Genomic DNA, 144,179 nt, shown 5'->3' with positions numbered 1-144,179 from the left:
TAATTAACATATCCATCCATCTCACATAGTTATGATTCTCTTGTGTCTATCATGAGACTTAAAACCAATTCGTAAGTTTAAATGCAGTACTATTAACTATATTTCCAAGTGATATGGTTTGGATGATTATCCCCCAAAGGCTTGGTCCCTGGGATGGAGGTATTGTGAGACAGTTTAGACAACAGAGCCTAATAGGAGGACCTTAGATAACGGGAAGTACCCTCTCAAAAGCAATGGTGGAACCCTGATCTCTCATCTCTTCCTTCTCCAACTGCTCAAGTTTGAGATGTGACTAAACTCCTACATACCTTCCCACCATGATGTGCCACCCTCACCAGAGATCAAACCAATGGGGCTGCCTGATCTTGTTTGAAACTCCAAAATTATGAGCCTAATAAACTTCTTCTCTTTATGAAATTCATTGCCTAAAGTATTTTATTGTACTAGCACAAATGTAAATAATATATCATGCTATGCATAAGACCCCAAAACTTATGTGTCCTACATAAAATAATCATTGTACCCTGTAATCAATGTGTCCTTGTTTCCTCTGCGCTTCAGTCTCTATGTTTATGAGTGAATTTTTTAGATTTCACATGTAAGTGAAATAATGCAATATTTTTGCTGTTATTGTTGCTTAGCTTATTTTACTTAGGATAATATCCTCTAGGTTCATCAACAATGTAACAAGTGCCAACCTTATTCTTTTTTAATTTCCTGCTAAAGTCATATTTTGATCTCTTCTTCCTCCATGGAAATAGTCTTTAATTATTTAAAAATACCATAGATCAGATTTTCTCAAACCTTAGTTTACATATTGCCTTCACAATTTTTCCTTTTCTAATTACAACTCAATTATTCACTTAATAACTAAATCATGGTGCATTCTATCAGTAATACATATACAATATTCTAGGAATCTAACTTTAAACATATACTATCAATAATAGACATGTTTCCACCAAGGTAAAGGAAAGTTGTTCCTATAGAGTACAGTAATATTTTTGCATGCACTTAAATAGTTTTTCTAGAATTAAAACCTTATTGTATAAATGTATTAATTTTGTTGTTATTAGTATATACTTGATGTTGGTATTCATTAATGACTTTGTGACAATTGATAGTGAAATTGGTGAATTAACTAATATGTTGTAAGGAAAAGGAGATTAAATTAGGAAAGAGCATTGACACATGACCCTTCTGATTTTTCTCCCTTTCTTCAATAGAAAATGGCTAAGAAATTCAGAGTTTAGAAGCAACTATTTGATTAAATTATTGACCAAATTCTCTGCATGATGTGATTTTTTTAACAGATATTTTCAATTTGCTAGTAGGCTTTAAGTAAACTCCCAATGTGCCAAAGACAATGCTGAAAGATTCATAAGAGCTTCATTGAATGTTATGTAGAGGATGACTATACACAGACTCTTCCATTTTGCTATCATTTACTATAAAGCTTATTCATGCTTTAGACTTTCAAAGTGACTCTCCATGAACTCTGAAAGTTAGAAAACTATTTCTGTCATCTGTTTTTATCTTCTTTTATATGTTACCTTTGAATTGCAAGAATGATGTGGAAAGGTATCAGAAAGCATTGCTTTTCAATAAGTACTACAAACAGTAGGAAATTGAGTTTTTCAGGTGTTCAGTAACCCGAGCAATGATCAAATGCTGACATCTCCCATTCTAGTTATTTTGCTCTTCAAAATTGAAGTAATGTCTTTCAAAAGACTCTGGAGAGTTGAACACCTTTTGAGACAAAATTACTAAATTCCCCAAACTGTGTTGGATTTCTCATCACTCTCATGAGGAAAAGTAATACAGACTCTTGGAATCAAAGCTGAAGTGGAAACAATGTCTCCTGTGTCATTTCATCTGCATGGTGAGATAATAACAGTAGCTCCTGGTAAACACAGGCTTCTTGAACTGCAGTCCCTCAGCTTGGAGAAAGCAAAGTAAATCAAATTTTTATTATTTAATTGTGACTTTATTACCTGAGACTTGCCAAGGTTAAACAATGTCAAAATCTGTTATGCTTCTTGGGAGGCAGCATAATCCTATTACTTGGAATAGGTCTTAATTCAGTTATGAAAAAGTGAGGGATATTTTTATTTAATGATAAAACTGTCCTTTGCCATCATTAAAGAAGATGGAACCAAAAACTAGAAAATTATAATGCATTTGAATAAATTTTTGACACCAGAAAAAAATTATAATGTATGAGCATAAAACATTCTAAGAAATATTATGGCTTTTATTAACTAAATTGAAACATGCTCAACTGGTGTGATATATTCCAAATTTTAATCCTGATGAAAATATTAGATGAATAAGGTGATCTGGACAAGGACTTTATCAGTAACACCTAGAATAGAAAGTACTGTACTGCTAAGAAGGTCCAGATGTCTGAGGGTTTCAAAATTGTGTTCTAAAGGGTTAGGCAGGACAGAAAGAGACCTCCAGGAAATTGGTAGGCATTCTCTGATACCATATTGGATTTATATATCAAGTTTAAAGATATAAGTTTATCTTTCACTTATCATGTATCAATTTAAAATATTATTTTTATGTAGGCAATATGTATTATAAGAAATCATATAACATAAAAATACACATTAATGAGAACTGAATGGCTACAAAAATAAGTTCAAAATCTTGGAAATGAAAGCAATATAAATATGGTGATAGAAGCCATGAGAGCTGGAAAATACCAGAATGTAGAGATTCCAATCATCTAGAAGATTGCATTGAGGAAGTCCCTCAAAACACAAATACAGAGATCAAGAGATTTTTTAAAATTACAAGAGACAGATAAAAATTATGAGACTCCAAAATGTTTCTAATAGGTGTTATAGAAGAAGAAAAAGAACTAACAAAGAAGCAATGTGTGGCAAACTAGGGAATTTGCTATCTATTGCTACATACCAAATTACCATTAATTTTGTAGCTTAAAAAAAAAAGCACATTTAACATCTCACAGTTTCTGTGGGTCATGAGTCAGGCCCTGTTTTAAATGGATTCTCTACTTCAGGGTTTCATAAGACTATGATCAAGGTTTCAGCCAAGGCTGAGGTTTCATCTGAAGTCTCAGTTGGCGAAGGTCCACTGCAAGTTCACCTGGTTGTTGGCAGTTCCCAATAGCTATTAGACTATTCAGTTCATAAATGACTGTTGTCTGGAAATCATTCTCATTTCTTAGTCACATGGGCCTCCCCAACAAAGTACCTTGCTTTACCAAAGACAGCAAGAAAGAGAGAGTCTGCTAGGAAGATAAAACTTACTATTTCATATAACTTAATCATGGAAGTGATATTATTTCCCCTTTGCCACATTCTATGATTAGAATCAGGTCAGGGCAAACCTAAGAGAAAGAGATAACACAAAAGTGTGAATACCAGGATTCTGAACTGTCCAGAATAAAAGTGTTTTGTTATTGCTCTGCTATAAAAGATATCATTATGAAAATTGGGACTAGTGCATAAAATTTTAGATTAAAAAATAGGATTATGTCAATCTTAATTGTTTTTCATAATGATACTGGTTTTGTTTATTGTACTATAATTAAACCATGATACATCCTATTACTGAAGTATTTAAGTGTAAAACAGCATCATAGAGTGACTATTAAAGCAAATGTGGTAAACTGTTAGTGATTTAGGACATGTTCGAATAGTTGTTTTTTTGTACTATTCTTATAACATTTCTTTAAGTTCGAAATTATTTTCAAACAAAAAGATATATATATCTAAAAACTATGTATATTTCATCATTTTTCATAATAATATCATTTATAGCAAAAAATTATGTATTTACACATAAGAGACTAAAAGGTGAAAGGTAGAGTCATTATAAGAACACTTGTGGAATTTTGCTTAAAAATGAGGCAGAAAATGCTGGAATTAAGGTTTACCGCAATCACTGTTGTTTGATATAAGTGATGTTAAAGGAAGTATACAATAGAATAAAAATAGAATTGAAAAAGGACAATAGATACTGTTATGGTTTGGATATGAGGTGTCCACTGAAAAAAATCATATTAAGCAATTCAGGGATTTTCAGAGGTGAAATAATCAGATTATAATCCGTTTGACGAATTAACAATTTGAATGGATTCCTGGGTGGTAAATGTAGGCAGATAGGGTAGAGCTGAGGGAAGTAAGTCTCTAGGAGTAGGCCCCTTGGGGATTATACTTTAACCTTGGCTCCTCTCATGCTCTCTGCTTCCTAGCCACCATGTCCTGTGCCACTTTCTTTCACCACACCCTTCTGCCATGATGTTCTGCCATACCTCAGGACCAGAGCAATGGAGTTGGTTAACCATGGACTGACCTCTGAAACCATGAGCTCCAATGAGGCTGCCTCACTTTTAAGAGGAAAGAAAACTATGTTTTTGATTATCAAAGGCCAATAAAGAAGGAAAGGCTTATAAGGTCAAAGTCTGCAGTATTGGTCTGAGTTTCAGATGGGAAGTTAGAACTCAGGATCTCTAAAGAATTGTTTTCTTTGCCAAAACATGCTTTTTCACCATCTAGGTACCCCATGGTTTTGTTGTTGTGTCCATGTAAAGTTACTTGAGAACATATTTACTATCCAAAGCAAAGATCTCAGTACCTATTAATTTATTTCCAAAGAAAAAAAACATAAATTAATCAAACAGTGCCAACATTTCTGAGGAAAAATTTGATGAGAAAACACTGAGATACTATTAAGATGGTTCTCTCCCATCAAATTCATCTTAGACTTACAAAAGTGCCTTACACTTCATCTCAGAAACAAGTTCACCATCTCTAGCAGTCAGAGAAATGCAAATCAAAACCACCCTAAGATACCATCTCACTCCAGTAAGATTAGCAGCCATTATGAAGTCAAACAACAAGTGCTGGAGAGGATGTGGGGAAAAGGGTACACTTGTACATTGCTGGTGGGACTGCAAATTGGTGCAGCCAATTTGGAAAGCAGTATGGAGATTCTTGGGAAAACTTGGAATGGAACCACCATTTGACCCAGCTATTCCCCTTCTCAGACTATTCCCTGAAGACCTAAAAAGAGCATACTATAGGGATACTGGTACATTGATGTTCATAGCAGCACAATTCACAATAGCTAGACTGTGGAACCAACCTAGATGCCCTTCAATAGATGAATGGATAAAAAATATGTGGCATTTATACACAATGGAGTATTACACAGCACTAAAAAATGACAAAATCATGGAATTTGCAGGGAAATGGATGGCACTAGAGCAGATTATGCTAAGTGACGCTAGCCAATCCCTAAAAAACAAATGCCAAATGACATCTTTGATATAAGGAGAGCAACTAAGAACAGAATAGGGAGGAAGAGCATGAGAAGAAGATCACCATTAAACAGGGACTAGAGGTGGGAGGGAAAGAGAGAGAGAAGGGTAATTGCATGGTAAAGGAAGGAGACCCTCATTGTTATACAAAATTAAATATAAGAGAAAGTGAGGGGAAAGGGGAAAAAACAAGAAAGAGTAATGATTTACAGTAGATGGGGTAGAGAGAGAAGATGGGAAGAGAGGGGAGTGGAGGGGAGGGGAGATAGTAGAGGATAGGAAGGGCAGCAGAATACAACAGACACTAGTATGGCAGTATGTAAAAAAGTGGATGTGGAACCGATGTGAATCTGCAATATGTATACGGGGTAAAAATGGGAGTTCATAATCTGCTTGAATCAAATGTATGAAATATGATATGTCAAGAGCTTTGTAATGTTTTGAACAACTAATAATAATAAAAAGAAACAAGTTCAGTTTAGACCCAGACATGAGGATAGTCCAAAGATTGTGCCTCTAGCCACATATGAATATTTAAACTTAAATAGGTAAAAGATAAAAGTAAAAATTATTTTTCTCTCTTATATCAATCACATTTCCAGAATTCAATAACCACTTGTGGCAAGCTAGCAGTTACCATATTGGGAAGTTCAGACATACAATATTTCATCACCTCCAAAAGTTCTACTAGCACTAGTCCAGACCATAGAAGATTCCTGTGATTTATCTCATCTTCAAGACTATTTCTGATCTAAGGGAGGCTTAATGAAACATTAACTTCTATATAACCTCAGAACCGCCATGGACTTCAAACTGATCCAAACTGAAGCTCTAAGCATTCTTAACCTGATTTCACATAGACCCACATCAACCATCAGAGTTTAAGAAGCAGATGAAACAATACTTTCCTCAAATGACATAATAATAACTGAGAAGGTCCTTTCAAATCTATGAAGTGCTATGCAAAAATAAAATATTTCCTTAAGCAATTGCCTTCACTTTGTTGTGGGGAATCACCCTAGATTATTACATTCAGGATTGGACTCCATAGCTTGAGATAAATGCAGAAAATCTGGAGCCAGATCAGAAGAGAAACACAAAGATGATGAAAGGGTTGAGAGTAATCTGTTGTGGCTACAGAAGTCCTTCATTCTGGGAGAACATTTTACAATTATCTTCAAGCATAAGGATATGTATTACATGGAGAATTATGTCCGACTACTTTGGAAGATACTGTAGACAGAGCAGAATAATTAAATTAAATTAATTGCATGGGAGTAAATTTCCTGACAAGGGATCATTTACTTCTTTACTAGAAGTACTTGAAAGCAGAAAATATTCCATGTGAAATATTTTGTGGTTGCTGATTCCTTCTGAGGAAAGCACTCAGATGTAGGTCATTATGCATATATGTCCATGTTTTGTGCCATGTGCAAATCTGTTTCCAGCTTGTTGGCCGAGGGAGGGATTGGTTATAGCCCATATCAAGTCTTTTAGAGCCTGACCAGTGGCTACAATGAAAGCTATTGTAGCCATTCAACAGGGTCACTCTAAACTATGAGTGATTGTACAGGATAAGCTCATTGCCTCCCCAGAACCAACTTTTCTTTTCTTGTAAGACATTGTATTATTTTTCTTGTGGAACCATTCTCCTACCCCATATAGCACAGGTCTGGTTAACCAAAGCATCCATTTCCCCTGGCCACAATGATTGGGTCAGAAATAACAAGCAGTCTGAGTCAATTCAACGAAACTTATTCCAGGACTTTTACCCACAAAACTGTCAGGAGCAAAGGAATTTATCGTTGTGACCTATTTTGAGGGATGAGGTTATAAGCCTGGTTCTAGTGATTTGGGGTAAGTTGCCATTGAAGGTGAGTACAGCAATGTATTTAAAATAATAATAATAATAATAATAATAATAATAATAATAATGTTATTGTAGTTATTGTATTTTTAGATCTTTATTTTATCTATTTATTTATATTTTTATGTAGTGCTGAGGATTAAACCAGTGCCTCACACATACTAGGCAAGAGCTCTACCACTGACCTACAATCACAGCCCCAACAATGTAGTTCTTATATACAGTTTATTCACTTTCTCCAGGTCAGAAGCATCCATCTCCTGCAAGGGAGCAAGCAGCTATAGCTGATAACCAATACATCTAAACCACGGCGCTGGGGAAGGGAGAGAAGCAAGAGAAGTGGCCTCTATTCAGCACCCTAAACTTTCACTTTACCTTCCCTGATTCTTGTACCACACTCTCCCACTACCAGTGGTCCTCATTGTCCTTCTTAGGACAAATAGAGACTTTTCTCCTAACAATTGCTTCTGTCCCTTACTTCAGTGGTCACTGCCCCATGCCTTCCCACCTGCTAAAAACTGAGTGGAATTTTTCAGACACCTATGACCTCTCTCCTATTTATCCTTTGCATAATTTTATTTTATTTACTGTCATTTTAGTTTGACCTCAGGGAGGAGATAAATATTCTTGGTCAAATACATCATCTTTAAACTACTTTAATGGGAAAAAATAAACAACATACCTATGAAGAAAAGACAATAGTAAAGGAGAAAGAGAATTAAAGCAAGATGTAGTGTCTGCTAATTGTTGTCAAGAACAATTATTCATGTGGCTAGAGGAACCCATTGTATCCTGGCACATCCTCAGAGTGACAGTCCTTCAGTGAGTTTAGACACCCATCCTGCTGGTTCCTGACAAAGAGCCATACTGTGGATGTTTGCAACTGCAACTTCCTCCCAGCCTTGTGAAAGTGATACCCAGGTGAATTTGGTTGTTTTGCATTTTTCTATTTTTGGAATAATTTCAGTTCTTTGGGGGATATTTTTTTTTGCTTATTTAACAAACACTTGATAAGGAATTAACAAGCACATAGTATTTTATGTTCTAAAATGCAGTGATGAAGACCCAAATCTTGTTCCAAGAGAACAATTTTTTTTTAATTTTTTTTTTTAAAGAGAGAGTGAGAGAGGAGAGAGAGAGAGAATTTTTTTAATATTTATCTCTTAGTTCTCGGCGGACACAACATCTTTGTTGGTATGTGGTGCTGAGGATCGAACCCGGGCCGCACGCATGCCAGGCGAGCGCGCTACCGCTGAGCCACATCCCCAGCCCCAAGAGAACAATTTTTTAAAATTATTTTTTGGTTCTAATCAGTTATACATGACAGCAGAATGCTCTTTGATTCATTGTACACTAATGGAGCACAATTTTTCACTTCTCTGGTTGTACACAAAGTAGGGTCACACCATTCGTGCAATCATACATGTACCTAGGATAATGATGTCTGTCTTATCCTACCATCTTTTTTATCCCCATTCCACCTCCACTCCACTCCCTCCCCTTTGGCCAATCCCAAATTCCTCCACTCATCTAATACCCCTCCCCATTATGGATTAGCATAGTTTATCAGAGAAAACATTTGGTCTTTGGTTTGAAATGAAGCCAGCTATCTCAATCCTTGGTCTATATTCAAAGGACTTTAAAACAGTATACTACAGTGATGCAGCCACATCAATGTTTATAGCAGCACAATTCACAGTAGCCAAACTGTAGAACCAAATGCTCTATATAACAAATGCTGTAGATGCCCTTCAATAGATGAATGGATAAAGAAATTGTGGTATATATACACAATGAAATATTACTCAGCAATAAAATTGAATAAAATTATGGCATTTGCAGGTAAATGGATGGAGTTAGAGAATATCATGCTAAGTGAAGTAAGCCAATCCCCAAAAGCCAGAGAACCTTTAATCTTGTCGAAGTAAAACAATCTGTATATTTAAAAATGTGAAAAGTGTTTCTAAAAGAGGAGGGCAGGGCAAGGAAGGAGATGGGGATAGGTGGGTGGGCAGTGATTATATGCAAGAAAGGGAAATGTCTGGGAATCGCCAGCCCTCTGGTGCCAAATTGGAACACTCATGTTTCCAGATGTCTCTGTAAAAATCCAATCTCACTAGCAAGATTAATATTGCAGAGATTTACCCAGATTTGAGGGTGGAAGAATTGAACTGGTAAAGGGATTTATTCTAAAATACAAACTCTTACTCTCTTCTTGAGATACAGTCTACAATCTTTTGGCCCTTAGTTTCCTCATTTAAACTTTCTACAGTGGTTTTCAGTTCTAAAATTTTAGTACTTGAACCCAAATTCTGGTTTCTGGGCAATCTTTTCATAATTTTCCTATTTATACCACATCCTTTCCCCAAATGATCAAAAAAAAATTTGTAGCACTGATTTGGAATTTTACGTTCCTGTTTCACTCCCCACCCTAGACATATTTCTTCTCATTTTGTTTTTAGGGTTGAAGTAAAGTTCAAGTGAAACCTAGCAACACATAAACCTTGAAAAGGGAGAAGGGTATAATTTATTGTTTGGTATAGAAGAGATATTTATAACTAGAAATATACCAAAATGCTCTCAAATGCATGAGTGGAATTATATTAATTATATTTTTTAAAGGATATTCTGAAATGGTATTTTTTTCTAACTGAAATGAATCACACAACTATTACAATAATCATAGCCCTCCTAAACTGAGGAATCCCAGGTTTTTTGATACTTATAATGTACTTCAGAGTCATCTTTCTATCATATAATTTGTATGACAATCTCTAATTTTGTTTTCTTTCATAATTAAAAAGAACATCTTAAAATCATATGGGTTTTTTGAGCTGGTCAAGAATTCTTCATTTTTGTTCTTTGCTTATTAGAATTATCCAAATTTTTTGAAGAACAAAGATTTTACATCTTCTACTGATTTTATTAGTTTTTTTGATCCCTTCAAAGAGAAACTAAGTCCTATGAGAGGATTTATTCAAATCTTTACTTGTTCTAAAACCCCTTTGGAGTTTATAATTCTGGCTAAATAAACTATAGTTTTACAATGATGTCTTATGTTTTATTGATACATGTACTCTAAAGCTTTAAAAATCAGATTGTTCAAACAATGCTGTATGTATATCATGATAGTTATTTTAGTATACCTTAAAGGAAATTATTTTGTTGCATTGCTAAACATATCTATCTATCTATCTATCTATCTATCTATCTATCTATATTCTTAATTGGTAAATAACATTGATTCTTATAGCAAGTATTAATTCTTAAAGCCCTTATTCAAAATTTTTACAATTCTGTGGAATATAACCAAATTCTTAACGTGTAAAATGTGATAAATATGATGATGACCTTTCTATCTAAATTGTAATTAGCCTTGATTTATATAAGAAGAACTCTAACTAATAGATATTCCTTAATTAAAATCTCAGATGGATAGAGAAGAGGTAGAAGGGAAAGGGAAGGAGCAGGGGATTAGCAAGGATGGTGGAATGTGATGGACATCACTATACAAAGTACATGTAAGAAGACTTGAATTGGGTGTCAACACGCTTTATATACAAACAGAGATACGAAAAATTGTGGTATATATGTGTATTAAGAATTGTAATGCAAAAAACAACAACAACAATGTACATGCATAAAGGCATAAATTTGCGTGAACATACTTTATATACAGAGATATGAAAAATTGTGCCCTATATGTATAAGAATTGTAATGCTTTCCACTGCTATCGTGTATTTAATATATATATATATATATATATATATATACATATATATATATATAATTAATATATATTTTAATGTCCAATAAGCACATGAAAAAAATCTCTGATAGAACTACTTTTATAGCAAGCTGGGTTTTTTGTTTAGATTAGATAAAAAATGTTAGAAATAAAGGTATTATGTTTATTCAAATTTACTTTACAGACTGGATTTACTTTGCTCTTGTTCATGTTCTGCAGTTTTCTTACCTGTTTAATTTCTTAACAGTGGACTTCTTGGTAAACTTGACTAACAACTACATTTTCTAAATCTCCTGTTGCTTGTAATTGGCTAAAATGGGGTCTTGTGATACTTACTCATCAATTGCCACTTTCCCTCCCATGGGAACCAGCCAGATCAAAGAACTGGACAAATCTTCTGCTGCATGGGACGAAAACACTTACAAATAATGAGCAACAAATATGTTCAGAGAAAATAATTCAGTGACTGGGGGGAATTATATGGTTAGAGTCAATTGTCAATCCCCACCAAAATAAACAGCTGGTAGGTTATAGAAAGAGAGTTCTTATGCAAACTAACACTAAAGTTCTTCCCCTAGGCAGAACCATTAAATATTCCAGATTTTGTCTTCTTCAGAAATAAGCTTCTGGCTTCTTTATACTTCGGGGTTCCTTGATGTAACCTACACACTAACCAAACAGTGAACTGCCAGGCAGATGATGCCATGCCCCAATTCCCTCAACACCGAGGGATGAACTAGATAGAGGGGAATTAGAAGCAGAACTCTTTAAATTAAAAGCAACGTCCTTTGAACTATTTTCCTGCATCCCAAACTTTCTCAAGCTGAGAATGAAAACTAGAAAACCTCCTCCTGGCCTGGATGGGTGCCAGGGAAGCTAAAACTGACATGTTCTCTGGCTGGCACTGCCTAGCTCAATCTGTAAGTATATGTTTCCTAACTTTTGTTTCTACAAATCATTACCTCTTCTGTAGGACCTGCAGAGATACAATCTAGCAGCTTCTCCCAGCCTGATCAAACCGTATAAAAATCATTTTTCCTTTTTTACATCCTTTGTTTTTTCCTTTGCTTTCTTTCTTCTTTTTTTTTTTTTTTAAAAATATTTTGGCTATTTTTTCATGGATACAATATAATTATATAAAATGGTGGGATTCATTATGCCATATTCACACTTGTACGTAACATAATTTGATTGATGGTATTCCCTAGTATCTTCCCTTTCCTTCCCGTTTTCCCTATCCACATCTTCTTGCTCTACTTTACTGATCTCCCTTCTATCATTATTACTATTATTTTAATTGTTACATTTAATTATATATATTAGAGGAATTTATTGTGACATATTCATACATGGACATAGCATAATTTGGTAGATTTCTTTCCCTCATATTTCCCAATGCTTTCTCCACCTCCCTCTTTCCCTCTTAGTCACCTTCCTCTATTCTATTGATCTTCTATTTTCATGAGATCCCCCATTTTAAAATATATCTCTCCTCTTTCCCTCCCTCTCCCCTCTCTCTTTCTTTTTCTCCCTTCAGCATATGAGAGAACACATTCAATCCTTGACTTTCTGAGACTGGCTAATTTTACTTGGCATGATATCCTTCAGTTCCATCCATTTACCAGTAAATGACATAATTTTATTCTTACAGCTGAGTAAAATCCCACTGTATATTTATACCACATGTCTTTATCTTTCATCTGTTGATGGGCACCTAGGCTGGTTCTATTACTTATCTGTTGGGAATTGCACTGCTATAAATATTGGTATGCATGTATATAGTATGATATAGTATATATATTATTGATATAGTATCCTGATTTTAGTTCTTTTAGATAAGTATTAAGGAATGGGATAGTGGGGTCATCTTGTGGTTCTGTTCTTAGTCTTTCAAGAAATCTCCATACTCTCCCCAAGTGGTGATACTAATTCAAAGTCCCACCAACAATGTATAAATGTATCTTCCCCGAAAATCCTCAACAGTAATTATTGCTGTTTGTATTATTGATAATTGCTAATATAACCAGAGTAAGATGAAATCTCAGTGTGGTATTAACTTGAATTTCTCTGATTTTTAGGGATGTTGAAACTTTTAAATATATATATATATTTGTTGGTCATTTGTATTTATTTTCTATAGAAATGTCTGTTTAGATAATTTGCCCATTTATTGATTGGGTTATTTGGATGTGTGTGAATGGCAGGGGTATGATCTTTATGTATTCTGGCTATTAATCACCTGTCAGAAAGAGTCTGAAAAAGATTTTCTTGCATTCTGTAGTCTCTTTCTAGAGTCTTGTTTGCTTTGCAGAAGCTTTTTAATTTGATGTCATCTTATTTACAGATTCTCAGTTTGATTTCTTGAGCTTTAAGAGTCTTTTTGAGAAAGTTGGTGCCTGAAGCAATATGTTATATTATTGTTTTCTTCTATCAGTTTCAGCATTTCTCACTAATTCCTAGATCTTTGATCCACTTTGAGTTGATTTTTGTGCAGGATGAGAGATAGAAATCTAGTTTTGTTCTTCTACATACGGATATCCAGTTTTTCCAGCACCATTTGTTAAAGTCTTAATTTTCTCCAACATGTGTCTTTGCTACCTTTGCTAAGATCAGAAAACTGTATCTATGTAGGTTTTCCTCTGTATCATCTATTCTATTCCATTTGATCCATGTCTATTTTGATGCCAATGCCATGCTGTTTTTGTTACTATAGCCCTGCAGTGTAGTTTGAGACTGGGTATTGTGATTCCTCTCACATTGCTCTTCTTGCTCAGGATGGCTTTTGTTATTTCGGGTACTAGTTATCTCTTCTGTAATAAGTCCTGTGGTGTTGGTATATCTTAGCTTGAGCATAGATTAGTGTAATCCAACCTACAATACCTGTCAGTTTGCTGCTGTAGAAACCATGATTTAATTGACTCTTGGACAGGTACTCCAAAACTGTGTATTTCTCTGAGCCATTCCTGTGGAACCTCTCTGTTTCTGCTTCAGGAACAGATGTCCATGAGTGAGTCCTGAGGGCCCTCTCCTAGCTGTTCCTACTGGGGGCATCATTATCAGTTTCGGTCCCAACCCCCACTCCTGTTTTATGTGTTAAAGTATAAGCAGTCTTAGTTTGTGTGTAGAGCAAGGTGTGCTGTCTCTTGGCTGGCTTGTAGGTATAGCTCAGCTGCAGAGCCTCTGCCCTGTGAACTCATAGTGTCACAGTCACTTCTCACCATCTCCAAGGGATTAGGCTGATATATTTATTCCTTTGGCAGAAATCAATTTAATAATATTAAAGAAATATCCAGTGATTATTAACTCTCTAGAAAATAAGTAAAGGAAGGCCTATGGTAACTTTCTAAGATGACTTACTCAAATATCTTTTTTATTATAAACATAGGTTCAAAATTTGAATAAAGTGGAATGATGGCTTGAATATATAGAATTCTGGGCACCAGACTCTGTGCCAAGCACTTTCTAGAACTTTCCAAACTCACTTCATTCTCAGAACAACACCATGAAGCAGACAAGTTTATCTTCATCGTATCAATGAGAGGGCTGAAACTAATTATCAGAGAACATGTCTACATAGAGACAGAAGAAGCCTACAAGATTGAAATCTAAAACCATCCCATGCAGGTGCCTCTGAACACATTGCCTTAGACCAATTATTGCAAGAAATAGACCCTATAGATTTTAAACCAGCTCCTTTTACTAATTAAGCATGATATTGCTAGTTTTAACGGTTCATGAATGTAGTTCCACACTAGAATCACCTGGGGAGCTTTTAAGATTCCTGGTCTCATCCCATACCAAGTAAGTCATAATGTCTGGTGAAGGTGGGAAGAAACAAACATCAGTATTTTTTTTTTTAATTTCCAGACAATTCCAACCCCAGAAAACTTTAGAAACCACTGACCAGTGCTAATTTTTGATGTTCTGGCCTAAAGCTGTTTCCAGAGTCCTAAATTTCACTTAGAAGAAATCATTGTAATGCAGGTACTGGAGCTAAACTGTTAGCTATAGGTTACCCTATTTTTAAGAATTTTCTCCTTCTACCTTCATCCTCAAATAATGCTATCCATGCACTATTATTGGTGTATGCACAAGTGGACTGAGAAAAGGTAGCAACTTCCTTTATGCACTAGAGCAGCATTGGCTAAGTATACAGAAAGGTAGGAGAAAGATTTTTGGAAGTTAGTATTTATTTTGATAATGCTAGTCAGTCAAATAGAAAAATTAGGCCCCCCAAATTGACTTTGGAATTTAATTATCCCATTTGGCTGTCCAACATGAACAAATTAGTCATCAAATTTCCTCTTATTTATTTCTCTGTACTCCAGTAAGTTATAAATAAAAGCACTCATTTAAAACAAAACTTTTATTTCCACTACATTTTGCAGAAGGTAAGAATTGAAAAGAACCTGATGAATCATCTGGGTCAAGTCCATCATTTGACAGCTGAGGAAACCAGTCCCTGGATTGTATTTTTATTCTCCCAATAAAGCAAGTGCTACCCTGAGGGAAGCAGCTCAGGGTGACCCAGTACCCAGAGGCTTGTCATTCTAACACTCACCATGTTTGCCTCCCCTAAATAGGTGAAGCATTCTTCCTGGTAATCCCTAAATTTAGAGAAATAAAAATAAAAAGGGATTCCAGGGGTTTCCTAGCCTTGGGGCCTACAGGGGAGATGGTAAGGAGTCAAACCCCTCCCACAGGTCTTGAGGTATTAGGAAGTTGGGCCCTTTCTCTGCCTAAATCTGGGGGATCTATCTGCAGATTTGCATGATTTGTAACCTCAACATTGTTGAGGTCCCTGGATCTTTGTGGACCTTGTTTATGTTGTGTTCTTATCTCTCTGACCCTTTGCACACAATTATACTATAGCATCTTACCCATACTGGTCACCCAACTTTAGTAATGACAGTTTAAAAAAAAAAACACTATAATTGTTCTCTTAAGAACATCAACATGGGGGGGGGGAATCAACTAACCCCAATCAAAATTTTCCCTTAAATTACCAGATTAAGTATAAAGATCATTCGCTTTACAGAAGTAAAACCATGTCTTAGTATGGTCAAATAAAAATGTATTCAACAAAGCAAACAGTCCATTAATGATTATGTTACCAATAGATGTATTTCATTACCATGCTAGAAATTCTTCATTTATGGGCTGGGGATGTGGCTCAAGTGGTAGTGTGCTCGCCTGGCATGCGTGCGGCCCGGGTTTGATCCTCAGCACCACATTACAAACAAAGATGTTGAGTTCACCGAAAAATAAAAAAATAAATATTAAAATTCTCTCTCTCTCTCTCTCTCTCTCTCTCTCTCTCTCTCTCTCTCTCTCTTAAAAAAAAGAAAAAGAAATTCTTCATTTGTTACCTATGGTAAATATTGTGGAATAGGACTGTTATACTAGGCTATAATTACATTAATGCAGACTCAGATTCTAGTCAGTTCTTTTGGAAGGCAAATCACATGATCTGTTTGTATTAAACAAAACTCTTATCAATGTTTATAGCAGCTCAATTCACAATAGCTACAATATGGAACCAAACTAGGTGCCCTTCAACAGATCAATGTATAAAGAAAATTTGGTACATATACACAATGAAATATTACTCAGCCATAAAGGATGAAATTATGGCATTTTCAGGTACATGAAGACTATCATGCTAAATGAAATAAGTCAATCCCCCCAAAAAACAAAGGTTGAATGTTCTCTCAGATAATAACAAACAATAGGGGTGTGGAGGGTAGAAGTTCATTGGATTAGATAAAGGGGAATGAAAGGAAGGGAGGGAGACCAGAATAGGAAAGACAGTAGAATGAGATAGACGTGACTTTTCCATGTTCGTATATGAATGTACAACCAGTGAAACTCCACATCATGTACAGCCACAAGAATGGGATCCTGATTAGAGTAAGTTATATTTCAAGTATGTATAATATGTCAAAATACACTCTACTGTCACATATATCTAAAAGAACAACAACAAGAACAAAAAAGAATTCTCAGCCCCTGCAAGGAAATGATATACCCATTTCCACATAGGGATACTGTAGCCCATAAAGATGGATACTAAGCAACAACATTGGACTTCACAGCTGGGTTTTGTAGCCTCAAGTGCAGTTGCCAAGAGTTCAGAAATGAGAAGAACTTCTTTCTCCTCTCTTCAGGGTATTGTTTCAGTATTTGTTTATTGGGTAGAAAAATGGGCACAGGCAATGTAAAAGTGGTGAGCATGTTTTAGCTCTAAAACCTTTCATTGAAAAGCACCATAATCTTAAAATACACGTTATCATTTTGCTTCTCAAAAACAAAAACAAAACAGGCCAGGCATGCTGTGGCACACACCAGTAATCCCAGTGGTTCAGGAGGCTGAAGCAGGAGGATTGCGAGTTCAAAGCCAGCCTTAGCAAAAGTGAGGCATTAAGCAACTCCGTGAGACCCTGTCTCTAAATAAAATATAAAATAAGGCTGGAGATGTGGGCTCGGAGGGCAAGTGTACTCCTGAGTTCAATCCCTGGTACCCACCCCACACCCCCCACACACACACACAAAAACCTTTTTGACTTATTTTCCACATATAAGGTCAATCAAGATGGCTCTTCCAAAGCATGCCTGGATATAATTGGTTGGTATACACTTTGTATTGACTCAACACAACTGTGCTTAGGATGTTGGAAGCAAATAGGTAGGGTGCTTTTCTGCATCTGTATTTAGGCATTTCTAAGTCTCTATATATGTGAACTGTTCTCTGCTTTAAATTCCCATAAACCCCTTCTCTTAAAGCACTGACAGAAGTAATATCCATCGGCAGTTAAGAAGTTCTTTTCATTCCTCAGTTTATATTCCATGTCTCTAAACAAAAATTCATTATCCCTGAAATCTCATGAAATTTTACATCCATTCATCCCAAACCTAGTTGTTCCTTCCCTCTATTAACTCCCTTTTGGATGCAATGAATTTGTAGCAAGAAGGAAATATCCGTATTAAAAAAAGATTACAAGCTTGCATCTATTACATATGGGAGCTGAATAAAAGTGCCTTTCTTTTTCTTTTTGTGATCTTAAAATAAGCGTTATCATTTTGTTTCTCAAAAACAAAACAAAATAGCCTCCTGAGTAGCTAGGATTACAGGTGTGCATCACTGTACCTGGCTAAATGGTAACCTTTTTGTTCAGCGTCGTTTAGTGTTATGAGGATCTATGAATTGGAATAGTTAAGGCAATGAAAAAATAAAAGTATTTACATAATTAAGGTTTTAAAATTTTTTTCCCCTTGGAAGTCAGGGGAGAAAAGGGATTGTAAATGTTAGAACTGAAATAGAAGTTTTAGAAAAAAGATTTAAACAGAGGCAAGAAAGGTTAGGGGAAAGTAAGAGTATCCCCCTGGTAACAATGTCTATGGATCTGTAAAGAGAAATAATATCTGTAGTTAAGAGGATTTGGGAAACAACCTTTTTTTGGTCTGAGACTAGTCCCCATTCCTTTTATCTGGGAGGAGACCAACCTTTTCTGCACCATTTTCTAATGGAATATATAAAACACCAAGCTATCTGTACTAATGACAACAGAGAAAGTTCACCTCCGCAAATTACTAAAGTAATTAAAGGGAAGGACATTAACTAAAAGTATTGATCATGAGCTCAGAACCGAGAGTTCCAGAGAAAAGAGCTGTCGTAGAACTAAGTAAAAACCATTTATCAATGTAAGGAGGCACAAGTGCAAATATGTAGGGAAGTGCCTCAGAATACAGATAAGAAGGAGAGGCCCTCCACCCTGGAGGAAGGTTCTAGGTGGTACTGATAAAAAGGTGACTTCATATGTCAGACCACACCCATCCCAGGAGATAGAAACCAGGAACAAACTGTCCCAAGATGGAGACCATCCTCAGACTCCTTCCTCTTCAGAATCCCGTGAGGGCACCCTTTGTATTGCCTCCCCAGGAGAGGAACACGGAAACTGCTTGCAGGAACCCCCCTGTCTACAGGAACCTTCATCAAAAGACCTCTTTCTTCCTTGTATTCTTTGTTTTTCAGAGAAACAAGGCTCTGGGAAAGAAAAAGCAACCCTTTAGAGAAGCCATGCCTGAATATTTTTCTAAATTCTTAAGTAGTAAATAGCACTATTTGTCTAACAAAGGAAGTGAATTGCAACCTTAATACATCTTTTAAAATTATTGTCTGTGCCCCAAATAAAATGTAAATAATAGGAAGACAAGGATTTTATCTTTATTGTTCTATGTATTATGCCCAGCACCCAGAAAAATGTCTAGGTGATTGTGTTTTAAGCTGTTTATGAACAAATGACCTTAGGGCCCTATTTTCCAACCCTTCAGAGACATCTATTACATAAAGTAGATCAGTTTTAGGGATGCTTTGGGAAAAGCAGGAGCAAGAGTAGGGGACACTTGCAATGTGATAAAGGGCAAAGAGGATGCTGCAGAATTTCAAGGTAAAAGCAGGGATTAAGACCAAAAGGGAACAGGAACTACCAGTGACAGGAGAGCAGGGAGATATGGAAATATGCCTGTGTAGAAGGCTGTACTTTCCTCCCAACAGCACACAAGTTGGTGGTCCCAGCTAGTCCTTTGGATTTAAGGAAAGGTGGCTTTGAAAGGCAGGAGAATTTAAGAGCAACTGAGTAAATAAATTGTGAATCCATTGTCCACAGTGGACAATCTGCCTTTCCATGGTGGTCTAGACCTTTATCTTAAACTGAAATTGAAAACAGGAGACCTTAACAAGCATCACCACTTTTCAGATGAAGGTTCAAGAGCAAATTTCACCTGCCCCACTGTTAACCTTTAAAACTACCAACATACCCACATGGCATGAGTTAATGAGAATGAAGGAGGTCTCACCAAAACCCCTTCTATGAATGCTCCTTACTTTTCTTTCTTATTTGTTTCATTTTTAGTTGACATGGAATATTGTATAGGTTATATGTTTATGGGATATAATGTGATGTTTTGATGTATATGTTTACCTGATAGAATGATTAGATCAATCGCTGTTTCTTACTTTTTTTCTGAATTACAGTCTATCCATCTAGTGTGTGCCAAATTGTTGATCCAGCAGTGCAAACTTAATCCTGCCTTTGACCTTTTGAATTTGAAATTACTTCTTGATCTCACCAGTATTTGATCCTTAGCTTTCCCAAAAATTATATACTATGCTCATTTTCCTTATTTTAAGTGAAAATCCGTACCTAAGTCACAGTCACGAGTCCTAATCCTGACACCAGATAGCCTCTGCTGGACTGACCTCAACTTCTCTGTCTAGTAAGAGTTGGGGACATCATAAGAAAAAAAAAAAAAAGCTGATGAGATTGAAGAAGAGGTAGGTAATCACTAAACAAATATGTAATTAGTACTTAGCAGAATTTATTGAGTGCTTTGTTAGCTAAGTATTATAAATGTTATTGTTATCTCCCTCTCCTGTATTGTTTCTTCCCACTCATTTTGATGCAAATTATTTTATCCTTATATTCAGTTTTGGTCTATTATGGAGGCTTTACCTTCTCCCATTCTCCTTAATTTAAGATTAGTAGTTTTCTTCCTTAACTCCTTGTTTTATTGAGGCTCCTGTTGACTCTTCTGTTGTTCAGCACCCCACATCTTTCTCAAACCCCCCCACACACACATCACACTGCTTCGAAGAGAATGCAATTCACCTCCACCCTTCTTTGAACCTTCCAATGCACAATTCTCTATACTCTGTCCCCACATTCATCACAATTACACTTGAGGTTTAAAATCTGTTTCTCTATATGCGATGGCCTTGGCCACCTCAGTGTTTTTATTACAAAATAGCATTGATGCCATATTGCATTTGTTTTTGTAACTTCTCTGAAATTAACATCATCTATGTTATAGAGAGCAACATGCAGGTCTCATCTTTAGTAGGCACTGCTACTCCAATGAAATTCAACCATGAACTCTTTACCTGCACTGTTTCAAATTTCTCCATGCCTCTCTGTTATGGTTTAGATGTGAGGTGTTCCCCAAATCTCATGTGTGAGACTATGCAAGAAGGTTTATCAGTGAAGTGATTAGATTATAGAGTCTTAAAACCCAATCAAGTGAATTTATTTTCTGATAGGGATCTCTCTCTCTCTCTCTCTCTCTCTCTCTCTCTCTCTCTCTCTCTCTCTCTCTGTTTCAGATCATCATGTGAGCTGCTTCTTTCTGCCATACTCTTTCACCCTGAGGTTCAGGCTCACCTTGAGTTCCAAGGAATGGAGATGGCCTTCTATGGACTAAGACCTCGGAAACTGTGAGCCCCAAAATAAACTTTTCTCCTCTCTAAAATTGTTCTTATTAGGTCTTTTAGTAACAGCAGTATAAAAGCTGACTATAACACTCTCCTATCTCTTCTTCATCCCCTGCAGCCAGCATTCTAACTTTAGAGAGATCACCAAGTCTCAGTGTTCCTTAATGCACTTTTTCCCATTAGGGCCCTATGAAACAGGACTTACTCTTCAAACCAAGCAGCTTTGTCTATAAAATTATCTTCTCCACTAGGCTAGATGTCCTTGACCCTGACATTCTGCAGGCGTGTACCACTGTCTTCTATGAGAGACCACTACCATGGATTGCTTTCTCCACTGCTGTTTCCTGGACTCAGGATTCTTAGAGGAAAAGGTAGCATGGTTCAGATCCTACTCAACATTTCTGTTTCTATTGGACCTTTATGTGGCTGCTTGACCCTTTCATTTTCTTCTCACTGACTCAGGAAAACCCTCTGCTTCCAGAAGTTATTTTAACCACCAATCACAGAATTCAGCACACAATGTTAAGAACTTTTGAGATTGTGTGTTCAGTTCCTTCATATTGCTGGGGAAGAATCATAGATTTGGCCGAAGATATATAGAAAATTTTAGCCAGATGAAATTTTAAACTCAGACTTCCTGCCTCCCACCTATTACATTAGAGTTAACCTCATTTTATTTTTTTAATAGTTGTAGATGGACAGCATGCTTTATTTGTTTAGTTTTTTATGCTATGCTAAATATTGAACTCAGTGCTTCCACACATGCTAGGCAAGTGCTCTGCCTCTGAGCTACAGCCCCAGCCCCAGAGACAGCCTCTTGATTTCCTCCATGTTGCTTATGTCCTGACCTTTCCCTGATCATTTAGTAGATGATGTTTCCTCCTATGGCACAAGAAAGACTGGGGACATCATCTCTGATTCGCTTCGGCATCATCCTTTCAAAAGGCCTTTTAACCTCTTCCTTATGTTTCTAAGGAAGTCATGCTGCTCTTGATTTCTAAAGCAGAGCTCCTCCAGCTGTTCATCTGGTTTGCAAAGAACAATTCTGTTTTTAAATCTTTAGTCACTTCTTCTCTATAGATACATTTTCAAATCATTATCAGATTTTAAAACTGCTTCAACAGTTCTAAGAAACAAAAAAAACAGAAAATAAAATGAACAAAAGCAAGGTTGACCTTATGGTTTCTAGTTATTTACCAAACCACTTCCTCCACTGTTGAGCTCAAAAATAAGTGATTTACACCTGCTGATGTTCTCTTTCCATCCTTACTCCAAATTACGTGTACCAATTTTATCACCCACCAAAAGATGCCCTTTCAAATTCTATAATCTCTTTTTCTTCTCATGAAGTACTAACATTTTTCCCCCTCAAAATTGTGTGGAGTCTACAAAATTACAATTATCTTACATTAGACAAAGAGATGGATTCAAACTAAAAATTTCTTCTCAGCAAAAGAAACGATCATCTAGGTGAATAGAGATCCTACATCTTGGCAGCAAATTTTTACCCCCTACACATCAGATAGCACAAATTTCTAGGGTATATAAAGAACTCAAAAAGCTAAACACACACACACACACTCACACATACACACACACATACACAAAAGGGCCAAGGACCTGAACAGATGTTTCTCAGAAGATGATATACAATCAATCAACAAATATATGAAAAAATGTTCATCATCTCTAGCAATTAGAGAAAAAAATTCAAGCCAAAACCACACTAAGATTTCATCTCACTCCAGTCAGAATGGCAGCTATTAAGAATACCAAAAACATAAAGTGTTGGTAAGGATGTGGGGAAAAAGGTACACTCATACACTGCTGGTAAGATGGCAAATTGGTGCAGGCAATATGAAATGAAGTATGGAGATTCCTTGGAAAACTGAGAAAGGAACCACAATTTGACCCAGCTATCCCTCTCCTCAGTCTATACCTAAAGAATTTAAAAACAGCCTACAACAGAGACACAGATACATCAATATTTATAGCAGCACAATTCATATAGCTAAATTGTGGAACCAACCTAGATGCCCTTCAGTAGATGAGTGGATTAAAAAAATTGTGGTATATATGCACAATAGAGTATTACTCAGAAATAAAAGAGAATAAAATTATTTTAAATAGATGGAGTTGGAGAAGATACTGCTAAGTGAAGTTAGCCAATCCCAAAAAACTAAATGCTGAATGTTTTCTCTGATATAAGGAGGCTAATTCATAGTGGGACAGGGAGCATGGGAGGATTAGATGAACTCTAGAGAGAGCAAAGGGGTGAGAGGGAAAGGGAGGGGGTTAGAAATGATAGTGGAATGAAATGGACATCATTATCCAAAGTACACGTATGAAGACAGTAATGGTGTGAAGATACTTTGTATACAACCAGAGTGTTAGACCAGGACGCAAGAAAAGACCACTGACTCCAATTAAAATCAAATTAAAGCAAGCTTATTATTTCGACCGGCCGGGCTGCCTTTCCCTCCCAAAACAGCGGGAACAAGACAGCCCCGAGGCTTCTTTGTGGCCCAGTTTTATAGCCCAAAAAGTTACACAAAGGGGGGGTTACAGATAACAACACTCTGAGGAGCATAACACAAGTTTACATTTTTGCTGGCCCCGGCATCAGAATTTATGGAGATCTTAGAGACTCAGAGAGGGTCATTGTCCGGCCAGGGAAGGCCAGAATTTATGAGGCGTCACTAAGGTTTAGGAAAGGGTTGTTATCTGGTCAGGGAAAACCGGACCTGGGAGAGTTCAGGGCACGGGCAGGCATTCCAAGCAGGTTCAGAATTTGCAGTAATTTATAGTAAAGCCGAAATTATCTTTTCATGGTTTTATGGCGAGATGCCCAATTTTAAGAAAGGTTGGGTCTATCACAGAGATAGGAAAAATTGTGCTCTATATATGTAATATGAAATGTAATTCATTCTGATATCATATATAACAAATTATAATTAAAAAATTGTGTGGAGTCCAATTTTTTCTTTGAAAAATTTTCTTGAATGTCTGCCCTTCCCCAGACAGATCCAGATCCAGATCTTCCTCCTCCTCCTCCTCCTCCTCCTCCTCCTCCTCCTCCTCCTCCTCTTCTTCCTCCTCCTCCTCCTCTTCCTCCTCCTCCTCCTCCTCTTCCTCCTCCTCCTCCTCTTCCTCTTCCTCCTCCTCCTCCTCCTCCTCCTACTTCTTCTTCTTTATGGTAGGGAATGGCTTGAACCCAGGGGCACTTAGTCCTGAGACACATTCCCAACACTTTTTATTTATTTCTTTATTTTAATTTTGAAATGTTGTCTTGGTAATTTGCTTGGGGCCTCTCTAAGTTGCTAAGGCTGGTTTTGAACTTGTGATCCTGCTGCCTCAGCCTTCAGAGAGCCTCTTGGATTATAAGCATGCTCCATCATGCCTGGTTTGAATATCTTTCTTTTGTGGAGTTTCATAAGGTTTATTCTAGACTTCCTTCTCTGATGATCACTTCTGCTTTAAGGTTTTAAGAGAAGTCTTAGACTGTGATAAAGAAGACACAAGAGTAAGACTGCTGGATGACACTGAGGAGCTATATGAGATGTGGTCATGAGCTTAAAATGAAACCAGCTTCTTGGAATGATGTTCTTGTAAGATAAATGATAGATTGGATGGATGGATGGATAGATAGATGATAGATAGATAGATAGATAGATAGACAGATAGATAGATGCAAGGGGAAGGTATTGATATGGATTATGATGGGGTAGATACCATTATATAGGAGTTCAGGGAAGGCCTCCCAGATGATTTGAGGAGACCTATAAGAAGTCAAAGATAGTTTCCAAACATTCTATACAGAAAATACAGTAAGTGAAAATCCCGTAGGTGGGGACATGTGTCCAATATTCAAGGAATATCCAGGAGGACAAAAACAGTCTCTAACATTACCTATCACTTCAACAGAAGGTGGCAAAATTGATAAAGACTAAATTCTGTACTTTTATAAATCTAAAGTAATTGTTAACAGTTCCTAAGGAACAAAAATAAAAAAGTGTAGGTTGGGAAAAATATAGGTCTACCCACAGTTTGGCAAGAATTTTGCTTGCTGCTTCTTTCCAAGTGGTGATAATAACAGTTTAGAATTAATTAGATTTAATAGAGAAAAGAATATTGTCTAGCAAATGAAAGAATCCTTTCATATTAAAAATGCCCTGCTTCATCTTTTATTGGCATAACCTTTGATTTACTTTGTACTTTGTAAAAAAAATAAAGAAATAGTAGAGATGCTTAAAGTGTATACTGAGGTTTAAAAAAACCTCTAATTAGCCAGTCTAATTAGCAGAGATCATCTATTTTAGTTTATAAAGCTTATTTTATTGAGCTACCAATGTTTCTCATTTTTAATACCATGAATTGCTGAGAGCCATAGCCAAGTAGGAATGACGCGTGGCAATTTCCTTGTCAGCCTACCCAATATTGCTTAGAGGGAGGACTCTCCATTGTGGAAATGGGCTTGCCTTGGACCCAGATCATTTGCAGTGACATTGCATGAATGTTTGAGAGTTTTGATTTGAAAGGTGACCTTGCTCAGGGATTAGGGCGGATCTGGGTTTAGGGTGGATCCTGCTGGGAATAGGGCGTATCCTGCTGCCTCAGGCGCCCACTCCTTGAGTTCCCAGTTGAGTTCTCCTGGGATTCAGAGAGTATTTGGGATGCAGAGCCCAGTGGAGGTGTGTATTTTCCCCAGAACGTGCTTGTAGAGGGCCGGTGAGAGTTTGGGAATAAAGAATTGCTGTTTGAATCTACAAGGCTGTGAGTGGCTCCTGATTTTGTTCCCAGCCAGACTGCGGCAATGAATAATCATCAGGGACAACAAAATTGTTTGCCCAATTTTAGAGGTATTTATTTTATAATTTCGATATATAAATACTGGTTATTTTTATAAGTTCAGATTGGTGAATTATTTTCATTATTTTTCCATTTGGAATGATTTTCTCTCTAATGAAATCAACCTCTGAGTAAAAGCATCCAGATCTTTTCTAAAATATAGACACACTGAAAAACCAAGTTTCTGTGTACAATATTTATTGATGTTAAGATACTGGAGTTGACTATTAATTGTCTACCAACATCTGTTCTTCTGACTTCATAGCAGTAGAGCTTTGTCTGGCATGTCTCCACCCAGCTAGAGATGACAAGACTCCTCTGCAGCTGAACATGATCAAGTGACAGAGTTGATGTCATGTGAATAGAAGCAATGTGTTCCTGAACTCAGAGGAAACCAAGAGGATGGCAGAGCAACCAGAATAAGACCAAGTCCCTGGATGACAGATTTTATGGACCATTGATGCCCTCCTCCATACAGATGCTATTGAATGAATGCTCTCTATTTGTTTAATATTATATATCTAATTTTGTGAGGGAAACATAAGAACATATGATATTTTTCCTTATTTTGCTGGGATTATGGTAGAGTCAAAGGAAAAAAAAATCAACACAGAAGAGACAATTTGAACACTTACTTTATACACAAATTAATACTCTCAGAATAGGAACTAGATTATAAAGCAATCTATGGAGTTGGAAGAAAAGACTTGGTATATGGTTAAAAAAAAGGGGGGCTGGGATTGTGGCTCAGTGGTAGAGCGCTCACTTAGCACAGGCAAGACCCGGGTTCAATTCTCAGCACCATATAAAAATAAAGGCATTATATTGTGTCCATCTACAAAAAAGATTCATTCTCTCTCTCTCTCTCTCTCAAAAAATAAATGAATAAAGATGAACTGAAAGAAAAGCATGTAAGGTCCATAATTTGTATAAATAAGTGCATCACGATAGGAAAGAGAGAGTCATGTGAAGAAAACAGGGTGAAATTTTACTGATAGGGGAAGGGTAAGGGGAAAGTGAGTATGGTAGTGTAACCTTTGAAAAAAATTCAGGTTCTTCATCAATTAAATGACATAAATACTATGGTAAGATCAATAGATCAGCATGAGAGTAGAAGCAAGGATCATGACCACCAGGCAGCAATCCGAATCCTGAAGTGGACTAAAATGAAGTATCATACAAAATGGGAGAGACGGAACAAAAACAAGACACACATGCTGATAGAATGTAGACTTGTTAAAGTATAAGTTCTCATCAAGCTTTTATAGCTCATATCAATAATGCAATAGACTTTGTTATACAGATGACTTGATCATGACTCATTTATAGTGGGTGCTACAGTTTGGTTCTTGGATGTCTGCCCCCTGTCCCCCCCCCCCAAGGCCACGTGTTAAGGGCTTAGTACCCATGGTGGCAATATTTGGAGATGGCAGAGTCTTTAAGAGGTGGGAGATCTTTATGTCCTTGGAGGTGTGCTCTCAAAGGGGGTCCAGGGATACTAGCCACTTCGCCTCTGTCCTTTTTGTTCCCTTCACTCTGGCACATGCCCTTGCCATCATGTGCAGCCTCACTACAGGCCCCAAAATAACAGGACCAATGAATCATGAACTAGAACCTCCAAAACTGTGAGCCAAAATAATCTTTTCATTCTACAATTCATTATCTCAGATATTTGTTATTGTGGCAAAAAACTGTCCAACATGGTGGTCTTAGTTTAATTAGTTGTTTCATACATGAGATAGTGTTTTTAATCTTGATAAACTTGACAATACAATGCACAGTATGTACAAAGGGTGCATGTATTTTGTTGTTGTTGAACTGAATTAAAAACTACAATATTTCTATTATAAATAAAAATTTCTCTATATTGCACACATGGTGATGAAGATGGCCTCTCACAGGAGGTGGTTTATAATAAATTTAGTAATTTATAATAAATCCTTTGAGAAGCAATTGTGTTTTAAATAGGTTTTTTTTTTTTTTGGTTTTGGTTTAATATTTATTCTCCAGGGTAGATACTGTATTAATCATGGTAATATTCCCCTCAGTCATTCTTTGAATAAATGTTTGCTGAGTGTTATAGCAAATATAAAGTCCATGAAGCATAAACCAGTCTAGCAGGTTGAGGAACAGCAAGAAGGCAAATGTGACTGTCATGGAGTTAACAGGAGAGAAGAAGGAATGAGGTCAGGGAGATAGGAAAGTGCCTGATTATGTTAGGTTATGTAAATCTTGGACAGGAGTTTGAACAAAATAGAATAAATTGCATATATATTAAGGAGAATAAATATTTCCATTGTTGATATCGTACTCTGCAGGCCAACCTAGAACAGAAATTCTTATACTGACACAATGATACATAGAGCTTTAGTTTCTCACTCTTCAACACAAGGTGACATCAAGAGTCACCTGGCACCTGAGGAGAGTCCCTGATAGTAAGTCAGAGACCAAAGAAAGATAAATGAAGAAGACAGTGCAATAGCAAGGAGAAATGGTATGTTGAAAAAAATGTATCAGTGGAATCTTAATGATGGTGATGAAGTAAAATCTCAACAGCAAAACTGTGCCACAGGCTGAAGCAGAACAGAGTTGAACAAATGAAGACTCCAGTAAAAATTTGGGTGGAGAAACAAAAGTTAGTTCTTTGGAAAGATCAACAAAATCAATAAGCTTCCAGCCAGCAAATTAATAAGAGAAAATTACTCTCATTTACTAAGGAAATGAGAGGCCATCACTACATATTTCCAGGGACATTAAAATGATAATAGGGGGATATTACAAACAACTCTATGATGACAAATTTGATAACCTAGATGATGTGAATCAATTATTAAAATATATAGTCTGTCAGAACTCCTATAAGAAAAAATGGACAACCTAAATAGGCCTATATTATTAAAGAAATTGAATCAAAAAACAGAAAACATCAGGCACAGATGGATTCACTGGTTAATTCTACCAAATGTTTAAGGAGGAATTATAACGATTCTCTGTTATTTTTTAGAAGATAGAAAAAAGTAGAAGGAAAACTTTTTTTTTCATTCTATAAGGTCAGCATTATGTTAATCTCAAAACTTGACAAAAGCATTACAAAAAAAATAAAGACCAATAACTCTCATGAACATAAACATTAAAATTCTCAATTGAATATTAGCAAATTGAATTCAGCAACATATAAAAATAACTATATGACAGAGCTAAGGAGGGTTTCCCCAGGTATGTTAGGCTGGTTTAATATTTGAAAATCAAAGAATATAATCTATCATATTCATAGAAAAAAAATAACATGATACTATCAATGGATACAGGAAAAGCATTTGATAAACCCACATTCATTCATTATAAAAACTCTCAGCAAATTAGGAATACAAAAAAAAATCTTTCTCCAAATTGATGAAGAACTTCTTCAAAAACCCTAGAGCTAATATCATATTCAATGGTGAGAAATTAAAAATGTTTCTGTTACTTAATATTAGGAAAAAGACAATGGTGCCCTTTCACCCCTCCCTTTCAAGGCCATGCTAAAAGTTTAAACTAATACAATAAGACAAGAAAAAGAAAATATATACATGTTGAAAAAGAGGAAATAAAACTGTCATTGTTTGCAGATGACATGATCATCATTAGAAAACCTAAAAGACTTGACTCCCTGCCCACCATAAAAAATAACTTCTGGAAATAATGAAGGTTTACAGCAAGTTTTAGGATACAAAGTTAATGTAGAAGTGTTAATTGCTTTCTTATATATGATCTGTGAATGACTAGAATCTGACACAAAAAATAGTACTATTTTTTCTTCTTTTATTAGCGTATTATAGTTACACATTATAATTGAGTTCATTTTGACAAAATCATACAGGCATGGAACGTACTCCATTTCAATCCCCAGTGCCCCTCTCCTCCTCCCTTTCCCTATTCTCTTCCCCCTATTCTACTAAAAACACTGTACTATTTATATTAACACCCACAAAATGAAATATGTAAGAATAAAACTAATAAAACATGTACAAAATCTCTATGAGGAAACCCACAAAACTCTGATGAAAGAAATCATAAAAAACTACATAACAAGAAATCATACAAGAACATTTATGGCTAGGAAAATACCATTGTCAAGATGTCAGTTCCATCTGACTTTTCTATAGATTCAACACAATCTCAATATCAGCAGTTATTTTGTGGATGCCAACAAATGGATTCTAAATTTTGTATGGAGAGGCAAAAGACCTAGAATAAGCAACTGAATATTGAAGGAAAAGGACAAAGTTGGGGAACTGAAATACCTGACTTTGAAACTTACTATAAAGCTATATTTATCAAGAGAGTATGGTTGCTGTGGTTTAGATGTGTACCCAAAATTTATTTGGGGGGAGCTTGATTTCCACTGCAGCATTGTTGGGAGGTGAGAGGTACCTGCTGAGAGATACTTGGGTCATGAGGGCAAAGCCCTTGTGAATTGATTAACACCTTTATTGTGGAAGTCGGCTAATTATTGGCAAGAGTGTGTTGTTACAAAAGCGAATCTGGGCCCTCATGCTTTCTTTTCTGCATTTTATTTCTTGCCTTTTCACCTCTGCCATGTTATGATATAATTCAAATCTCCTCGCCAGATGCCACAGCTATGTCCTTGGACTTCCTTAGCCTCCAGAACTGTGAATTAAGTAAACTTATTTTCTTTGTAAATTACCCAACTTGTGATACTTTATTATAGAAAAACAAAGATAATGGAAAAAATAAAAATATATCAATGGATCAAAATAGAGAACCCAGATATAGACCCACATAAACACAGTCAACTAATCTTTGACAAAAAAGTAGAGAGAATAAATGGAGTAAAGATAGACTTTTCAAATGGTACTGGAACAACTATGTCCACATACAAAAGAATGACTCCACCTAAAGCCAGTTTACAATGAACCAGACTTCTCTTATCTCCTATGCTTGACAATGTTCCTCAGCAGTACTTATACATTCCTTAAATTCACTCTTCCTAAGCTTTGTCATGCATTCTCTCTACTAGGTGACTATAAATTGTTCAAAAGGAATGGTGCATGGAGTATCATTGGCAGGATTGTGTTATATTCCTATTAGGTGTTGAAAGAATATTTGTTGAAAGAATAGGGGATTATGACTCCATTATTGCTCATAGTGGGTTAAATGATGTACTTCTTTACAAAACGTATGTTCATGTTCTAACCCCTGGAACTTTCAAAGATGACCTTATTTTTTAAAAAGTCCTTTCTTTGCAAATGGAATTAAATTAGGGTTTTCAGAGATCATCCAGTCTTATTTGAGTGAGCCCTAAATCCAATGACAACTATCCTTATAAGATAGAAAAAGAGAAGAGGGGAAAGAAGGTCATGTGAAGGTAGGGTTCATTGATTGAAGTCATGTGTCTGTAAGCCTACAAACACCTGGAGCCATCAGATTCTAGAAAGGGCAAGGAAGAATTTTCCTCTAGGGTCTCCAAAGGAAACTCAGCCCAGGTCACACTTTGATTTTGGATTTCTGCTTAGGATTGGAGAAAATAAATTTTTGTTGCTCATATCACTTTTTTTTGTAGTAATTTGTTATGGTAGCCCTAGGTAACTAATACATATGTCATTCTCTTGGGTTGTTTATAGAAACTGGTCTCCATCACTTCATTGTATAATAGTAGTACTGTTTTTATCTTAGATGGTAAAGGGATAATTGCCCCAGGCCCTTTTTGTACTCATTAAATTCTTTAAAATAGCTAATACAAAATTTCCTCAAACTCTGACAAAAAAATCATAAGCAAGTTATATGATTCTTCAAAAATGCTATCTTTCCAGGCACAGTGGCTCACACCTGTGATCCCAGTGGCTCAGGAGGCCGAGGCAGAAGGATGGCAAGTTCAAAGCCAGCCTAAGCAGGCAAGGTGCTAAGCAACTCAGTGAGACCCTGTCTCTAAATAGGGCTGGGGATGTGACTCAGTGGTTGAGTGCTCCTGAGTTCAATCCCTGGTACCAAAAAAAAAAAAAAAATGCTGTCTTACTCTAATAATTATAAATTTCTATAACATGTTCTTAATTAAGCTTTATATATTATAATCATTGGTGATTTTGACATATAGTCCTAAGATTAATAGAGAGAGCTTATGAATACCTTATCTAATTTCTTCATAAGGCAACATCCTACAAAATCATGGTGCAATGTCCCAACAAGGATACTGACAAAGATAAAAATCCACTGATCTCATTCAGATGTTCATAGTCTTATTTGTAACCGTGTGTGTGTGTGTGTGTGTGTGTGTGTGTGTGTGTGTGTGTGTTTATGTAATTTGATCACCAGTGCTGGTTCCTGTATTCACCACCACAGTCAAGATACAAAATACTTTACTGCCAGAAGAAAACTTTATGTTGTCCTTTTATAACCATATCCACCTCTTTTCCCTCTGTTATTCTTGAGGATAGAAAATTGGTGAATCTTAAGGGAATTATGTTGAGTGACAACAGCCCATTCAAAAGTTTACATGCCATATGAGTCCATACATACAACATTATTGAGATGACAACATCACACAGATGGATAACAGGCTTCTGGGGGGGGGTGTATTTTCTCTTGAAAATGAAATATATTAAGAAATTTCAGGGGTCATACATAACTCAAAATTGTCCTGCACTGCAAATTGATTAATTCAATGAACACTTAGGAAAATCTTTTATGTACTTCACACTATTTTGGTACTGGAAATATCCAATTACTGTTACAGGAAATGCTCAAAGATACCAAGTGAAAAGTTTTAAAATGAAATCATGTTAAATGCTTGGTGGGAAAAAATGAACTGCCATGTTCAAGAGGCTCTAGTTAAAGTTCTGTCTCCCTAAAGGAATGGTGAGAAACTGTGAGAGGATTTGGAACACAGGGCAAGGATTTGGGAGTATAAGCAGCTGAGGTGTTAAGATACAGATTGTGGCCTCTGGAATCCTGGAAGAGGATAAATGGGCCAGTGGTAAGCATGAGCACCAACAACTGTACCACAAATAATGGAGGGGTGACACTTCTGCTGGGTTGGAGGGGACATTAGATGTCAGCTCCTGCCAATCAGCACAGACTGTGTGAAAGGTAACACAGAAAAGAACTGAGCAAAAACATCTCTACAAAAATGAATCCTGAGAGTCTTGGAGGGTGTTTAAGGAAGACTATGCATATAAGTTCCAGGACAATTGGCAGCTTAACTGATGAGCACAGACCTCAAAATTTGCATGCAAATCAGGGAAAAATATGTGAGGATATTTAGGAATTCTCAGGGGACATAGATCTAATATGACAAGTGAGTGTCATCTCCTATACTAGAAGCTATACTAAAATGTTCTCCAAAGTACAAACAAAACAAAACAAATAAAAGACTATGGGAGAATTCTTAACTGTTCTCATTTACAAGGATGAAACTGGTTTGGACAGACTAAGCAACTTGTATGAGATCATTTGGTAGACAGTAATTGATTCAGCAAGTTTCCAAATTCCTCTGTCTGACTCCAAATCCAACCCCCTCTCTTCAAGTCTTTCAGAGTTAACACATGGGGGTGGGGGGTGGCAGGGAGGGTGGCCTGAAGGCACAGAGAAGAAGGGAGACATGGGAAGGTAAGATTATCTTAGAATCTCCAGATTCTAAAGGTTAAATTTCACATTCCTGGTTTCTCAGTGAAGTGAGCAATTTCTCTGGCTTAGGCTTCATGAATAAAGATGGAAATTTTGACTATTGAATAAAACTCTGCAAAACACCAGATTCTATATTTTGAGAAGATCTTCTCTGGGTAAATAAATTCCACTTTAAAACATGAACCAAGCCTCATTGAGGCCACAGCAGTTCTACAAAGAATATTTCAAAATAAAAGTACAAAAAAAAAAAAAAGAACATCAAGGGATACATAACTAACTTTTCCTATTTAATAAGGATACGAGTTTAGAATAGCTCAGATGTGGTAGGGGTAGTAGAGAGTGGGGCATGAAAAGCACTGCAGTGGAAATTGACCTAGAATCGGAAATACGGTTGACAAAACAAGTTTGGATGGGTAGAGTGATTCCAGTTTCCTATTTAAATCAGATATAATAAGGAAAGGCTTGCTTACACATGAAATATTGCCAGGGTGTACCAAGCAAGAGTTAATGGAATTGTTTGGGTTTCCAGTGTGTGTTGTCAGCTTTTCATCACTGTGACCAAAATACCCAACAAGAACAACTTAGAGGTGGAAAGATTTATTTTCAGAAACATCATGGTGGTGGAAGGGTGTGGTGGAGGAAAGCTGTTAAGTTCATGGCAACCAGGAAAGGGAGGGTAGCCACAGGGGATGTAGCCAAGTGCAAGATAGAGTCCCAAGGGCACACCCTTAGTGACCTACTTCCTTCAGCTGCATCCCACCCACCTACAATTATCACTCAGAAGTTCACTCAATTTATCAGGTGAATTAATCCAGTGATGAGTACAGCTCCCATAATCCAGTCTTTTCACCTCTGAACATATGGCATTGCCTAACACATAAGCTCTTGGGGGACATTTCAGATCCAAACCATAACACCATGTTTTTAACTCATTCTTTGGGAAGATGATATTGAAACAAGCAATAATAAGAAAATATCCCACAAATTTAAGGGTTGATAATATTCTGGGAAAAAAGTACACAAAGATTGCAAACAACATAGGCAATAGGTTTTGTGTCGTTTCATTTCATCTGATCGTTTGGCTCTTTGTGTATTTCTCAGATCTATTGTGATCACATGGGAGATTGGCCTCTGGAGTGTTGCTGAACTATCTGTAGTGACCATGAAATCCACTAGAGAATCAATCTTAATGAATACTAACAATTAGATGATATTTTGTTATTTATATTCCTGCTGTTTGGCTTTTCAAAGCAAACAGTACATTCAATTTTCTGTAACTCAAGATGTTAATGTTTAATAAAAATATCACAGTCATGGTGAGACATTTTGTGCTTAAAGGGTTTCCATGCTAAGTTCTTCATTAAGAACTAAAGTTACAGGCCTAAGCAATATTTTTAGGGTGAAAAAAGAAAAACACAAACTTTGTCAGTATTTGTTCAGTTGCTTCTTTTGGGAGGATGTTTTTGGCTGACTTTTTCTTTTTTTAATAAAGTGTGGACAAAAGTGTTTTTTAGATGACTGGAGGCTTATTTTATTGCACTTATTTAGAATTATATGAGAGTCACAGTTTAGTTACATTTTCCCATTTGTTCTGCTGTAGTGACAAATTTAAAAACATATCCTCCTGAGGTCTGAAAAATATAAATTTTAAAATACCTTATAGACTGGGTGTCTGTTATGTACGTGCAAGGAACATGTATGTATGTGCACACATGTGCATGTGCGTGTCTGTTTTTAGGCTGATATCTGCTGTATCTTTGCTCAGCAGATATTAACTGTGCCTTATGAAACTTCAAAAACACGTTTTTTAGATTATAAACTAAGTCAGAAGCTTTTATAAAAGTAATATTTTATAAGACAGAATTATAAATTTATTCTCTTGCAAAACCTAATAATCTTAGTAATTACTTAAAATAAATATTTGAATATAATTTTGAGGACATAGAAATAGTGATTATTTTTTAGTCACTGTGTCAAAATACTTTAGAGATTTGAGATACATATATAGTATATCATCTAGTATGATTAATAACTTAGACAAAAATGCCAAATTTTCCCATTCTGAAAGACAGGTCTGGGGATGGAGGTCAGTGGATGAGTGCTTGCCTGATATGTTCAAGGCCTTGGGTTCAATCCCCAGAACTACCAAAAAAGAAAAGAAAAGAAAAGAAAGAAAGAAAGAAAGAAAGAAAGAAAGGAACAACAAACAAGACAGACCTAAAAAAGATTAATACAAATCAGAATCCCAAATTGTTATGGTATCTAAAATTTTCTTTTTTTGTTAATATAAAATTAGTAATATATTAAAAACTCAAGAGTGCTTTTTCATGAAAGATATGTTTGTTATAAAGGGATTACATTGTATCATACATGTCTCACAGTAAATTGAACCACTTATTCTATAGACTGTACCACTAATATATCAAATACAGCACTCTGACTTCTTTATATTATTTTGCCCTCATAGGCAATGATAAAGTTGAGAGTACTGAATGCAGAATTTTATGAAAATTCTGAACAACAGTTTTTAAATCACATGTGAGTTTTGCATTTCATTCAGTATAAATATAAAATTCACCACTTTTGCTCTTGAGTTAATTGGTTCTCATCCCCACTGCTATTCTTTAAAAGCTGGGCAAGTATCTGGTCATATTTCCATAGAGTTAAGCTTATAATCCAATGTAAACGTGTTTTAATATTTTAATGTGATCCCTACTCTCATAGGTGGACAGCATTTTCCCCCCTACAAACCTGTTCCTCAGTAACTCATCCAATACTTCACAACTGGAAAACATAAAAGTTTATGTTATTTCTCAAGATTTGGTGGGTTAGCTGTTCTAGTTGGACACTTCTGCTGATATTGTCTAGAACCACTTTTGTAATAAGGGGCTTAGCTAGGACGGTGTGTTAAATCAGTTTTCTAATACTATGATAGAATTACTGAGATAATCAACATATGAGAAGAAAAGATTTAGTTTAGCTCATCATTTTGGAGATTTCAGTCCATGGCCTATTGTTTTTGTGCTTGTGATGAGGTAGCACATCATGGTGGGAGAACACAGTAGAGGCAGCTACTCATCTCATCATGGATGGAAAGTAAGAGAATGAAAGGAAAAGTCAGGATCCTCAATATCCCCTTCAAGGACATGCCCCTAGTGACCTAACTTCCTCCCACTGGGCTTTCCCTCATAAAGGTTCAATCATCTCCCAACAGTACCAAACAAGCTTTTAACACATGAACCTTGGGGGAACACTTGTACCCAAAGCAGAACAGACTGGAACAAGAAAGATGACTTTACTCTCATGTCTGGTCCCTTACCTGGGGTGGGTGGAAAGGTTTGGGGATAGCCAGGACCTCTTTCTGCATATTAAGCTTCTCATTATTCAGTAGCCTAGTCTGAAGTTATTATATATGGTTAATAGATCTCAAGAGAATAAAAATGGAAGATACAAGGCTTCTTAAGACCTAATCCTAGAAGTCACACAACACCTCCTCCACAGCATCCCATTGGTCCAGACCATTGGCAGGGCCTGTTCTCGAGGATGGTATATACATATCACCTATTGATGGCAAGAGTGGCATAAACTTACAGAATGAGAGGAATTTTGGGTGACCATATTTGTATACAATCTTCTACTCTGTACACAGAAAAATAATGCCAAATGGACTATTCTGCTAAGGAGTGGGACAATTAAATTTCTGAGTTTTTAAATTAATTTTATATTTAATAATATTGAATAATCCTTCTATGAGAAATAGTACAGATTATACTTTTCCATAAACTCTGCATTCATTGAAGAGAGAATGATTTTTTTTTTTTAAGCAAACAAAAGAGATAGGCTTTGAAGTTAGGCATATGGATTTCACCCTTGATTCTGTCAGATCCTAGTGGCAGGACCTTCGGCAACATCCTGTTCTAGTCCTATATTTTTCTTGAATGTATATGTAGGTTTTTTGTGAGGATTAAATGCCTATATGTAAGTTCTTAGACAAGTGCCTGGCTCGTCTAAGATTTGAGAAATGTTGGTTTTAAAAATGTAAACTGTCATTACCTATTATATCACATAGAAACCCTGTACCTCTGGAAGCTGTAAAGTTCTCTGTATTCTTATTAAACTTAATCATTAATCTTGATTACTTTCCCTGCCTCCCTTGTCTCCTGACAAGTGAAAGAAGGAAGTTCTATTTACTCTTTCATAGGTGGAAAAGGGGGCTGATTAACAATAGTTCTAAAGATGTGATTTATCAACTTTAAAAAATATTGTAACATATGGTAAGAAATACAGTTTATATTCTAACCCAGGACATGTACATAGGCACTAAGTAACCAGTGCACATAATACTTTATACATGTTTCAGAAAGAGTATTTATCCTTAAGATGTGCTATAAAGTCTAGTTTTCTGTTCCATGAAACAAAAACAACAAAATGTTGGTATTGATCCACTGTTATTAATTTCATTACCTACCAAATAATTCTAAGGATCTTGGGGTCAATGGGGACTAGAAGATCAAACACACTATTCTCTGGGTACAGAAATTGTTCCAGGTATGGTGCTATCAGAATACGACAAATGCAGTTTTTAAACATGTCAGTTGGATTGGGTTACAGAGCAAAAACTCTTTCACGAGTAGAGACTGACTCAAGAGGCTTCCTAATTTCAGTGGGACAAAAGGGTTGAGGAGGAGGCATGTTCTGTGGGGTTTTTTGGTACCATAGTAAACTGCTTTTTGTTTGTTTGTACTAGGTGGAGCAAGGCTGTGGTCCCAATTTCACAACTTACTACCTTATATTTTTGAACAAGTTTTTAAAACTCAGTTTTAGAGTCTTGATTTTTGGACTTGTTAAAATAATACAAAAAACATATTTTGAGCTGCGAGAAATAAGAGCACATAGAAAAAAAACCCAAAATATTGTACACTAGCAAAGCATTTGGCACATAAAAGCATTCAGCATGTGTTTCTTGCTTCCTTTCCTCACCATGGATCACAGACTCCAGAATTTGTAGCTATTGTTTAGGCTGTGTTTTATATTTTTGGAGGAAAGCTGAGATTTGGTGGAATCATTACTATAGTCAAACCCTATTAGTTCTTTAATGCAATTTAATTGCATTAAATGGATTGTCTCAATATACTAAGAATAGTTAATAATGTTTTTTTGGAATATGAATCTGATTTATGAAATATTCTATGTTCTCAGGTTATGTATCATAAGGTTTGGATTAATTTTCCAGTTATCAGTACAATCGTGAGAAAATGTCTTAACAGAAAAGAAACACATTTCTAACTGTAATGTTGCTAATAATTTAAAGAAACAAAATGACATGCAAATGCAAGTATTAGTTTCCTCCTTGGGTGTGCATTAAAGGTTACCAGAATTCACTATAATGTCTCAGATGTACAGGATTTTCATGACCTAGTTTTCAAGAGGTCAAAAGATAGTCACTCAGGTCCTAGATAGACATGACCACCCCCTCTTCGATGGATCGCTAGGATGGGGCTGGGCATTTTGAAATTTCTGCCTTTAAGTCTGGGATTTTGTGTGTGTGTGGATGCCGGGGAGGTGGCTGTGGCACATTTCCCCTCCTCCCATAATGTCACCCAGGGGCCGGCGGCCGACGCGGCAGCTCCCACGTGGCAAGTCTAGATTGAGCGGGGCGGGGTTGGGGGCGGCGGGCGGGACGCAGAGCGGATCTCCGGCCCTTCTCTCCGGCCTGCCGGGGCGCCCGCGCGGTCCTCCACCGCCAGGGGGCGGGCGCGGCGTCGCAGCGGCGGGGGCCCATTGGTCGCGGCGGGGGAAGCGTGGGAGGAGGCCTGGTGGCGAACTGGCTTCCTCCTGGCCACTCGCGGGGGTGAGGGGAAGCCGGAGGAGTCCGGGAGGAAGCTGAGGCTAGCGCTGGAGGCGGAGGCGGAGGTGGAGGCGGTTCCCGTCGGCCTCCGGCGGGACTGAGCGTCAAGAGGCCGGAAGGCGGGCGCCCGGCGGGTGAGACGACCGGGGAGGCGGCGAGGTCCGGGGAGGGATGGAGGGAGACCAGGGGAGCCGGACACCCACCTTCTTCCTCGTTCTCCGCGCCCCACGGTCGCCTGCGGGGGACTGGCCCTGGGGCGACTCGGCGGCAGGACCGGGACCCAGGGCACCCAGGGCGCCGTGGGCCCTCGACCGGGGCTGCAGCCTGGGTGCGAGCATCCTCCAGCGGCGCCTGGGCTCCACGGGAGGCGGGGCTGTGACTGCACCTGGCGCAGGGTCCCGCGCTCGGGTCTGGGCTGGCACCTGAGCGCGCCTTCCACACACACCCGGGTTGGAGTAATGTGGACCCCAGGAGGCGGGGCTGGAGTTGGGTGTTGGATTCGAACTCGGTAGAGGGCCATCTTGACTCACTTGTGAAGTTTTAGTGTTTTCTAAACTGGAGGTACTTTTTATTTTTTATTTTTTAAACTTATAGCCCATTGGTGTTTGTTGTCATTGGTGAATGCACTGTTAATTCTTTAAAAAAAAAAAAAGATTTTTTTTTCTGCTACGACCACAGCTCTCCACTATGTGTGAGGGCTAGTTCCCTACACCTAAGTAATGAGTAAGGATTGACAGACTGAAGTTGTTACCTTAAGCTGTGATTTTTTTGGGAGGGTGGTGGTGAGGGAGATGTGGGGGAGGGATGCTTTCATCACTCTCTACATCATCCTTTACTTAAATATGTTTACTTTAGAACTTCTAATTGATAGAACTTTTTCTGTTTCTTTTTATTTACTGAGAAATATATGGATACAATGTCACTAAATAATCTTAAATTGCCTAATTGCTGTACACTGTTGCCAAGTACTTCCACATGTGTATTTCTCACAACTCAAGTGAATAAGTCCTTTTATCTATCTTCTTTCCTAACTTTACAGATGAAAGTGCCAGCTCTCAGAGAAGTTAAATAAAGATTGATGCTAATAGCAGATCCCCAGACCACCTGGACCTGTGAACACCTTGCAGGACTAGTGATATATTATTATATTTTCCAGGTTTGGGGCAGTATTACTATGTTCAAGCAGTGCTTTACAGAGTACCAAGAGATCTCCATTTAACTTAGAAAATAAAAGTAACTTACCAAATGCCATTCAACAAGAAAATGGCAGAATAGCGAGTCAGCATCTGGTTTTGGTGGTATTATTGACTTGTACCTCCTTCTGGAGGCTGCCTGCCTCTTTAAGTTCTCTGCCTCTTTACTAGTTAAGTCATTTTTTTTTTGTTTTGTTTTGTTTTATACAGGTGTTAGGAGCTTTGTGTCATAGATTCTCACACTATTTTCTCAACTCATTAAAGAGTAGCATTACTTGATGGGAAGAAAAGTAATAATTTTAGCTAATAAGCAGCATTTACTTCTTGTCTGGGGGAGCTTCAGATTACCTATATGACTTTTAAAAAGTAGGGGGCTTCTGTTTCAAAATGGTGGCAAAATAAGAGTGAATACCACTGGACTAAAGAGACCTTAAAAACTAAAAATGTTTTATTATAATCACAAACTTTTAATATATATTGTTACCTTAAGCATTACTAAGTATTCTTACATACTTTGTAAAGTCGCATTGAAAAGGAGAAGGTAATTAGAGAGAAGATCAAAAAGATTGAATGGCAAAAGGTAGTGTTCCCTGTAGGGGATCATAAAAACCTTATGTTTTTCACTATTTTGGGTTTTATGGTAAGCCTCATTATTTAAAAATGTTTTTACAGTCTTTTAAAAATATTAAAGTGCCTGCCATGTGCCGATAATTAATAGGTACCATGGATACTATGAATAAGACAGCCTGGGCCTTCATAAGGCTACTTTATTTTCTCAAAGACAGTGAATGTTTAACCTCCTCTCATCTTTATACAGATTTCATAAAATTGACCCAGAGAGAAAAATTTTGGTTTTATGTTTCAAAAGAATTCATCTAGCTCAGAGTTTAGTACAGTAGCAAATTTTGTCCTGAACATAGTCCAAAAGAGTCTGTGGATCCCATAATCTGGATTTTAAGCAATAGTTTTGCATTTAGTTACTTTGTGAATGGCATTGACCAAATTAGCACATTTAATACTTTATTCATTTGATCAAAGAGGCTGAACAAGGTGAGGCTCTTTATACTTCAAAAGGTTTTGTGTTTTTTTTTTTTTTTTTTTAAATATAGCTCCTAAAATACAATGAGCTGATTTTCTTGTCAGACAAGGAAATTAAATGTTCTAATACCTCTTAGTCTCTACAGTGTATGGAGTGAATGTGCTCATAGAAGGGCAACATGGAGTTTCTTTTTGGCAGTAAAGTAGTTCTGTATCTTGACTGTCCTGTTGGATACAGCAGCCAACATAGGTAATCAAATTACATAACCAAAATTAACACAAATGGTTACAGTACCACATAGCATTTATCCATTCATCCTTTAATGGACCCTGGTGAGTCCATGAAACTTTCTAGTAATGAGTCACGTCCTACTAATTTTCATCATCAGCTCCAAAGAATTATTGAGGTAATATTATGGTATCAGGTGTGCCACATAAGGAAGGATACCATTCATTACCTGCAGTTAGTGATCATTAAGTGAGTTCTGAAGGATGTTGGTCAACAGCAATGAATTTTTAAAATTATTTTGGTTGATACATTTTCAGAAAAAAAAATCACATTAGAAGCATCTATTTGCAAATGGCTGCTGGCCTGCCATCAGTTTTTTTTTTCTTTTTAACCTTTTTTTTTTTTTAAGTTGTAAATGGACATAATACCCTTATTTTTATTTGTTTTTATGTGGTGCTGAGGAGCAAACCTGTGTGCTAGGCAAGTGCTCTACCACTGAGCTACAGCTCCAGCCACTGCCATCAGATTTTGATGTAGAAATAGGATGTTAATTGCAGTTTGTCCGGGGCTGTTGGACATATAGAACTGCTGTGTCTCCATTTCTTTGTGCAGAAGGCTTGACTGACAGAATTGTGTCTGCCATTGTGCACATCAGTTCTACAGACTATTTAAAGACAGTGTTAGTGTGGTTGCTAACGAAAATTCCTACACAGAATAGAAACCTGCAACTTATCATTTGGCGTAAAGTAGCTACAGGAGATGAGGATAGGAGTTCTACCATGTATACATTTGTGCCTTTTCTGAAATTTTTTTTAAACACAATTTATGAGATGGGTACTTAATAATCTTATTTATGTCCATCTTATAATTGCATTATTTTTGTCATTATTCTTGATAATACCGATTTCTGTCCATCCATCTTCCCGAAGGAAGGTCGTTTACAGTATAGGATTAAGGTTGTTTAGATTATAACCCTTTAAACAATTGTAGAATTCTTGAAGGGGCAGGCAAAAATAAATGGCATTTTGTAGGATTCTTTCTTGGTTTTGGATTTGGGTATGTTTGTGCTGTAATCAACATTCCATTCCTTCAACTAGATTATAGGTTTTTAATCAAAATTATGCTTTGGTTAAAAGAGAAGAATTGCAAGACCTTCAGGAAATTGAAAATATAGTAAATAGTCTGTTTTAACCTTTGCAAACTGAAGTTGTCTTCCCTGCTCCTTGTCAATTTTCTCCAGATCTATTCACTGCCAGCCTCCTCTTCTTTCACCCCCAAAGGAGAATTCCACTTGGTGTTCAGAAACAGTGAAAAAATTCTTATCATGAATTTTAGTTTGGGGCCTTTCATCCTAGATCTGCTGCTTTTTTTTTTTTTTTTTTGGATTGTTATGCTCTTGGTCTGAAGTTCTCAGATGTGTGCTTGAATGGGAATTACTGGGGAACTTGTTAAACATGCTGGAGTTTTAACACCTACTCCTAGGGATTCTGATTCTTTTGGTCTGTGGCTGGCCCTGGAATTTGCATTTTAAAAAGCACACTAGTGATTCTGATGTCCTTGGTCTGGTAATACTGTAGTTAGGGCTTTGTAGGGTATTTCATTGAATCTGTGCAATTGTTTATAAAGTTGTTTCAGGAAACAGAAATGTGGTTGTAAACCTCATCCTGGGTGTACACATGCTGATAAGGGAAGCAGTGTGCCTCTCAAAATCAATAACAGGGTTTTAGGTTTCTAAGAAACAAAAGGGCCTCTCTTGTCAAAGGGTTATTATAAGGCATATGATATGAGATGAAATAATTACATAACAACATTTCTTCACATCTGTACCATGTAAAATAGAGTTTATATAAGGAGTCCTTACCTGATATCTGTTTGTAATGAAGATTGTATGGATGACTTTGTTTTAAAGGTGCAGCTTTCTTGAGGTGTGATGCACTCCAGCTTGGCCCCAGTGTTATTTTCATCCTACTCATTTCCAGTCATTTATGTTAGTGGCTCAGTTCAGAAGTCTTATGTTCCACTGGAATATTTACTTACTGTCACACTGACATCAGATGTAGCATAATGGTTTGATTTATCTTTTTATCATTCTTTTCTGTTAGTCCATAGCTGTCACTAATATCAAGAAGCTGTTTATGTACTCGTACAGGAATTGCAAACCATCCTGTGCTGAGTAGTTGTAGGAGGAGGTGGTGGGGTAAACACAAAATCTCAAGAGTAGGCCTCAACTCTAATTGCCAATTCAAAAAGAAAAGCTGAAGTGGTGTATTGGGTTTTGAAAGAATGTCTGTAGGTTAGAGCAAATCTTCACTGTTGAGATTTCAGTGAAACACAACTCTACCTGCTTTTGGTGCTTCCTTTCGTGATGGGGAAAGTTACTTAGCTATGTTAGATTTAGGGAGAGGAAAGCAGAACATGAATCAATTTCAATTTTAATCCCTTAAAGTGTTTTTGGAAAACATGGTAAAATGCTTGTTGATCAACTGGTTATTACAGAAATTGGATCTCTCACATTTCTGAAGAGGAAAGAGTAACTTTAGGTCTCCTCTGTGGCGGATTCACATGGACCAGAGGAATTGTACTTTGAGATTGACATTGAGCTGACTCATGTTGCTCTCAGAAGGTATGTCACTCATGTTGCTCTCAGAATGTGTGTTGTCTGTCAGGATTGGCTACTTCTCTCTCTCCTGTCTTTGGTGAAGTTGATTTAGGCAGGGAACTTATGTGATTGATGGTGGCCCTTTGTTAACTTGTTTTTAAATGAAATTCAGTGGGTAATTATAGCTGTATTTTATCTGTTTTTATCCTTAGGAAATTGGAGTTTAATCCAACATGCTGCAGATCAGATATAAGTTTTCTGAAGTGTTAACTCTATTCAGTATTAAGAGAACCAAATGAATAACAAGGTGTAGTACTTATTATGGATTGTAGAGGAAAGCTGAATCTTCGCAGGGTAGTCCAAATTTGCTTCAGCTCTAACATTGGTTAACATTCTAGGGGGAAGTTAAAAACACTTCCTGCTCATTTTTGCTTTTCCATAGTATACTTTTAATTTTGTTTGTTAAGCACATTTAGATATTTGTCTTCTTTTAAATGTAATTTCAATATCATTCTACTTAAGAAAATAAAAGTCATGTGGTGTTGATTCAGATAACTATTAACAATCCTGGGATAGATCTTCCATATACCTCTCTTCCCAAGGTTTTCAATAGAACATGACAAATTTATTCTCAAAGACTTACTTATTGGTTCGGTTGACCCATTATTTTAAAGAATTTTCATCTGTTGCTTTGCAATCTCACTTTTGGGGGGCCACTTTGCAGAAAGAGTTGGGGGAAATTTTTTCTTGCGTCTTTTGTCCCCTAGTCAAAATATAAGTTTAATTTGTTATTTTAAAAACTTGGGAAGGGGTCTGGGTTTGTGGCTTATTGGTAGAGTGCTTGCCTAGCATGGGTTAGGCACTGGGTTTGATTCGTGGTACCACATATCAATAAATAAAGGTCCATTGACAACTAAAAAATATTTTTAAAAAAACTTGGGAAACTTTTTAAATTGTTAGTCATTACAATATTTTATTTTAATCATTATTTCATGCACACTTTTAAAAGCTGTATATGTGTGTGTGTGAGAGAGAAACAAATGATATTCTTTTAGATGCATCTTCTAGAATTCAGTATCATCAGAAGAATAAGTTTATTTTATGCTCATGGTTTCAGAGGTATCAGTCCATGGTGAGTGAACTCCATTGCTCTGGGCCTAGAGTGAGGTGGAATATCATGGTGGAGGGGTGTGGCAGAGGATAGCTGCTCAGCTCAAGGCTGGAAGCAGAGAGCAGGGGAGCCAGGGACAAAATATATAATCTGCAAGGGCATGTCCCAGTGTCCTACTTCCTCCATCCATACCCTATCTGCTCACAGTTACCACCCAGTACAGTAGTCCTGTCAAATTATTAATCCATTAACTGGTTGACTCCACTGACTGTGTTACAGTTCTCATAATGTAATTATTTTACCTCTATACAATCTACATAACACATTTACTCTTTGAGGGGATACTTTATATGTAAAACATAACAGTGTCCTAACATTAAATACAGTCTGAGGTTAATAATTGGATTTTTTTTTATCCCTAAGCAATTAATATTAAAAATGCCATATTCTATTCACAATATGTATAACACTTGATAGCAGCTCAGGGAGCATCCTGAGTTTTCAAATGTTAATGTTCTTTCAAATAAATGTAATCATCTTTCGCCTCCCCATTTTGTTATTTCAAAAATTTGTCTAGCCAGGCAAAAATGTAGGTATCTGGATGAGATGGGTTACTTGATAATAGTGAATATCTGTGATAGAAATAACATATTACTAAAGTATTAAAGGTTTTTAAAAGGCTAAATATTTGAAATTTTAAAAGTTGATCACAACATCAGAATCACCTAGTGGAGTCAACTCTATTTTAAGCACATCACAAAGATGAACCCATTTAAATACCTGCATAAACTGATGTCAACTTCTTTCCACTAACATATTTAATAATCAATGCAATGGAATTTAGTAAGATTTGCCAATTTCTTTCTCTTTCCTGGAATTGGTTTGGAAACATTACAGAGTCTAGATTTATTCTTGTCTTTGTAACTGATAAATAGTTTCATCTATAGGAAGAGAAAGATTTTTCCCTTTTAAAGGTGAAATATCCTGTTTTTTCCTCAAAAAAATGTACAAAATATTCTTCAGAGAGCAGTTGAGTATGAAAATGTCTGATGGAGCATAAATTTTAGGATTGCTCAATCAGTTCAACTTTTGTGTTAGTACTTCTAAGAGGTTTAGTAGTAGCTGTATAGGAGTTGTATATTGTGCATGTAACCCAGTAAAAAAAATATTAGACTATTGGGCATAGTCAGAAAAGTTTTTTATTCTTCTGCTTTAATTTTATTGTTGTTGTTCCTCATCTCAGGGCTCTGCACCTTATGACCCATAGGCCTGTGTGGTCCCACAATCCATGATTAGTTTTCACATTTTTAAGGGGTTGAAAAAGGAAAATAATAATTTGGTGATATATAAAAATTTTATGAAATTCAGCTTTATTACAACACAGTTGAACAATTTATTTTTATATTATTGATGATTGCTTTCTGGCTACAGCTATGGAGGGAAACAGTTGTGATAGAGTTTGTATGGTTCTGAAGGTTCTGAAAGCTTAACAATATCTACTATCCGGCCCTCTTACAGAAAAAAAATTTCCAACATTTGCCCTGTTTATTTACAGAAATGCAGTTATTTATTGCAAGTAGGTTTTTGAACCACTGAGCCACATCCCCAGCCCTATTTTGTATTTTATTTAGAGACAGGATATCACTGAGTTGCTTAGCGCCTCACCTTTGCTGAGGCTGGCTTTGAACTCATGATCCTCCTGCCTCAGCCTCCAGAGTCACTGGGATTACAAGCATGTGTCATCACATCCAGCTGCCCATAGTTCTTATTAATGTCTTATTGTTGTTTGTAAATATAACAAAGTAACTTACCCTAGTGTCTCTTCTAGTTTTAGCATTCTTTTGGTTTCAGCATTATCTCATTTTACTCTTCTACTTTAATGCTCTGGAGATGAAATTTAACTTTTTATCTTCCAAACTCAAGGGGGTCTTTATTAGTCTGGTTTTCTCAATAAATAGCCAATAGGTGATATATAGGTAATAAGTATAAATATGTAGATACATATTCCTTACAATAAACTATCTGTAGATATATAATTTGTTATGTGTGTAATAAATTATTATAAGGATTTGGCTGACAGTTCTAAAGGCAATGAAGTCTGGTATCTATAGTTGGCAGGCTAGCAACCAAATAGAGTTGACTGTTTGGTTCCAGTCCACAGCCAAAGGCTTTCTCCCAGCTTAAAGAGACAGAGTGTGAATTCTCCTTTTGTTAGGAAAATCAGTTTTTCCCTGTACTGTCACGGCAAAGCACAAAAGACCATCACCTCAAAACTTGGGGATTTATTATTAGGAACATCTCATAACCTGCTAATAGATGAGAACTGGTCAGTTTCTTTTTGCCCAGCTCCAGTATAGAAAGGTAGGTAGCAATTAGGGTTTCAGCGACTTCCTTGTGGAAGAGAATGACCTACCTTGGGAAGGGAATGACTTACCTTGGGAAGGGAGTTATAAGCCATGAATAATGGATGAAAATCAAAATACTTATTATAATATCATACTCCTTTATTCAGCTCTTGTTCTATTCAGATCTTCAGTGGATTGGATAAAACCCACCCCATTGAGGAGGACAGTCTACTCAGTCTACGTTATCCAAAAATAATCTTTTATGGACACATCCAGAATAATGTCTAAATATATGGGTAACTTGTGGCCCAGTCAAGTTGACACATAAAATTGACATAGGACCTAAATAAACTTTATATCTATCTTTTTGCCCTTTTGCCCCCCCCCCTTTTTTTTTTTTTGGTAGTTCTCTTAAAAAGCCCCAGTCTGTGTGGATGTTAGAATCATCTGAACTTAGTTGGTTCAGTTGAAAGTGTCATTTGGCTAGCACCAAATTGAAGTTGAATTGAACTGAATGGTTGTTTCTTCATATGAATGGAGTATAGCTATAGTATTTCCTTCTAGTTTGTTTTCTAATGAGCATATTTGTACCCTTCATTTTCTTGTATCATTTTTGAAGTGGGAGGGCTCTAACACATAAGCTTAGTCATTTTGACAAACTAAATAATCTCTGGAGAGGCTGCTTTGCATCAGAGATCAGAAATTTTCAGAACAATTTGATTGGCATCGCATTTTGTCATCAGACCTCGTGGATTTATTTGTGAGCTTCTTCCTTACCCTTCATAGGACTTTATGCAAATCCCTTGACCTCATCCATAATGCCTGTAAAATACCCACTACAGCTAGAGGGCTGGTAGGGAGGTTATATAATATAAGAATGTGTGTGAATTGCACCACTGAATGCATGCAATGCCTGGGCTTATGTTAACTGTCAAGATATCCCTCTCTTGGTAATTGTTTTCATGGCTTATTTTGTGTATAGAATGGTGTTCTTATAGTTTTCCTGATACAGAATCTACTTCTGAAGGAAAGACTGGAAAACACAGACACTTGATCTGTGCTTTTATTTCTGCTGTTTCTTAAGTTAATGGATTCTAAGACAATGCCTCCTTTTCCACATGGTAGTCTTAGTTTTACTTGAGTAAAAGAACTTTATTCATTTGGACCAGAGTAGACTCTTGAGTTAAAGGAATGTTTTCCTATTATTAAACATTCAGAGAAATCAGTATGTCACTCTGAGGTCCTAGCTTAGGCTCTCTTCAGTATAGGTCCCATACTTGGTATTTGTTTAGTGTTTCATCACACAAAGGCATGATGGGGGCCCTCCTTGCTTTTGACTTTTAGATAGTTATGCACTTTATATTTAGAAACCTGATTTATTGTCTAAACACTGAAACTTGTTTTGGCCTACATTTGTACTTTTTGGAGCAATTTTATTTCATAAATATATTGAGGTTTTTAATTAGTTAACAATAATAATAATTATTATGCAGTACCAGGGATTGAACCCAGGGGTATGCTACCACCGTGCTGTATCCCCAGCCCTTTGTATTAATTGTGAGATAGGGTCTCACTATATTGCTGAGGCTGGTCTCTAACTTGTAATCTTCCTGTCTCAGCCTCCTCAGTTGCTGGAATTACAGGTATGTGCCACTGTGCCTGGTGCTTAATTTATTTAATTTTAATCTGTCATAAGAATACACTCCCACTGCATAATTACTATGGTTTTGGTACCTGGTACTAGTTTCTGTAATTCCATCTTTTAATAACTATGTAAGAAAAATGGTAAACCTTTTACTTGTTGCATCTAGATAGAGTTCCGAATTTCTAGTAGAGGTCTTTTTTTATTCTGGTACTGTTGTGTTTGTTTTCATTGGATTTCTTTTCCTTGATCCTCACTTGATTGTTTGTGTGGTTTATAGCCTGAGATTTCCATTAATTTTTTCTTTTGTTCCCCTCTGAGAATGTTACATATAAATATTTTGTTTTGTATTCAGTGCTATCATAAGAATATAAATCAGGAATTATTTGGAAGTAGCATCATAAACATGCTCCGTGATTTACTCTCAGATATATTCATTACTCCTTTTTCTGATTTACAGTTTTGCATCATTAATTAAACAAAGATGTGTTATAACTAAAGCCTTAATTTAATGCAATTTTAATTTAAAGATCTTACTAACTTAATTCTTTGAGCAATTTTAGTATAAAACAATTGTATTCAGCTAGACAATTGTAGTTGCTTACAATGTGGTCTTAGTAGTGATAAATTTAGAAGCAGGCTTATTGGGAGGTACAAACAGGTGGCAGGTATAGGAGGCAGTGACTGTAATTATACAGGTGCAGCCTCAGCAGGTAATGGAAACTGAAATAGAACAGCAGGTGTCTGGTGCCCAACTGCTTATCGCATTTTCAAAAGAAGTTTTCTGAGACCACACTCAGATAAGAGTGAAGTTATTTGAAATATTGACTGGGAGGAAAGCCTTATGTGTAGTGAAAGCAGAATTCAATTTTGCTGGAAGCCAAAAGAGAATTTATAACCTGTTGGGATTTTCATTTGAAAAGCCAACTTTTTTTATTTTTTATTTTATGTGATGTGATTGTTTGTGGATACTTTGGTTTCAGTTTTCCTGGCCTGTGGCTAAGTAGTTTAAATAGATATGTAACATTGACTTTTTTTACTATGTTGTAGGTATTACTATAACTAACAAAGGAAAAGAAATCAATGAACAAGTCAGTTTAAGTGTTGATTTTTTGCTTCAGGGTAGATTGTACAGAAGAAAAGGAGCCAGGATGGAGCATGCATCTTTGGGTGCTGTTTACCCTTCCCCAGCCACCTGCTTTTTTGGGAAAACTGGATGTCTCACTTTCTTTCAGTGTCCTTAAGGGTAGATCATTATAGATCAAAGATCAATATGGAAACTTAAGTATCAAAACATAAAATAAAATTTGTTTCTGATTTATGCTATTAATTAATCACAACTTCCCTTTGAAGTCCTTTCCTTTACAATAGATTGTTGACTGGAAATTTTCCAGCTCAACATGGATGTGGCTTTCCTATTAAACTCATTTGCTTTTCCACTTTTAATTTTTAAGTTTACCTATGTTGAGTTGTTTCTTAGGAGGTACACATACACACACACACACACACACAACACACACACATTTTATAGTATCTGTTTCTTGTGTATGGTAAAATAATATCAAAAAACAGGTTTTTTAAAACTTGATATGTATTCTGTCAATAATAATTGCTGGAATGTTTAAAATTATACTTCTGTACTTCCAAATATATTATTTTGCATATGTAAATTAAAAACCATGAAGAGAACCCTGGTATTAAACTAAGACTTTGCCATGAATGCTTAACATAGTGACAGCTGAATTATGTGAAATCAAAAATGAAGTGGCAGCTGGGCATGGTGGCACATGCCTGTAATCTGAGCTCTTTGGGAGGCTGAGGCAGGAGGATTGTAAGTTTGAGGCCAGTTTAGGCAATATTGAGACCCTCTTAAAAAGGGCTTGGGATGTAGCTCAGTGGTAGAGCTTTTGTCTAGTATGTGGTGGACTCTGTTCAATCCCAATATTTAAAAAAAGAAGAAGAAGGAGAAGGAGGAAAAGAAGAAAAAGAATTAGTAGTAGTAGTAGTAGTAATAGTAGTAGTAGCAGTAGCAGTAGCAGCAACATGTAGCATATAGCATGTAGCATGGAATGAGCTGGCCAACCTAAACTCTTACCTCATTTCTGCATATAATTTGTTAATGACTGGAGTAAGCAGCTTATCCTCTTTGAACCTTGTCTGCAAACCCAAGTTTTGAACTAAATAAATTTCTTATGAATGCATAATCACTGAGAATAATAAAACATTGTCTTCTAGTCACAGCCTAATGGCAGGTTTTCTCATTTGTCCATTTTTCATTTGTGAGGGGGTTTGAGGGTACAGACCACTCTCTTGGGATTTTATGGTCCAGTGAAAGGAGACAGACTGGTGATAAGAGTTTTTTCATTAAATATTAATGTGGGTAGAATACTTAGAAGTGTCATGACATTTACTTAATTAGTTCTATGTGTATACTCCAAATTCAATCTAAAAAAGAATATTCTAGAATTAATGCTGTTTTTCTTTTCTTTTGATTTTAGGAGCATATTTAATGAAAAGTTTCATAGACTGAAAACTAAACATGAGGGTAGCAGGTAAGATATTTAATTTAGTGTAATTTTGCCATTTGTGTAACCTCTTTGTTTAGTAATGACTAAAAATGACAGTAAATAATGCTTCTTTGTTTTATATTGAGTATAAAGCTAAAGTTAACTAACATTATTTAGCCTAATCTTTTAGGTAGTAAGCAAATTATAAATTATACATTTAGTGAACATTACATATGTTTTTATAAATAAACATTTTGTTGAAATAATGCTAAATATTTTAAGTATGGTTTTAATATTTCTTATATATTAAGCTTGTTTGCCTAATATTATATATAAAATGTCCATATAAAGAGTGATTTTTACCATGTTAGGAGGCTGATTTTTATTTTGCTAAAGTTTTAGCCTATTGAGAAAAATGAGTTCTAAAGTTTCAAAGTTTAAATCTCTCCTAAGTAAAATTAAAACTAATGTAGGTAAAGGATTCAATGAAATACATGTTTTTACTCAGTATTTGTTAATTCAAGTTCAGTTGGCATAAGTGAGGTTACATGATGTAAGAACATTAATCTGTTCCTGAAGGATCATCTTAAAGAAATTGAGAAACATCACTAGATGTTTATAGTATTAAGCTAGCTATCTTTAAACATAAGAAGGCATATCCATACACCTGAATGGACTCTTGCTACCTATAAAGAGGAAGTGATTTCCCCACCTGTCCTTCATCAAAGACAGTGTACATTCTACAAAGGCATTTCTATTAAATGTATACCCAACGTAGGAGATAAATTGTAATTTCTCAAGGTAATCAGTCTTATTTGTCATCTTCTCACCAGCAAACCAAATAGTTTTCCCAGCAGCATCTCTTTAAAAAAAAAAAAAAAGTGCCTAAAGTCAAAGTGGATTAATTAACAAACCAGTCTTCGTACTTTGGTCAAAATTGTATAGAAATAGGCACAATTGGTTAAGCTTCGTGATTATTAAACAAAGGACATGATTATTAAAGAAAGGATAACTGGAGGTTGTTACAAATGCTTTTGTGGAAATTTGAAAACCTGGATCACTGTTCCATGAAATTAGTATCCCTTTTTTTAAGTAGTTGTACAGTTGTTGAATGATATTCCTGGGAACCAAGAGCTTGCTTGTGGTTTCAAAAAAAACCAAAAAACATGTTGCAGTGCCTTTGGTTTTTTTTTTTTTTTTTTGGTACCAGTTATTGAACCCAAGGGCACTTAACCACTGAGCCACATCCCCCAGCCCTTTTAATTAAGTAATTTTTTTTAAGACAGGGTCTCACTAGATTGCTTACAGTAAGTTGCTGAAGCTGGCTTTGAACTTGAGCTCCTCCTGCCTCGGCCCCTGAAGCTGCTGGGATTACAGGCATGTGCTGCCATGCCTAGCCCTTTTTATGTTTTTAATGATCTATAGCACAGCAGGACTATATGATGATTGATGATTATGTCTGCATATGATTTTAAAGTTTATTGCTGAAGCATAGGGATTTGAAATAAAGCAAGTTTCTCTTCACATAATTTTGAATTCATTCTAGTTGAAACTAACTTTGTAATGTAGGCCATTTTTCTGATTCTGACAATTAATGCCCAAGTTAATTGATGAGTAATTACTCACTGAGTGCTTATTTTATGTTTGGCACCTTTCCTAGTAAAGGTCTTAAGGGAACTGTCTTTAATGAATCATCTGTTACTTCATTACTTCTAACTAATTAATCTCTTCTTATTTTAAGAAATATCTGATTGTTTTGAAATACCCATATAGTCATTATTCTTACATCTGAAATTTATGCTTTTTGGTTTGTGAAAAATAGGAATATACAACTAGTGTAGTCCATGGCTAGAAGCAAGAGGGACTTGCCTAGAAAATTAAGAATGGGAATCATGGTATGATATGGTTGGGCCCCTCCATGTCCAGGACTAGATGCTGGTCCTGGACAGAGGCCAGATATAGAGGAGACCTTCTGTAATAGAAGTTCCACAACCCTATCCTAACTTTTCTCTCCCTCGGAGCTTTTGTTTCTTCTTAGTTCCCCTAATGATCCAGCATAACAAGTAGGTTTTGGCTTAAGACTCAAGGCTACCACTGACTTAGACAAATAATCTAAAATTTTAGCCTCATTTTCCTGGTTTGGAAAATGGAAGCATTATCATTTCAGTTTTAAACAATTAAACTATCACATATCTGCTTTATAGGACAGATAGGGAAGAGTTATCTCTGCTTGTATGCCCATGATTGCTAGAAAATAAAATGGTAAGACTATCATGTGATTATGTAATCCTCAAGCCATTGGTCTTAGTCTTAAATGATCAAGAAACAATATGCCACCTGTTATCGTTCATCTATTTTGCAAACAGTTGTTGAGAGTATTAATATGTATGAGGCACTTGGCTTGATCCTGTGGGGAAGAGTTGAAAGCCCAATGGAATTTTGCTCGCTCATGCACTAAAAATGTAGGAAATCGAGGAGGGAGGCAGGGACTGATTTAGAGGAGTGGCTTCTCTTTGCCACTTCATTGTTATGTTAATGGAAAGTTTCTTCTTTTTTGTTTTTTGAACTTTATTTTTCAGAGCAGTTTTAGGTTCACAGAAAAAATTGAGAGGAAGGTATAAATATTTTCCATTTACTCACTGTCCCAACATAGTCCTAGCCATTCATAGTGTTTCATAGCAGCAATTTAGTTCCTACTGCTTCTCAGCATAATCAGCATTTTCAAGCATCTTCAGTCATCAGTTCATTCCTTTCCCTTTCCCCAAAACTGCAGTTTATTCTTTTTAAAATGAAAAAAAAATTATTTCTTCCTTATCTAATACTTTCAGCTCTTTTTTTTTTTTTTTTAGAAGAAGAATTGGTAATTTGGTTTTAGAAGAGAGTACTGTATAAACCACCAGTCTTTATTAGGATCCTTGGATTCTGGTTCTATGATGGCACTAATTTATCTGTTATCTTGGGCATTCACCTCTAGGCATTTTTTTCCTTTAAGAATAGTGAGATGACTGCTGATCCTATCTACTTCTGTTATATCACTGCAAATGAAACCATTATTAAGAGAGGGGAACAGGGAATGTATGGATACACATTATTTTTGTTCCTAAATAAGCACATGTCTCTGAAATACTTAGTTTAAGAGGAAGATATTTCTTTTTCTTTTCTTTTCTTTTTTTTTTTTTTTGAGAGAGAGAGAGAGACAGACAGACATGCAGAGAGAGATAGAGAATTTTAATATTTATTTTTTAGTTTTCGGCAGACACAACATCGTTGTTTGTATGTGGTGCTGAGGATCGAACCCGGGCCGCACTCATGCCAGTCGAGCCACATCCCCAGCCCAAGGAAGATATTTCTTAGTTGTCCTTTTCAGTTTCCTTTTCTGTCTTGCACTTTTGTCCTTTTCTTCCCTACATTTGGTTAGCTGTGAAGAAAAAGGACAAAAGATGGGTCTTATTAAGTAGAAATGTCAATAGTGACTCTTTGTAAGATATTCTGACATAATTGAAAATACAGAGGTATGAAAGTCAAGGAGTCTGCCCTTGTGGAGCTCACCAAGTAGCCATGTTATGAAACATCGGGATAGATGTCAACTTATTCCTCCAGGAGTGCAGACAGCCTTCCTAAACTAGGTATTGAGAATGGGGAGGAAGATTTTGATGTTTGTCACAAGGGTTTGTGTAGCTCCAGGACATGTATGTTGGTGACAGGACAATAAGCCTGTCATGTTTTACTTGAGAACTGCTTGTTTAGTGGATATTCTCCAGGCCCTGCAATCTCTAAAAGGTTTAGTGTTTTGGTAACATCCCTGTATAGCATTGTCCTTTATATTTGAAAAGGATTGGTAGTACAGCATTCAACAAACTTGGTGTTGGTTGGTGGGTTCCATTAGCTGTGACAGTTGCATAGTCAACCTGAAACTAATGACAGATATTTAATTTTTCTTCACATAAAACTAGGCAGATTGTTCAACCAATCCTATTTTGGGATTGATAACTAATTCAAGAATTCTTTGATCAGGAACATTTTTTATCTTGATGGGATTGTTAGTACAACTTTTATTGTAACTCAAGTAAAATTAAAATTTAGTAGATAAAAAGTAGAAGCTTATTAGTTTAAAATTTTTTTAAGAAACTTACATTTTTCATAGAAATGTATAACAGGGGCTGGGGATGTGGCTCAAGCGGTAGCGTGCTTGCCTGGCATGCGTGCGGCCCGGGTTCAATCCTCAGCACCACATACCAACAAAGATGTTGTGTCCGCCGAGAACTAAAAAACAAATATTAAAAAATTCTCTCTCTCTCTCTCTCTTTAAAAAGAAAAAAAAAAAAGAAATGTATAACAAAAGTTTTGTGGGTTCATCAACTCATGCTGATCATTTCTGCCTTTTGTCTAGGTGCTGCAAAGTTGATAGTAGCCGTGGCAGTGTTTTTACTGACATTTTATGTTATATCTCAAGTATTTGAAATAAAAATGGATACAAGTTTAGGAAATCTCTTTGGTAAGTTTTGTTTCTTTCCTTTCTTAAACCAAATTTTTGATATGGGTAGCAGAAGTTTTATCAGTTTTCAATATTAAGTTACTGCTGTTGAGTGTATCTAGGAAAGTAATTATTGTATCTAGGAAAGGAATTATTTTATCAGTAAATGTGATTCAGTAACATATTCTAAAATACATAATAGGTCTTAGAATTAATTCAATATGAAGCATGAATCTTCAACATTTTGAACATATTTAATAAGCTTATTTTATGCATGCTTTCAGGCATTAATCATGGCTGCTGAATGTATATTTTAGAAGATAAATAACATCCCTAAGCTTAGATTGTTTCTGTTTGAGTTGGCTGCTAGAAAACTTGGACCCAAATTTCGCCCTCAGTTACTGAGTGATTATGAGCCGTATTAATGCATTTTAGGTGTGGGTCATAAAACTTGTCCTGCTTTCCTACCCTTATTTTTCCTTATGTGGTGTTTTCTTTTACTCATTCATTTAATGTTTCTATATTGTAAATGTAATCAGCAAAAGGTACCTTAATCCAGTTTTTAACAAAATCCTTAAGTTTTTGAAAGAAATTTGAAATGTTTGCTCAGGAACCAGTTTTATTTCATAGTATTTTATTTATATATTTCATATCTTATTGAACTAAGTACCAAATGTGTTTCTGTTTTGTAAATATTTTATTATGAGATTAAAGAATGGAGCTTAATGCTTACATATTTAAGTGGGAAGTCATTATTTATGTTTAACTATGGCCTTATATAAAATTAATTCTGGAACCTTTTCTGGAGACCACAGGTCTTTATCATTTGAAGTTAGAGAAGCTGTTTATACCCTTTGTAGATCCTTATACTTATATTGACTAAGCTTTGGCTGTGGTGGTGTTTAAGATATTAAAAAATTAAGCATGGAAAATGAGACAGTGAAACCTACAAACAGTATTTTGGTCTATTAGGGAGAATTGAATGAGAACCACTGTGAGATCTCTGGACTAGTGATTTTTGCTTTACATAAATTGAAAGGGGTCCAAAGACTCTCTTGCATCTAATCTAAGATTCTCTATGCCAGTACTTATCAAGCTTTCATGTCAAAAGAACTTCCAGAAAATACTGATCAGTATCTGGGATGTGGCCTGAGATTCTGCATTTCTAACAAGCTGCCAGATGACGCTCGGATTCTTGTTCATGGACCACATACTGAGTATCCAAGCTGAAGACAGTTCTGACATGTACTCCTCAATGTCTGTGCAAACATTTTCTTACCATGACTACTTACAAGTGCTTCTTTGTATTCACTGAATTCTGCCTTTTGTCCTCCCAGGTAATTTCAATACCCTGTCCTTACTTCTGTCTGCTGGAGTTCTCCTCTATCTTTGATCTCTCAGACAGTTAAATTGCACTCCTGGTTCTTCAGACCTCCTTCTTACACATTTTCATCTTTTCAAGTAATGGAATCCTCCCTTTCAGTCATTTCTTTTTAATATACTGATCATTTTCTTCCTGAACCTGTTTACAACAGTTGGCATTTATCTGAAAATGAAGTACCCAGGATCCTGCTTCAAGTGGTTATTACAAAGTATTTGAGTCTTTTTTTTGCTTGTGATCTTCGAGAGCACAGTGCTTTCAGTCAAATGAAGGGCAGGAACAACATTGAAGGCTCTGAGGACTTGTTGATTGTTGCTCCAGAGGCAGTGTGTAACCAACTTTGCTAAAAATGTTGATGGTATAGGAAGATGATGATGGGATGGTAGCTTGATGTGGAAGCGAGTTGCATGTGCCTTTTTTTTTCTTTTTTAAGTAAACAACTTTCACATATCTATAGGCTTTGAGCGAAAATTGGGTGAATGACAAATCAGTGAAAAGACATTGAAAAGACAAGAAAAGGAGGATCCTTGAGAGAAGGGAGGCAGAGGACCAATGGTACAAATAGGCCATTTGGGGAAAGGCCCACTGTTTTCAGAGAAGTGAAGAGAGGGCTGGGTGGCCATAGTGTGGCACAATCATCATACACATGTAATTGGTGATTCCCCAGCTATGGCTGTCTCCACCCCCCTCCCCCACCCACTCCCAAACCCCCCCCCCACCCACTCCCCACCCCCACACCTCCCAAACCTCTTCCCTAGTTGGGATTTTTCTCTCTAGTGTGAATTATTTTTATAGACATAGTAATGTCTCCGCATCTCTTTCTTGTCTTTACTATCTGCCTGCCTCAATACTGTAGCCAGAGTCATTTTCACAAAACTCATGAACCTTTAGTACTTGCAGTTCTTGGAGGAAAACTGCAAAGTTTCTGCTCAGGATGACAGTCAAAGCCCCAGCCTGCCTTCTGACCTGCTCTCCACTCCTCCCCACCCCTTGTGTCTCACTTGCTAGGACATAGAACCGAAGCCTGTCCTATATATCAGCCTTTGCTTATGCTGATTCTGTACTCTGCATGCTTTTCTCCTTTCCCCATCGTCTGTTAATCTTTCTTACTTTTACATCAGTGCCCCCTCTTTACTTATTAGAATTTATTGCTCCTTTTTTGAATTGTTTGTTCTAATCATATAGTATACATTATTTTGTTAATCATTTTATTCTGTCTTAACGTTATAGAATTTTTAAAAATTTTTTTCTTTTTCATATGTCTTGTCTTCCCCCAACAGAGACTAGATCATGAGGGCAATAATATCTTGTTGCCTAATGCAGTATCTAGGACTGGGCCCTGCAGATAATAATGTTGATTGAGTGAAAATAAATGTATACATTGAGCATTCTGACTTTTCTGTGAGAAGGAAGAATATTTCCCATGTGGGATTCATGTAGAGCTGCATTAGTTGGGCAATCACTGGTGATCAAAAACACAGTTATGAAAAACACAGTACTTTAACTTAGTTGTCTCTTCTTTTCATTTTGATTTTTCTTGGCGTTAAGAATCTGCAAGAATTTATTGTATTTTACCAGTGTGATTTAGGTACTCTGAGGGCAGATGTTTATTTTAATATCATAACTGAGGTAGTACATTGTATCTGTAAAAGCCTTATTGGATTTCAGTCAGTTGAATTGATGAAAATTCAACTTGTGGGGTTTAATTTTAATTCTCATTCAGGCTATTGAACCAAGATGGATATATGTTATCTTTGTCATTTGTTTAGCATGTAACTTCATTTATTAAAGATTAATGAGTTTAGCCCAGTATTGAGATTGTTTCTGTAATCTGTATCTTAAGCACCTTTTTTGGTGAGTTTTCCGTTTTTTTTTTCCAACTTCTCTAACTTACTTGATAGTTTCTATACATCATTTTGATTTGAGTTTTTTATATAATATTATTTTTAAAAAATAAACTTATTTCTAGAAAGAACTAAAATTTTGATACTAGTTTAATAGTTGAAAATACTAAGGTAGACTAATTGTGATTTTAAAAAAACAATAATTTTTTGGACTGGAGATGTAGCTCAGTGGTAGAATGCTGGCTTAGTAACACGAAACCCTCGTTCAAACTTCAGCAAAACAAAGACAAAACCCACAATCTTCTAACAATTTTATTTTGAGAGGGTTGTAGAGTTGCAAGCATTTGTAAGAAATAATACTCAGAAATCTTGCATACTCTTTAATTGTTTTCCTCCATTGTATTACTCCATTAGTAATATCTAGAAACTGTAAAACATGATCATGGCCAGGATATGAACATGGATACAGTTATCAGTCTAATTCATGATCTTGACTTAATATGTGTGAGTTTTCAGTGTAGACACTTATCTAGTAAATATACTATACACAGTTCAAATTAGTTTTGCATATATTATTGCAGTAAATAACGTTCTATAGAGTTCACATGCCCCTTCATATTTAAACCACTGGTAAGTAGTAAATACATATTTTTTTCTTTTTTTTAATCGTCATACATGACAGCAGAATGCATTTCAATTCATAGTACACATATAGAGCACAATTTTTCATGTCTCTGGTTGTACACAAAGTAGAGTCACACTATTTGTTTCTTCATACATTTACTTAGGGCATGATGACCATCTCATTCCACCATCTTTCCAACCCCCATGCCCCCTCGCTTCCCCTCCCTCCCCTTTGCCCTGTTTAAAGTTTCTCCATTCTTCCCATGTTCCCCCTCACACCCCGATTATGGATCAGCGTCCACATAGCAGTTCATCCTTTGATTTTGGGTGATTGGCTTACTTCACTTAGCATGATATTCTCCAACTCCATCCATTTACCTGCAGTTGAAATATTATTTAAAACTAAAATATTATTTAAAATTGCACTTGAAATATTATTTAAAACTAAGTCATCCTGATTCTGTAGTAACTTACTGAAAGACATTTATTGATATAACTAAAGCAGAAATGTTTGCTATTATTCCTTGAGGTGAACTGTTGTATGTATTGAAAGAAATTAAGTGTAAAATTGTTAGGTGGTTTGAAATGAAAGTTGCTAAGCGCAGGGATTTATGTGTTTGTATATTGTGCCTGTAACCTACCTTGGACAATACCCTTTTATTTACAAAAAAATAACTTACCTGTTTGGCTCCAGAAGCTAACATGCTTAGAACAAGCATGGTAGAGAGCTTTTAGTTTTGATGAGTCGTGGATAAAAATGAGCTTTCATCTGGAAAGAAAATTCTTTCACAAGCATTTTTGTCATCTTAAGCATCCTGTCTGTCCCCTTATACATTAAATGGAGGTCAGGTTGTTTCATTAAAAACCTAATGACTAACAAAGTTATTTTCCTTAAATTATATTCCAGTAAAGTATTTTTTAATTGAATAGCAGCTACTGGTTTTACATCTTATATTGTATATACAAACTAATTTGACTGCTTTGATGAGCCATCCCTGATTTTCCTTCTGCTTCTCTTTCCTCAGCCACTCCACATTTTTAAGGTTCCTGTGCTCTGATCAATATTTGCTTATTGATAAGATAAGAGACTCTCCCTGTGTCTTTTCAAATCCTCTCTCCGGATGACCTCATCTGTTTGCCAATTTTCCCTTTTATATCTTAATCCCAGGCCTGTTTACAGCTAGCCTTCATGCTGTTCTACTTGGATTCTCTCCAAGTATCTTCTTTTCTTTTTTTAATGAGGAAAAAAAACAAAAAAAAAAAAAACCTTTTACTTAAAAATATGTAGAATGCTTTTATAAGCTTTTCCCAAAGATAATATATGAATGAAAATTAATTAGAGATTAAGGAAATGCAAACTAAAACCATGTGAGTGTATCTTTCTGTAAGATATATCATTATAACACTAGAAAAAACAAAATTTTAAATTCCGAATATATCAAGTGTTGGTGAGGATATGGAGTAACTGAAATTCCCATATATCACCTAGCAGAAATATAAAATAGTATAGCCAGTTTGGAAATGCCTTGGTGACTTTCTGTGAAATTAAAAATTCAGTTTTATTCAAGCTCAGCATTCCCGCTTTAAGGTATTATTTAAGAGAAACTAACATATTTCCACATAGAACATGTCAATGCATTTTCAAAGCAGTTCTGGTCAGAAAGCCATACATCATAAGCAACCAAAAGGGCCAATAACTGGCAAATAAATGAATAAATCATTGCATGTCCATAAGTTGAAATTTTACTCAGCAATAAAAGGAACAAAATTTGGGCACATAAAACAGGCTTATATCCTAATTGGTTCATATCATAATATATCTTAAAATTAACAGATCCAACACTGAATTCATCATTGATTCCTCACCCTCCCCCCATGTCCTAATTAGATTATAAGCATCTTCTTTTTGTGGTACTATTTTCCGAACCCAGGTCCTCTCTGTGTTAGGCAAACACTCTTTTCACTGAGCTGCATCCTCATCCCTAAATTATAAACAACTTGAGTATGGAGACGGTATTTTTGTTCATTGGCTCATAAGAATGAATGAATAAATAAATGAATGCTTTTTAAGCCAGCTCCTGAGCTAGATCCTTGACTCCTCCCTTTTCCTCTCCTGCATGGTCCATTCCCAAGTCCTGTCACTATGTTTTCTTAGTTGCTCTGAATCTGCTTTTGCTGTTTTTGGGTGACTGTCTTTACCTGGAATGCTTCAGCACTGTCCTTGCTGACTCCTTGTCTGTGCAGTCTACACCCTATAGATAGCCAGAGGATTGCTGTAAAGGTTCCCTCTCCTGGCTTCCAGGGCCTGGCAATTTTAGTGTACATAATCACAAGAACAAGAGCTCAGAAATTCCTATTTTCAGAGGTGGTACAATATGAGTTTGGGTATTAGATGAAAGATTGTTTTAAAAACTAGCTCTTATTTTAAAATAAGTTAAAACTTATTTTAACCTACAACAAATAAAATCAGTAAACTCATCAGTTCCTTTATCTTTAAAACATAGGTGATCAAATCAATGAGCCAAGTTAACCCTGTTCTGACCTATTACCATAAGTTGGGTAACCAGATGACTGTTTTGTTTTTGCTGTTGTTTTATTGGTTCTTTTTAGGTATACTGGACAGTCGAATCCGTTTTGACATAATTATATAAGCATGAAATATATCATATTCTAATTAGGACCCAATTTTTGTTAGATTCCTGGTTTTTTGTTTGTTTTGTGGTTTGGGGGATTGAACCCAGGGCCTGAACACACTAGGCAATTGCTATGCCTCTGAGCCACCGCCCAGCCCTAAATCCCTGACTTCAAAAGAGCTTCCTTTTAAAGAATCCTAACACTTGACCTGGAAGACACCTGTTTATTTAGGACAAAGTGAAGTTGAGAATTCTTACCCTTTTGCTGCTTATCACATCCTTAGTTTAAGTTTTTTCATTTATAAAGTAAACATTGGCCTAGATATCTTACTTTTCCTGATTAAAATCAAAGGAAAAAAATGACATAATTTAAGAAAATTGAAAGAATGAGCTCCAGAAATCCCAGCACCCTAATTTACCAACATTTTTCTGATTCCTTTAAGGCTCTGTTTTTATCACATGAATATTTTTAGTATTTAAAGTCATGCTGTGGGTGAAGTTTATTTTGTTTTATTCCATTCATTAAACTGTTTCCACATTTTTGTATTATCTATGATTTTAATGATGAACAATATTCTACTGAGTATTCTCTTGAATCAATGAGGCTTCACTTAACTTACATGGTCATTTTCATTCTTATTATTTTAGATCCTATCTTTCAGCTTTGACTTTCTGTTCCCCATTTTGAATATTGAGCTTATAGGAAATTCACAATTATCTAAAATAGTATAGAAGTAAAAACTAAGTCACTATTTATAGTCAGACAGCTGGCTGACATTTATCACACTGCATACTTATTAGCCAAATCAGGAAGTGGCTGTCCACAGTACTTTGATGATCTAAGTTCTAATTTCCTGAGCTATGATCAGATGTTGGTGCTTCTAGAAAGTTCTCTATGTAATTATGATGGATAGCCAGAATAAGATCTATTGGATTGGAGTTAAGATTTAACCTTCTGGTTTCCTTGATCTGGTAAATTATGAAACTCTTAGTGATAACCTTAATTTTTTCTTATTATACCCAATGCATTTATATCTTGAAGAAATAAAACCACTGCCATGCGCTTCCACTAAGACAGGATTATGTACATTCTCTGGGATTTTATATGCTTATATACTAAATACCAAATAGCAGTAACAACTTTTAAACATCATATTTACCCAGTACTTAAAAATAAGTTTGTAGAGTAACTTGCTGTTTGCACTTTAAAGTTGTAGTAACTAAAACTAAAAACACAATGTAAAGATTAAAACATAGAATGTTCTATCAGTAATAAAACTTGACCCTCCATGATACATCTACATAAATGTTTGTAATGAATTGTATAGTGTAAAGTTACTAATATCTTTTTCTGATATGATATTCACATTTTATTTGTTGTATTCTGAGCACTCTCATTCAGACATTTTTATAGGCCTATTAGAAGCTCTACCTGCTTAAAAAAGTGGATACTTGCTGGTAGGCTTATTCTTTTTAATAAAGGTGGCTTTTTTTTCTCCCTTAGCAAGGTCAGCATTGGACACAGCTGCACGTTGTAAGTATTTCATCTCAATATTTTACAAATGGCTTACTCTGTCTTAAGGCATATGAGAGCTTATATTCAAGCAATGTCAGAACTTAAGTGTGAACAGAAACTGATTTAGAAGTTGGTTTTTAAAGTTATGAGGATTCCATTTGCCTAGAAACCTCAATATTCTTGGTATTTATTCATAATGAACATTTTGTTCCGTCAGTGCTTCTCATTTCCAGAATTATAAGATCTAAAGGCAATGGAGTAGTAAAGGAATCCTAGTTTCAAACTCTAGTATGTGGGTAGAAAGTCAGACATTAAGTTTTTTTAGTGATCCTGGAGTTAAGTGAATGTAACTTTAATGACTCCGAAGGTTTTTATGCATCTATGGAAAGTAGCAATTCATATCTCCCCACACCTGAAATTTAAAAATAAAGTCAAGAAAAATTAGATGAAATACATCTACACTTGTCAAGATCATGTTACTTGATCCATGTATGTCAGGTGTTAGCTTGTTTCCCAGGAGGTTTGGGGTTGTGGTGTTGTTTGGGTTGAGGTTCTTCAAAGCCCTCTGGGGTGAGAGAGGGCTAACATATTTTTTCAGTTTTGTATATTTTGATGTTTTACATAATGTCTGTTCTGGGTTGAGATTTAAAAAAAAAAAAACAGTCTCTAACTTATTTTCTTTAAAAAAAAAAAAATCCAATTTTCTCCCCCAAAGCTACGAAGCCTCCCAGATATAAATGTGGTATCTCAAAAGCTTGCCCTGAGAAACATTTTGCTTTTAAAATGGCAAGTGGAGCAGCCAATGTGGTGGGACCCAAAATCTGCTTGGAAGACAATGTGTAAGTATGTGTTCTTTGAAGCTCTAAAGAGTGCTGTGTATTAAATTATAGGCCTGAGTTGAATAAATCTGAAAATAAACTGGGCATGCTTCTTCTAAAGAAAAGTTATTTCAATTATTATATAATTGATTCCCCCATGCATTTACTGAATTGTATATTAGAGAATGACTAAGAACACAGCATTTAAACAGTTTTGTGTAGAGACAAGGGATTTTCTTTGAGTGTATTCTCTAGATCTGCATTGTCCCATTCAGTAGCCACCTACCTAACAAGTGTGTCTCTTTTCTCTTAAATACCAGAGAGAAAATTAATTTGTTTAAATTAATTTAAAGCTTATTTCCTCAGTAACAGTTGTCACATTTCAAGTGCTCAATGGCCATGTGTGGCTTGTGGCTGCTGAATTGAACATCCCAGATATATTTCCATTGTGGCAAAGTTCAGTCAACAGCATTGCTCTGGATAATGAATACTTTATCTTACAAACCAGCACCTTTCATTTTAATTGAGTGCTGCTTGTTGAAGTGGGAAATGATCCAGTGATAACCACAGGTCCATAGTTGCGTAAATTGCCCCTGAGCTGAATGGTTTCCTGTGTTGGTTTGTAGATGCTACAGTATCCTACTTCAGTGTCAGCTGTCGCATATAATTTAAGTCTGTGCTTCTGTGTTGCAAATCCCACTTTTAGTTGTTTGCTTTTAATCTGATTGCCTGGGAAACTAGTTATATGAACTTTTTTGAACTTTATATAAAATAGTAAATGTGACACTTGATTTTGTAGAATAAAGAGCAAGGTGATGTAGATTTAAAAAGGAAACTACCCAAATTAAGCAGTTCCTCCCAACTCTTTGTCTCTTTCATATAAAAGCTATTTTTTATTCTAGCCCCTTTTGCATTGAGCAAAAGATTATTTAATCTCATGGAATACTTTTATTGCAAAATTGAGGGCTTGAACCAGATGATCTTTATAGTCTCTGCTCATTTCCTTTCTTTTCCCTCATGCTAATGGTGATCCATTGTTAGTCCATTGTCCTTGATTTCTCATTATACTACTCCTGTTTTACTGATATGTAATAAAGCACTTTGGGATTTTGAAGTTCCTAGGTGTTTTTAAACATTTCTAATCCCTTTGTACCTTGTTTGACTAAAGAGACCCCAGCTTGATTCTAAAAAATAGGGAGAATTTTCTTTTGGAACAGTTAGCCCACAAATTATCTTTGGGCACCTACTCTGTCCATTTCAAGCAAGTAAGTTTAGTAACAAATAAAAAGAGATCAAACTCTTTGACTAGCATGTTTTCTATCTCCAGATTGTATAGGTCGAAAAGAAAAGTTTGTGGGCATTGGAGCCTGTAAAATAGTACTGGGCTTGAAACCAGAGAATTTGGTTCAAGCATGGTGGGCATGTCGTGTAGAATTTATACTTTATTTCAGTTTCTTTAACCATAAAATTGAGGCTGACCACCAATCCACCACATTTCAAGAATCATTCTGCCATTCCCAAGAGAGATTAAATAGTTGATGGGATTTTTATAGCTAGGTCTCAGGTCATGAAGTGAGTCCCCATTGAGGGGCTGAGTAATTGAATAATTGGTGAGGGATCCCTAGTAGAGAGACTGCAAGGACCAAGTTGTCCAGTGTTTTGTCCAGTATATTCTATTTTTATATGAAAAACTTAAAAAAATTAAGTTTAAATAAGACTGAATTTTCTAAGCATCATTCATTCATTTATTCAGAAATTACTCAAGCATAATCTTCCTATCATGGAATTTATAGTCTGGTTGGGGTAACAAATACTTACAAAGTAAACTCTAGTCAGTGATCCTAAATTGAGACACCAGCTATGCAGGCAGATGTGGTCAATACTGATGGAGTGAGCAAGATGAGGTGTCCAACTTTGGTGTGAGGCTTGGGGAACAATGTATAGTCTGACAACCAGGGATAAGAAGGAAGATGGCCAGATGAAGAGTGGAGAAGTGCATTCTAGACAGCAGGGTAAGCTTGCTCAAAGGCCCTGAGATGGGAAAGCTCTAGAGAGCTTTAACCATTGTAACTTGTAGGCAATGAAGGTAAAGGACTGAGATTTTTTTTTTCCTGAGTGTCTTAAGAAGTGTTGAATGTTTTTCAAACATTGGTGTGTTATGATTTCATTTACATTGAAAAAAATGATCTGGTTGCTATATAAAATGATGTAAGAAGTAGAATAGAACAATGGGAGGCCGTTGCTGATTGCTGCCAGCTCTTTGATACTGCCTGCCAATTGGTTATGAGCCTTTTTGCTTGTACAACTTCTGAAATGTGTAAGTAGATAATAAAAATACATAAGTAGAAATTTTAGTATTTTCTTGCACCTACTTTTAATATACACAAACTCACTTTGGTGAATACTCTTCCATATCAATGTGGTTCACCAGGGGTGATTTGGGTGACATTGTCATTTGAGGTTATCACAGCAGTAGAAGTGTTACCTGCAGAGTTAGATGCTATTACACATTTTTCGGTGAACAAATTAGCTCCTCCACAAGAATGATTTGGCCTCCAGTATCATCAAGGCTAAGCTTGAGAAACTCTGATAAAGATAAAATGTGGCAATTCTGATTAGGATGGTGTTAAGGACAAGTAAAAAGTCATGATATTAAGGACAAGTAAAGGCAAGGTAATGTTCTGGAGATTACGATGTATTTTAAATGCCTCATTAGTTAGAAAATTCTGAGTGTAAACCTCAGGCATCACACAAAACAGGATTTGCAGGTTTTGTTCCCGTTTATGTTGGAGAACCCATTGAACTCTTGTTCAACATATAAATTTTTCATCTAAAGCATACTTGTCTGATTTCAGTTTGTATGAAGTTATTAGTGAAAATACTTTACCTCTTATAATCTTAATATTTGGTACAAAGTATATAGGAGGTGTGTGTGTGTGTGTGTGTGTGTGTGTGTGTGTGTGTGTTTTAACAAGAAACTATATAGTATTTTTGGCTGTGAGGGCCAAGAAGTAAAATCATTATTATGTAGATACTTATATAATAATTTAAAATGTCACCATTTAAAAATCTAAAAAATCACTCTATGCTCACAAGTAGTAAGTCAAGTCAAAACAAAACAAAAACACAGCTGAATGGATTTGGCCTTTCAACTAAGTTTGCCAAACCCAGTTCTAACTTTTAAGTAATAGCTAGAAACTGTCAGATGTATGATATTGATCTAATCATTTCCTTTACGTTTTTTCCTGGAGGTGTGAGTGGTACAGACATTCATGAGGGGTAAAAGAGAATATTTCAACTTCTGTTAGTAGCAGTAACTAACCATTATACATTTTGAATCTTCAGTGCTTTTGATTCAGATTTTCTATTTGAATTCATTTTTTTAAAAATTGATAAGCTGCTGCCCTCTTGTGGGAGGCCTGTGCCATTGTGCTTCTACATCACCTTAATTTTTAATTTTTTTTTGCTTTCTGATGGGTTTAACCACAACAGTCTCCTCTGATGTGATTTGTACTCGGAAAATGTCACTGTAGCATTTAATCACTGATCAAACAACTTAGTTGTATCTAATTTTTTTAGTAGTTTTCGTTATTTTATTTATTTATGTGATGCTGAGGTTCGATCCCAGTGCCCCACACATTTGAGGAAAGCAGGCCACCACTGAGCCACAACTCCAGCCCTCATGTCTACTTCTTATTATTGTATCCAGTGTATTTCTAAAAGGAATGCAGCAAATACATTAGGATACTTCCCTCCTATTTTGTACAGTTGAGCCAATAGTAATATAATAAAGCATAAACCTTTTTTGTGTGTATTAAGACTAGTTTAAGCAATTCTCAGATTTAATTTATGTACCTGATACTACACTCGGTTCAGATGTACAATCAGTAGTTTTTATTTTAATTCATAGCTATGTGCAACCTCTTCCAATTTGGAACATTTTTTATAAAGTAAAAAGAAACTGTACCCTTTAGCTATTGCCTATGTTCTCATCCTGCCCTGCTCCCCCACCCTAATGCCCAAATAAGCACTTGTTTACTTTCTCTATAGATTTTCTTATTTTGAATATTTCATATAAATGGTATTGTATGTGGTCGGTTATAATTAACTCCTTCATTTAGCATAATGTTTTCAAGATTGATCCATGTTGTTACTTGACCAGTCCTTTGTTTTATGGCTGGTTAATAGTCCATTGTCTAGATATAACACAGTGTTTACCCATTCCTTAGTTGATAGACTTTGAATTATTTCCTCTTTGGTTATAATGAATCATGTTCCTATAAATTTGTGTACTAGTTTTTATATGCACATACGTCCATCTTTTATGTGTATACTGGAGTGGATTTTGGTTCAAATGGTAACTTAACTATTTAGAAACTGCCAGATTGTTTATCAAAGTGTCTGCAATAGTTTACCTTAGCAGTAGTAGTGGATGAGGGTTCCAATTTTCCACATATTTGCCAGTACTTACTATCACCTAACTTTCTGATTACCACCATCCTAGTAGGTATGAAGTAGTCTCTCATTGTGGTTTTGATCTGTGACTCCTTTAGGATGAGATGAATGATGATCTTTTCATGTGCTTATTGCCTATTTGTATACCTTCTACAATGAAATTTCCACTACAGCTCCTTGTCCATTTTTAAATTGGGTTGTCTTTTTATTATTGAGTTTTACTCTTTCTTTTCATTATACTTCACTACCACTTTCTTTATACTTAAGTGAATTTCTTAGAGACAAGGTACAGTTAGGTCCTTTTTTAACCTACTCTGCCAGTCTTTATTTGATGAATTTAAAATACTTCCATTTATTATACTTATTGATATGTGAGGGCTCAAATATGGCATTTTGTTATTTTTATTGTATTTGTTTCTATTTTATGTAGCCTTCCTAAGAACTTTGTGGATGTTTTTTATTTATTATTATTCATATCAGTTTTGAGTGCATCTCTTTGTATAGCTTTTTTAGTGATTGCTCTGAATCTTTACAGAAACTTTTCAGACTCAAGATCTGCGCTTAGGAATAGGAGATAGAAAATGTTAAGTTAGATTAAAATTAAGTGTGTCTTTCTGTAGTTCTTATACTGTGACTAACACAAAAGAGGAAATCATCTTCCAATATTTAAAAATATTTGTATGATCTTGCTAACATCATAAGGCAAGTGAAGTTTCAACATAAATCTTCATTTTTACTGTCTTTACTCATTAACATAAACACAAGTAATATCCAACATTTGTGTTAGAACTGCACTCAGTCATCAGCTGCAACCATAGTTAACCACAGGTGTGAGTTCTATGAAAATCAGTTAACACATTCTGTGAGACTCAGTTAACTATGTGGAATTTACAGTAAAGTATTATAGGCTTTATTTGTGAAATTGTATGTTGCATATTTTTTATACCAGTAAAGTTTGTAAGTTGCACAAACTTTACTGATATAAAAAATCAACACGTGCATACATGTGCATATGTATACTCTTGTATATCTGAGCACTGCTTCATTCTCCTAACTTTAAACCAATTCTTAAACATTTGGAAGCACACTCCTGGGAATATTACTATTACCTTGAATTTTAAAAATGGAAAGTACCTGTAAAATTGTAGCTTAATAATTCTAACTGAACAAACTAAACTGGTAACAAACAAATGTGCCACTATGCCCTCCATTTCACCACATCATTTTTTTTTGTGTAGTGTTCTGCAAGGTCCCAGTGCACGTTGGTTATCTCAGGCAGACCACATGGTGCCTGTGATTAGATTTGGTAACTGTGTAAGCAGTGCACAGTTGATGTTGCCGATTACCAGAAGAACATTCACAATTAGTTGAAGCATTCATGGAAGAGTGATCCTCCACTCTTCTTGCTTTCAGGTGATAAAAGATTTAGGTAACATCACTTCATATTACACTGAACTGCAGAAAGTAGAAAAGAGATTGTCCAGTTTGGTTACCCCTCACCCCCACCCCTCAATTCTCTGAGTATGGTGAAGAATGTATGCATATGTCCACATGCTGTGAGGGTTTTCTTAAATGGCATTATATAGTATGGCATAGAGCAGCAAGAAATAGTCTAGTGTTTAAGTCTCTGTATTTTTAAATATGCATTATTATTTGGGAAATATTATTTAGAGCATTGGTTTAAAATTATTTGTGTTAGACTATCTTTTTTGACTCAGTAGAGGCCTTTTATTCTTCAGAGTCAAACAGTTGACGTATATTTAATATTCATTTTCTGCATGACTTTATTTTTGTGATATGTGTTTATGTGCAGTATCTAATTCCAATAAAATTGTCTTGACTTTTTCCCTTTTAGTTTGATGAGTGGTGTGAAGAATAATGTTGGAAGAGGGATCAATGTTGCCTTGGCAAATGGTAAGAATAGTTATTGTAGCTTATAGATATATTCAGTAGATGTTCTTGTACCTAAAAGTAAAATGCAAAATAGTGTCAAGGAATCAGATTATATCCACTTATGAAATGAAAACCTTCTCTCAACCTCTACCTGCACCCAAACTACCGTAGATGGAGACTTGGTGTCTATTTATAGCATGTTTTCTTGAAAGTATCCCAGTAGTGATCATTCTGTGGAAAACATTCTTTGAGATTATCAGAAAACAGTAAATCTAATGTTAAATTATGTTAAATTTTAAATGAAAATTTGATGCATATTTTGTCATTATGATGAAGATAGGGAGATAGGCATGAAGGTATGTAAAATGACAAAGGATAATGGACTGACTATTCATTGGATAGGTAGAAGAAGGAACAAAGATTGAGAATTTATTGTAGTTTTTCAATATTGTCTACAAGCTTCTCATAAATTCATTGAATCCTGGCCATCTTCAGTGTTGCAGAATTAGATCTGAATATCCAAGCCATGAAGCAAGGGCTATATGCATGCAGATCCTCTCTGCTCTGGTACTATAAGTATCCCATAAAGCCATAAAAGGTGGTAGTGGTTACTATCCACCTTACTCATTTGTTGTATAGGAAAGTAGATTTTATATATTTCACAACAAGATGTAAATTTTTGCATCTTTCTTCATTTTCTTAAGTAAAACATTTAAAATCTGTCTATTTAATCAATTTTAATGAGGGAAAATGCACATTTTATTTTAAAATGTCTTTAATATATAAAAAAGTATCTGATTCAAGTAGCTATCTCTGTGTTGTAAAAGATTTAAATTAGGGAAGCTGATAACACATATACTTAACTTTGAATTGAAATAGTATGTAACAGTGAATTATGTTTGCCACTCTTTGGTGTAAAATATTAATGAGAAAGTCCTATTTAAGGATGGAACTGGAGAGTATCATACTAAGTGAAATAAACCAGTCCCAAAAAACCAAAGGTCGAATGTTCTCTCTGATATATGGATGGAAACCTATAACAAGGAAGGATAGGAAGAGGAAGTATAGATGTTCATTGGATTAGACAAAGGGGGAAGAAGGGAAGGGAGAAGGATGGGAATAGGAAAGACAGGAGAATGAATCAGACATAACTTTCCTATGTTTATATATGAATACATAATCAGTATAACTCCACATCATGTTCAACCACAAGAATGGGATCAAAATTGTAATGGGTTGCACCCCAACTATGTATGTCAGAGTACACCCTACTGTCACCTATATCTAAAAGCAACAAATATAAAATAAACAAATAAGAAAGTCCTGTTTAAAAACTACCCTTCAGATATATACAATTCAGATTTTAAGATCTCAAAATAATTTCTTCTGTGCTAGTGAATTCACATCAGTCATTAGATGAGATCATTTGTCTTCATAATGTATGGAATATTTTAATTTCATAACCTAATCTGAATTCAATCTCTTTCAGGAAAAACAGGAGAAGTGTTAGACACTAAGTATTTTGACATGTGGGGAGGAGGTACGTGTGAATATGACTAAATTACCTCAATGTAATGTAGCCAATTAATGAGAGAAAAATGGTACCATTTGTGTTAGTTCATTTGCTTCTCTAACTTTTCACTAAATGTCCAGCTGTACTTTAATAATCAAATTGTATACAGTTTATTTTTGTTAGAAAAACTGTTGTGTGTATTTGAATAAAATCAAGATTTAAAAACAACAACAGGGAGGGCTGGGGATGTGGCTCAAGCGGTAACGCGCTCGCCTGGCATGCGTGCGGCCCAGGTTCGATCCTCATGTTGGGTTCACCGAGAATATTTAAAAAAAAAAAAAAAAAAGAATTCTCTCTGGGGCTGGGGATGTGGCTCAAACGGTAGTGCGCTCGCCTGGCATGCGTGCGGCCCGGGTTCGATCCTCAGCACCACATACAAACAAAGATGTTGTGTTCGCCGAGAACTAAAAAATAAAAATATTAATAAATAAATAAATAAATAAATAAAAACAACAACAAACTTGAGTCCTGTTTTCTACTGGACAACTAATTAAAAGCCCTGGGCTCCTTGAGCTTTCTGTCTGAAATTAGAAACAATGTATAAAAGACCACCATAACCAATTTAAACCTTTTTTACTGAGACTATTTGTTTACATATAATTTTGTCTCAAAAATATAAGTGGGAGCCTTCAAAATATACAAATAAACTATCAGGTTTTAGAAAAATAGTAATCCCATTCATCCTAGTTCTACCTTTGAGTATGGCCATTAAAGTACATGAATATTCAAGAGAAGGAATATATTTTCTTTGTAATTCACTGGACTTAGTACAATCCAAAAACATTTTTCCCTTTTGTATTTGGAAGTCATTCAAGGAATGGGAAAAGACACCATCATACAGAGGCAAGGAGCTGGCAGCTTGAAGAAGAATGATGCCCAAAAGGAAAGGGTTTCTTCTTCGAGTTGGAAGGGAGACCAACACTGGTTTATCTTTTAGTTCTTTAAATTGGTTTCCACTTCTCCATCCCATATATATATTCCCTAGAAGGCAACACTGTTAGGCTTCCTTAAGTTTATGTTGAGAATTTTCAAACAATTCAAATTATATAGCATTTCTTATAAAATGAGATGCTGTGTATTATTTATTCCTCAAATAAGATGTGAAGAACATTTTATGGCTGTCAAAACTGTGTAAACTTAAAATGTTACCATCAGCTTTAGATTGTAAAGGCATAATTGGTCTTACCAAAATGTGTTACATGGAGAGCCTTTTAGAAAGCTGTTGTTGGAAGCAGTAGTGTGATAGGAAGTTCTGGTGGTCCTCACTCTTCTCATCACAGGAAGGTGAATTCCTCTGAAAATAGTCTTCCAATTAAATAGTTGCAGTTTGTTGCCATCTTTGCATTTAATGGGAGTAATTTGTTAGCTGCTTTGTTTGTTCCATCTTTTCTGAATTGAAAATGTCATTATTATTATATATATTCAGAGAAAATCTTTGGAATCTTTTCTGTGGAAAAAAAATTAAGTAAATTTGAAGTAAACTAGCTTTGAAATGTGTTAGGGGGCTATAAGGCAACCTGACCTTGTAGACAACTCCATATGTGAGGTGATTTACTCACTGAGTGGTTTATTTTGATGTTCTTGTGGACCAATATCAAGGTGATGTGATTGTGATATTTGCTGTAATTAATTTGGCTTTTAGTGATACCCTACATTCCTTGCCCCAGCTCATTGAAAAAGATAGATCTAGAAAATTCTTGAAATCTGTGGGTTTATAGATATTTTTAAAAATTACATATCTCTTGGAGAATTGGATGAAAGCAGTGTATCCTCTTTCTAGAAAAGTTCCCATACAAACAATTTTACATACATTCAGGTAGTCCATGAGCCATTCTCCTGAAGTTTATCCACAGATCTCAGAATCAGGCTTTCCATAGACACAGTTGTTCGTATCTGAGTGATACCTTTCACTTTATAAGTCATGGCTCTGAGTTGGATTTTCCTCAGCCTCAGGATATCAGTACAAAAGACATAGGATAAATTAGGACTGGAAAATTGTAGGCTGATGGTGGGATCATATTAAGGGACAAACTAGGCAGTTTTTAAACTTTGTAAGATTTGTCTTCCTTTTAGATTTCTTTTCATTATAAATTCTTGTTTTATGGATAATTTGCATTTTATAATATTAATTCTAGGGATTATTTCTGATGGTTACTCAGTCATTTAAAAAGAAAAACCCCCACTCTTTCTTTTTCTTCAGATGTGGCACCATTTATTGAGTTTCTGAAGGCCATACAAGATGGAACAATAGTCTTGATGGGAACATATGACGATGGAGCAACCAAGTACGTAAGCAAAATCTTATCCAACTTGTTGGGGCTCTGATTTGTAATGATAAGAAAAACACATTTTCATTGAAAAAAATGTATAAATAAAAAGGTATTTTATTAAACAGAATTTTAAAAAATTGTGCCAAATTTATATTTTTCTTAGAAGTTATGAATTTTTTTTAAAAGGTCCAATTCTACCAGTGTTGAAAAGATATTTGGCTTTTTAAAAGAACATGCCTTCTTTGGTTAGAATTTTTTCCTCACAAGATTTTTTTTGTGTTTTCTTTTTTAAATTTTCTTTTGCATTCAAGTTAACCCATACTTACTTGTTTATCAAGATATTAACGATTATTCATGTTAAAATGTATTTTTTTGTATATCACTTGTTCATAGTTTTGTAAATTTATGGTGACTTTGTACTTTTATCTTAAGGTTAATTGTCAGGTAGTTGAGTCTGTGAATTTCTCTTTGTAGTTTCTTTTCCTTTTAAAACTGAGATGTATTTTTGCATTCCACATTTGATATTTAGTGTATTTTTTTCCCATTATTTTACCATATTTCTGCATTTCTAAAAATCCATTCGGAAGACTGTGTAACTAGGGCCTTATGTTGACTTGGTTCCATGTCCAGAATTTTTGTTCTGTTGATAAATTTTTATTTGCTGTTTTCAAAGACACTATTTCAATTGTTTTATAACTATTGTGTGAAAAGTAAGTATACTTCTTGACTGTCTGGTGGGGCTAAGCAACCTCTAACATTCGTCTTTAAAAAATTTTTTTTTATATTTTTTCCATTAAAAATAAAAATAGCTGGGTTTGGTGTAGCATACACCTGTAATCCCAGTGGTTCAGGAGCCTGAGGCAAGAGGATTGAGAGTTCAAAGCTAGCCGAAGCAAAAGTGAGGCACTAAGCCACTTAAGGCTCTGTCTCTAAATAAAATCAAAATAGGGCCGAGGATGTGGCTTAGTAGCCAAGTACCCCTGAGTTCAATACCCGGTACCCCCCCCCCAAAAAAAAAAGAATAAAAAATATTCTTACATATTTTAATTAAAAAGTCTTTAAAACTATTAGATTCATATGGGAATATGGCATGTCTTCTATTTATTGATTTTTTTAAAGCATATATAACATATGGTTACATTATTGCAGATACAAACTTTAAAAAATAGTGCCTCTTTATAAGGAAATCTAAACTGAAATCATTTCACAAAGTGCATTTTTTTCTGGTTCAACTGTGGCCATATTAGATCTGTAAACTGAAGATCAATGTAAAATTGGCAAGTTGAACCATTTTCACATATCTGAATAGGACGACACAGGATGTAATTACACTTTCCTTATCAAAAAAACAAGTAACTTGCTCTTTGCTTTGGTTGTTTTAAACCCCTTTGGCTGTTTTAAACCCCTTTTCTGACTAGCCCCACATGACCTTTCTTCAAGGCTACACTCTTTTGTTATACCTGTTTGGAATGAGAACTGTTGTTCTCCTTAACCTATTAATCTATTAATATTCTAATAATAAATTGTAGCCTAACTGGAAGTTTTCAGTGTAGATGCCTGAGATTAAGAAAAAACCTTAAAGGCTATCTAAAACAACACCCAAGCCTGAGCAAGATTCCCTGGAGTGCTCTGTAAATATCTTCACTTTCATACCCATGCAGTTTCCCTATCTGAAACAAAACTAATGCAGATTCATAGAGAAGTTCTGTGCTCCAGGGTGGGCTCCCTTTAAATTCTGCCTGATTATCCTGAAATTGGGTAAGTTGTGCAACAAAACAATAAATATGTTCTCCAAGAATTTAAAGCTAATTGGTGTTTACTTTTTTCTTTTCTAGGCTCAGTACACAGACCTCTTTTTACCTTTTATCATGTTAGTTTCTTATTCTACTTATACTCCTGGCTACATTTCTTGGGCATTCTTTAGCTGATTATTGTTTCTTTTAAAATGACTGTCCCAAATTAAATACAGTGTTCCAGATGTGGTCTGGCCAGTGCAGAGTGCAGTGGAGATGATCTCTTGCTCTGTTTTAGAGATTACATTTCTTTGAATATTCATGTAGACTGGTATTCTATTAGTTTTTTTTTTAAATAATCACATCACATTTTTGGCTCATGAGTTTTTGGTCAAGTTAAGTTCTAGAATCTGTTTATTTGATCTTAGACTTTTATTTTGTTTTTTAAACCACTGCCAAGTCAGGTCTTTCCCTCCATTCAGAACTTGATTTTGTTAATTTAAATGAAGAACTTTATATTCATTTATTCTTGTTAAATTTAATTTTGCTGATTTGGACTGTCTTGGTCTTGATTCTGACATTTGTCATATGAGGTTTCCATGATCCAGGCTTTGTACTCTCTCCAAAGTCATTTTTATGTCCAAATATAAGTCCTTGATAAAAATGTTTCTCAAGAGCAGTATGCTACCCTACCAGAGGCCTCCTCTTCCAAAGGATTCAGCTGATAATGAACTGCAGAAACTATTTTCCAGTGTACCTCAATAAGCATATTATCCAGCTGCAATTTTATTGTTTTATTTATAGAGGCTGTTTTTTGAGACTGTTAGTTGAAATCCATAGATGATGCTAATTACAGTACCCTGATCTACTTCCTCCATAGCTGAAATAGCTAAAATGTCATTAAGTTGACTTTACTTAATTCCTTTCTCTTTCCCACTATATGCTTTCTTTCCTTCTTTCATTTTATTATTATTATTATTTGTGTGTGTGTGTGTGTGTGTGTGTTTGTGTGTTTGTGTTTTGCTGGGGATCAAACTCAGGGCCTTGTGCATGAGAGGCAAGCACTCTACCAACTGAGCTATATCCCCAGCCCCTCCTTCTTTCATTTTAATGCTTGTAGATTTCTTCATTGTCTTTTCTTGTAGAATTGTGGTAGGAATTGGAACCATAGTTTCTAAAATTTTCCTTGTATTTTTGGAAAACTTCAACTTTTGACTTTTTTTGTCTCGGTATCTTCATACTGCCTCAAAGATTATATTAACAAGTTCCTGTAGAACCTAATTGTGTGCCTTCTGTGGGTCTGGAGGTTTACATCTACTGTAAAGCACTTATGTAGATATCGTAGAGCTGCTATTCTCTTTTTATGTTGATTAAAAATATGTGTACCCCTCTGGACAGACTGTCTTGCTTTGTTGTGATGATATTATGTCATTATTTTGAAACAGTGGGTCCTGTCATTACTCCCACTTTGTAGCAAAATTTCTAGTAGTTTTGGGAGTCTCATCTTATTCTGAGAACTACGTCTTCCTGGTAGTATTAGAAGCTTTGTTCTCTGGGGCTGGGGTTATGATGCTGGGGTTGTGGCTCAGCAGTAAAGTACTTGCCTAACTCATACAGGGCCTGGGTTCGATCCTCAGCACCACATATAAATCAGTAAAATAAAGGTATTGTGTCCAACTACAACTAAAAAATAATTATTTTTTTTAAAAAAGCTTTGTTCTCAGTAATGTGTTTTGCCTCGTATTTTTAAAACTGTGACTTTTTTTTTTTTTTTTTAGTTTGAACCCATCACAATACCCTCATTATATGGTGAAAATTATTAGGGTTATTTGGGGTGTGTGTGTTTTCCTTCATAGGCATTTCCAACCTGAACTTTCTGTAACAAACTCTCTTTCAAGTCTGGGCTAGATGGCCCCCAATGTCTAGCATCTGTTCTTCAGTCTATTAAGGTAGTATGGTGCAAAGTTCATAACACTTCTATTTTCCTACTTGTTCTTTCTCATTAATCAGAATTGAGCCCAGAATAACCATTCTTATTGCTTTCTGAACTTCAAAAAAGGAGACATTGGCTTGGCTCAATTGTGGGACTGAGGGACTATCATATGTACTTCTTTTATCAGCAAGGACTGAAGCAAAACCAGACACCGTCTTGGTCCCCATTTCTACCTCAGTGACCTGGGGTTTTTACCTGAGATTTGTCATGTAGGCACCATCTACCTAAGGCATTCCCAAATCCCAGACATCAAGACAAGAGTGGACATTCAGCATAAACTACATCATTTGTGCACACAGGCATAAGAAATCATTCCCTTTAGTTTTGAAAAGGATGGGAGCCCTCCTCCTCCAGATGCCAGCCAAGACCAATCCAGATATCAGGCCTTTCTAATGATGGAAACCTCAGGTCTGCTATACTAATACTCTCTTGAAGAATGGGAACTCTGGATAGTCTCATGGAAATATAAGGAAAGAGATCACTGGAGTGAAAACATAAAGCTAAATCTTCACATTTCTTCTGTATCTCATGCTAAATTCATTTGTACAGATTATAATGATAACTTATGAAATTGTGAAAATAACTGGTTACAGAAGTAACAATGACTAACTGCCCTTCAATTTGTTTCTTAGTTGCTGCAAATGCTTAGCCAAGAAAAATTTTACTTACTTTTTTCAGAGACCAGACCTGTGTTTGGATGGCCACCTACTTTGGGGACAGTTTTTGTATATAAAGCAATCACCATTTGTGAATTTAACATTTGTAATTTCAGCTGTTCATGAGCAGCCCTAAATGTCTGTGAGATGGCAAGTTGTAATCTTTCTGAGGTGTAAATGTGAATGGAGTCTAGGGCTCTTTGCCCAGAGAACCAACTATAATGTACCCTCTGCATTTCAGTACTATTTATTCATGTTATGGCAGCAAAACTCATCTACTAGTGTCACAAGTAGAAAATTTTGAGAAAGTAGCCATAAAATAGAACATCTACATAAACTGTATGAGTGGAATTTTAGTCTTCCAGATCCATGACATATGTTCTACACTATTTGGAAATGAGAAAACAGAATTCAGGCAATACTCTCTAATACACAAATTGTTTATTAAGGGAGCAAACAAATGGAGAGTGATACCTAATTCATGTAAGGATGGTCACAGGAAACAAAAGTTGAGGAGAAAGTGAGAGAGCCCCTGTATATGCTCCATATGAATGTTTCCTCTCCAGAAGCTAAGTTGTCACTGGTTCTTTTTATACTAAAGACATTTCACATCTTTTTGGTTCATGGTTATAATGTATCACTTAATATAGAGTTGAGTCTGAAAGGCTAAATATTCCAGGTGCTGTCCCTCATTTATTCACTTCTTCTAGTAGACTCCTTCAGGTGGATAACAGTGCCCGTGCTGTGGTCAGAATCATTCCATTGCTCCATGGATGTGGTTTGCATAAGTTATAAAAGCTGTTATATTGTAGTTCTTTCCTGTTTTATGATTTCAAAATATAAATCATCCCTTTTATCTTTAGTTAAATGAGAGCTATACCTGGTTTATTTCATTAATATACTAATAAAAGCTAACAGATACTAGCACAGTATGTTTTTTAAAACACTGGAATTTGCAAATATGAAACACCCTGCCCCACATTTTAGCAGAACACACCTTTCATATTGCCCTAGATGGTGGGACTGAGGGACTGTCATATGTACTTGCCCTTGATGAGCTGCTTATGGGGCCATATGCTATAGGACTTCATATCAAATAACCTGTACAGGTGACCCTTAATTATATTTTTGTTCTGTTTGTAGTTATACACCTAGCGTTTATTTGAGTTTCTTCTCCCCTTTGAGAGACAAGGGAAAGGGAATCTCTCAATGTTAGAATTATAACCTACCCCCCACCCCAATAATTTAAACTAGTAATTTCCATAGTGGCTAGCTGGCTACTGCCCCTCCTTTTTCTGGCAGTTAATATTTTCATTTTTTACATAGCTGAAATAACATTTGTACTGCTGTTTTCAAAATTTGCTTTGTCTTAAAATACTGTGAAAACTTCCAAATTTCTATCAACATTTACCTTTATTCCATTCCCATATAATTTATAAAGGGTTTAGTGGAGAATCGAAGTGCTAATTAGTTTTACAAAGATATTGGTTGCTTAAGACCTTGGATTAACCTGGGTAGATATCTACTAAAACTTATTTACTTCCTAATAGAATAAATTAACATTATTAATTGCTAGAATTCATGTTCTTTTCCACTAAAGAATTTAAATAGAAATATTCTGTGAAAACTTTCTGTTTTTTACATTTTCTTATTTAAGTTCACGTGTTTTCATTTTACTTCATGCTTATCAACTGTTATGGATGAATCAGTGCTAAGTGCAGTGCCCTGTGTTTACTGTTGTTTTCTTTTTCCTTAAGACTCAATGATGAGGCACGGCGGCTTATTTCTGAATTGGGAAGCACGTCTATTAATACTCTTGGTTTTAGAGACAACTGGGTCTTCTGTGGTGGGAAGGGCATTAAGACAAAAAGTCCTTTTGAACAGGTTAGTATCTTAGAACTTCATAATCAGTGGACAAAAGCAAAGTGTGTAAAACTTCCCAGTATATATTCCCATCCGGTTATTAAAAATTAGATAAAGCAGCTATTAAATATATTCAGATATTTTTCATTAAGTTTTTGATAACTAGCTATTTGAAATAACCATGACACTTTTTAAATTTCAAAATTCAAAAACAAATTCTGTATTTTTTTTTCCCCTATGTAACAGTGCATTGGAATAGGATTACTTTGAAGCCTTTTAGGAAGCATTAGTTATTAAATATTTTAATTAAGCTTTAGCTATTAGAATCAGTTAAGTTTGGAAATACTACAGAACTTAATAGAATGTAAACTTTACTTTTTGACTGACACATGATCCTGTAAAAGCGTCTTCAGTGTTTTGTTTTAGCTGTGTTTTGAAGGTTGGCCACGGATGTGTCAGACCCCAGGGGTTGCTCATTTACTATCTTGGTCAGTAATTTATATGACTTCATTGTTGACATGAGTGTTACTGAAATGAGTGAGTAGAGTTATGTTTTTTTGCAAATCAGGACACAAAGGTTTTTTAAACTGTATATTATTACTGTGTTCCAATAGCACATAAAGAACAATAAGGATACAAATAAATACGAAGGATGGCCTGAAGTTGTAGAAATGGAAGGATGCATCCCCCAGAAACAAGACTGAAGAAAATATGGAAAAACAGAAGGAAGCGCACTTTCAATATTAATGGGAGACTCATAAAGAAGAAACTACGTGTAAATATTTTAAGAGCATGCATCCATCTTGGTGTGTGCATGAGCATTATCTCTTTTGATATCAGGATTATTTATTGCTAACGTAAATAGCTATCTTTGTAAATAGTCCTAATGGGCAAATCACTGTACCATTTTTAAGCACATTTCCTTAAAAGTACAAATGTTTAGACTGCTATGGTAATGACATACATCAATTCTAAAAGCATACTCAGTGGATTACTGATCAGATTTGTGAAAAACATTGATATATAAGGTTGCTGTGAAAATCAGTCATGGAATATGGCTTTTATGGAGGAGATTTTGTTTATATGTATAGATATATATCTGGCCTTGTGATGACATTATCTTTTAAAGTCAAAAAATATTTAGCTAGCCATATGTGTAATGTCACCTTATAATCCATTTCTCCTGATGTACCTCTTTTCTTTATTTTCCCTTCCAAAGAAACCAAGAAATAAAATGTTGGATACAAAAACTTATGTCAGATTTGTGAAAAGCACAACAAATTCTTTAATGCACACAGCAAAAAGTCAATATATAAATGTAGGTGTCCTTTAGGACTACAGCTTCTGAATTATGTGGTAGTGGTGTCAATAATTTGATCTTGTATAAGCTATTTAGAATGAAGCTGGAGGTAGAAATTCCACAGAGTTGGAGAACCAGGCCAAGTCCCCTCCCTGACCTAATCAGGTCATTTAGGACAACTAAAAACAGTATATTTAGAGCAATACAGGTATATATTTTCCTTATTTGTTATTGGCATTGACTAAATGATTTGAAAAGAGCTATGCTTTAATATCATGACACTTGATTTATAAGCTGATAAATTAATTTTCTATTTACTTCATCTAACTTCTTAATGGCAATTATTGCCCAAAGCTTTAGTGGCATATTTAGAAAAGTCCAATTACTGAGTAGACTAATAACATTTTTTAAATAATTTTATTTGACCCAAAATGACTTCATTCCCAATTCTATATAGAAAATAAGAGATCTAACTTTTTCCTTAAGATGTTTACAAAATTACTTAGTTTTGTTTTATTTTGCTTTAGTTTTTCTAGGACATTAAATTCCTGTTATATATGAAGTATCTTAAGCTGGAACATAAACAAATTTAATAATCCAAACTGCCTTTCACAGTATAAGTCAGCCCTAAAATATTTTGAACCTAAATGGCTTGTATAAAAATAACCTATAAGCAGTATTTGTTATTTTGCTGTAAGTTGGATGCCTTTCAGATATTTCGTAAATATTAATAACCTTTGGGGTATAGTATCTTCCCTTAAACTGAATGTAATTCATAAGTAAATGCACCTTATATGTTTAAACAATTTTTGTAAACTTTTTAGATTTTTGGTGCTTATATATTCAATCACATGCAGCATGTATATTTTGACATTTAAAATACTTCCCTTGATTCTGTAAATTAAAAGAATAGCTATTTTACAGTTCCAGGGATTGTACAATAAATGTTACATTTTTTTTAAATAATGAAAATAAATACATCTTGTTTTACACATGAATTTTTTTATTATCTGAAAAAGTAATATACTATGAGACTTCAATTGAGATTTTTTTAAGTATTTATTGTACTGTTTAACATGCAAATAAATCAGTGCTGTGGTTAAAAAGCAGAGGATATATCATAACATATATAGAATTTATATATCTAGACCCCAGGACACCCCTTTGATTTTAAAGATTGTAGAAGGATGGCGTTTGCAGGTGCATTGAGATGTCGAGAGATGGGGTTAGGATTAGTTATGTAACTAACTGCTTTGGTGCAGTATGTTTTTGTTTGAATTCTGTCTTGTATAGATTGTGCCAACTTAACTTTGGAAGCAATAATTTTACTATATTTTATTTCCAGATCTCTTTAAAGTCAGCATTATAAGTGAAACAATGCTCATTTAACATTAATAATTTTCTTTATTGAAGTAGAAATTTGATGTTGACAATCCAGTAGTTTACATGGTATTTAAGGGCTTGTGGATACATATTTTTTATTTGTAACCACAGATGCTTTCCTAGAACACATGTATTATTATATGAATGTTAAAATAGAGTAAAAAAAGTAGAAAATAAGTAGTATTTGGAAAATTAAAGAAAAATCGAGCCAGTCTTCATATTCCTGACTTTAATTTGATTAAAGTGAAATTTATCATTGTGATTTCTATATTGTACTTGTTTTTCAATGAGTCAGCTAATATTTTATAATTTTATGGTAGCTGAAAATTCATTTAGCCTGTATTTTACTTTATACTTTTAAAGTTTACACAGATTATAAATAATTTGACCAAAAAATATAATTTTATTCTGTTTGATCCTCACCACTACCTACCTTTTTTTTGAGGGGTGTTGGGGAGGGGTTACTGGGTGTTGAACTCAGGGGCACTCAATCACTGAGCCACATCCCCAGCCCTATATTGTATTGTATTTAGAGACAGGGTCTCACTGAGTTGCTTAGTGCATTGCTTTTGCTGAGGTTTGCTTTAAACTCAAGATCCTCCTTCCTCAGCCTGGAGAGCCGCTGGGATTACAGGCATGCTACACCATGCAGGGCCTACTACCTGCTTTTTAAATGAAAGAATGAGAAGTATTCTGTGTTCAGTGAGCAGATGGTCAAAAGTAGAAATTCATTTAGAAGACTTTTTTGAAATGTATATGAAAGGGGAAAATTATTTGTTGATTTGGTAGAGGATTTGCCACTTCTCAATAAATACAACCTTTTGAATAGCAGTAAAAGACGTATAAATTTAGAGATTTAGAATAAAGGAACAGATTTCACTTTTTGTAAAGCATTCCTAATGAGAATGCTTTTCCCATCTCTTGCCAAGACTACTTTTCTATCATATACTTGTTTCTTGATTGTTACATGTCATTAATCAGTTTCCACCCATCTTAGGCTCCTTTGTTTACTTAGGCTTTGATCCTCTCCTATAACTTGCTTTGTTGCAATTCCTTTTCTTGAGGTTCTAGTTTAATCAAGGCTAGATGAGAGTATAGAGCAAATGGGCCTGGCCAGGGCCTGACAGTCTGCTGTTGCTAGGTGGCGTGAGGGGAGCCAACAGTAAGATGAAAGCCCCTCCAGAGAATCTAAGAGGCCTTCCTCTACTACAGCCTTGCTCCAATCCACTGAACATTTGGGTGTCTCTTCTGTGGATGGTCAGAAGGAAAAGAGGTTGGCCAACCAACCCTTAGGTTAGAGACAGAGAAGATGTTTCTCTTGGGTTTGTCCCATGGGCAGTTTACTAGTATGGAGAACACAATCTTCCCAGTATAGCTATTTCACACATACAACTTGGTGCCATTACTAAAATCACTGTTCAGCTGTGCATAAATCATGCTGACCTAGAGTGCACTGAATTTTGAAAGAACAAGGCTAAATTTATAAAAGATGTTCCCTTTTGTCAGGGAAAATCTAATTTATGTACCTACAAGTTTATAATGCTCCATAACTGTTGGCCCATATTTGTTTACCTTGGTAGCCATAGAAAAGAGGAGGCTAAAACCTTAAAGAGAAGGGAATTCTGTGGTGAGACAGTATAGTGTACTGATTAGGAACACAGACCTGCCTGCATAAGCTTCTTTGTTTCCACCGGTTATGACAGGGTGATCTTGAGAAAGTTCCCATGCCTGTGAAACAGGAATGAGATTAGTGTGTGTGTGGTTCCTACAAAACACCTGACACCAAGTACTCAATAAATGCAACTGCTAGTATTATAATTGCAATAAGCTGTCTCTTGCAGACTAGTAACATTTTAGACCAAAAAAAGTTAACAAGTCAGCCTTGAATGGGAATTGTCACAGTTTTACCTTTTGGGTTCAAAACATTCCTTTTACAGCAAAGTCTATTTGAAATCTTAATGTTTAACTTTCATGTTTTCCATGATGCCTGCTACTGCTGCTAGAGCTTGGAAGTGTCATGGTGGGATGAACGAACTCAGTCTTGGCACCAATGAATCCCCTTCCAGAGCATAGCCTTCTCAGTGAACAATGGAGTAAACTGGACAAGTTGGAAGTCTATGTTTGTTTTCTGTAAATATAGTCCTCCAACAGAGGAGGGTAATGCTCAGCCCTGAGAGTGTGAATGAGCCTGAGTTCTCTTATCCTAAAACTTAACGCAAATTTTGCATTTTATCATGTCAGATGTTGATAAGAACATAGAAATCTTTTAAATTACTTTCAATTTTAGTTTCAAAAGCTATTTAGTTTTTGTATACCTCTGTGCATCAGGGGCCTGATTGGAGAAATACTTTGTTTTATTTGATAAGAACCAGAATGAACTCCAATGAGAATGTCATGGAGTCCAAGCTCTGATCAGAAGAAAAGTTTAGAAGCAAATAATGCTGGGGGCTATCATTAGAAGTATGTTCAGTTCATGGAGAAAGCAGTAATCCCTGATTGTTGGGGAGGCCCAGGATGGAAAGTGGAAGGGTATTAACTAGTATTTCCTGAGATGCTGGGAATGAGCTCTGGGCTGAGTCTTGCCTGCTGATTACCTGGGAATGTGCCCTGCCCTAAATTGCTTTCTCTTCTCCCTTAGGGAGAGGACTTGCTCCAGACTTCTATAGAAATCTGATACTTGACCAGAATAAGATTGAAAAACCAATGGAATTGTTAATAAAGTATCTTAGAAGGCAGTGTTAACATTCCATTATGGAAATACTCTGGAATAGTGTTCCTTTGGTTCTAAAGCCCTGGGTGTGTTGGATTTGGGCACAGTGACGAGTTGTGGCAACTGGAATTTTGAGATTGTTTTTCCCATATCTTAGTCAAGAAATTTTAAGTATAGTTTCTCAAGTATTATGTTGAGGACTTGGGGGAAAAAGTCTTAAAGCTGGCAATTTCTTACATAAATAGTGAGGTTTACCTTTCAGTTTGTAAAAATTACTTACCCTGTACCAATTTAATAGAGGTTAAATTGATATGCATGTTAGGATGCATCCCATTGACTTCTTCACTTTTTCCAAATTGCTCTTTTACCATATGTTACTTTTTGCCTTTCATAGAGCTTGAGAGGAGCAAAAAATATTTATTTGCCAGAGAGTTTAAGATAAAGAAATGACAGTGGATAGGACTAATGAAAAGTGAGGATTATATACCAGGAATAAACAGGTAACCATTGATTTACATTTTGTATACTGACACATTTCCTTGGTTGAGAAAGAGATTAAGTATAATTGAATGTGGTTTAATATGGTAATAGCAAAGAGTAATTAGTAGCAACAAGAAGAGGCTGCCCTTCCTTTTCTGGCTACACAGGGGCAAGTGGTTATGGATTATGACCATGAGTATTAGCTCATTACTAAAATATAGAAGGGAAGGCTTTTGGGCCAGTAGAGGTGAGCCACTCTAATGGCTAGAATGGCCATTTAACAATAAAAGGTAGTACAGTATCCTCCAGACTTTCTGACTTTCCTGTTCTTACCAATCAAGTGCTTTCACTTATTCTGCAAATTAAAAAGTCACATATGAAAGTTTAGTTTGTGTTGACTTGTTCCACACGTATTATTACTTTCCCTTTATAATCACAAGGGAAGAGATTGCTTTTTCTAGCAGATTTTGTTTCAATCAAAAGGTTTTAATCTGTTGCAAACCACCTCTAGTGGTTTTTCTTTGGATGTGAATATAAACCACTACAAATGGTAAATTTCATCCATCTATTAAAAATAACACTTATGTAACAACTGACTATAAGCACAACAATAAAAAGGATATAAGTATTTATTTTATGTCAAACCTAGTTAGTGTGATCTCTACCCGGAGTCATTTATTTTTGGAACAATTGTTAGATTCTTGGATAATTCAACTGTTGGCCCCATTGGGATCTACAGTACAAATCTGCTCAAATGACTCTTGAGTTTAGACATCAAGAAACAGTGGATTTTAATTATAATTTCACAGCCTACCTCCATTCTCAGTTTTCCATTCACTTCACACCCTCAACCAAGTTTACATAACCAAACTATGAAAAAAATACTAGAATTGTCATTATATTCACAAATACCCAAACTGTAATTATAGTTTACTGACAATTTTGATATTTTAGTACAATAATAACTTAGTACTGGCTAGGGCATGGATGCCAAAGCTAGTTATTCTGTGAAAGGCTGGTTACTTGGCCTTTTGCAGGTATAGTTTAAATGAGGGCTACAGAATGGTACATACTTTATGTGGCTGTTGTGAGAATTAAATATATATAATATACATATATATTTAATTAATTATATATAAATGTATATAATGTATATATGTACATACATGTGTATAATAAATATATATTATACACATACATTTATATGTGTATATATATAATTAGACCAATACTCAGTTTACAGGGAGTGTGAAGTGTTTATTAATATTCTCTTTCAAAGGAAATGAGTCCCTCCCTGGTATACCACCATGTCTCCTTTCGTGCTATGCCACATGCCATCCTCCTCCTCCAAGAAGAGTGTGACATCACTCTTATCTATGGTAAAACTGAAATAGAAAAGAATCCAGGCATCTTAGCTCACTGTCCTAAGGAAGGGTTCACCTAAGGGACTATCATGGTTCCTGGAGATGGGATTTGAATTTTTTCTTCCATCTATTCAGCCAAGTGAATCATAATGTTCTAGACAACTAACTGGCTCCAAGTGGTTGGTTTAATTTCTTGGTGTTTGGCGACCTGTGGAAGCTGATGCAAAAAAAGTTATCAGCAACTCCCAAAGGGCCTCTAAGTCAATATTTTGATGAGCTTTTCTGCTTCCACATTTTAAACTAAGTAAAATCAAAGACAATATCTCTTTTTTTTCTGATAGTACTTCAGGAAATTAAAGTGCTTTGAAAATGTTTACTGTGACTATCACATGTTTCCAAAGATGCAAAATCATAAGGTCATAGTATCTAAACATTTATAATAAAAATGTCCTTGTTATTCTTTGTATGACTATCATAGCTCCTTAAAATATAAGATAGCTATCATCCAATTTGGGATAAGGAAATAATGCAGTTTATATTAAAAAGGTTTAATGTGTTATTAATGTTGTGTAAAGGTACTGCAAATCAGAAATGTTTTTATTAGTCAATTTCCTTATCCAGAGGTTACAAATAAGGCCATTAAACACGATATTCTTGATTTTATTTTAAGATGAACCATCATTTCTATTAGGCAATTCTAAATTAATAAAAACATTGAACTATTAAACTGAAAAAAATAACACTAGAACACTCCTCTCCCCCTTTTAACACTATACAGGGCTTTTAAATAAATCAAGGCACTTTGTACCCACATACATAACCCACAGAGTTTTGGACTTGCTTTGTCTGGATATGAATTCTGTGATGAAAGAAGCTGTCCTGTGAACACATCACTAGAATTGGGACATGTAATGACTTGCTGGCCAGCATGCAGGCACCCTTTACTAGTGCATAACACCTTGGTTTTCCTCTATGAATTCACCCCCTCTGTTTTCAAGCTATGTCATTTTAGTTTGCATGAAACCCACTGCTACTTCCAGGCAAGGGCCATCAGACAGATCCATGTACCTATTGCCTACCTCCATCCCCCCAGTGGTCATTATGATCGGCTCTGAGATGGGCACATTTAACCAATAAGGGCCAATGACATTCGACCTTTGCTGGGGCTTCCAGGAAAGAAAAATTTCTGTTCTCTTGCAGGTGAGATTACTTTTAGAAAAGAACCTCCGCCTTTCCTTAGAATGAGACCTCTCTCCTTAGAACAAGTATTGGGAAAATGTGAGCATCCCTGTTGCTAAGAAAAGCAGAGAACCTGGAGCTGCTATGGGTGGGAGGGGAGGGCTTGGGGGTTACCACACATTGTGGCATCTGAAGTCAGCCTCAAGTGATGGAGAGACCTGAGCCTCAGTGTGAGTTTATGGATCAAGCTTCACCTAAACCTGTTAAAATTCTGAAGTTTTCCTTTAATATTTAAACCAGTCTGGGTTGTTTTCTGTTACTCAAAATAGAGTCATAACTAAGGCAAGCAAAATAGCCTAGACAAGATAAGAACCTTTGCCCTCAGAATGGTGTTCCTAAGGGCACAGTGGTGCTATAACCACCAACTGGGAGTGGGAAGGAAGTGGGCCAACACCAGGCTGTCAGCCAGTAAGAGAAGAGAAACTCGAGGATGACTTCGTGGAAGTGCCAAGGATGAGAAGGAAAAGAAGAACCCAAAGATGCAGCTTGGGAGTTGGAGCTGTTCTTGCTTAGCACATAGAGGAGAGCCTGAGTTAGCATCAGGTTTTTAGAGTAATGGCTGGGTAATCAGGTATTCATATTATGAAAAGTTTTCTAGTTAAAAGAAGAATTGGTAGTTATTAAACATTATAGTCTTCCTCTTCTTTTGGTGGGGTGGTGGTGGGAGGGTACTAGGATGAACCCAGATGTGCTTAACCACTGAGCCATATCTACAGCCCATTTTATTTTTTGTTTTGAGACAGGGTCTCCTTAAGTTTCTCAGAGCTTCACTAAGTTGCTGACTGAGACTGGCTTGAATTCACGATCCCCCTGCCTCAGCCTCTCAAGTTGTTGGGATTATAAGCATGTACCACCATGCCTGCTACATGTTCAGTCTTGATTTTTTTTTTTATTGGTCGTTCATAACATTACATAGTTCTTAGTACATCATATTACACGGTTTGATTCAAGTGGATTATGAACTCCCGCTTTGTCTTGATTTTAATACTAGAACTCAGACATTTTCCATGAGTGTTCTCTTTTTCATAAATAATTGCTCTGCCTTGGTAAATGAAATTAAAAGGAAATAGAATGAAGACTCTGGGTCAGGGAAACATTTCTTTATCTTATTCATAGGGAAGAGAATATTCTTTCTTTATCCATTCTGAACTTAGAAAACTTTTTTCTATATAATACTGAAATATTTAACAATGCATAAAACCATAAGCATTTATATTAAAATACAACTTTAAATACATCCCTGTAATTTTCACCAGGAACTTTGTAAAATATAATGAAAATACATGCATGGATATTAAATCAAGAAAGACCACTCAAAAATTCAAATGGAAATGCAGCATTACATATAATATAATAAATATCCAGGATATCAAATCTGCAAATTGATCATTACTCTGACTTAGATTCTTTTATCGAGTTAAGACTTGCTATATAATTTATTATAATAACCTTACAAGTTAAACATAACTAATGTGAAAAGAGAATTCAATTAATCTGACTACTGAAATAACACAATCCCCAATATTTTGCAACATATTTTAATCTATAACGTATAAAACTGTCATTTTGGCAAGAAATACACATCCATATAACTAATTGCTCAATTACCTTCTTTTTCAATGTTAAAAATAATCAGAAATAATAGTATGAAAAGAAACAGAGGCTAATCTTAATTCTGGGATAATCTTATTGCCTCAGCTCTTAGGCTTTGGCAATAAATGTCTTACATTTTAATACGTCATATAACTTAAATACCATATTTACAAAATATAAAACTCTGTTAGCAAAATACTATACAAAATACTGACTTTACACATTTAAAGGGTGCTTTTTATTGTAATATATGAGAGCCCTTTATATTTTTACCTATGCTGTATTCCCACCTGTTTTCAGATTCTCCCTCTCCCAGGATCTCTGTGCCAAGTTGTTAACATAGGAAACTGGTCTATAATAAAATTATGACTCTCAAGATCAAAGATTGTTGTATACCATATAGAGGTTTTTCTAAACAAATTCTCCTGGTTAAAAGGCACTTAAAATTCAATTAATACATTTTACTTTTTTACAGTTTGACTCTTTTTCACTAAATGTTTCCAAGGAACACTTTTTAGGGATATTGTGTTACTTATGAAGATTTTTTTTCTATTGCCCTTCTTTTGAAGTACATGAAAGGGTCAGTAGGCACCAACCACTCAGTTTAACTTTTCAACGTCTGTCTATGCACAAACACTTAGTAACATTTCTTCAATTAAAATACTGAGAATAAATGAGATTCATGTTTACCACTCCTGGTTGCCATAGAGATGTCTGTAAAAAAAAAAAAAAAAAAAAAAAAAAAAAAACTGCTGTTCACCCACCATTACTGATTTCCATAACTGAGTTCCATAGTTGAGGATCTTCCTGAGTATGGACCAGGTCTCCAGTGTGAGGGTTCTTTCTTGCTGAGGAAACAGATTTATCTTCCTTGTATGTCAATATACATCCTCCAAACCACTCACAGATGAATGCAAACCTTCTCAACTTCAAAATCCCAAGAAATCCATGATCAATGTGTAATTGGATGTCAGTCAGGTAAAGGAAATCTCAGAGGGGCTCAAGGATCTGGGAGTGCAGGAGTCACCTTGGCCAGCACTGTACCAGGAGAGGTACCCTTTGGCTGCAACCCCATTGTTTGTTGCTGAGTCTTGCAGGCAGCTGGAGAGAGCAGTTACTTACAAGTGTGGACGTCAGTCATGCTCTCACACCTTCTGCAGCGGACATAACAGCACCAGATGAATTTACACTCACATCTCTCCACGTGCCTGACCACATGGGTGTTGTAGCCTCGGCCACAGCACAGGAGGTTGCAGCCATCTGCACCCTCTGATGTACGGTTGCATTCTCTGCCTTGTGTCCCTGGGATCCCCAGCTTTTTATCTTCCACGCAGTAGTTGGGAGACTTATTAACATAGAGCAGGTCATCCTTACGGATTGGTATTTTCCTCTGATCTTTTTCTCTCCTGCGCATTTTCCTCTTTATTTTGTCTGATACCTGGATACTGTTTTCATATTTATCCTTTAACCAATGGCCAATCTTTTCAAAAGAAGACATGGTTTTCCAGCATGTTTTCACAGCACAGGAACCAGAGACTCCATGGCAGCGGCAATCAACTGACATCAACTTGGCGACCGCCTGAAACCAACAGTAATTGTGTTTAAATGTCAGAAACACAGCTAACTGAATTACTTAACTTTCTGGGTCTGTTTCCTCCTATTAAACAACAACAACAAAAAAATGACAGCTTTGAAACTAAAGGATCTTTAACGATTGTTTAGGGTTCAAATGTTTTTAGTTTTGTCCAAATGTCTCAATCTTGCAGAGCAAATCCAAGTTGCATTTAAAGTAGTAGTAGGCCAGACTATTGTTGTCAGAGATTATCGGAGATACCAAAGGAAAATTATTTTTATTACTAATCCCTTACTCAAATTTGTGGGAGGATGCTCATGAATGCCTGCATGTTCTTGGTACCAGTGAATACATTGCTATTCACAGGGTGATTCATGACCAGCAGCCCCAGCATGCCACATGAGAAATTCAAGCCTTACTCCAGAAGTACAGAATCAAAAGCTCCAATTTAATAAGACCCCATATGATTCTTATGCACATTTAAGTTTGAGAAGCACCGATAAAGCAGATGCCCTCAACTTGCACAGTACATTAATGGGGACTGTACAAATAAACCTTGCTCAAACCCTTGAGATTATGACTTAATTGGTTGGCACAAGCTGCTCAAATGATGCTAACTGCAGCCAGTGATGACATCTATTGTTCCAGTTGAAAGTCTTAGGTTTGACCACTATTAAAAGTTAGATATGTTAATGTAAGGTAGGGTGGGGAAGGAATAGGGAGAATCCCCTGGTCACAGGACACATGAGAAACCTTGACTAATCAAGTTAAGTTGGTCAAAAGGAGAATGAGCTATAGAGTATGGATGGTTCCAGCAAACCCTTTCTCTTTTCTGGAAAATTAATCCAAAACATATGTCCTATTCCTAGTGGATCAGTAGCACTATCCTAACAGCAAAAACAGAAAAAGGATAATGTTTTTGTAATTTTTCATTTCTAAGTGGGGAGTTTATGCAGAAATTCCACTTTATGGAGAGGAATTAAATGAGATGACATATAAATTTGTAATAACCCATGAGTCGGGTGCATATTAAGTTCTAAATGTCTCCTTTTTCTGAAGAACAAGTTACAGTAAGAGTTAAGATAAAAAGCTTCAATGGACCTAATAATGCAAAAGCAATAAAAGATTTTAGAAATTTAGGACTCTAAACTCTTATATACCAGGCTCGCCAGCATAGCTTCCTTCAGTCCCCAGATGATGGCAGAACAGATTAATAAATCGTCAGCATTAACTGTAGAGTTGACATTCTGTCAACATGCTGGGCAAAATGAAAAATGGATCCAGCCATTCAATTACTTGGAAATTATGTATGTAATTTCACCAAAGAAAGGGAAAAAAACCCGCACAGTTTAAATTCTGCTTGCAGTTCTTATCAAAACTATAAAATGACAAGGGTGTATACTTTGCTAGTTTGTATTAAACCCAATATTGACATATTAATGGAATTACATTTTCTAACACATTAGGAAAGTTTTCTGTACTATCTAGTGATGCAGAATATTCCAAACAACTAAGATTAATTTTCAGCTTTCAATGAAAGCATATGATATTGATTTGTACAATGTTTGTTACTTCTTAGGCATGTTTAAAAATAATCAACAGAATAATATTTAAATTCTGTTCTTTATAAAATATGGCACATATACTCCTTTTGAATTCATGAAACTGAAAAACTAATTAATGTATCTATTTCTTATTAACCTAAGGCAAAATATGCCCTCCACTGATGTAAGAGAAATATATGAAATATGGCACACAGGCTTACTTGGTTTAATTTATGGCATTTGATATTCACAAAACCCTCAATTCATTAAGACACCACTAGGCAAAGAAATGATCAAATTAATGTGATCTGTCTGTCTTTGTCCAAATTTTAAGTGCCTGAAGGGTTTGAGAAAACGAGGTCAGTCAGTCTTAGGTAATAACAAATTATCCAAGAAAGGCAAAAACCTAAGAAAGTATGATTATGTGCTTAAGCCTGATCAACATTCCTTATAGTCCTCACTTAGTGATTTAAAGCTGGCTTTTCCTATGGATCATGACTGGAGGAGCTGACTTGTCCTATTATTAACTGGTTCAGACATCATGGAAGGAGTTGCCGATCAGCAAATCATAGAGGACAGAGTAGATGCTCATCAAATACTTATTGACTAATTAGTTCCGCTCACTCAAGCAGTTTTAATCCATCCTCGGTTGGTAACCTGAACCAGAGGATGTAATAAAAATCACCTTCATAAACAAAAAAACTGACTGCCCCAGGGCCAGGGGTACTAGGACACCTTCAGTCAGCTGGACTATCCACCAATTCTTTCACTCTAGCCCTGTCCACAACAAGATTAGTCCACAAAAATGACATGGTGCTTCCCAGGTTTGAAGAATAAAAAGAGATTTTCAAATTCAATTTTCTCAACCTCTGAATTTCTATCTGAGTTTTGGGAGAATTTTCCTACTCCAGAAAACCAACCCTTTTAAATACCTGAAGTTTATAATTTGCCAGTAACATTTTTTTATTTTAGTTTTATTCCATTACTTTTGAATTGTAAGTGGTTCTAACAATAAGAAATCATATTTTTGTCATCTATATGACATATTTTTCTTAGAATCTGTGTATATAAGTGAACTTCAAAGAGAAGAATTCCAATAACTTGACATGCAATTTGAATGCCTATACCCTTAAAATACTTCAAGGGTAGACCTTGTCCAAATGTGAATTAAAATAAACCCATATAATCACACTCAGAATTTTATGAAATTCAGAGTTTGGGGGCAGATAAACACAAGTTTAGCTCTACAGAATTTAGCATTTCTCATAGCACATTTTCACAGATAGTTTTACTTCATTTAGTTTTTATAGGGAGAAATGCTTTGTACCTAGTAGGCATTTAGTGAATAGGTATTTTGTTAAAATTCCAATTTTATAGAAAAAGAAACAGCACAAATACTTATAAGTTGATGATTTGTGATATAAGATCTTTATACACAGCAAGATAATTTTAGTAGAACAGAGAAAAATTAAAGTGGATAAAGCAAGTATATTTAAGGAGATTGTATGAACACTGCAAAAAATTTTTTTAAAGTATATTCTAGATCTTTTCCTTTCAGATTCCTAATTAACGTTAAATAGTCATTCTGAGTTACAGTGATAGCTCCATCATTTTCTGGTAACGGGAAAAGTAAGAGAATAGCAACCGAATGAGTTGTGTGTGGTTATGAGAAAATTCCTTTCTCTACTCTAGTTGAATTGTTAAGGTTTATAACGATATTAACAGAGGAATGTTTTGTTAACTATTGCAAACAGATGTGCACATTTTGGTGGAACATTTTTAGACCATGGGAGAGCAATTAGGAGGGTGGCATTTAATATACTGTATTCCTCATGTCAGTTTTGGTTTGATCAATTTCTAATGAAGTGAAATAGGAAAGATGTATCATTGGTACTTAAGGTAAAAATAGAAACAGCTTAAGAAGTGGTTTAAGGACTGATTGGTCCCACAATTTGGACTCAGAGGTAATGCAGCAGGCGAAGATTGTTTTCCAGTATAGTACATTATTCAAACTTTATAGGAATGGCCAGAAAATTGTTGTGGAACATTTTGTGAGTTAACATTTCATTTCGTCAATCATCAAATGATCTGTTTAAGTTTTTTATGAAAACTGCGACATGAGATTGGATGGGTGGGTGTAGGATTCCTACTCCTTTGATCCAATTTGTCTCTTTTGGTTCAAAAATATACTTGAACCTGCTGAAAAGCAAAACGCTTACGTGTTGTTCAACTACTTATAAATATTCCTGAAACAGGTCAATGAAAATTTGGGGCTGGCCCTTCCCACTTTGTTGAGTTACTCATCATAAAACAAATTATGGGGTAGAGAAACTTAAAAGTTTATGAGGTGGACATGGTAAGAATGGAAATATTTTAAGCACACCAAAAGAAATACCCATAAATATTCCAAGTCACATTATTCCCAGAAGTTCTGCCCCTGGAAGACATCACATCATTCTGCTAGCCAATCACTATTCGGCAACATTATTCTTGGAGTTATAACTTTAGGAATGGTGTCAGAAACCAAGTGGGAATCAGAGTATTTAAGGTCAGCGGTTAGAAAATCATCTATCCTGCTCACAGCACTACTAAGCGCCAGTACCCACATTTCTCTGAACGCTTTCCTACATTTCGAGTTTGGGATTTTGAGACTAAAATAATCAACTCAATTGAATGCAGACCTTGAACTTCACTCAGACGAATATGCCTAGTAGATTAAAATCCTAATTGCCAGTATTGAAAATTGAGTCGATTGCTCTTACATGTTAGCTAATACCCTGGAAACCTGTTCCTTGGAGAGTTTTTTGTTTTGTTTTTCTTTTGGGGGATTTTTTTTTCTTTTTTTGGCTACCAATGGAAAGAAAAATACAAAATGTTTTGAATTATAATACCTCATGAGGGAAGACCAACAAAAACATTAGTGTAGCACTTTCAAAATAACCAGGTAAATATTTTGTAATATTTTTAAGATTCCATTTAGAATAACGTGAAAAAAAAAGTTTCCATAGGGAAAACTCCGAAATTTGTACAAAAAGTATATGTGCACATAGGCTGAATTATTTTCTCCCTAGATAGAATAATAGCAGAAAATCTATGTACTATGAGAAAATTGATTTTTGCTAACAAGTAGTGGATTAAAGTCCAAGTTGAATAGCTCTTTTTTTTAAAAAAAAAAAAATAAAATCAGAAAGGAAATAAAAGTTTAATACTAACAGTTACAGAGGAAACTATTGCTATCTAATTTTAAAATAAAACTAAATAGTTGAGATAAAATAAAACTAAATAGTTGCATAATGTTACTTGTAAAAATGCATTTTAAAATGATTTAGGGCTTTTCATAAATTCAGAGACTGCTTTATTTGAGAAAACTAATCATAACATGAGCTCCTACGTTTTGGTTTTCCAGTTAAAATTTTTAAATCACTACCAGATTATTTAAAGAAAGGCTAAAGAAGATATAAGTTTTATGTTGATAATAAACTTTCATTTAATTGTTTTCTTGTTTTATAATACATGTCTATTTTATATAACTTGATAGCTTTCTTTAGTTTAACTCTAGAGTTTAAAAGAACGTATGTTATTTACATTTACCATCTTTTATATTACTATGTTAGAAATTATAAATATTTCTTCATTGGATAATATTTAAATTGAAGCAACATTTTTTAAAAATTTTAAGGGAAAGAGTACTACATAACTACATATTAGACAAGAGTTATTTAAGTGAGGTAAAATAATTTTTAATTTTTTAAACAAAAATATGGAAAGCTTATATAACTACTGATTTCTTTATTTATTACTTTGCTATTTTGAAATTAAAATTGTTTGAAAATTTAAATTTGAATGTTTAAATTTATTGTTTGCATTTTTTTTTGTATTTTAAACCAAGGCAGTTAACTAAATTGGCTAGAACTCACAACCATTCTGAATGAGTCCCAGTATTTACTTGCCAAAAATGTAAAACAAATGCAACATATATTTTAAATATTCCTAAGAGATACTGCAACTTTCTTTAATTTACTTCAGGAGAATGTGGTAGATTGCAATGGCTACTCTGGGATCTTTATAGGTTATTGCTTATTTACAATAATATACAAGATGTGTGGATAGTCCTGTCTTAAAAAGTTTATTATGATGTAGAAAATACATACTCATAAAAAAGTTACAACCAGAAAAGTCACTATGAATTGCCAACTAATTCAACTATGTTGTAGAACTCAAACTTTATTGAATCAATATTCAATAATATAATTATACCTAAGTTAAATTAAGCTACACATATACCCATTTTAAGAAAACAAAGTAAAAAATCAGAAATTATAAAAGAAGTTAATTAGGTGATTGTTCTTCAAATTTCCCTACTCTCAATCTACTTTGAATATAGCTATATTTTAAAATAGCCAAACATTTAATATAACTATAACTTCCTAATACTTATCTGAATTTTATGATTTTTAAAAAACAAACCTGAATATCTTTAAAATAAAATATCCATTTTATTTAAAAAATAAAACTTTGCTTTGCAGAAAATATGATAGTAGATGTTTACTTCCCAAGAATGTTTATTCAAGAAATTAAGAACACTACTGACAGCATGTTTCAGAACCACTGGACAGAAAAATAGTGGATTTACAGACACATACTCAAAATTCAAATACGGATAAATAATATTTGATTCAGTACCATTAGAAAAGCAGATACCATAAGTCTTATTCTGGCTTTGCCATTAACTTCCTAAGGGTGTGGAGCCAGTAATACAACACATACATGTACAATGGTTATTTCATAATTAATGTTTCAGGGTGCAACATATACTAATACATTGTATTACAAGATTCAACTCATATTAGATGTAGAACCTAATAGAATCAATGTGGTCAGTACACAATCATTAAGGAATATGAGTGCCTGTGGATATATATATATATGTGTGTATATTTAAATGTGTGTGTTTGTGTGCTGTCAGTGCTCAGTGTTTAAATCATTTAGATGGATTCATCCAGAAGTGTAATCCTAGTGTTATTTACATAAAAACACTGGATTTGTATTTCATTTTCTTATACATACCTGCCTCCCAGCTTCACTGTTATGTAGGTTCATTGTTAGCAGTACTTTGCTTTCTTTTCCAGTGGTGTTTCTGATGGGGAAGTCCAGGAACTTTCTGCTGAACCACATGCCATACTGAACATCATCAGAACAGCCTCCCCAGTGCCAGCCTTCACTTGCTGAGCCACCATTCTGCAGGGTGGTATCACAGGAACATTCTGTCATGTTGCCTGCACTGCATGACCTGGTCACAGAGTGCACCAGGCCTGCCGCCATCACAGCATAAATAAATGCTGTCTCCTTAGTGCCTAGAATAAAACATAAATTGCCTAATTAGAAAGCCATGTCACTTTTTATTTATGTTCACAACAAAGGCTCCCACTCATCCTCTTACCAGGCAAGTAATTTTTCAATAGCTTATAAAGGATGCTTACTGTGTACGGATTTAGAAAGGAATATTTACATTGTTTCAGCCTTTAAAACAGTAACATTAATTTTCAGTATCCCACTTGAGGGGACTTTCATACATTGTAACACCACACATTATCTTCATACCTTAAAATCATATTTAAGCTTAGTGTCCAATAACAGCTCAATGACACAGGTCAAATTTAAATTCCTTTGCATGGATTCTGTGAATCTAAAATACTCACAGGAAATCAGAGAAGGAAAGGAAAACATATTTTTAAATTTAAAATATGCCGCATTCACAAAACACATGCTGAAAAATGTAATATGATTTTTGTTTGAGTAAGTAATATTCTTCAGAATGCAAATTAAAATTAAGCCAAGATCAAGATGATTAATAGATAAATGTTACAGTTTACTTTCATACTAAAAACTAGACTTTAAAAAATCCCTGATAGTAATAAAAAAAACAGTTAACATTTTACATAGTACAACTGTTACAGTTATAAAGGTAATGAAAAGTAAGATAATTGAAATGTCACTAGCAAAAAAAAAAAAATCTTACCAAAAATGTGTCCTATAATGAAATAGTTGTATTTAGCACTCCTGAAATAGAGTTTGAACTAAAATCTTTGAAAATTAAAGTTCTATTAAAACATTAATAAGGTGAACTAGAAGGGACTCAGCAGGGCGACATTTTTTTTTTTCCTTTCCAGATGTTTAGATTGGAATAGAAACAGTTTCACGCCCGTTGTCCAAGAAACCTTTTCAACAGCTAAAGCTTCTGCATTTCAGCAACTGTGAAAAACACTTTTTGTTTTTCTTTTTCCTTTTCTTTCTTCTTCTTCTCTCCCCCAACTCCTACCTACGGGGATCTGGGCTCCCTTGGAAGGGTGCGCGAGCTAAAACTTTAAGGCAGAAAAGCGTTGCTTTGGCTGCAGAGTGTGTGTGTGGACCCTGCGGGAAAGGGTCAAAGGTGGGGAGAGAAGGAAAATGAACCCGAAAAACGACAATGCATCTTTCAGCGACCCAATCCTAAAATTCTTTGAAACAATTAATATTCCAGGAACAATCCTGGCTCTCTGCACCTTGATCCTTACCAAGACACTACACACGTGGAAAGAGAACTTAACTTTATTGCAGCTTCCCCTGTGGCGGGAGTGCGCTGAGGAAGGGAGAGCGAGAAGGAAAGGAAAACAGGGGAGACAGCTAAAGTCGTGGTGCTCAGGTTAGCCGCGCTTCGGGTGGTCGGGGACAGGCCCTTTAAAATCCCCCTCCTGCGGTCCACCCGGTGCTCGGAGGAGTCAACAAACGTGGGGCTTCGCTTGGGTTAGCCACTTGTCCAGGGCTCGGTGAGCTGCGGAGCCGGTTAAATCAAAGCAGATGCGGCTGCAGCATTCCCCGCTGCCGACATCATGTTTCTCCAGCTGGTCACTCAAGTAGGGGGCGCTTCGGGGTCCGAGGGGGTCGGCGGGGTAGGAGAGTCAAGAGTTTTTCTGCAACTCGAGCGTGGGGCCGCGGGAAGGAGGAAAAGCCACTGCCCTTAGCGCCCGGGCTCTGTATCTGGGAAGTCCCCCCTCCTCCAGTATCGCACCTGCACCCGGAGTCTGGCCTCTGTCGCTCCCGGTTCCCTGCACTAAAAGCCTTTTTCAAGATTTAGAGAGCCACGAGACCACTCTAACATTATTTGCTTTATTTGAAGTAAATGACAGAGGAGTTGTCGCCTTGTGTTCCCTGCCATTCCCAAAGGTCCTGGACTCACCGCTGGTCAATTCGTAGCCAAAGAGGGGGCTGGTGCCGAGCGGGGCAGCGGCGGCGGCATTGGCGGTGGCGACCATGCAGTTCCATCTCTCGTGTTTGAACTGGCTCCTGCACTCCTGAATGCCCAGCCGGGCGCCCTCGCGGATGCTGGGCAGCAGGTAGGGTTTCCTCTTGCACAGCTCCTTCTGGCGGCTGTTCAGTGGCAAGTTGGCGCAGCCCAGCTTCTCCGGAACCCCAAAGGAGGCGATGCCCAACCACCTGTAAGACACGGCCGCCCCTAGCGTAAGCCGCTCCCCTGCCCTCCTCCCCAATCCCAGATGTTTTCCAAAAATTAGGTCATCCGCTCTAGGGTCTCCGCCCCTCCTCTCCCGGCCTCAGTTGAATGTTCTGGGGGGTGGGCACCTTTTTAAACCACATAACCCGGGTACCTCTGCTGCCCCCATACTCACATCCAGTTTCCTTGGACTCCGCAGGGAAACAGCGCAAACAGGACTGCCCATAGTGCGCACAGGCGGGGCAGCGCCAGGAGTGTCGCTCTGTCCATGGCCCCCGCATGGAGTCCCCCAGCCCCGACCACTCCTCTTCTGCCCCACTTCTCCAGAGATTCGAAGGGCCGGAGGTCAGTTCCTCAGCACCACGTTGTTCGTCGCCCTCTTCCTCCTTGCAGAGAGCATAAAAAGGCAGCCAACAATGATAGGGATCTCACAAGCCCCAAGGCCCCTTGCAGTATGAGAAGGTGGAAGAAGTTCTTTGGGGCCCTCCTGCTCAGAGTTGGAGATGTGCTGGAGATGAGAGAAAGTCCCTCACATTCCAAGGTGTGAAACTTATGTTGATGTCTCTGCGTCTCCATCGCCCCCGGCTTCTCTTCTCATCCCCTCCCCCTGACCGCGCCTGGCTCCTGATTGGCCCAGTAGCGGTCCCGCATCTCATCATCCCGAAACCTCAGGATCCTATTGGCTGACTGCGGGTTCGGCGGGGGGCGCTCTGGACCCGCGGCTCCCGGAGAGTGTGTCCCGACTAGGGGGTGTCATAACCTTTCCTCTGGTTCCAGCTTCCAAATAGCTTCGGGATTGATTCAACCCAAAGACTGACAGGGCTCTTTTGTCTTGGCAACCCAGGATATATTGTGGGTTTGATGGGAGACGTTTTGCCTTCCACCCACCTAAGGGCTTCTGGATTACCCTCTGGATTGAGTGGCTGGAAAATCTCTCTGCCTCTTTTTCTTTCCTTGCTTTTCCTTCAATTCCCAGAAGAACAGTCTTTTTAAGTCAGAGTTGGTACCAAACAAGTTGACGGTCCAATCCCCTATTTCAGGTCTTAAATGCCAGGGGACTTTAGTGGATGGGTAAGATACCGTCTGGTTTATGCTCTTCCGCCATTTATGTATACTTTTATTTTTAGCGAAAGGGAGGATTCTATTCTACCACATTTAAATTGTGCTGTGATTTCCTCTATTTGTCTTGTTTCCTGCACTATCTGTCCCAAGTGAAAATGAAGGGAAGAGAAGTAAGTGATAGTTGTCTGGAGAACTCTAGAACAGATAAGGGTATGTTCTTATCCTTCTCTTCAGACTCACGTTGGCTCTTGTGAAAACCTTGGACTGGGCTACACACCCAAAACAACAACAGCAAAAACCTACTGTGTTCCAGTCCTGTGGGAATTTATAAGGCAAGATTCCTTCTCTCGGGAATATGAGCCAGTCATTCAGAGAAATCTTAAACAAAATAATTTGAGATTATCAGAAATGAAGAATATAGAAGTTAGCAGGATACTCTTTGGGGCCAAAGGTACAGGCAGCTGAATGTTTTGGCAGCTGGTAGTTTCGGATGGTTAGTTAACCCAGTGTTTTGTAGAAAGAAAGGTCTGTGGGACAACTCTGAAGACCAGAGGAATATGATTAGCTGTGGTGCCAGAAAGCTCTGTCTCACTTACTCAGACACAAGAAATGCTTCTGAGATGTATCACTTGCTCCCCAGACATTTCTGAAAGGCTATCAAACACTCAAGGTGGACATATCAGCTCAGTGGGTACCCCAAAGGAGACTCACATTAAAGGCTTTGATAATGTTGCTGCTTGTTCTCAGTATCCAATAGGGTAGAGCAACAAGAGCCATTGAAATTTCCATTCTGTCCCATTCACTCCTTTATCCAACAAACATTTATTGAGTATACACCATGTACTGGGTCCTAAAGCCACATGGTAATTTTTTGAGAATCAAGTTGATGATAGGTTATAGCTACTGATCCAGAAATATTTTGGCTAATGACCAGTGACTTCTCTGAAAATCAGAACCTCCTTCCAGCTCTCTTTATTCTGTGAGCTTCCTCAAAAGAGACCATGTCATTGGACCCAATACCTGACATCCTGGTTTAAGTACAATATATTGAGTGAATTAGCATGATGAGGAACATCTTGAGTAGATACCTAAGTGGCCTAAATGCTGGAACTAGAGAAGTTTCTTCCTTACAAAGATAATTGGAGGGGGTGCCATTTCTGCATTTCAGGAAGGGTGTAAAGAACATCAACTCCATTCTGTGATTTCAGGGCCAGTACTGTTAAATGTTTTAAAGAGGTTGTTTATTTTTTTCCATTCAAAAATACATAATGAGAGGATGAGGATGTAGCTCAGTGGTAAAGCACTTGACTAGCAGTCATGAGGCCCTGGGTTCAATCCTCAGCACTGCAAAAAGAATTTTCCATAATGGGTTACAATACAATGCAATAAATGTTGGAAGTATAACACATATAGATTATTTAATCCAGTCTTGGCCAGAGGAATAGCCATGTTTTCTTCCTTGTTATTCTAGGGGCCCAGCCCTGTCCATCCATCTCGATAAAGCCTTTGGAGGAACAAAGTATACTTTTCTTAGAATCTAAGCCCACTGGATCAAACATTTTCAAATCCAAGGCACATTTTCAGGGCCTTAGTGGTCCTGTACCTCTTTTGTATGGTCTAGGGCCTTAGGGATCATTGTGTTCATACTTCTAAAGCAAAGGAAGCAAATTCCTAGGACTTGACCTAGCTGAATAAGTAGGTTTTTGTCAAATGAACAGACATTTGAGTTCTCACTTGGGGCCAGACACTGTAAATTCTCATGACTGAGAGCCTGCCATCCTCTCAGATTCTCTCTTGCACTTATTCTCTCCCCACCACTTACCTCTCTATCCTTCTCCTTCCTTCTCCAATGTTCCAACCTTTCCCCCAACAGTTGATGCTGATTTTATAGATGAGGAATGAAATTTGAGAAGGTTAAGAAGTTTGACCAAGCTCACTCAGTTAGAAAGTAGTAGAATCAAAAATCTTATTTCAGAGGCCCTGTTCTCTCCACCATAACATACTGCTACATAACCTAATTCAAAACCACAATTAATTTTTTCCCCTGACAAATCCCAGATCACTAGGATTTAGGATCCAAACTTCTCATTGTGTTCCATAGTTCCTTACATCATAGTCCATAGTTATCTCTGTTGAAAGAGTTTTGATTTTCTGAAGATAAACAAAATCCATAATAAGTAAGTACCCTGAGGAGTTCTCTATGAAGTGGGTCCTTGAGGGTAGGTAGCAGTCTGCATGAATGCCTTTCCATTTTCCTTGTCTCTACTGTCTGTGGGTTTTGTAGGCTGAGAGGAGCCATGGAAAGAGCACAGGGGTGAGTTGGGTGACTGCAGCTCTGGTCAACAAGTGATAGATTATCTTGGGTAACTTATTTCTACTTCATGTCTTGGTTTTCTCATCTGTGGAATTATCAAAACTCTCTTTCAGTTATGAATCTCTTTAGAGTACTCATAGGACTGGGGTGGAGAAGGTGGTATGTGTGGTTACATGTGGTTCCAAGTGCAGGGGCAGAGGGAAAAATGCATTGCCAGGGGATTCCAGGAGGACAAAACCCTAGCCACTGTTGGGCTTGTTTGCCTGAGAGATGGGCGTGTCCCCAGGGGAGCACAGGCTTCAGGGTTTTGGCCCCCCATCTGTGTCTTCAGTTCCATGTTTGCTTTGGGATTTCAATGAAAGTGAGTTATTTTAATTGCAGAACTATTTTTAAAGGGCCAAATTATAATGTTATAATCTTATCAGATCATATGATAGAAAACAAAAGACATGACAGATATTTTATTATCCTGGAATATGAAAGTGAGGAGCTCTTCCATAATCTAATTTATATCTATTTATGCAAAGTAGTTCATCTCAGCAGTGAGCATTATGCTATTTAGACTGGAGCAGTAAAGTAAAAGGTAGGTTAAATATAAACATACACAAATCTCCAGATTTCAAATTGCTTATTTCTTTAGCCACAAGTAGGAGCTTCATTTCCTATTTAATATTTTTGGTTTTATAATTTGGAGGAAGAACAATTTTAACTGAATAATAGAATGTGATCTGATATTTGACTATGCTAGGCAAGCTTTCTAAGTTTGAGATGCCAATCTATATTTAAAAAAAATTTAAAGACTTTGCCGTTAGTTGTTCAAGAAGGGAGTTAATTTTATGTCATCTCATGATCTGAATTCAGCTACCCAAAATTTGATTAATGCTATTAAGAATAGCACCATGTAACTCCAGGTTTGTACGGATTACTGAAGCATCTCTAATTTCTTGATCCCACAAGGAGGAAATATTCTTGAACTTATTTTCCTAGCAGGAGGAAGGTGTTTTGAGTTATCCTCTGGAAAGAGGATTTAAGAAAGGAAGAGCCAGATTTCAAGCATATTCATTTCACACAAAGAAGCTCTCTGGAGAGACTGTGAATCTGTGACTGTGGTCATCTCTGACCAGCTGAGGTAACTGAACCAGATAAGTAGCTGGCTGGCAATAAATCCCAGCTCCCACCAAAGATGGTTGTAGATTACTAGTTGTAGGAGCCAGGGAGCCTGTTCCTTCTGGGAGTTTTCTCTCAGCCCCTGGGAAACTCAGCAAAAAGTCTTCCTGGGCAGATATGCCTTGGACTGTGCCTCTGGCAACCCATCAGAGGACAAGACTTCTAAGGGCCCTGTTGTAAGAATTTCTGCTGCAGATCACAGAGACTTATGTGCTGGAAACTGATACCAGCAGCACCCCAGCTGGTCTTAACTCCCATGATAGAACAGAAGACCAGAGGTGACTTTTTACATAACTGGGTCTCCATCCATTCTATTTTAAATTCCACCTGGATGCTGCAAGTATGAAACAGAGCACAGGCTTGTGATCACCGGCTCTCAGGGGAGAGTGAGGTGGAGAACAACATTCTGGATGCTATGCAGTTCTTTGGTAGCCCCAAAAGCCCAGAAGAATGACAGGCTTGGGGGAGCAGAGGATACAACAGCTATAGAAGTTCCCAAAGCTATAAAAGCTGAAAGTTTTTTATTTACTTGTCTTAGAATTTAAGGTTGATAAAACTTCATAAAGCACTGACACAAAGTGGCTTATCCCGAGAGAAATATCTCTCTGCCACTTTACTTTAAAAAAAAAAAATTAAGTTGAAGAAAAAATCCAAAATCTAGGGTAAAAGGGGGCACATCGCTAGCTGCATTTATAGGCATTATGCAGTCTTCTTGGAATAAAGGAACAAAAGTGACAACAATGTTTAACAAACAAGAGTGAGCACTGTTATTTAGAGGATACTGATGAGCAAAACACAAAAGCCGAAACACACAGAGTGTTGTTTCTTTGAATATTCCTTTAGACACATTTTTCTGAGTTTTTCAAAATAAGGTAACTTTACCAAGTGACGAGTTATTATTGGTTTTTAAAAAGTTATCAAGAAAACTACTGCAAAAATCTGATGTTCACATTTTTTAGAGTAGTATTTACTCTAAAATACTACTGGGCCACCTACAATGAAAAATATTACTAGTCACCTACAGTGAAAAAACTAAATTGCTCTTGGAGGTTTTTGCTAACATAGAATAATCAAAACTTCAACTGAAGCATCATTTCAAATTGACTATGTATATTTTATTCTGTGGGTTTGCATAATTACACTTAATGTTGTAATGTCATAAATATTCTACAGGCAACCAATGTCGATAAAAAATGAGCTAATGTAGACACTGCTTTTGTGTTCAAGGTGGCTGTTGGCACCTTTAACCATTGGTTACTGTCCTTATTGTGAGTAAGGAGAAAGTTAAAGTGATGTTTAAGTCTGGCCAAGTACAAAATGACATTTGGTGTTTATTCCTGTCTCAGTCTTTACACTGAGGTGAATAACATTGAAACTCAACCTTAACATTTTCATTTGCCAGACTGAAATCTTATTTTATTTGTATTTGTATTTGCTCATACAGCACTTTAAAACCCTTTGGCTTGATTTTTAAAATTCTACATTCCGGATTTGTCTATAGCATTCATTTCTGATTAAATTTACTCCATTTCCTTATACTCATTCTCTCGAGGCAGTTCAATTTCTTTTTTCCTTCTCTGTAAATAGGGTCTGCATATTTATGTTACAATTTCTTGAGAAACACTGCCTCCAGGCCTAGAACTTGTACTTCTTCTCCTTTCTTATCCAAACTCACCTAGCCAATTTTTAGGTCATAGCACTTTAGAAGTTAGCTGTATTTATTTATATATCTCTGCCCAATTTTTACATCACCTAAGGTCCCTAGTACAAAATTTGTCACTAAATTTACTTTTGCTTTATGATGGTCTAATGTGCCTTGATTTAAAATCACCAATTAGATTATAAGTATCTTTAAATCAAGCAGTACATATGATCTTTTACAATGCCCATCACCACCACAGGGATGAGTACATAGAGGCATTCAATAAACTTTGTGTGTTTGTTGCTTTAATAGACAGAAATCTCTCACAAGAACAGTGGAATTGGGCTTGGGGATATACCTCAGTTGGTAGAGTGCTTGCCTTGCATCTTGCATGCACAAGGCCCTGGGTTCAATCCCCAGCACTACCAAAAAAAAAAAAAAAAAAAGGAACACTGGAATCTATGAATAATTGAGAGCTGTCAGCGTTGACATAACCTACTAAGCTGCCACTTTTCAATGGGAATTCGGCATATCTTTAACCTACTACATTGCATTTGCTTGTGCCATATGATTTGCATAAGTTTCAAGAGGACCACCAGATGGCTATGTCTACAGGCTTCACAGCTTCAGTTTCTGCTAGTGTTAGAATCTGTAACAAAACTGATAACTCTTAAATCTTTCTGACAAATCTGTAGCCATGCCTTGTGCCCTTTCCAGGTAAGTTTGTTGAGCTAGGCTAATAACTCAAACTCTTAGTGGTGTTTTCCCCAGAAAAAGCTTTTATTTGAGTAGGCAAGTGTGCAGAGCCCAGGAGGTTTATGAGGGTTCAGAGACATAAACACAAACTGTATAGTAGGTGTGAGGTGTGTTCCAACTGCAGCCCTCTCACTTTCTGTTAATGATTATGGCAAGGGAGGCATCAATACAAAAACAGCCAGCTCGAGGGCTCTCAAGTTTGCGATCTGATGAAGTCTTCTGGTGCCAGACCAACTTTTGGGGTTGTCACATGGCTTAGTGAAGCAGCTTCCAAAATAGGCTGAAAAACCACAATTTTGATATACTGGGCTGGATGCCAGAATAGACTCGGAGTCCAGCCGACTGAGTAAAAGATTCCAGTTGCTACTTTAGCACCAGCGTATTGTCTGAAATCCCCAGGGCACACCCATGAAACCAGCACCAGAGAAATACAGTGGAGCCACTTTTTAATGCTGTTTTGGGGAGTGAACTAATATTTGCCTTATAGGTTAACTGAGTTACGGCAGGCTTCAGCTGGAAGGAGTTTCCCTTCAGGAACCGATTTGGCCCTCAGCATATCTTAATCTTATAGTAATTGTTGGCAGTCCAGGGTGGGGTTTAGTACTGGAATCTTACCCTTCATACTCCACCCCTCTCCTTGCCCCAGGGGTTCTGATGAATAAAGCATGCACTGAAAGAACTGAACCGGTTTGGGCAAACTAACAGCTTTCTCAAGTAAAATGTTTCCTATTGGTATTAGACTATGCAAAGTGAAGTTTCCTATTCCTTCCCCTTGAACCCAAGACCAGGACACTGACAAAGCAAAGCTGATCCAGCATATCCACCGGGTTCAATCATCATAAAATTTGTACAAGTGTCATAAAATTTTCGGACCAAACAGCATCTCTTATAATTACCTAAACTCTAATTCTGACAGAAAAAACCAGGAGGAGGCACCCAGAAGTGGAAAGGAGCGCTTGCACTATTTTAGGACATTAGGGTCTAGGAAGGAGGAGTATGGAGCCAATCTTACTTTTGAGGAACCCACTGGGTGATAAGTACCAATTTACTGACCATTCATTTTCCAAGGGGAGGAGGTGGGAAATAAAGCACAGATTCCTCATCATACAAGCAGGAAATGAGAGCATAGATGTCAGAGGAAATCTGCACTTCCTTGGGAGAGACCGGAAGTTAGTCAGATCTGTTCCCTACTGTAAAATATAGTGTTGCAGACCCTCAATATAGACAGGCAGGCAGATTAAGAAACTTCTGGTTGCTGAGGATAGGATCATTATGGTGCAAATTTTTCAGACTATATTCAGAGAAAAGACAAGTTATATTGATGATAATTAGCAGCAATGTAGAGAATAGACAGTACAGGGTCCATTAGTAACCACTGCAGTAACCATCCACATCTGCAACTTGAAGTCATGGCAAGATGGACTGAGACTCTTATTATCAAACACCCTCAACTCTATAGGTTAATTCAGAGAACAGGGCAGGTGATTTCACCCAAACTCATGTCATCCCTAAATAACATTGTATTGTTCTATATCTTTTTCACCTTAGGACACACCTTTCGTTTTCCTGTTGGGAGTTTCCATTGGTAACGTTAACATTAATTTATGATTCCTCACATCTTGTCATCTCAGGTAAGTAATGCAGAACATATCAGGTGGCCTAATCAATATGAGGTTGAAAAGCTAGATCACAAAATAGATAATCAACAAGTATTTTAAAACCAGTGTGTTAAATTTGAGAAATATAACACTGATATATGCAGATGATCATAAAATGCTAAAGAAACACTTTAATTCACTTAATAGCCTCAATTATTTGTTGATAGATTGCATTAATTTTCATAATAGACAAGTCATATTATAGCTGCTTGTTATTGACTACATATAAAGAAATATTCGATTTTTTTAGGATAATTTAAGTCAAGTCATTTGATAACACTTATATAATGGAGGGTTATTTTGGTAATTGCTTCATTTAAGGTGTGTCTTGCTTGGAATTCAAAATGAACAAATAAGGAAACTGAGAATCATAAATATATTTCACAGCTGGAAAAAAAACCCAGAAGAACCACTTAGATTATGCTTTTCCAGGATTGTTTGTCTTTTGGGCTTAGTTTCATGCAGTAACCTTCAATACGTCTTAAAGTCTTTCTATGACTCCTTTTCTTATATTTAAACTGTACTTTTCAGAAGTCTAATCAAAGGCATCCAGAGAATCAATAAAACTTTATGAAACAACTTAAATAAAATGATCTTTCACATTAAAATTCCTAAATGAGGATAAATAAAAATCACATATGTGAATCAAACAATCCTGTAAATCATATAATGAAAATAAGTTTCCCACTTCACCACTTACTATTCGCCCTTCCTGAGATTTAATAGCTTACGGTTAGTTCTTTCAGGGATTCTTTTGGTTATTTTCCTTCAATTTGTTGAATATAATGTTTATACAGTTGCTTCTTTTTTTCTTTAAGACAGAAACAATCTGTCCATATTGCTCTCCAACTCAAAAGCCTCCTGCCTCAGTTCCTGAGTAGTCACTACAGGTACACATCACCATGACTGGCTTAATGCAGTTACTTACTAATTTTTAAAATATGAGGTATTGTCTGGTACTTTCCTCCCTCCTCCTGAACATTTGTACTTTCTTCTCCTTGCTATTCCCAATACAGATATCTCAAAATATGGTTAGATTAAAAGTAAACTTTTACATTATTATGACACTTGATATTGCTCATGTTAAGCCACATATTATACTCCAATTGGTTTTCTTTTCCTTCCTTGCCTTTCCCTCCATTTGCCTCATTTTCTTTTTTATTTTATTATAAATTGACAAATTTTAAGTATTTACGGGGTACAAAGTGATGCTATGATACATGCATACAATGTGGGATGATTAAATAAAACTAATCAACACAAGCATTGCCTCAAATGCTTATTTTTGTAATATAAATATTTGAAATTTACTCCCAGCAATTTTGAAATATGCAATACACTGCTAACTATAGTCACTATGCTGTGCAGTAATCTCAGGAAAACTTATGCCTACTGTCTAACCCACACTTTGTACCCTTTTATCAACATCCTATTTCCCCCACTCTCCCACCTCTGATATCCACAATTCTACTCTCTGCTTCTGTGAGTTCCCAACTGCTTAGCTTTCGTTTAATCCATCCCCAAATATCACCAGTTTTTAATTCATCACTAGATGAATTGGAAGTGCTTATCAATTTCTTTTTTTTTAATATATATATAGTATGTCTCTCAGTGTCCCTGACCTGTTCCAATCAGGAATAGTTGCTTTTACATTTGATACCCAACTGTTCTGGGACATTCTTCATCTTCATCCCAGGGGTCATATTTTTCTTGTTTCTGTGTATAAACTTCATTTTTAAGTCTTGTATGTTCCCATTTTTGGTTTACTATCTAGTTCTAGTGGAGTACATAGTCCCTTAACTTTCTCAGAAAGTATATATGAAATAAATTCTATAAGAATTTTTTATCTTTCTCTGAATGTTTGGCTAGTTATTGAATTGTATGACAACAATAATTTATTTTCAAAACGCTAAAGACATTTTTCCAGCTTTAATTGTTACTACTGAAATATCTGAAGATACCTCAATTATGTATAATCATATATACTTGGATTCAATATATGAAATTTTTTTTTTACTAATTTTTTTGGGAATCAGCTTTTTTCTCTGTAGCTTTAGAAAATTTCATTATGATTTGGCTAGATTAAGTATATCTTCCAGTTTTGTACACACTCAGTAAGCCATCTCAATATGAAAACCCGTGTTTTACTTGTAGAAAACATATTTTCAAATTATTTCATTTATTTCCATTCTTGCATTTTCTTTCTTCTTCCTGAAATTTCTATATTGTGAATATTGGACCAAATTCCTAAGTTTTTTAATTTGTATAATTATTCTGTGCTACTTTCCATATCCTTTTGTATGCGTTTTTTTTCCTAATTTCTGTGAGATTTTTATCAATTATATCTTCATTAGTTTCTATTCTGTTCTTTTTTTTATTTCTGCTAATATACAGGTACATATGTGAATATGTATATGTGTGTAAATATGTGTGTGTGACTTCTAAGAGTTTTTTTTTTATGTTTTCTGAATGTTCCTTTATAAAAGGGATTGACTTCTTTTTCTAACTTTAAACGCGTGAGGACACACACACACACAACACACTTTCATGGGAGCATCCTATTGCCCCCATGAAAATATTTAGTGACTGCAAATAACTGGAAATCAGAAGTTTATGATGAGTCATCAAGACTGGATTTCTTATGGAGACTCTAGGGGAGAATGTTTCCTTTCCTTTTCCAGTTTCTAAAGGGGCCTGTGCTCCATGTCATGTGGTCTCTTTTTCATATTATTCTGACCTGGGTTCCTGTTGTCACATGTCCTTCTCTAGCTATGACCCTTCTGTCTCCTTTAAAGGATCTTGGTGATTACATTGATACCACATTGATAATCCAGAAAACCTTCTTATTTCAAACTCCTCATTTTAATTAAATTTTTAATGACCCATTTGTCTTGTAAGCTAACAGATTCATGGGTTCTAGGGATTATGACCTTGCAGTGGGTGAAGTGGTACCCTCTCAAAAGATATATTCACACCCTATTACCCAGTACCTATGGATATGACCTTATTTGGAACAAGGGTCTTTATGGATAAAATTCAGAATCTTAAGATGAGATTGTCCTAAATTTTTGGGTGGAACCTAAATCCAATAAATTTGTCTTTATGAAGGACAGAAGAGAAGACAGTCTCAGAGGAGAAGGAGGCCATGTGAATATGGGGCAGGGATTGGAGTGATGGCAAAATGAGAATTGGAACCACAAGAAACTGGAAGAGGCAAGGAACTATCCTCCCCTAGAGCCTGCAAGGATGTATAGACCAGTGGACATTTTGATTCCAGACTTTTGGCCTCTAGTACACGGTGACAATACATACCTGTTGTTTACACCATCCTGCTTATGGTACTTTGTTAAGGTAGCCCTAGGAAACTAATTTTGAAATGGGCATATTTTGGGGAGGAAGAATTATTCTGTCTAACATATCAACGATGTTTTTTTATGAAGTTTTCTTTCCCTTGCTTCTTCCAAGTTTCTTTTTTTTTTCTGTTTGTTTTGTCTCTACCTATCTTTTTAGAAACTAGCCTCAGATGTCTCATAATACTTTCTTGTTGATCATAATTATGAGTGGAGCACTGAGCCAATCAGAAGCTCTGAACATGTGGGTGGTTCTTATTGACTTTGGGTTTTATTTTACTGTGACTTTGATGAGTCATTTTATTGGCAAATCTTCAATGTCAGTATATTTATGTCTTGTCTCTTAGGCTGGTCAGTTTCCACAGAAGCACATTCCAGGCTTCTGTCTTGATGATATTGACTAGAGTTCTTCAGTATAGAAGAGCTTGAGAGGTCTTAACATTTACCATCTAAATTTTTATTAAGTTTGTCATTTGCACCCTCACTTCTGTCTGGTATTCCTCTGCCCAAACTCTTAGGCTCTTACATTTTTTCAAGAGTAGACCTACTGCCTTCCTTTGGGGTATATAGGACACTTGTTAAGCTCTCTTTAATATGGAAACAATTTGGGATCTGCTTCCTTAACTTGCAGCTGACCCTTTTGCTTTTAGCCCTACTTTCAATTTTATTACAGAGATTGTGGTACCCCCAATTCCTAACACTGGGAATTTCTGTGATGTCACATACATAGATTGATTTTTTTCGCCTTTCCTAATGACTTAGATTCTACTTACTTGGTTCTGTTAATTTAGTCATCAGTAACTTATCTACTTTCCAATTTTCAAAAATGTATTTATGTGTTTCCTTATTTTTCTTTTGTTGTTTAGATAGATATTCTTTAAAAAATTAATTTACTATAGTTACAGTAGACTTTGGGAAGAGAGAAAAGAAAGTGAATATTCATGTTCTACTCTTCACCTTTAACCAAGAATTCCACAATAAACACATATTTCATGGACATAATATCATTATAGATATGTTTATTCAATGTGAAGAAATCTTAGGTTGTGTTTTTATTTTTTTAACATTTTCATTTTAATTACTTTTCCTATAGACTCTAATTTTTAAAATATCTTGATTACCCATTAAGAGTTTTAATTACATTAATATTTATTCATTGTACAAAGAATAAGAAATTCTTATAGGCAAAAAGAAAACTCACTTGTAATCCCATGACCAGAATAGTGTCTATTGACATTTTAGTGTGTGTTCTTTTGATTTTTGTCCTTGCATATGTATATTTTATACTAAAAGTTTCAATTCAAATTTTGATTTAATAATATTTTTTTATTTAACACACAAAATCAAGATTTTTTCCCAGTTGTGAGGATTTTATTTAATTTCCCTAGTACATTAGCAGATAGGTACAATACTTTGGAAATTCTTTGTGGAAACACTTTGAACTGAGCCATACTTTGTAAATTTGTTATTTCTCTATCAGAGATATTTAAACCTCAACAAGAATCCAATAAATAAAATTAATTCTTTTGATTGATGATGAACATTTCTTTAGCAAATATTTTATAGTCATTTGCTGCATAATGACATTTCAGCCAATGATGCACTGTATATACCACACAGCCTAGTTGTGCAATAAGCTATACTATCTAGCTTTATTTAAGTACACCCATGATGTTCGTAAGGTGATAAAATTGCCTAATGACATGTTTCTGAGAACATATCCCTGATGTTAAGCAGCATATATCTGTCTTAAGTCTTGCAGTAGAACTGTTTTCCTTAGTTAAAAGTCCTTAGAACAACACCTAGACTGGCTAGGGCGTGCTCATTCACAGAAATTTTGCACTTTGCTATAGTTGGTATTCTCATCATTTACTCTGACACTGTATAAGCTGTTTGTGTAGCAACTTCAGCCATTGTCATCTCAGTAGCACAGAGTGACCAGATAGTCTAATGGTTTGAAACCAGGAATACAGAGAGACAGGGACAATGGTCAAGGAACATATGTGTAGTGTCTGGTGCTGGGAAACATTTGATCTTGTCAGGATCACTGCATACGGGTCATAGTCAGGCCAGACTTGGGAAGTGCCTTAATGTCACATATTTGAATGCTTCCCCATAGCAGTTGACCTTTTGTTTGAATGTTTAGTCACAGTAATTCTAGTAGTTGCATAAATTCTAGTAGGTGCATCTCAGACAAATGGTTTGACAGTTCCAGTGCTTCACATCATGGTTATTGAACATAGATGCTACTTCAGATATGTATTGACAATTGAGAAATCTGGAAGTTAATTTTCAGATGTTAATATGGGGATCCAGACTCACAATCTTTACTGTAAAGCAACTGGGATGGTGTCTTTGGGAGAATGCTGAGCGATGAGCAGCCTCATACTGAAAATGTAACATAATATTCACTGAAATAGATCCTGTGACTTACACAGTTCACTTTATACACTGGGAACACTTAATTCAGGACAGAGGACAGCCTTCATTGCTGGGAGATGTGATGAATACAATAAGCAAATGAGTTACAATAGACTTATTTCTGATGCAAGAAAGCTCATGATTCTAAGACTAAACTAAGAATTAGTCCTTTTCAAAAGACAGTTCCAGAAAGTACCACTAATCAAATTAGTGTGTATAAACAAAATGTCTATTTGCTTTTGTGACTGCCATTATCCTCTCTCTGATTAAGAGCATCTTTGCATTCTCTTAGCACAGCAGTTACTTCATGTCTATAAAACCAAATGCACATCTGGATAATTAAACGTTTAGTTTTCAATCAGAGGCTGTGACCCTTGGCTGCCTGTTTCTGGCATAGCCTCTAAGAGCTACTTGCTGAATTTGTGGATAAATTCTAGACTCTTCTGTCTGACTGGGATTTATGATGACTAGTGACATCTGCCATCATTTCTTTAGAGTTTCTAAGACTTATGCTTCATTCGTCTTTTACTTCCTGTTGCTCTCATTTCTTACCTTTTTTAGTCTTATTATCTTCTGTCATCTCCTTCTTTTTCTTTTTTCTTCCTTGTAACCTGATGGAAAAAACTGACTTATCTTCTCAATTGGAGTTTTAGACTAAAATAAACAAATACATAAAAACTGATTCTCCTGGAACCATAAGAATAGGAGCTTTGCCAAGAAAAGTGGCGTATGCCTGTAATCCCACCAGCTCTGGAGGCTGAAACAGAAGGATCATGAGTTCAAAGCCAACCTCAGCAGTTTAGCAAGGCGGTAAGACTCAGTAAGACTCTGTCTCTAAATAAAATGCAAAATAGGGCTGGGGGTGTGGCTCAGTGGTTGAATGCCCCTGATTTCAATCCCCAGTACACCCCCCCCCCAAAAAAAAATAGGAGCTTTAAGTTTTTAAATCTCATTTCTCAAAAAAAGTTTGCCAGTGATCATCTTGGAGTGAACCATATTAATAAGCACAGAAAAATGGCACCGACTATTAGGTTATAGTTCACTTTTAATTTTCACAAAGGAGGATAGAAATTTTGTAGTTTATCTCCAGGTCACCAAACTTCCTTACCTCTTTGGAGGTCAGAGACAATGGGCGTATCTAGTCGAATGTTTTAAATCCTTTAAAAAATTGATTGTCACCACTACATAAATCTTTAATGTTTCTAATTTTCCAGTGACTTCTTCAGGAAAATGATCTTTACATTTCTTCCTACCCATGCACTTCTTAGACGCTTGACTAACATATTCTCATATAAATTATCTGTAATAGTTTGTTTAGAAGAACACAGATATTGATATACAGTCATTTGAATAAATCCTTTTCTATCAGAGAAAATTTCCTAAATGGGGCCATGAGAGTAGATGGAAGATGCAGGACATTTAGCCTTCCAAAGCAGGCAATTGAACCTGGCAATCACTGAGAGAGTTGACATCTCTGCTATATTATGCTGAGTTGCAAATTTTATTTGTTTTCTCTAAGTAATAAGGGATGAATATAAGCTTTTCATTTCCATCAACAACTAAGCAGCAGCAGTTAGTAATTGTTTTGGTTTAGATATGAGGTGCCCTCCAAAGGACATGTGTGAGACAATGCCAAAAAGCTTAGAGGTAAAATGATTGGGTTATGAGAGCCTTAACATAATCTGTGCACTGATCCCCTGATAGGGATCAACTGGGCAGTAACTGTAGGCAGGTAGGGTGTGGCTGGACAAGGTGGATAATTTCGGCCATGCCACACCTTCTACCATGATGTTATACTACACCTTGAGCCAAGAACAATGAAGTTGGCCTCCTATGGACTGAGACCTCTGAAACCCTGACCTCAAATATACTTTTCCTCCTACAAAGTTGTTCTTGTCAGGTCTTTTGGTCATAGCAGTGAAAAAGCTGAGTAAAGCAATAACTTTCATATATTTTCCAACTGGTCTGCTCTTAGATACAATGTAACAAAGAAGAACAATGCTTTGAGTAGCAGGGTAAATCAGCCAATGAGAGATGGAGAGGGCAAGAAAAGCAGTGCTTATTAGATATTCTGGCTGTGTTGAAGTGGTCCAATGCAAAATGACAGGTAATAGGTATAGCGCAATTACGTCATCTCTGGAATGGGGAGTTCTCCAGAAAAATGATTAGCATCTCTTTAGCAATTCTTCGGAATTGATATATGCCAAGTCCATCACTCAGCTCTAAGTGATTTTAAAGTTCAGCCTTTAGAATTAACTTGGCAAAGTATGGCCTTTTGTCACAATGGTCCATTGGCAGCCAATGATCCTTTGCTTCTCAGGTTCCTCATATCTCCCAGAGGAATTCTTTTCCCAAAAGAGTTCACTTCAAAATTATGCCTTGCCCCCCGCCCCCTTATTTACTCAGTGCCTCAAATTTAGCCCAAAGTTGGGAGAATGTGATTAAATTCAGTCACAGTACAAATGTCTCGATGACCCTGTTCTGAAGGTTAATTTAGGCAATTCCATTAATTGAAAGGATTTCAAATAGTAGAATCTAATGAAATAAACAATTGTGAGTAAAAGTATGGGGCCATTTGGTAACAAAACAAGGAAGTTTTCCTTTCCTTTGAATCCTAGACATGGCTGCATATGAAAGTATCAGTATCATTCTCATGCTCTGAGTTCTCTTTATACTTCCCAGATTAGTATTTCTAATGCTGCTTGCAAAATTAACTTGCTGAACAACATATCTGTCATCTTGTTTTTTTTTCAACAGTTAATCTACTGTTGTAAAAAAAAAATTAGAGAATTGGTGAACGTAAAAGATGCAAGTACCTATTTGAAGTTCACCAGAAACAGATGTCTCCTTACCTATACTTTTTGGTGATAATGTGATCTTCCTACCTATAGAGCTTTTAGTTCTATAATTAAATACAGTTGCATTGTTAATGCACTGTTGACATTAACTTGTATCTTATATACACAAGACTGGGAATACACATATGTTAACTTGAAACAGCTGTTTGCGAAATTACTACAATATGGTCAATACTTCTTTTAACCATTAAGTCCTTCTATTTAAACATGATTTGCATCTGTAAGCACTTATTATGTATAAAATTAAAGGAAGATTTATGACATTAAAATGAATTTTGATGCTACATTAATATTGAATTTGACATAGTATGGTAGAAAAAGAAAACTAGTGGAACTATTTCTCTAGATCAGAAGCCATGCCCCATTGATATGCATGGCACAAGGACAGAGCCTGTATGGCCATCTTTCCACAGGCTCCAGTCATCTGATAGTTCAGAATGGGGCCATCAGTACAGCTTTGCTCTGTGTCCTCTAATCTTGGTATGGAAATTGTAGAACCTTTGGGATAAATTGTTTGTGGTGTCTCCTGATTCCTCCAACAATCTCATTTTTGGCTACCTGAAGTTCCATAATCAGAATGTCTTACTTTGCCCTCTCTTAAAATTTTAGTATCTTTGTGTGAACAAATTGAAATATGAGGACTGATCATTCATTTAGACCTGAGCATGACTTCATCAAACCCTTTCCAGATTTAAAGTGGGAGGGATGGAGAGAGAAACAATGAGAGGTGTCAAACAAAGAGGAGGTCTCAAATCACCTTAGACCTGCATGAACTGCAAGACTTAGGGCCCATCAGCATCTTGAGCTTTTAACATACTCCCTACATGGACTAGGCAGGCAACTTCATATGCAGTTCACATCTTCCCTAACTACCTCTTTAGTGCTGCACTTCAGTCCTCAGGACACTGAGAACTAACAATTGGTACTTGCTGAGGAGATTTTTAAAATGATGATGCTATTCCCAACATAATGCTTTGTCAAAGACTTTTAGCAAGTTCTATTTTGAACACAATTTCTAACCCCAGGAAGTGCTTGAGGTTTTTAGAGCTAATTTTTTAATTTTATAAAAATTCTTTGAGAGTCTTTCCTTTGCTAGGCAACTGATTTCTAAAAAGAATGCAATGATTTAAACACAATAATACTCAGTGAAAGAAGCTGACCACAAAAACCATGTATTGTATGATTCTATTTATATGAAACATCCAGTGTAGGTAAAAATCTGTCCGAAAACAAAGACAGAAAGTTGATCAGTGCTTGCCTAAGTTTGGGAGATGGGGGAGGAGGAGGGTGGAAAATGAGTACTATGTTTCTTTTGGGGATGATAAAAATGTTCTAAAGTTAGGTTTTCGAGATGCTTGAAAAGCTGTGTGAAACATTTTTTTAAACACTGAATTGTATACTTTAAAAGAGTAAATGTTATGATAGGTAAATTATACCTCAATAAAACAATTAAAAGATAAATAATAAACACAACCATTAATAAAACCTTAATCCCTTCCTCATGGAGCTTGCATTCGTTGGGATACACTTAGAAAAAGATAAAGACTGAGGGAGAGAGGAGTGGAGAATCCTAAGGGAACTTCAAGAGAGGCCAGTGCTTGGATCAGTGCTTGGAGAATCAGAGGAGATGGGACCTAAGCTGAGAAGTAAGGAGCAGAGAAAAGAACATAAGAGAACAATATTTACTGAACGCCTCCTCTGTGTCAAACATTTTACAACAGAAAGATGAACAGATCAAGCTCAAGCTGTGAGAAGCTCAGTTGCAATGGGACAGAGTATACAGAAGCAATTATGGATAATAAGGGATTGTCATTGTGCCATGATTGAGGTAGATGCAGGGACAGAGAAGTCAAAAAAAAAAAAAAAGGCGGGGGGGAAATAAAACCAGTCAATGGGGTGGAGCCAAATAAAAAAGTAGACTTGGGGAAGGAAGTTATGTTTTAACATGTGAAGAATCTTGCACCCAGGGATACCCTCTTCCACAGTGTACAGGGTTCAATTATACTGCTGCTACCATCTCACTCCTCATCTAGCCATCGCAGCACTTGCCAGTGGGAAAGGCTGACAAGATCAGAGGCTCCAGGGAAAGCTGTGAATTAGGAAATATGGCAAAGAGGCAGAGCACATGGCAGGGATCTCTTCCAAGAGTGATTCCCACACAAGAGAATTCTATTGATCTGTTTACTTTCAGAAGGGCACAAAGTTGCCCAGCTCTCTCTCTGCCCCCAAGTTCTCTTTGGTTTCAAAAGTTGTAGCTCTCACGACTTTGCAGTTCACCATTTCTTAGCATCTTCTTCTTCTGGCGATTTCTGGCAGTTCAGTTGCTTGTCACCTCTCAAGAGAACCATCTGATAGACACCTCCCCTAGCATATCCTCCCAGCTCTGCCACTGCTTAGCATAGGCCTGGGATCACATTCTACACATGTCCAGACAGGCACCTGGCAAAGGCACCCAGAGATATAGAATCTGTCATTCTAAAGGCTTTGCATACTGCTGCAAATCAAAAATAGGAGGAATGTTTTTAAGAAACTAATTCAATGGCTATAAGATTATTACCTATTTCATTGTATGTGCATGCATGTATACATTTGTGTACATTTTAGACACATAAATGCACATATACATGTGTTTATAGAGTGTGGATGAACTCTTGTTTAAAATAATACAGAATTTTTCTTTTTAAGGCCATTATTTAACACACTCCACCCAGAGAGAAACCAGAGAAGGCTTGGCTTCGGCCCAACTGTTTTGATTTTCTGCTCTGCAGAGGCAGCATAACAAGTCCTCAACTAGTGGTGAAGGGAAGGCATTTATTTTTACTGTATTTGATAAGAGTTTACTGGAGATGCCCACCCAGGGAAGCTTCCATTGGAAGAGAAGTCAATTTCAAGAAAGTCAGCACTTCAAAGACTGATGATAACCCCAGGAAACAGAAAATCACTGTTTAAGCCAATCACCCACTTAAAATTATGGGTTCTTCTGGGAAACAGGAAACTGAGAAGCAATGTCTGTATCAGTCCCATCTCAGAATTTATAAATAATTCATGGAAAGTATCAATTTATTCATAAAATAGGTGGCCAAGAGAGTTCTGGGTGTTTACCAATAACATGGTCCTGGAAACCCCATCCTATTGAAATGATTCCTATTCTTGGCAGGAATAACTTGTGCTAAGGGTTGTATCCACACCCTTTTAAAAACATGCCACTGATTTTGCATAGCTAATGTGAGCATTGGAATGGGTATTCTTTGGAAGCAAGTGTGAACATATACCAGGTTTTGCCCAGTGGGCATGCATGTATGGTAGAAACCTATGGATTCAAATCTGTGCCACTTGATAACTGAACTTATTTTAGGCTACAAAACTATTGTTTCAGCCTCCCCCTTCTATTCTTAATTCAGACCGAATTTTATCTTATAAATAGAAGTAACTGTAAATAATTCCATATCCTGCCAATGACATGGTACTGATTTTTAACAAAGGACTCATAAACTCTTTTATGATAATATAAAACTGTAGATCCCATGCCTGTTAAAACATAAGCTTCATGTTACATGTAATTAAGACAAGGAGGAGAATATAAAATGTAAGCTTTAAAACGTATCATGTATTCCATATTTAAATACATGCAGAAAAATACTGCTTTTAAATTGCATTTTAAAGGCAAAGGTAAGGACAAACAGGAATTGTCCTGGTAAATGAATGATGCCCTGGGTGAAAAAACAACTTACTCAAAAATAGGTTTACCATTTCAGATTCTTCAGAGATACACTATATTGATGATCATTTTCTATTTTTTCCCAATCGTATAGGAGGAAAATATCACTAGAAGGACATTCTCCTGCTATTTGGCTCTGAGTTATCATTTTTGGCCCAATAAAGACTTAAAATGATTTTTTACTTTTTTAGATGGAATTGGCCCTCCAAAATGACATACATGTTAATAAGAAAGTTTGAAGAGAGGTCCATGTGTCAACAGCATCTGGAAAGTGATCTGTATTTGTTAACTCTTGCAGAATACAGAGGAGAGGGAGTCTCTGCCAAGTGAAGGGCTTTGACTCCCTTTCAGCTCTTCTCTGATTGAGATGGGCCTCCTGTATTCACCTGGGTTACATTTGATTCAGTGTTGGCCTTTTGCATGTGCGCTCATACCCACTTATTGGCTGAAAAGGGACACAGAATTCTGAAACCCAAACCTTCAGCATAATAGGTAAAAAAAAAATCTACTAGAAACCAAATAATCTTTTACATTTAAATGGAGCTCAGCAGATACACATGTACATTACAAGTCACAACACAGGTTCATTTTATTTTAGTATTTCAAAATATTTTTCTAGTATCCAAATTCATGACTTAATATTTAAGACATCAAATTATGGACCAAATAAAAAATTAGAGACTTTAAAGAAAATTATATTGTTGACCTTGATGCTATAAAAATCTACAGGTTTAGAACAGATTTTATTATAAAAAGGAAGTAGAAATACAATTGAACTATATATATATATATATATATATATATATATATATATATATATATACACACACACCATACTTCATAACCATTAAATAATTTAGCTGAGCATTAAAAGCTGAATCAAATTGATGCATTTCTCTAACCATAAAATAAAAAAATTCACTCTATAGTTGAGAATCAATTGAATATATTTTATATTTATGAAACCATGTTAACTCTTTATTCTGATATGTCAGTAATCAATTGTAATTGCTTTACTCTTTAAGTATGTCTACATATTTTCATATAAATTGCTTTTTCATGTAACCAAAAGTATATATTTTAATTTCCTGTAATAAAAAGAATAATATGATGTTACACATAAATCACCTAAGGAAATATCTTGGTTAGAGATATTAAATGCCTAATCCAAAATGCAATATTTTCCCCAGATGTATTATACAGAGTCAGAAAAAAGACTTTAAAAAACTAAATGAAAACAGTTCTTTTCAGAGAACACTACAGACTTTCAATAAAATGCTAGTCAGCATAAATCAAACTCAAAAGTTAATCTACCTAAACATTACCACCCTGTAGGAATCCTTTTATAGTGGTTTTTTCCCTAAATGTGACTATTTTGTTTTTACTATTAGTTGGGCTTAAATAATTATGTTTTCTTACGTGGCAAATAGATTTACAGATTACACTTTTGATGAGTTCTAAGAATTAAGATGTTCATTGTATATATTGAATGTGTTAAAGCTCAGTGATCTGATATTTAGTAAAGTCATAAAACAAATTCTTTATATTTCAGTGAACATAAAAATAAACCAAATAAGCATCATTTTAGGAAATCTGCATGGTCTATATCAGTTAGAAAAAAAAGCTCTTCCGCCCTTACATGAAGGGATGAATCATAAAAAGAAATATGGAAGTTGATAATAGCTGTTACTGTAGTAGTAAAAACATGATAAAAGGCTTTTTGACATTATGAAACCTTGGAAGCCTTGCCAAATACAAAATCTAGTTTGTAGGTGCTTGCAGTATCCAGTTGTCTTTAGTAAGTTTTGGGAGGAATTCTGACAACTTCTGGTTCATCTCCTTCAGCCAAAATGATCTATCAAAAGGCCTTCATTTCTAAGAGTAATCAAAAGGTTTTGACTTTTAAGTACATATTAAAGAAAAAAAATTCAAGTAAAGACAAGTGTGGTGACCCATACTTGTAACCTACCCACTGTGGAGGCTGAGGCAGGATAATCCCAAGTTCAAGGCCTGCCTGGACAATTTACTGAGACTATGTTTCAAAATAAAAAATAAAAGGGGCAGAGCATGTGGCTCAATTGTAGATCACTCTGTGTTCTATCCCCAGTACTGTGAAAACAAAATAAAACAAAACAAAAATTAAACTAGCATTTGCAGAGCAATTATTTCTTGATTCACAATGGCAGATTCTGCTATATTATATTTTGTACTTGGATGCATGTTTTTGAAGTTATCAGCTCATATGAGCTTAGTCAGTTACACTTTTTTACTTTAATTATAATAGTCTTGAACATGGCTTTTAATGATTTTAAAATACTTTTATAAGATGAAAATTCAAGAGAAAACTTTTAGATATGATAATTTTCTCAGCATGTGTTCTAATGAAGGAAGCTTTGAGATAAGAAGATCCCACCCTTGTTATCTTTTTAGGATCCTTAACCTTGTTATATTAGATACATGCCCCCCCCCTACCTCCCAACCCCCCCCAACCCCCCACCCCCTGCTTTCATACCCTGACCTTACAGCTTTGAAATAACTCTTACTGGTAATGTAATTTTGACACATTTCTGTATTTTTCTTTGGAATCTTCCAGTGAAATGCAACTTTGAAAGAAGAAACTTCAGATGCAGAATAGCTTTGTTTTTCTTTTTTTCTCCATAAACCTCACTGCAACTGTTTCCAGTGATATCTTCCAACACTCTCTAAGTGGGAATCACTGTTCTACAGAGAAGATTGCTAGGCACATAGGCCATTTATATTAGTAAGATTGAATGATACAGGGGCTGGGACTGTGGCTCAGTGGTAGCGCACTTGCCTGACATGTGTGAGGCACTGGGTTTAATTCTCAGCATCGCATATAAATAAATAAAAAAAAGGTCTATCAACAACTAAAAAAAATGTGAAAAAAAAGACTGACTGATACAAAGTAAACCAAACAAACAAGAGATGATAAACCCTTCTTTTACATTTTATGTCTATGGGCTCTTATTTGCCTACTGGCAAAGAGTACAATGTGCCTTTAACCCCACTCCCACCTCCTATGCACATGTACTCACACACAGTGTCAACAGCAATGCTTGGAAATGTTTATGCAGTTATTCCTGACTTTCAATATTGTAATTGCTTTCTTTAGATTGAATACTGATCATTTCTTACCCAAAATAGTATACTTTCTGTAATTTCACACCTAAAAATAGCTGAAAATGCTTATACCTATTTTAACCCCACTCAAATTAGGAACTTGCTAAACATAGACAAATATGAGTGGGTATACATACACACCCACTTATTTCCCCAAAGAAAAATAAAATGTTGTTACTTCAACAAGGTATATATATTAGCTTTTTAATCACTGTGACAAAAACACTGAAAAAAAACAAGGAGGAAAGATTTACTTTGGCTCCAAGTTTCAGAGGTTTTAGCCATTGTCAGACCCATTGTTTCTGGTCTGTGGTAAGGCAGAATATCATGGTGAGGGATGTGTGATACCAACGCTGCTCACCTGATGGTGGCCACTGGAAAGGAGTGAGAAAAGGAAAGACCAGGGATAAGATATAGTCCCCAAGCGTATGTCCCCAAGTACCCACTCTCTTCAATAGGTCCCACCTTCTACCGTTTCCACCACTTCCCAATAATAGTCCATTCAGCTATGAATGTGTTAATGGATTGATCCATTGATTAGGTTGGAGCCCTTATGATCCAATCACTTCTTAAAAGGTCTACCTCTGAACATTGCTGCACTGGGGACTAAGCCTTCAACACATGAGTCTTTGGGAGACATCTTGGATCTGAACCATAATAGCATAGTTAAAATGCTTTCTAGAATTTCAGTGCCTTACTTCAAAAAAAAAAAAGATTGCCATTAAACTATGTTCAAAAGCTTTTGCTATTGTACAGCAGAGAGTTCATCTGATCGTACACTTAGAGATTATCAAAGTTGGAAAAATACTGTATCCTATTAATCACACTCCATTACTTAGATCCACATGATAATATCCCTGCCAAGTGGCTACTGTTGATATGGTTATATAGCTTGCGTGAAACGAAAAAGAACAGATACTCTCCAAACACAGAATATTACTAGTAAGACATTTATTAATAGTATTGTTACAATTATTTCTAAAATCCATTATTATTTCAATGGTGAAGAGGCAGACATCAGACTAACTCAGCCAGATGATTACTACAATCCAGGTCACAGTGTAATGCAGAAACAGCTGAAATACTGTCAATGATACATTGAAACATGATGGAGCAGCTACAGGAAATGATAACATTTTATAAGATTTAAAAAAAACTCAGAGAATCTAAAACTGAAGTTTGTATGTAGATAAAGATACCAGAAAAATCTTTTATTTTTAAGTTAATTCTGTACCATTTTCTTAAAAAATAATCTATCATCTGTAAAATGCCTATATTATTGTTTATATCAAGTGATATTTGCATTTAAATACTTTAAGGCAGTTAAATATAAATTTATGTGTATGTTCATATAAAAATATATATAAAAATAGAGTATTTGAAGGAAGTGGATATTCATACTAAAGAATTGCTCAATCAAAATAGTTTCATTTTTGTATTTTAATGAAATCGAGGTATTTATAAATTATGTAATCTCAGCCATATTTTGAATTAAGCATGTCAGCTTTTTTTTCCTCAAAAGAAAAATAATCCTTTAAAAGCTACCATAAAGGTGAAATGTAATCTCACAAAAGAGCATTTGCATAATTTGGAAATTAACCATTTTGAACCTAAAAATATAGAAAAGAAAATTTTGGATACTGGTATTAGGTACATTTTGTATGTCTGCTACCACTTTTATGAAAAAATAAATTTATGCTCTATTCTAAATTGGATTAGATATAGTTGCTCAAGAAAAATGATACTATAAATACTAGTAACAGTACTATTTGGGGACATGTGCAAATGCTTTATGCTAACCCACTTAGAATACATAATCCTTTGCAAAATATTTGTGTAAAATGTAATTGTAACCTTCAATTACATAGTCTGTCAATAGCAGCAAACAAAAGCTTTGTTGCATAATATCATACATGAAACATAATAAAGTAATACATGAGGAACTGTATTTTGTTCCTTGCTTTAAAATGATCTAAATCATCAATTTAGACTGCAGTTACCCATCTAAGTTCACAGACAAGACAGGAGGGAATGTTTATGAAAAACACAAGGAGTGAAGAATTAAATATTGGTGTATTAACTGTAAAATATTTAACTTCCTGTTTCTCTCATAGAATCTCTTCAGAGTCCTTGTAGGGCAGCATTTCTGTTGTTTCCTTTTCAGTTATACAAGTTTTAAAGTTTAAGAAGAAATGTTTTTCATAAGCATAGGATTCACAAAGTCTAAGTGCTCCTAAAAGCCACATTTTCTCCTGGTAAAGAACATAAGCAAAATTCCTACTTGCATGTGGAATGTAATTGCTTGTTTGCATTTTAAAATCAATGTACCTGCAGAGAATTTAACACGATACTGAAGAGCCTGATCCTCTTTCCCTTTTAATTCAAGTGTCTATGTTCCTGTTTATGATCAAAAGGCAATACCCGGCCCACGGTGGTCCTAGATTTTGATTATATTTCAAGTAATCATTTTCTAGCTTTGTCATTCACTCTAAAACCAACTAATTGTTCAAATTCACATCTTGACTTTGTAAAGCTATAGGAAAAACTTATTACTCTTTTTTTTTTAAAGCAAAATGTGCATTGGTGTGCAGGTGTGTCCTGGTGTGCATGAGTGTGTGGTTGATCTGAAATACAAGTGAGGCACATTGTTTGGTTCTCTGCCCATCATCCAGGTGAGAAGCTTGTCTCCATCTCCAAACTCAGTTACTCTTTAGGGAGCCCGCATGGTCCTTTTACTTGCACACATCCTGCTGAGAAGGATTTCAGAACAAACCTGATTTATTGGACCTCTGACATGATATGGTGATTGAAGATTTGTTACAAAGTCTTGTTGTAGTTTACTTTGATTGCTGAAATATTTTCCCACTGTATGATTCTTTGATCTTTTCATTTTAATAAAGTGGAATTCTTGGGATAACTTTGATTTCACTACCTGCAAATAAAGAGCAAGAAAATGAGGAAAAAATCAAGGGCATTTAGGTCCTGCATATGTCAATATTACTAATTCTCAAAATAGAATTGCATTTCTGCCACACAGATGTTGCCTGAAGTCCACAAATACAATTTACATAACCAAAAACCAAAAGTTTTTTCCCTTTGTGGCTCCCGCTCCTCACCATTCATTTCCTTTCCAGATAATACCAGTTTCTTCGTGATTCCATTCATAGTATTTTATGAATATTTACATACACTCACACATATAAACAAAGAGAGGGTATTTATGTTTTTTTGTACTTTTCACAAAAAGTTATTCTGATGGAATCCTAGAACAGTCAGCCTTAATCATTAGGCTGATAGAATTCAAGTTTTTAGCACTAAAATTCAGGGGCACTCCCCTGAGGTAGGGACCACAAGAGAGAGATGGGGGAAGTGTAGAAGTAGAAAAAGAGAAGAAGAAAAGGAAATGAAATTAGGTAAGAAGTTTTGGGCAGCTTTACAAATAAGTAGCAAATCATGAATTGCATTATTTTAATACAACTGTAAAACATAATAAACTATTGTTGATGACTATTAAAGTAATATTAACTCACATAGAGTTTTTTTTAAAATTCTTCTGAGTCTTACGTAATGATTTAGGTACATATTTTTGATTCCATATAAGAGAATGCAATGACATATTTATCCAAAAGAACTAAAGTTGGCATTCTATAGTAATACAGGCACATCAATATTTATAGCAGTCTAATTCACAATAGCCAAGGTATAGAACCATCCCAGGTGCCCATCAACAGAAAAATGGATAAAGAAAATGTGGTATATGGAGTTTTATTCAACCATGAAGAAGAATGAAATGATGACATTTAAATGGTAAATGGATGGAAGAGGAGAATATCATGCTGCGTGAAATAAGCTGGATTTAGAAAGTCAAGGGTTAAATATTTTCTCTCATGTGGAAGCTAGAGCAAAATAAAGGGGAAAAAGGCAACAGAGTGGATCCCACAAATATATAGGGGAGATCAGTGGAGCAGAGGAAGAAGAATGCAAGGGAGGGGAGGAAAGATAGGAAAAGAGAGGAACTATGGATGAAATTGATATGCTATGTACATATATAAATATACCACAGTGGATTCCATCTTTATGTGTATCTAAAAAGCATGAACTTAAAAAAGAAATAGAAGGAAGACCAGTAAAGTAGAGAAAGGGAAGCAGAGGGAAGAAGGAGGGAAAGGAAAGAGGAAGCACTAGGGACTGAAATAAAGTGAATTATATTTCATATATGTATGATTATGTCAAAATTAATTCCACTATTATGTATAACTACAATCCACTAATAAAAATAAAATAAAAAGAGATGCAATAAAAACAGCCCCCCTGCAATAGATATTTGAAAAGAAATATATAAAATATCGATTTGGTAGATAAGTATTTTTAGTACATTGTAAGTGAATCTAAAGCATTTTTCAAGTTTTTTGAATGGAAAATCTATAAAGAGCTACACCAAAATGTGAACAGTAGCAGAACTTCTGGTGAAGGGAGATTTCAGGTGATTTCTAGATGTATTCATATAACTTTTGGTCGTTTTGCACAATGAATGTGCAATACTTTATAACCATAACATTTTGAAGCTGTTAGCATTTTGAATAAAAAATGTTAACAGTAATGTCTTTTAAAATAAATTACACCTTGGTAACCCCCCAAAAGAAGAGTTTTCCTGTAGTTATGGGAGGTTTGAATCAAGTGACTGTTAGGACGGGTATTGAAATCAGCAAGTTGTGGTAAGGAATTCCTATGAATTGTAATTTAGAGATCAGTTTGCAGTTAACCACTGATTAATATTCCAGATCCTAAAGTTGCAGGATTCTATTAAGTCTAGTTCTTTCCACCCCTATTTGGTTATACTGTAACTCCAAATTTCATAGGCTACAGAGGGGCACCAGTGTTTTCCTGAAGGTTTTGTCCTTTTAGAGAGGTCTATGCTCACTCAAGATTAGGGAACAATCTTCTGGAAATTTACTTAAGGAAACACTTAAGCATAAATATAACATTCAATCTTGAAATAATATTATTCCACTGTTCTGAAGCTGAAATAAGGTAAATTTTGCATGTATGATTTTATCACAAGTTCAGGCTTTTGCAATTGCCTGATGATCTGCATGCTAATTATATGTAAAATTGTTAAATAGAAAAAGATTCATTACAAGAAAAAAGTTACAGTTGTTTAAACATTATGTTAGTATTTTGTGCGATTTCAGGATTGAATTTCATGTTTCCTTACAAAAGTTGGATAATGCTAGTGTAGATGTAGGCAACAATCTTTGGATTCATAAATAGGGTACCCCAAAATACAAATCTCCAGTGAATTTGTTGAAGCACATAGCTTTCACTCAAAAGTAGTGTCCATATTTTTCCAGAGCTCAATGGGAATGTGAATAATTAGCATCTGTTTTTAGAGATCACTAACTTGATATCTGGGAAAGGAAGATGGAATGATGGGGTCTCCTCTGATTTCTGTGGGCCAAGCTAATGCCTCCCAAAGGTTAATACACATATTATACTATTTGAAATGGACTCTTCCACACGTATTTGGTGATTGGCTCAACAATACTTAATTCTTTTGGTTTCTTTTTAAAAACTGTTTTGCAGGAAACAAAGATGATATTTCCTCATTGTTTTATTAAATAAACATTGCCTTGATACCAAATCCCAAAAGCTGACAAATATATAGAATTATTTCAGTTTTGATGTGTCAAATGATTTGTAAAAAAAAAAAAAAAATCATTCCAAAATGTGAGTTAAATCCGGGGCCTTTAAAAATTCCAGTATTGGGCTGGAGTTGTGGCTCAGAGGTAGAACGCTCATCTACCATGTGTGAAGCCCTGGGTTTGATCCTCAGCACCACATATAAATAAAATAAAGATTAAAAAAAATCTAGTATTATTTTCTATACCTCTGCCACATACAGTTTATTTCAAGGATGCAAAATGTTTCAATATTATGAAATACATCATTGCAGGAAATTACTAAAGAATTATGTGGAGCTATATGTTTGTCTTAAAAACCCAAAGGAATCTACTGATAAAAAATAATGAGATATTATAAAGTCGATATTTAGAAATTATAAAGCTTTTCTATATCTTATCAATGATTAACAGGAAATTATTTGAAAATACTAAACAGCTTCACTAAATTCAGCAATAATCTATAGGCTGCAGGTGAAGAATGTATCAAAAGTTTAATGAGGACTGAGGATGTGGCTCAGTGGTAGAGTGCTCATCTAGCATGCAAAAGGCCCTGACAAAACACACACACACACACACACACACACACACACACTCTGGAGGCTGAGGCAGGAAGATTGCAATCTTGAGGTAGCCTCAATAATTCAGTGAGACTCTGTCTCAAAATAATACAAATGAAATAAAATAAAATCAAGGGATGGAGATGTAGCTCAGATCCTCACTACTGCAAAACAAACTAAAAAAAAAAGTTTAATGAGATGTGAAAAATATATGAATGGCCAGGTGCAGTGGTGCACACCTGTAATCTCAGCTATTTGGGAGACTGAGGCAGGAGGATTGTAAGTTCAAGGTTAGCCTGGGCACTTAGTGGGACCTGTCTCAAAATAAAAATCAACAAGAACTGGAAGTGTAGCTCAGTGGTAGAGCATGTGCAAGACCTTGGTTGAATTCCCAGACCTGAAGAAACAAATTAACAAACAAATAAAAAACACAAGAACAAATGAAAAGACACCATATCAAAGCTTCCCAAGCTGACAGAGGAGTTACCCCAATGGTAAGCATAACAGTATGACAAATTCTAAAATGTATCTGTAAGAATAAATGGAACTTTGCTTCTTTCATCTTCCCTCTACAAGCCTCTGCAGAGTGTGGGGGTTGAGGATAGAAGGAAATAGAGGGGCTGCTGATGGTGGGAATACTCATTTTACCGTGATCTATTATCATTGTTTAATTAGCTTTTTAAAATTTTATTTCATGATGCTGGAGATGGAACCCAGGGCCTTGTGAATGTGGAGTACATAATCTGCCACTGAGCTACAACCCACCCAAGGTCCACGGTCTTTAGATTCTATGGGCAGCTGTTTTTCTCTGAACACTCTATTGCCACTCAAGAATACCACTCTTCCATCTCTAGCCTTTCTTCTGTTCTTCAAAGACCCGTGCCATCGAGGGGTAGCTTCTTCTAACATCTCCCCAATATTGTCATCCACCAACTTCTTGGGCCCTTCTAATCCCGTTATCTTTCTAGATATTAATGTGGTTTCTCATATCACATTGTGTCAGTCACTCATCTTGGAGTCATTCAATCTCTTGGATACGACAACATGGATGGGAGAGTAGTGCCTGTTTTTGTGGGAGGATTCCAAGTTTGGGCTGAGGGACGCAATGCTATGTGGCCTGTGTAATGTACAGAGGGGCAGACGTTCCTACCATGCTGTATTGATCATGGGGACTGGGGTTCCTTCTGACAATGTTTTTTCCACTACACAGCTTCTGATAAAACTTATCATGCCTCCTCTCTAAGAGGTGTGATTCTCTAGGTTCCATGGTAAGACAAGAAACTATAACTAAATAAAATCTGGAAAAAAAAAAGAGAAGTGTTTCACAGAAAATGCAACTTATTGGAGTCCAGGTTTTGGAAACTCTGTGATGGAGAACACACCAAAGGACAGAGTAAGTCAGACAGAGAACTACACATATATGAAACCCTGCAGAGTATAGAAGAGAGCTTCCATGGCTGGTGCCTGAGACAGTGGCAGCATGTGGGCTCTCAGAGAGACAACAGGGAATCAGGGGCGTCTTCCTGGAATAGCACTGAGCCGGGGAGAACAGCCCCTTCCCAAAGCACATTGAAACCCAGGTGGGAGGACATGTAATACTTGCAAGAAGTAGTGTTCCATCATGAGCAGATGGAGGCAGAGTCAGGGTAAGTGGGGTTACATAGGCCATGTGGAAGGTCTATGCATCTCTTTTTCCCATCATTAGAGAGGTCAGAGCTCTGAAACCTAGCATTCAGCACATTAACTGGCACGCAATAAATTTTTGTTAAACTGGCAAGTATATTTTACTTTGTATAACTGTGTCCCTGCCTTGATTCAGATGGCAAATTTCTTTGTGGAAACAACCTTAATTATCATGCTTTCTAGGAACTTGATGGCAAAATGTGGTTTAAAGGCTAAGTATAAGCAGAAATTAATAGTGGAATGGAAGGAACAAGAATGTTCATACTACAGATTAAAATGCATTTCATAAACTACTACTGTTCCCTAAAATTTATACAGAGAAATAAGGTAGTTCTAAATAGAACCTAATGTCACATAAATGAGTGACTTTAAATGTTGACGGTTTAATACATTTAATTGCATAGGATTAAAATCAAGAAGGTAGGTTTAAAATGGAGCTATGTACCAAATTGAAGATAGTCTCCAATGGAAAAGGAAGGAGTTTTTGTTTTTACCGTATAGATATTATTATTATTATTATTATTATTATTATTTGCTTTTTATTGGTTCTTTTTAGTTGTACATACATTGGGATTCATTTTGACATAATAAAGGCATAGACTATCATTTGCTCTAATTTGTGCTAACTCAATCCCCAGTATTTTCCTTTTCCCTCCCTTCCCCACCTCTATTCCCTCCCCTCTACTCTACTGATCTGACTGCTATGTACTTTTAGGTTTTTGTTGTTGTTGTTATTGTTGTTGATTAATTCGTTTGTGTTTTGTGGATGAACATGAATGCATGATGGTGAAATTCAGATGTTTACCATGAGCAAGAATTCAGGTAACCCTTTTGTAATTAACAACAACAAATAACAGGAAACACAATGAAACTATATCTTATAAAATAAAAATATAATGATTTTTTTACATATGATATCCATCGTTTACTCTTCAGAGTTTCTACGTTAGGAAACACATGGAGTAATTCAGATATGGTCCCTACCCTCAAGGGGACTATATAAAGACACATGTCTAAGATACTTGAAGTAAGAACAAGAATGAAGTGACTTCAAAGACATTGTCTGGGACTAGCTCTGCAAGGTCAGGCACCATGTTGTTTCCATGTAATGAATAGTTCTTAGTACATTAGGAAGATTTAGTGCTAATTTATGGTGGGCATTATAATCTGTTTACAAAGCTATTAATTCTTTGAACTTATTTGTAAAAATCAGTATCTAACACTGCTGTCAAACTTCCCTGAGTTTCAAAATATTACTTTACCTATTGGCATAGGCTCCACAGTGGACAAAAAGGAGTTAGCTACATTTCTAAGGTTTGGAAATGTATGCCAGCAAGAGACGTTTGATACCTGTGCAGTAAAGAGCAAATTGCTTCTTTCCTTTGATCTTGTGTGAACATGTGCCCACTTGGGTCCTTCCCAAAATCAGAACACCATTTAGGGCTGTTAAAATCCAACTGAAGTGTCAACTGGAAAGTAGCTTTGCAAGAGAGCTGCTAGCAATACAAATGTTAGGTTACCTCTGGAGAATGGTGATAATAATAAACAATCGAAATGAGTCATTAGAAGACATCAGTGAAAGATGTGAGCCTTGAAACAGAGACTAAGTCTCCAGATGTTTGTGCACAGTAATCAGCTCCCTCAGAGAGAAATACTAATCGTTTGACACACCTAAATGCTTCTCTAAAATTGGGTGCAGATGTCTTGGCCACTGAAAAAGAGACATGTCTACTTAAGAAAGAAGCCACTACCTATGGTTAATAATTTATAGTATACAATTTGGCAAATGTTTACAATAATTAAGCATAGATGTAAAATACCAAAACTTTTTTTCCATTTTAATAAAAAATAACGCTTTTTCTTTACCTTGTTTGCTTACTTTTTTGTGACTTTGTCATGTTGAATTATATTGAAAATTAAGAAGAGGTAGTGAAGGGCAATTGGTGTCCACCTATTAGATTAGAATTGTTTTATGTAATAAAGTGTTATTATATTTTATAAGTCTTATATTAAACTTTTTCTCATAGCAATGTTCAAATTTAGATTAAGTTACAGGTAGATATAAACTTTCAAGTAAATTTACAGAATATTCAAAACAATTAATATTTTTAATATATCAACTATAGAAATTAGGATGGCTTAATTTGGGAGATGGGATCAAGAGCTATAAATATATATGCTGTGTAGATAATCACATTTTTCTGTGACTCAGTGGAATAAGAATTGAAATTCTGTTCTTTAGAGTATAAAAGTAATGTTTACTTTTTCATGGGTTTCTTATATGTTAAGGATTCTCTCCGTTTATGATTACAGATCTATGTATATTCCTACATCATTAAGAGCTTGGGCACATGGCCTTTTAGAAGGCACACTAAAGGCCCCAATTCTATATGACTGGCTTGTGTTAAGACTTTCCAAGCAAGTGAAAAAATGTTATCAATTACACAACCAAACTGACATTGCAACTTTTACTGTTAAATATATAATTACTTCAACACTCAAAATTGGTTTCATGTAAGTGTTCAGAATGATTGTATTACTGTGACAATTAATAGCTGCATCTAAAATAACTTTGAATTTTCCAAAAGCCAGTACAAAACAGGCAGGCTTGGTGAACTGGAAAGTGCCAGACAGATTACAAGCAAATACCTTTCCTAAAACCGATCTTGACCTGAATAACCCTGAAGGAGCTTCTGATGTAGTTCCAGGTTCACAGAACAAAATAGAAAACAATTTTCTTGGTACAAGTGTTCCAGAATCACCCTAGACTGGATCAGAGGGATGTTCTGATTACAAACATGTGTCATGATCATGAGTAGGGTCTGAAGAGGAATGAGGGTAATGGCTTTCTAAGACTGGAAAACACGAGATTGACCAGGCCAAATATGCTAATGTAGACTTTTAGGATAAATGTATGCTATTGAAATATTTTTTATTTGATGTAGTCATTGTGCAGCCTGCCATTCAATCCAAGATCCAGTCACAAAATTATGACCAGCTGAAAAAGTAGCCTAAGAATTCACAGAAATGAAATAAAAATAAAGCAGCAAACAATAGCTAGAAGCCAGTCTTTATAATTCATAATTCCATTTCAGAACATCATGCACTTTTGACAGATAATAGAGAATTCTTCCATTTCACCCTCTTCCACAAATATTTAATTGTGGCCACATGAAATAAACTATGTTTTTGATTGAAGGGAGTCCAGCTTTTGAATGGGCCAAAGATGCTGAGGATTAGGGGACACGTCTAAAATGTCTTTAAGGAATGAGTTTTGCTCAGTTTTCGGGGTTTCCAGATTTGCAATGAGCATATTGTCTGTCTCCCACCCTACTTCTAATCCCCAGCCTTTCTTATTCTGACAGCTGAGACTCTTAACTCCTAACTCTAATTCTACTTGACTAGTCTTGTGTGGACCAGTGTTTCAACTGCTGGCTTCACCATAGGGATTTTCTCAGCTCAGCTCTGCTTTTTCAAAGGAAATCAGTTATCTCTGGCTGGAAGGGCTCTCCAGCCTCCTGTCTGGCTGTGCATCCTAGGTCTGGGGAGAAGGTGAGGAGCTCTATCTTCCAATTGCCAACTTTTACTTTCTGTTTTCAGCCTCCAGATTCATTTACTCCTGAACTGTGTTTTTGACTCCAGATTCTGAAGTTCAATTTTGAAAGATACTGTATGTGTGGATGTAGGTTCCTGACTGCCTGGAATGGGGGTAGGGGACTCGGTGGTCTACCAACTTTGTGCTCATTTCCGACTGCAAACTATTTAGGACACTCGTGGTCAGGTGTGCCTCCTATAGTTAGTGTTTCTTTTCTCCAGGCTTTTAAAGTTGCAGTTTCCTTTGCCAGATCAACACATTTCATAAATAAATTAGAATTTCTTGTCGGTTCTGAGATATTGTTCTTTTAATTTGGGAAGGGCTGGTAAATAGCTTTATGTCTGTAGAGCCCTAGGATTCAAGTGGAAAAGAAGATAAATGCTTCTGATCAATCTGCCACATTTAGGCTGTATTCCATGTATGATTTTGGACCTTGCCCAGAGTGTTTTCAGTGGGATGTTAATAGTTGTTCTTACAAAAAGAAAAATGGAGCACGTAGGGAACAAGGTCATGAAGAAACAGGGTATATAGGGTTGTCATTTCCTCCTTCTCCCCCTCTGCACCTTTTGCAGAGCTGAAAACAGCATCATGTTGGTACAGAGCACTAGAGGTTCACAGCAACTGTGGTCCCTGGGAGCCACTAGGAGAGCCCAGGGAGCAATTTGCCATTTTCAGAGGAAAACAAGAAGTGGCTACTAATTATGCTTTATGCTTTGGATCTGATTTGCTGCTTTTTTCACCTTCTTAAGAAATAATTATGTTTTAGTTCTTTCATTTAACACATATGAAGAGCCTTTTAGGAAGTGCAATCCTTTTGAAAAATGGATCAAACACTTGAATTCATATAGCATATTAGATATGTTTGTAAATAAACTTAAAATATCAAAAATAAGGAAAGTGCTCTGTGGTCAAGAAAAGTTTGGAAAAAATGGATCAAACCAAGCTAGACTTATCTATCTATCTATCTATCTATCTACCTATCTATCTATCTATTATCTATCTATCTATCTATATTTGATTCAGAGTCTTGCTGTGCTGCTTAAGCTAGTCTCAAATTCCTGGGCTCAAGAATCCTCCTGCCTCAGCCCCCTGAATTCTGAGAACTACAGGCATGCATACCTCCCATGGATCAAGCTAGATTTTATTAGCCATAAGAGCTTTGGGATCACTTAATATACTAATATTGTCTGGGAATCCATAAAGTAGAGGTATATATAGTATTTCTCCAACCACAGATCCTGTTTTTACCAGGCTAGAACATGAAAATAGCATGAAGGAAGTGTGACTCAAGGAAGTTCAATACCTGTCTTAGTTTGGTTTCTTAAGGTTGGTAGTAGACTCTAAGACATAAGTATTTATTATGCAGAATATGAAGAAGTGAGGGCAGATATCTCTTTCTTAGCTGTACTGCCATTCTAGATTTCAGTAGTGCATAGGTTGGGATGTATAGCTTAATCATGATGCCACAGTACTAGTTCAGCATAATGACACTGACAACTCTTCATTCATCCTCTATTTTAATTACTCTTCTTAAAAGACAGATCCCAATTTAATTGGTGTTACCACCATTCAATATGAGATACTCACTTTAAAACAGAACTTTTGCACACAAACATCTTTGAAAAGGCTGGGGTCTCCCAGCACCAATGAATTTATTTTCTCTTTAGGCTCTGCTCTCTAATCAGATAGTAGAAAAGGTTAGGGTTCATTTGCAGAAGATAAAATGAATAGTATTCATTTTATTCAGAAAAAAAACAATATGGAGTCATTTTTTTTTTTAAAGCAGGGGGTGGTATAGCAATGGCAGGCAGTGGGAATTTCTGTGATTTTCTTTCAGTACAGAGCCACTAAAAGATATTAAAGAACTACATTAGATTTGATGTATGGGAACCTTCTCCTGGTGGAGGCATGAAGGATGGATTCAAGCAGGTGAAACTAGAGACCCTGAGAAAAAATATTGCTATAGTCTAGGGCAAATAAATGATAGGGAAGAAAGGACCCTCTTCCCCACTTTGTATCTTTACCAGCACATACTGACAACTTACAGGTGACCTTGACCCAATTACTGAGGGCATTGCTTCAATAGTCCTACTTTCTCCTGTATTTTTAACATACCACTTGCTTAATTTTTTTCTCCTCTGTGCTCAAACATGTCCCAAACTTTTCTCCTCTAAATCCAACATCTTTCCCTCTTTGTTACATTTAATTGTTGAGAGACTTTACAAGTCCCCTTTTCTCATGTCCCAGATTTCTGCACTCTGTGTTAGTCTAATTCCTGCTGCCAGTATCTTACTGTACTCTCAAGGTGGTCAGAAAGGATTTTCTTACAAAATGAACCATTACCTCTAACTATAATGCATTAACAAAAGGGGAAAAGCATGGGGCCTTCTTCATGGCTAAAGCTGAGTATTTTGAAATCCTTATTTTAGATCTACCTATTACATGTGACAGTGTGGATCTTGTCTCTATCTCTTTCTATATTCTTACTCTATGGCTTTCTATGGCCCCATACCCTACTAGAGTTTTATTCTAATAGTTTATGCTCTAAGTTCAAATTCTCCTATTTCTCCAGACTTTGATCTATTTTTATAGTTTCAACTGTTGCTGACTTACTGATTACTCTCACTATACCTCCAGTCCTAACTTGTCCTTGAGCTTTGTACTAGTATGTTCACTGCCCATTGTTAGAGATCTCCACCTGGATGTCCTGCAGGCATCTCAAACACAACATGTTCAAAACTGAACTCCTCATCTTTCTCCTAAGCCAGTACCTTTTCAGTTATTCTCTTTCTCAATTCCCATATTAGCTGTCTAATCAGCCACCAAGGAAAGGAATCATCTCTGGTTCTTCCCACTCCCTCATTCCACAGATCAGCTCAACCACTATTATTATTGTTATTTTTTTTAATAGGGCTTGGATTTGTCCACCTCACTCTGTCCTGGTTTGTTGACTCTGTTCTGTTTTAGGAAGATTTTTTACTATCTCTCATCTGACTTCTGAAAAAGTATCTCCTAACTAACCTCCCTGATTTACACTCTTTATATCTAATTCCTAGCATATCACTATTCCCAAATATCACTATTCCTAGACTCACCCCTTTGAAATAAAATCACTCCTTTCTTTAAAACCTTTTCATCGGTCTCTACCACCTACAGGATGAAATTCCAAGCTCTGACCATGATCTGGCTCTTGCCTACTTTTTTTTTCCAGTTCCCTTTAGTCTGAAGCTCTACAATATTCAGATTGGTTTCTTATTACCTAAGAGGAGTGGGTATTTCAGAGCTATACATTACCCCATGAATTTGGGACCATTTTCCCTCTGCCATCACTTGACTAAGGTCTGTTCATCCTTCAACAACCAACATAGATGGTTTTCTGATTGGGCTAGGTGATTTGGTGTGATCACAATAGTCTCATATATACATGTCACCTAAAATATTGTTTCATAATATTTTTTTTCAAATGCTTTAGTCCTTGACAGCAATATATTGAGGACAAAGAATGTGTCTTATTAATTTTTGCTTCACTACCATTTAGCTCAATAACTGGAATCAACAAACAAATGTTGGATGATTAAAAGAATAAACAAATTAAGGAAACTGAAACAGAGAATAGGGGAAAGATTCTGAAGACCAGAATGTAAACAAGACTTAGTAACTGGTTGGTTAAGATTGTTAGGGGACTGAAGAAAAATAAGCAAGAGTGTCTTTAGTTTGTAAATGGCAGTGCAAAGAGTATGTTAGCACAAAGCAGAAGGGAACACATTTAAAGGGAATATTAATTCTTCCTTTAGGAAATGCTGCTTTTGAAATGTTTATGGGAATCCTTTAAGGCATTCTCTTGGCTCATTTTCTAACAATAGTAAAATAAAGTAGGTACTCAAAAACACCTGTTAAGTAAACTGTCATTACAAATTTATTAAAAATAGCTATGCTAATAGTTAAATTCTAGAATCTTCTATATCAGCTAATTATATGTGGGTCATTTGTTTTTACTTAAATATCTTTTTTTTTTCAGGTAGATGAATTTTAAAGATTTTCTTTTCTCCATTGTGTTTAGATATAAAATTTTAAAGTTTAAAGGAGAAAAACATTTCTAGGCCACATAATGTTTTATTTAGTTAAGATTAAATAACAAAGATTATAAGATGAAGATTAAATAATAATGGGAAATCATCTCTAGCAAGGAACTGAAACTCCTTTTTTTTTTTTTTGTTCTTTCTGCTGTGCCAAAAATCAAAGAAAACCTGCAGATATTAGTGTTGGTTCATGATGCCAGATGGATTTTGTTGACTGAGTCAAAGCTCTAGTTAACATCTGCCAGAAAACAAGAGATCGTGTAAGGTCTGTACAAGTGATTAGACTAATTAATAATCACACCACAATTGTCGGTGAATTTGCCTCTTTGGCAACCAGGTTTGGGCTGATAACATTTCTGAATACTTGCCAGGCTCAAGCTTGTTCACAGTAACGTCTGCCACATAACACAACACTGTCCAAAACCTCTCTTGGACAAGAGCTACCTGGATCCTGTTTGTTGTCCTGCACAAACACTGGAAAACAAAATTCCATTTCCACCCATAAAGAAAAACACCTGCTTTTCTAATCAACAGGAACTGTTTAGTCAAAGTTGAGGTACACCAGTTGGGAAATTGTTTATAGATTCATGGTGGCAACATATTCTCTTTTGGTGCCTTGACAGATAAATTGACACTCCAAGACCTTTAATGTCACCTATGGCAATAAAAGTTTACTGATGCGGGTTTTGTTATGTCTGTAGTAGAATCCTGTCCACAAAGCAAAGAAGAAGTGTCAAGGTCTTACTGTAATGATTATACCCATATTCCTAGGTACTCTTGAAACTATTGTGGGAATGGTTTAATTGAACACCAGAAGACACAGCCCCCAAGCCAAAATTCTTATGGCTCTAACACAACTGTTTCTCATTTTGTTATTATTTTATGGCAAACTTGGCTTTTTTTTTTTAACCACTCTCATAAAATGAGCAAAGAGCAAAAAACGACTATCAGCAGAATGTTTGCCCTTCAATATGTTTTGCATGAAATTTGTAATCAACTTCTTCCTGGCTTGCTGCATTCATCATCAAACCATTCTTCATAAGGAGGCTTTAGATTTTTTTGATTGCTTGTAATAAGCTAATAGTGATTTAAGATGCTGGCTGATGGTTTAGAAAGATTATAAAACATCAGTGTCAGCATTAGAGACTTCCTGAAGTACAAGTGGTACAAATTGTCCAAGAGTTAAGCAACAATTATGCCTGAGCAATGAAAGAGTTTGGAGACTTAATGATGAAGGGAGTCAACAGAGAAAGATGATCTTATCAACTCTATATCATAACTGAAAAGGCAAATGCTCCCAGAGTGTATTTCAGTTCAATCATGAAAACTTACAAGTAGATGACACTACCAGGAATCAGTTGAGATAATCTGAAGGGGCTCCTCTCATGGCTTGCCATCAAAACAGCATGCATTAGAGACAGAGCTAAGAAGAGGCAATTTGTACATGATCAAGGCACAAAAAAAGAAAATCAAGCAAGTGAAGCAATTTTACCTGACATGCTCAAATCATTATTTTGCTAATTTAGGATAGTTTTTATTGGAAATAATTATAAATCAATATCCTAGTGCTGATGGTTCAAGGAGTCTTTTGGGGGGTTTTCACATTCCATGGTTGTTAGTATAAACCAGTTGATACTGTGGCAGGAGATATGTGTAACCCCATGTGGAAAGGATATTTTCTGATTTTACTTGGAGTCCTGTTGGAAATCATTGGAGGACATTTCCTTGTTAGACTTTAAGAGCCCTACAGCTGAAAAAAACAAAAAACAAAAACAAAAACAAAAGCAGACACTCTCCCCACAAAAACTAATTGAAAGCACATTATATAAACATAAATAAATAAACCTTTTTCTAAAAGAGGGAAAAATGATCTGTACATTGTCTTTCAAAGTCCCCATTTTTGTGGATGTGCTTTTGTGACCAACTATGATCCT

At 35.9% G+C, this 144,179-nt stretch overlaps 3 protein-coding genes across 5 annotated transcripts in view; 1 reads left to right on the top strand and 2 right to left on the bottom strand.

The window, feature by feature from the left end:
- The first annotated feature begins 39,469 nt into the window (after positions 1-39,469).
- Positions 39,470-84,805, top strand: Fam3c (FAM3 metabolism regulating signaling molecule C). 2 transcript variants are annotated; one of them, XM_026388736.2, is made up of 10 exons: positions 39,470-39,632; positions 52,154-52,207; positions 56,553-56,657; positions 64,623-64,652; positions 65,350-65,473; positions 71,763-71,821; positions 73,290-73,340; positions 75,574-75,658; positions 81,783-81,909; positions 82,503-84,805. In XM_026388736.2, exons 2-10 carry the CDS (start codon positions 52,195-52,197, stop codon positions 82,590-82,592), a joined length of 684 nt encoding a protein of 227 aa, XP_026244521.1. In that variant the 5' UTR covers positions 39,470-39,632; positions 52,154-52,194; the 3' UTR covers positions 82,593-84,805. The 2 variants fall into 2 exon arrangements, with proteins under 2 accessions (XP_026244521.1, XP_026244522.1); XM_026388737.2 differs by lacking the exon at positions 39,470-39,632 and adding an exon at positions 44,562-44,581.
- Positions 84,806-92,805: 8,000 nt separating this feature from the next.
- Wnt16 (Wnt family member 16) lies at positions 92,806-102,833 on the bottom strand. The gene is made up of 4 exons (XM_026388735.2): positions 102,739-102,833; positions 102,291-102,547; positions 100,142-100,428; positions 92,806-93,536 (listed from the first exon to the last, which is right to left on the bottom strand). The coding sequence occupies exons 1-4, from the start codon at positions 102,831-102,833 to the stop codon at positions 93,072-93,074; spliced, it is 1,104 nt and encodes a 367-aa protein (XP_026244520.1). The 3' UTR covers positions 92,806-93,071.
- Positions 102,834-127,606: 24,773 nt separating this feature from the next.
- The window catches only part of Cped1 (cadherin like and PC-esterase domain containing 1), a 282,983-nt gene continuing 266,410 nt past the window's right edge, over positions 127,607-144,179 (bottom strand). For both annotated transcript variants that reach the window (XM_026388702.2, XM_026388703.2), the window contains exon 23: positions 127,607-129,582. In XM_026388702.2, coding sequence (XP_026244487.2) covers positions 129,361-129,582 — 222 coding nt within the window. In that variant the 3' untranslated portion in view covers positions 127,607-129,360. The remainder of the gene's footprint in view (positions 129,583-144,179) is intronic.

The sequence above is a fragment of the Urocitellus parryii genome, chromosome 3, assembly GCF_045843805.1.
Source record: "Urocitellus parryii isolate mUroPar1 chromosome 3, mUroPar1.hap1, whole genome shotgun sequence".
In the NCBI taxonomy this organism is placed as follows: domain Eukaryota; kingdom Metazoa; phylum Chordata; class Mammalia; order Rodentia; family Sciuridae; genus Urocitellus; species Urocitellus parryii.
Note: the sequence above shows the minus strand (reverse complement) of the source record. Positions and strands in the feature narration are given on the sequence as shown.

Excerpts from the sequence above, each read along its gene's own strand:
- Fam3c (XM_026388736.2), top strand. Across the intron at positions 75,659-81,782 it reads TATGACGATGGAGCAACCAA|ACTCAATGATGAGGCACGGC; the intron begins GTACGTAAGCAA and ends TTTTTCCTTAAG. Across the intron at positions 81,910-82,502 it reads CAAAAAGTCCTTTTGAACAG|CACATAAAGAACAATAAGGA; the intron begins GTTAGTATCTTA and ends GTGTTCCAATAG.
- Wnt16 (XM_026388735.2), bottom strand. The coding sequence starts at position 102,833 with ATGGACAGAGCGACACTCCTGGCGCTGCCCCGCCTGTGCGCACTATGG. Across the intron at positions 102,548-102,738 it reads GGAGTCCAAGGAAACTGGAT|GTGGTTGGGCATCGCCTCCT; the intron begins GTGAGTATGGGG and ends CGTGTCTTACAG. Across the intron at positions 100,429-102,290 it reads TGGCTACGAATTGACCAGCG|GCACTAAGGAGACAGCATTT; the intron begins GTGAGTCCAGGA and ends GTTTTATTCTAG.